The following is a 123,897-nucleotide window of genomic DNA, read 5'->3' as shown; positions in this document are numbered from 1 at the left end:
AAAAAACTCTAGTGAATGGATGAGCTAAAACCACCTCTTTTGTGGGAGACTAAAAAGAGCTTAGTAGCAGACCTGGAACATAATGGTAAGTACAGAAGACCTAGGGCCATCATTATGATTATGATTATTATTTTATGTTAGTATCATTGGCAATGTCATCCAAGGATCTAGCATACACTCCTGTGAGACAAGAAGTCTGATACTTGTTTTCGGAGGCTTTGGGGACATTTGTCAAAATATGTAATACTTTGATTCAACAAGGAGCCTCCTAAATAGTATTTAAAATTTTTACATAATACACTTGGATCAGGCAGAAGCGTTATTTAAGAGTACTTTTGACTCCCTTTATGACAGGGACTCTTCTATCATGTGGACACTGAAACCAAAGCAAATGGGAAGAAGGAATGGTGCAGTATAGAAACATCTTCAGAGAAATGAGAAACCAAAAAGGGCACACAAAAATTATGTATTTCCACAAAGTTCTATCACGTGTGCCTGCCTCCCCTTCCACCTCTTCCATGTCTGCCACCCTGGGCCAGTGAGACTTTCCCCTCCTCTTCCTTCTCCTCTCCTCATCCCACTCAATATGAAGACGATGATGATGGAGTCCTTTATGCTGATACAATTCCACATAGTGGAATTTTTCACTTTTTTATAACAGTAGTTTACACACTTAAAAACAACTTCACTGGGAAGACATAAATGTTTATTGTACTTAAATGCAGAACTTTGAAATATATAAGGGAAAAACTGACCAAACTCAAGGATAATACACAAATTTCAGTCTTAACTAGGGATGTTAGCACTTCTTTCTCACTAATTGTTAGAACAAGCAAACTGTTAGGGTCCGTGATCAAAGGAACGAGACTGATGCAAAGCGAAAGTCAAGCACAGCTTTATTTCGCGCCAAGCATCAGAAACCAAACCGACCGGTAGGGGCCGTCTCTTAGGAAGAGGGACGACGACGACCCCGACGAAGCCACTCCAGCGAGGATGCTCCCAACGACTACCCCTACGGGGACCCCAATGGCTACTACAACTCCTCATACTACTCCCCCGCGGCCTCACAGACTAACCTTTATAGAGGTGGTTGAGCACGGCCCACACACAGGTGGCCAATGAGATTTCAACACACCACAGTAAATATATGTGCACCCCACTGATTGGATGTCTCCATCCGGCCTGGCCTGCCCCTATTACCGGGGTTTGCAAGTATGTTCCTCTGGCTAACCAGGCCCTCATACAGGCCCTGACACAAGAAGCAAGTCAGAGTGCAAAAGATTTATCTTGACTTAATGGTATTTCTTAAAATACTAGATCCAACATTAGTGGAACACATTTTTTTTTTAAAGGCATGGGTGAAACATTTATTCTGTCTTAACTGAATGAGCTATATTTCAGGAAAAGTGCCTGATGTCAGACCGTTCTTTTCTTTTTTACTTTCAATTCAATTTTACTAACATACTATATTAGCTCCAGGGGTAGAATTTAGTGATTCATGAGTTGCATACAACACCCAGGGCTCATTACTTCAGGTGCCCTCCTTAATGCCCATCAACCGCATACCCCAACACCCCAACAACCTTCCCTCCAACAATCCTGTTTGGTTTTTATAGCTAAAAGTCTATTATGGCCTCCCTCTTTGTTTTTATCTTATTTTAGTCTTCCTTCCCTTTTAATCTGTTTTGTTTCCTAAATTCAACATAGGGGTGAAAGCATAGGGTATTTTGTCTTTCTCTGACTTATTTTGCTTAGGATAATACCCTCTAGTTCCATCCATGTCATTGCAAATAGCAAGATTTCTTTCTTCTTGATGGCTGGGTAATATTCCATTGTGTATATACACCACCTCTTCTTTATCCATTCCTCTGTCGATGGACATCAGGGCTCTATCCATAGTTTGGTGATTGTGGACATTGCTGCTATAAACATTGGGGTGCACTTGCCCCTTCAGATCACTATGTTTATATTCTTTAGGTAAATACCTAGTAGTGCAATTCGCTGGGTCAAACAAACTTCTTTTTCAAATGAACCTGGATGGGGGTGCCTGGGTGGCTCAGTTGGTTGGGCGACTGTCTTTGGCTCAGGTCATGATCCTGGAGTCCCGGGATCGAGCCCACATCAGGCTCCCTGCGAGGCAGAGAGCCTGCTTCTCCCTCTCCTTCTCTCTCTGCCTGCTGCTTTGCCTACTTGTATCTATCTATGTCTCTGTCAAATAAAAATAAATTAAAAAACAAAAATCTTCAAGTAAACTTGGAATGTCCTTGAGTTAGGCATTTATTGGGTCAACATCTGTTTCAACAAATTTCCAAAGTTGAACATATATACAGTTTTTGCTCTGAACGTGCTGGGATTAAACTGGAAACCAATAACTAAAATATCTAGGAAATCTGCAAATATTTAGAAATAAAGGAAAACATATGTTCACATAACCAGTGGATCAAAGAAGCAACAACAAAAGTTAGATATAATTTGAACTGGATGATAACTAAAACAAAGCAAATAAAAAAATTTTTTTAAGATTTTATTTGACAGAGAGAGCACAAGCAGAAGAACCAGCAGGCAGAGGAAGAAGCAGGCTTCCCACTGAGTAGGGAGTCCAACTCTGACTCCAGCACTCGAACCCAGGACCCCAGGATCATGACCTGAGCCGAAGGCAGATGCTTAACAGACTGAGCCACCCAGGTAACCCAGAGCAAACCAAATTTGTAGAATGTGGTTAGAACAGTGAGTAAAGGAATGTTGCATCTTTAAGTGTTTATTTTAAAAAATAAGAAAGATCTAAAAACTGGGATATAAGTTTCTATCCTAAAAAGAAGTGAAAGCACATTAGTTACAAAATAGAAATAGATAACAAATATTGGTATGGAAATGAAAATAGCACAGAATATTAACAAAGCTAAAGTTAGAGTTGTAAAAGACTAATATAATTGATAAATGTCTACTAAGATCAATCATGAAATAAAAAGTGAAATTTCAATTATCAATATCCGAGAAAAGGGGGAACAATGCTACAGATTAGAAGACATTCAAAGTATAAGGTGATTATAAACAGCTTTTTAAAAAAAGATTTTATTTATTTCTTTGACCGAGAGACAGCAAGAGAGGGAACACAAGCAGGGAAAGTGGGAGACAGGGAAGCAGGCTTCCCAGTGGAGCAGGGAGCCCGAAGTGGGACTCGATCCCAGGACCCTGAGATCATGACCTGAGCCAAAGGCAGATGCTTAATGACTGAGCCACCCAGGCACCCCTATAAACACCTTTTTAGGAAGAAAATTGCAGGTTCAAAGATTTATCCTGGTGAATTTCATCACACATAGCAGATATTTCACCAGTGTTATACAAAGTCTCAGAAAATAGAGGCACATTCTCCGAATCCATTCTATGACGTTAACACGACCTTCTTACCAAAATATAATAATAAATGTACGGATTACTATACCTCACAAACACAGATATGGCAATCTTGAACATACTAGAAAATCAATCCTAACCAAATTTAAAAAGATCCTCTAGAATGACCAAGTGGAATTTGCAGCAGAAACTACAAGGTTGGTTTCCTATGTAAAAGCAGTCAGTGCAATTTACCATAGTAAGAGACTGAAGGAGAAAAGCCATCTGCATTCTCAAAGCTGTAGGGGAAGTAATTGATGAAGTTGACCATAGCTTTCCAAAAGGTCTCTGGTAAAGTAGGAATTGGAGGGAATTTCCTTCTCCCAAAGGCAAAGCAGGGTTAAGTGACCAGGAGAGGTTGTGCCTTGGGACTTGAGGCCGTGAGAGCTGAGCAGATTCTGCCCCCAGCGGCAGCGCCTCTCGTGTCCTTGCGTCTGGGAGAAGAGTTCCCACGACCAGCTGTGTGGCTGGCCACAGGTTACAACACATGCATCACGGGATGATGTGGGGTGACTACTGCCTTTGTCCTCCACCTTCTGAGCAGCCTGGAGCCCAGGGTGGCCTGTGTGGGCCTTAGGAGAGCAACCAACTCAGACCTAGTGGGCGGCGGGGGATCCTCACAGGGAGCCGGGGAGCTGGGCATCGGGACTGGAGAAATGGTCATCCATGATGCCTGCATGATGAGGGGGCTCCAGTCGGGGGGTGCATGCATGAGCTCTGGAATCAGACATACCAGCTTTAGCCCCCGCCTTCACTCCCACGTGGGACCTCCTGGAGACCCCGAGGGTTCGTGCTGTTTGTCACTTGTCAAATGTGTAAAAGGAAGTGAAGAGAAACCAGCTGCCTGGAGGGATGTGGTGGGGTACAGCACCCGGGCAGGCTAGGGCACCCCAATGGCCCCCACGGCAGAAAACAGTGGAGCCCAGGTGGCGAAGCCTGGGACTCACACTTTTCCAGGACTGCAACAAGGCTGTCCTTCTCTTGCTCCAGGACTAGAACAGACCACAGACAGCTCCCTTGTAAGCAGATGTTCCAGAAACCAGACCCACCATCACGGAGGAAAGGCAGGATGTGAGGGGAAATGGGTGTTGCCCGTGGTGGCCGCCTGAAGGGAAGAGGCCAGGAAAAATCACTCCCTGTGTTGCTGGGTCACTCCTTGTACCCCTTGGCTCACATCCAGTGAAGCCATCCCCAGATTCTGGGTGCACCTGTCCCCATCAGAAAGAGCCCAACCTCAACTGGTCCGGTGGCGTTTCTCGCCCACTGACCTGGAGTGAGCCAGGCCCCCAGACCATCCAGATGTGGGGTGCTCCGGGGCCTCGCTCTGAGCAGGCTCTGCTTCCTCTGATCCTGGGAGCAATGGCTAGTGGACCTAAGAGGCACAGAGTGCGTCACCTACAGCCCCAGGCCAGGTGAGAGGAGACCGCAGACCCAGAGCCCCAGCGGTCCCCCAGCTGCTGGCAACAAGCATCAGCAGTCCTGAGTGTGGCCACATGTGGGGGTGGGGGGGTGGAGGGTGGGGGCGGGGTGGGGAGGAGGAGGAAGGCCAGTCCCCAAGCCCTACAACCAGGGGCAGAAATCCCAAAGGGACTGGAGAAGGGCCAAGAGCCCCACGCTTTGCCCTCTGGTGCCCTTGCTTCCGCCTCTTTACTGGACAGTCCTTTCCTGTCACACATTCCAGTGATGAGTCACAAGCATCAGGCTCCACAGCGCAGTTTTCCGTGGAGGAGTAGGCAGTCGGGCACATCCAAACAACATACCGAGTTCCTGGGGTCAGAGGGCAAACACAGCTCTTCATGGGCAGTCTAAAGCAAGCTTCCCTTCCTGACCCAGCTCCTTTTCCCAAGCCGGGGTCATCCACCCGTTCATACAGATTCCTGTCCCTCCTCCACTTCCACCAGTGCCTCAGTTTTCACTGGCCCAACCATCCCTGCCTTCCCCATCTCTTCCCTCGGGGCAGTCAGCACCTCCGTACAGGTGACCTCCCCACGGGTTCTGGAACTTGGTGTCACCACATGGGCTCAGCTCCCCATTCCCAGGCTTTTGACTTCTGCTTTCCCTAAGGATCCACTGTTGTTACCTCCTCATTAACCGGGACCCGCCAGGGCGGAACCTGTCCAGTCTCCACCAGTCCACCTGCCGTATAATCAGGAGCCCGACCCCAACTCTCAACCTCTGCCTGAGCCCGGGAGCCACACTTCCGTCCCATGATGGTCCCTGATGGGCAGGAGCAGAGTCACCCTCCCCAGTGCCCCCGACTTGACTAGCCAGTCCATCCCTGCTGTTGCAGTAGCCTGCTTTCCAGCCGGCAGAACAGCAGCCAACTGGGCATCCAGGCCTGCCTTTGACTCTGATGAAATTGATATGGCTACCAGGCCCCTCCTGACGCTCCTCCTGACAGCCCCCCGCACCCGGCTGCTTTGCTACCTCTCACCCTTTGGGAAACCTGGCCTCGCAGCACAAGCGGCAGTCTGAACCTCTGCGGAAACCCAGGCACCCAGTGGGAGCAGAGCTCGGTCAGTTTCGGCACATGGGACGCTGCCACGTCCCACCTTTGGCATCTCGCCAGCCGGCTTCATCTGCTGAAGTGGGGCCATCATCGGGATGCCCGGCACTCAGCAAGGCTCAGCTTTGCTAACATGACTCCGGACCATTTCCTTTCAAGGCATCTGCGGGTCCTTTGGCTAAAGACTGTTCTAGGGCCAGGGTGTCCCCCCAGGCCCCAGCTCCAGGACTGAAGCACTCTGACTTAGTGCAGGGCCGAGGGGGACGCTCCGGACCTAAGCTCATGCCGGGCGGGGGAGGCTGAGACCTGAACCCGAGTCCTGCCAGCCTGCAGAGCCTCCATTCCACCTGGAGACAGAGAACCTCCCCTGGGAGACACAGTCCTTCCTGCCCAAAGTCACACCAGTCGGAATCCCCAGGCCAAGCACACTGGTCCGGCAGCAGAGAAACCATCGCTGACAACAGACACGACAGGACCACCGGGCCAGGGCACCTCTGTTGCCGTCAGAGGGGCTGGCACCATGGGTGTGGCTGGAGAAAAGACTGTCCCTGAACACATTCTGGGCACCTGGCGTCCGTGCAGACAGGGGACGGGAAGCGCCGTGGGAGCGACAGCACGGGAGCTGTGTTTGGGCGCACTTCCCATTCCGCCAGCATTCGCAGCAGCTGGGGAGGCTCATGGCCAGAGCACGTGGCTGCAGTCAGATGGGACAACGTCACTTTTAGGAAGACACCTGGGGCCTGGCCTTCATTCAGTCCACTGGGGCCTTCCCGGCCGGGATGTCCCCCTTGACTTTGTAGGAGCCCGCACGACTGAGAAAATACCTGAGCTTCGGGGCCTCGTTCGCCTCCCGTCGACCAGATCACAGGTGCCTCTTCAGCGGGTCCAGCAAGGAGCAGCCTCGCCTTGCGGCAGCCTTGTCATCTGTCCGGGGACTCCTTGTGGACACGAGGGTGGGACCACCAACCCGCGGGTCATCTTCTCCTGCAAGAACCAGGATCTCGGCAACTAGGAAGCAAAAGCCTTCTCTGCACATGGCGGCAGCCACGGGCCCTCACTCCCGGGTTTGCTCTCCCGGACACAGGCTCAGGTGCATCTAGTACCATCAAACAAACTTAAGCTGTTTTCCGTTTTCCTAGAGCAAGCCGGAGGCCCAACAGCTCGGGGTGTTTGTGCATGTTTCCGTGCCTGTGGGTCCGATGGCACTGGTCGGAGGTCACACTGGCTTGGTGCACTGTGGAGAGAAGGGTGCACTGTGGAGAGAAGGGAGAGATCCGTAAATACCAAGCGTGCAACAGGTCTGCTTTCCACTCTTGGCCTGGAAGACTCGAGCTCTAGGCCGGTTTTCCTCTAGTCTTAGAACTGGCAGGACACCCACTGCTGCCTGCAGCTGCCCCGGGCCTCCCCACTGTTGGCTTCTGTGGGCCCTGACCTTCCGTTCCCAGACAGAACATACACGGACATACGTTGTTCTTGTTAATTGGGGGCTCTGCTCATGTGTTTGGCTTCTTCAGCTCGATGAGGGAAGCAGAATTGACCTGTACAAGCGGCAGTGTGTTGAGCCCAACGTCACTGTGCAAAGCTTCGGTGGCCCAGGAAGTAGGCTGGGGAGGCAGTGCCGCTAAGGCAGCAGGAGCTGACTCCTGCAGTCTGCTGTGTCGGGGCAGCAGCCCCGGGGGAAGCGAGGTGCGGGGGCGGACACAGGGCATGGCTCTCCCTCGCCTCTTCCTTCTGCGTTTCTCCCCGGCTGCCCGGCTTCCGTGGAGGACACACCAACCTTGCCGTGTAAGCCAACCGCGCTGTACCACTGTAGTCTGTGGAAAGTAGCTCCGTGTCCTCGTTCACTGGGACTACGCCAAGCATCCACACACATTCACACGCCACCCAGGGAGGACTGGCTTGGTGGGGAAAAGGAAAAACTCAAGTCTGTTTTATAATTTTTGAAAAATTTCAGTCAAGGATCAATATATAGATATTGTTCTCGTGCTGCCTTAAAGCATCTGACTGAGCATTTTCCTCTGAAAGGGGAGTCAATTTTGTCAATTGCTTTTCCCGCAACCAAGAGAGGATCCTATGGCTTTCCCCCTTAGTCTCTTAATATGGTAAGATTAAGTACATTAATGCAGTCAACAGCTGGGTAGGTTCTATTTTGAAAGCAAGTCTTCCTCCTGTCGAACCCTCTGATATGTCAAATGCAAGAGTTAGAACGTCACTCAAGCTTGGCTGGCCTTGGAGTCAGGCCGTGTCTCCACTAGACTTTACTGCTGAAAATAGAATCTTTTCTAACTCATTTTGCAGTCCATAAAACCACCTGAAGCTGGGGACAGCAAAAAGGCCGGCCTTTCCCTCAGCTTCTTACCTGTTCTTTCATCGAACATTTATTTGGGGCTGACCCTATGCTTGACACTGTGGCACACCCTCGTGACGCAGAGTTTAAAGGAGTCTCTTGCTGCCCATGAATTTACGATATCGAGAGAGTCTGACGAAATAAACCAAATATTACAGAGGAGGGGAGACTGGTGGGGATTTCGAAGCTGGTAGGAAGGACATAAAACCAAGGGTGGGAGGGATGGAACTTTACATTCGAGAAGAATCAAGTGGGCTGGTAGAGAAGGACTACTTTCAGGTCAGGGAAATACCACGTGAAAAGGCAGGGAAGGAAGAGCAGTCACGACCCACTGTCCACCACGAAGAATATTCTCTCTGACCACAATAGGAGTAAAGTAGCATCAATAATAAGATGAGTAGAGCATCCTCAAATACCCAGACATAAAGCAAAACATGCTCTTTCAGAACCAATGAGTCAAAGGCAAATAAGAAAAAAATGGGACAATAAAGTAAATGATAATTAAAACAAGAAAGTAAAAATGTGTGATATACAGCTAAGGCAAAGTGTGTCAGGAAACTTTGTAGTTTCATGTGTCTAGATGAAAAAATAAGAAAGAATTAAAAATAATGATTCAAGTTTCCATCCTTAGACAAGAGCCATTGGTTTAAATAAGATCCAAAATAAGAAACTGAAATTACACAGCACTGAAAACTAAGCTGAGAGAGGAATTTTTTTTAAAGATTTTATTTATTTATTTATTTGACAGACAGAGATCACAAGTAGGCAGAGAGGCAGGCAGAGAGAGAGGGAAGCAGGCTCCCTGCTGAGCAGAGAGCCCCATTCGGGGCTCGATCCCAGGACCCTGGGATCATCACCTGAGGCAGAGGCTTTAACTCACTGAGTCACCCAGGCACCCAAGAGAGGAATTTTTAAAAGATTGATAAAACTCACAAACCCCTACTGTGACTGAAGGAGAAATAAAAAGAGAATTCAAATTTTATGAACATCAGAGGAGTTATGACAACCCAACTGGAAGACAGGAAAATGGTAACAAGGGACCACAAACCCCTCTCAAGGATGACATTTCTGCCTCCAAATGTTTTGTGTTTTTCCCTGATGAACTCTAGAAAACCTCTAATGACATTATTAACAGTGCTACACAAATTCTTTCAGAAAATAGACAAGGTCGCAACTCTTGCTAACCCACTCTAGGAACCCAGGGTTAGTTACCCTCAGCCCCAAACTCACCAGAAACAAAAGGACAGGAGAATGCCTCTGATGGCCCTAGAAATCTTTGATAACCTTCTCAGAAGTCAAATCCTCCCAAATATACAAGCATGATCTAGCATGATTAAGTGGGCTTTTTCTCAAGAATGTAAGGTTGCTCTGAGCGATTAATAATGCATTAATGTATGGTCACCAGATTAAGAGACCAAGGGGGGAAAGTCATAGGATCCTCTCAATGGTTGTGGGAAAAGCAATTGACAAAATTGACTCGCCTTTCAGAGTAAAGGACTCAGCAAGGTAGGATTGGGAGAGTTTCAGTTGTGTGATAAAGCCCATCTACCAAAAAACTCCAATTAACGGCACAATGAATGTGTTTACCTCTGATCAGAAACTGGGAAAGGATGACCTTTGTCTCCACTTGTCTCCGCTCAATATTTTCCTGGATTTTGGAGCTTATGTCAAAGGTAAGGGAACTACTCATAGACGTACACGTTTAAAAAGAAGCAAAAGTGCCTTTCTCATATAGAACGTGATTGTGCATGTAGAAAACCCAATCTACACGTTTACAAAGAAACTACAGGAAGGAAGAAATGAAGTGAGCCAGTTTCCCGTGTCACGGTCGACATACAAAAGGCAACTGCTTTGTCTGTGTGCTACCAAACACCAGCACGCGTGTAATGTATACATACAATATATGTACAGATCCATATATCCTACTTGTGCACGGGAAAAGGTCACACTGCTCCGTTGTCCATTTCAGTCAGGATCCTGAACGATGGGCCATGGAATTATTTATTATAAGGGATGTGGGTGCCCTTGGGTAAAGATCTTAAGCCAGGCTAGATCCTGCATCCACCTGGTGTGTGTCTCCTGACCTTGGACCTGGGAGATCATTCACAGACAGCTGTGTAGTCGGCTGCCAAGTCTTCCCAAGACAAGAAATGCCTGACAGTGCTATGCTGACCGCTGTTACTCTCTGCAGAGGGAAAAGAATGAGAAATTCAAGGCATGGTTCTTCACTCTCTCATCTTACAAAAACAGGCTATGGGTTGAATCTGACCCAGAGGCCTCAGTGTTGGCCGCTAGTGCAATATATTGCCTAGAGAAATTTAGAAAGACCTCATATATGGAGATGCATACCGTGTTTGTGGCCTAGAGAAGTTAATACTAGTCAATTGTCCATTTGACTAGGACTCTGAAACCTCATCTATGGGTTATTCTGTGAAATGTTGATGTCCTTGGGGCATAAGAGTTTTCAGGAGAGGGGATCCTGTGCCCGCCTGATGGGCCTCCCCCATCCCGGCCCTGGGGGAAGACAGCTCCCAGCCAGCCCTGTGGTTTGCGGCAAGACGCAATCACAAGAGAGCTCTGCCATGGAGATGTGTTGACAGCTGTGGTCCCTGCCCACATCCTCACATAGCCTGAGGCCCCGTTGGTCAAGGGCCACTTAGGAGTTGTGCCCCTAGCTAAGTACCTTAAGGTCTTAAAAAAAAAAAAAAAAAAGGACCACCTGGTGTGTAAGTGATGGGGAGTCACCAGGGTCTGGTGGGTGGGCTGATCTGTAGAATCAGACAGCTTGGGTCAAGCCCTGGCAGGGCCACTACTGCCTCTGTGAGCTGAGGAAAGTTCTAGGCCTCCCATATGGTTTGGCCAAACCTGTAAAGCTAAGAGAAGAGGCTCTGGCCTCCAGGAAAGGGTGATGTGGGGCGCAGCCTCGGGGCGCGTCAGAGCCCCGGGGCGCTGCCTGGGAAGCCAGCCCAGGGGCGCCGCTCCTACTGCAGGCTCGGGCCTTCCAGGGTGGCCGCCAATGGGGAGGCCCCAGAGAGGCTCTCAGACGTCGGTGCCCCAGGCCCTGTGCTCCCCGCGGGCGGCGGCGGCGGGGGCCTGGCATAACCGCTGTCTTCCGTGGCGGTTGGAAGGACGCGGCTGGCGGCCCTCGCGCCCAGCGCCCGATGCTGCTCTGTCCGGGGTCCCTCACCGCCCCGCCCCCAGCACCCGCCAAGCACCCCGGGCACTGCCCCTGCCTCCGCCTCCCTGGAGCCCTGGGTCCCCCAGTCCCCGGGACTGCGTCCCCCACCTTGCCCGGCGTCAGGCTGTATCCGGCACTGCCGCTGAGTCAGCTCCTAGCTCAGACGGTCGCGGCCCGGTACTCCAGGCGACCGGTACTGCCCTCCGGGACCCGAGGGAGAGAACGGAAAACCCAGGGCCCAGACGCCAGGCGGCTGTCCGGAGCCAGACGCCCAGGAGGCCGGCCCGCTTCCCGGGAGCCATCCCCGCTATCCCGGACAGTCCCCACGGAGCGCGCGCTTCACAGGGTGCCACCAACTGCAGCCCAGTGCGCGAGGCTCCAGACGCGCGAGTCCCGCGGACCGGGACCGTTGTCCTCGCCCGTTGCCCTCCGCTGCCTTTCCCTCCAGCCAGCCCTTTGCGCGCGGGTTCTCTGTTCCCCTGGCCGGTGGCCCTTCAGAGCCTTGGGGAAGGGTGCGCGGGCCACTGAGGGCTCTGGCGCTAGGACACCTCGCTGACTTTTCTACTGAGTCCAGGGATTCCTCGCACACAGTCGGCTCCTCCCCAAAGCTTCTGCAGCCAGCACCCCCCCCACACCCCCCCACCCCCCCCCCCCCCGCCTCGGGTGCCCTCCAGTGTTCCCCCCATCGGGCCTGGGTCACCCCTGTCCTGCCCCTCACTTGGCATGCTTGCAGGCTCCTGGGTCTGCACCCCTCGTCCCCTGTCGCCTGGCACAGCTGGGAAAGGTCTCATCTCTGATCCTTTGTCAGGACAGGCTGGTACCACCCCCTGGTCAATCTGAAAGGGCGGTGGGAGCCCACAGTGAGAAGCTAAGGGTGGCGGCCACTCTGGGACTTTGTACCTGAATCCAAGAATCAGCCCAGCTTAAATGTTTGGTGGTCTCAGGAGGACAGGGGAGGGGGATGGCGTTAGGCCTAAGTTCAGAGCGGTGCTTCTAGGCCTCAGGCAGGCAGGAAAAGGGCAGCAGAGTCTGCCTTCATGCTAAAACTGGTTTTAGGGGGAAGACTCAGGGAGCTGAGCCTCGCTTGTCTCTGAGCCCTTCCTGGAAGTTTTGCTCACCACGCTCTCAGACTGTAATTCGTCTTCAGGCTTTAAGTCTTTTCCACTTTATGAATTTGGAGAAGATGAATTGTCGGGCTTTCGAATAACCCATTCGAGGATTCTGCCACCCGTACTAGGGGGAGAGGACCTTGGAGGGCTTGTGGGAAAGGAGGTATTTGTTCAGACGGCTCTCATCATGCCACACGGCCTCGATGTGGTTGGCTTGGTCCACCGTCATGGCTTCGTGGCAGGCCCTGGTGAGCCTGTAAACTTCTGACACTGACCCCCCCCCCCCCAAATAAGACCCCTATGGAATAAAAGTCCCCTCATCTTCAGGAATATGGGCATGTGACTGAGGCCGGCATTCATAGGGGAAGTCAGTCTGATTGAGCCCAAGGTAGGCGAGATGGAGAGTCCCGAACAGGGAGGCGAGGATCTCCACGCCCATGTGGTCGCTGAAGCTCACGTCCACATCCGCGCACACGAGGTAAGCCACCTCCCGCCGGAAGCGCCGCTGGGAGAAATTGCTGATGGTCTCCGTGCGGTGCGTGGAGACGTCCTGCCAACGGGCACAGCTCGGGGTCTCGAGGATGATGATCTGCCTCCCTTTCTGTCGGCTGAGATGAGGAACATACTCTGGCTTGTCAGTGAAGATACAGTAGTTCACCCTGTGTCCCGCCAGGAAGTACGTCTCGGCGACTGCGAGAACTGCTTCAGGAAGATCGTTAGGACCTCTCAGAAAATACAGTCGATCGGACGGTCGTGGTCCGGAGCTGGAACTGCTCATTCACGATGTCCGTGTTGAAAGTCCCCTCCCAGATGATGGGAGCTGTTAGGTCCCGCAACAGTGGGTCTGTGATCAAAGGAGCGAGACTGATACAAAGCGAAGGTCAAGCAAAGCTTTATTTTGCGCCAAGCATCGAGAATCAAACTGACCGGTCAAGGCTGTCTCTTACGAAGAGGCGACCTCTCTCTGCCTTGCCGACTAACTTTTATAGAGCAAAGGCCATGTGGTTGAGCCTGGCCACACACAGGTGGCCAATGAGATTGCAACACACAAAGAAAACTGCATAGTCATGCTAGGTCACACACGGGTGGCCAATTGAATTTCAATTTACCCTAGTAGATATTTGAACTTGTCTATCACCTTGGTCAGAATAGGCGCCCAAAAGGCGGGGCCCACTCCCCTTGGTAGCTAGGGAGACAGTATGGGCGCCCCACTGATTGGATGTCTCCACCTGGCCTGACCTGCCCTTGTATCTGGGCTTTGCTACTGGGACTGGGTTCCCGGACTTGCTTTTAAGTAAGTTCCTCTGGGAGGGACAGGGTCAATCTAAGTTTACTGCATAAACAACAAAATGGCTCCCTCTTGGCTAAGTGGGCCCTTACAGGAGTCAGCCAGGGGGTCATGAAGAGGATATCTTTCCTAGAGGGTGTTAGAACATCTGGTTAGGGATACACCATCCTTGATAATTTTACACTTTCCAGGCCATAGATTTTGCTAATAATCTTGCTCGTCCCAGCTGAGATACTTCCTAGCATCTTGTTTCTGGGATTTAGGTAGCAATAGCAAAAGGCCAAGGCAAGAGCTATTAAAAGAAGAAAGTTCACTTGGTGAGGCAGGTAGCATTTGGGGTTCTCTAAGAATGTCCTCACCAGCTGAGCCATGGCTCTACTTCCTACTCTTGGCAGCCGAGATCTTTTAGATGCTGTTAAGGACCCATACCTGCTCGAGGTTCCACTCACAGCAGCCTCTCCTGGGCCTGGTGAAGAAGAAAGCATTGACTATAAGGTACTCATGACCCCAGCTTCTCCTGGGGTCCTACCTCAATGTAAGGAGCACCTGAGTGCTGTTCAGGGTCACCGAGCTGAGTAAGTCTCCCAGACTATCAGGACATTGATCAATTCAGTTCCGATTTGAGGTTGTATCAGAAAAACAGGTGGCAGGACTCAGTCTGGGCCACCAGAACTTCTGGGCCAGCATGTAGGGGAGAAGTCAGTCTCCTGTAATAGGCTCAGGAGACTGGCTCATGGAGGCCACTGAGCAGGTCAAGGACAGAGATGAGCAGGTCAAGGACAGAGATGAGCAGGTCAAGGACAGGTCAGGCAGGGCCTGAACTGAAGGTTAAGAGGGCTTGTGCTCCAGCCTCCCCTTGATACTCACTGGCTGTGAGACCTTTACAAAAACCCTCAATTTCCTGGAAGTCAATAAAGTTGAAAACAATGTCTTCAGGGTCCTATTCAGAGAGGCTGATGTGGACATCATGCAAAAAGGCCTGATTTGGGGGCACCTGGGTGGCTCGGTGGGTTAAGGCTCTGCTTTCAGCTCAGGTCATGATCTCAGGATCCTGAGATTGAGCCCCACATCAGGCTTTCTGCTCAGCAGGGAGCCTGCTTCCCCCCGTCCCTCCCCTACCACCGACTTGCCTCTCTGCCTTCTTGTGATCTCTGCCAAATAAATAAATATAATCTTTAAAGAAAAAAAAAGTTCTGATTTGGTAACCATGCTCCAAGAGAGAGAGCCTACAGATCAAGGATTGCTTACCTTTATTCCTCTAATAATCACATAAAATGCCACTGAATGTTTACTTCACAGATACGTGGGCTTATACTGTGGTTAGGATTAGGCTGCTAGACTCGTTGTGCATTATATTACTGAGCCCCGCAAACAAGGCTGGGTGATGGATGCTACGTTGTCCTCATGGTCTAAATGGGGAAACCTGCTCAACGAGATGGGTGACTGGTCCACGACCACATGGCTAGCTGGAAAGTGTAAAAGCCAACAGAGCAGCCAGACTCCAGGATTGGGCCCTTGACCACCTTGTACTCTGGTCCTCTGACTTGCCTGTCAGTCCTTCATGGTTTCCTGTTTCTGGGCTCTTTTCCCAGTTGGGTTCCTTTACTTCTGTCTGTTATGGATACCATGCCAGTTGACCCTAGGCAGGGCCCTCAAAATGAAGAAAGAAACCCGACCCAGTGCCATTTTTTTTTAGTTTAAATTTAAATTTTTAAATTTTTTTAAATTTATTTTTTATTTTTATTTTTTTATAAACATACAATATATTTTTATCCCCAGAGGTACAGGTCTGTGAATCGCCAGGTTTACACACTTCACAGCACTCACCCCAGTACATACCCTCCCCAATGTCCATAACCCCACCCCCCTCTCCCAACCCCCCTCCCCCCAGCAACCCTCAGTTTGTTTTGTGAGACTACAAGTCACTTATGGTTTGTCTCCCTCCCAACCCCATCTTGTTTCATTATTCTCTCCTACCCCCTTAAACCCCCCATGTTGCCTCTCCACTTCCTCATATCAGGGAGATCATATGATAGTTGTCTTTCTCCGATTGACTTACTTCGCTAAGCATGATACCCTCTAGTTCCATCCACGTCGTCGCAAAATGGCAAGATTTCATTTCTTTTGATGGCTGCATAGTATTCCATTGTGTATATATACCACATCTTCTTTATCCATTCATCTGTTGATGGACATCTACATATGTCTTTCATCGTTTGGCTATGTTCTTTCCATAGTTTGGCTATTGTAGACTTCCTGCTATAAACATTCGGGTGCACGTGCCCCTTTGGATCACTCCCAGTGCCATTTTTTGACCTATCGTATTCCCAGCATGTATGTCTCCCTCTGCAGTCCTGGGAAGTTCCAAGTACATGTCTCTTGGAAAATGAGACCCGTGGCACAGACTTCTGGCGCACTGTGGGACTAACAGTTGGTAGAAAAGAGTCCCGTGGTGTGCGGGGAGCCCCTGCCATGTGCCCCCTGAAGCTGGCTGGCGTTCTTGTGCTGCTGCCTCTGTCACCTTGTTTCTCCCCTCCCACAGGAGCAGGTGGCTGGAGACATGGTTTTTCCAGGCTTTCTGAAACCTTCTCAGACTGATTCTGAGCATGTTAGGAGGAGGGAATGAGTGAGTTTTGATGACTGTGTCTTAAGAGGCTGATACCTTGTCTTTGTGCCCAGACTCTGACATTTGCCTAGCTGGGTAGAGGAATGGTTGTGTCATCTGATTGTCACCCCTGCTCAATAATGCTAATGTAGTGGCAATATATCAGGCCAACTCAATGATGTACAAATGCCAGAAAATGGAAGCACTGCTTTGAGGAGGAAAATGACTCCCAGATGATAAGGAGCGTGTTCCTGATGTGCTTGTGGGTCTGGCTGTATGTGTCCCTGGCTCTGGAACCTCTCTGGGAAATCTGGTCTTCCCAAGGCAGTGGTGGAGGGAACCCATGGTGCTGCTCTCCATGGCACGTCCCTGAGAGTCTTGGAGGTTAAAGAAGCTTGCAGAATGAAGAGGTAGAGGGATGGGACAGACACCAGCGGTGTTGGAAAAGACCAGGAAGAGACACTCAGCATGGCCTCTGACCACTTGGGAAGGTCCTGACTGCTCAGATCTGCCAGGCCACTAGCCTGAGACCCTCTAGCTTCCGTGAGTCACCAGGACACTACCAGGCCAGTGTGTTATGCTGACCCTTGGCCTTCCTCACTCCAGCCTCAACAGATCCTCTCCAGACTCTTACTCCTGGCCAGTTCCATTGTCCAGACTTTATCCTAGCACCCCCAACCCTTTGCCCATGCCTCCCTAAAGCCCTCGTTATTCCTCTTTCTGTGGAATCCAGGGGGTTATTCTGTGGCTTACATGCCAGGACACATGCTCCAAAGAGCCCCCTGCTCCCTGTACCTGGGACGTCCCAAGATGAGAACTAGAATGTATCCTCCTCTCCACTGTTGTCGCAGTGGTTGGGCACAGAGCCCTGCTTCAGCCCTGGGCCTGTGAGTGTAGCAGGAGGAAACGAACTTGGAACCGTTCATTGCTACAGGTTCATGGCAGTCCCCGCCATCTTCTAGGCACATCACAGACTCATCTGGAATACTGGCAAGACCTTCTCAGCAACTGCATTTTGTCCTGCCCCAGGACACCATCCCTCCAGATGGGACAAGCGAGTCCTTCCTCTTTTTTGCTCTATTGGAGCGAGCTCCATGGGAGCTTCTCAGGCACACCTTTGGGTACTCCCGTGCACAAGATTGAGAAGAATCCACCTTTACTTGCTCAGATCCAAGAGCCACACTCCAAATAAGAAGTCAGGCCCCTTTCCAGAAGTGTCCCAATATTTTGCGTGCTGCTGTGTGTCTCCTACCCTTTAAGGCCTCATCGGGTTTCAGGCCCTTTCCTTTTAAACATTCTTTTTTAAAGATTATTTTAGAGAGAGAGAGCAGAGAGGAGAGGCAGAGAGAGAAACTCAGGCAGACTCCACACTGAGCGTGGAGTCCAATGTGGGGCTCTGTGCAGGCCTCGATCCCACAACCCTGAGATCAGACCAGAGCCTAAACCAAAAGTCAGATGCTTAACAGACTGTGCCACGCAGGTGCCCCTCTTTTAAAGATTTTATTTTTAAATAATCTTTATACCCAGTGGGGGGCTCGAACTCACAACCCTGCGGTCAAGATTCACATGCTGTACCGACTGAGCCAGCCAGGTGCCCATTTAGGAAACAACCTACTCAAGTCCTTTGTGTTAATGGAGCCATCCTTGCCAGGAGCCCTCAAGAAGCCATCTGCCTCATCTAAGTAGTCTTGGCAACCTGCCATGTTCAGCTATCTTGGTTGGAAGATTCCAATAAAGCCTTGCAATTCACCAGCAAGTGCTTATTCTTTGGGCTGAGGCCTGGGCTCTCTGGAGGGTGGGGTGGGGGGCTACTGCATGGAGCACACCTGTGTCTTCTGATGGGGGCCGGATGTGAATGCCCTCAGGATATTCTTCCTTAGCTGAACTTGGTACAGGGCGTGGAAGATGGAGAAGAAGACACTAACACAGTCAGAGTGTCTGAGCACTTCTGTGGACCAGGACCCACAGGTCACATGCATTACCTACCGGATTTCAGCCTCCCGACGACCTTGCGAAATGGTTGATGACTATGAGTGTTGAGTGATCCTCATAGTCTTTTTTTTTTTAAGATTTTATTTATTTATTTGACAGAGAGACAGATCACAAGTAGGCAGAGAGGCAGGCAGAGAGACAGAGAGAGGGAAGCAGGTTCCCCGCTGAGCAGAGAGCCTGATGCGGGACTCAATCTGAGCACCCTGGGATCATGACCTGAGCTGAAGGCAGAGGTTTTAACCCACTGAGCCACCCAGGGGCCCCGTGATCCTCATAGTCTTACAAGTAAAGAAATGGAGGCCTCAGAAGCTGCTGGAAAGCCTGGGTTTGCAAACTCACTCATGCCTGTGCCCCTATTCTAGCTCCCTGGGCCTCTGATTTACATCTAAAGAATGGGAGCAACACCTCCATTTCCGTGGCCGTGGTGAGTGCACAGTAAAATAATTGGTATGAAGGGGCCCCAGGCAACTTATGGAGGAGAAGAACAAAGGTATGGTTCTTGATTACAGTACAAGGGCTGAGCCTGGCCAGGACCAAGAAATTGCCTCTTGTGCCTCAATTTATTCTCATCCCAACTGTGCAATGATGGGCCAAGCTGTCTCCACCTACTGTCACTACAAGGTGGGTCTTACATACAGAGCTGGGTTCCTGGGTGCTTTAGAACTCCTCCTGTGCCTCTGCTCCATAGCCATGATTCTGGAACTCTTTCATGCCTAACCCCCACACTCTCTTGTAAGAGAGTGTCAGTAACAGCCCACTGAGAGCTACCTGAGAAAAGACCCTGCTAGGCATTCACCCCAGGGACCCTCTCAGGATGAGTGTTTCCTTATGGCAACACTGTAATCACACAACAGTGTGATCCTTATGGCAAGGAGCCTACGGAATGTTTCCTGAGCTGAACACGTTGACAGTCACTCATCTCCTTGTGATGTGAGCTTGGTAGGTGGCAAGGGAAGGCTACTTTGCTCAGGATGAGATAGGACTCTGGGGCTGCCCTCACCCCTCAACCCCACTCTACGTCATGGGTAGAGGCTACTTCTAAAATGGGGCATGAGTCCCTGCTTCTGTGGAAGGAGGGGGACACAGGGAGGTTGTGGGCAGAGAATCTGCACTCCAAGTGCATGGGAACGGGAGATGTGCCACTACTCTCCCCTCTCCAGGGCTACTGAAAACGTACTAGCCATCCAGATGAAATGGATGGGCACAAGGTCTTGGATAAGTACTCTGACCTACAGATGAGTGTACGGGTATAATGGGTGCCCTATCCAAAGCTGAGGAAGAGATGAGACCATTAGTTTGTCCTCACAACATATGTAATATACTTGCGGTCGCTCGACTTCCACAGAGCTCTCTGAGGACTGCTGGGCACCAGTGGAAACTCTCAGTGTCATCCATGTACTCCCTTCCCTCTCACTTCCTTCCTCCAAGCTATACAATCTTTATCTAATCTATTGTTGGAGGAAATATCATGATAGGATACCCTACAGCTTTGATATCCAAATTTAGGATTTGGAGGTAAAAGCCAGATTTATCTTTTCATATTTACCTCTGACCTATCATTTCCTCCATAATCATGGGAGCCCCTACCTTATTTTCACCTAGGCTTACCTGAGTTAAGTGGACAGTCTCCCCCACCACGTCCCAGCAGACATACTGCCTCCTCAAACACTTGTATCTCTCTTTACCATTTGGTAGCTTTCTCTACCACGTGGAAGCTTGGTGGGTCATGGTCAAGCTCATTCGGAAAGGGGGGAGGGTAGTTAATATACACAGAGAAACCTTTAAAAAATACACAACCTCCTTTATCTCTAGTGGGTCAGTTCTGAGGTAAGTTCCACACGGTTTCTGAGATGGGTCCCACTAGCTTCGGGACCTAGTTGCTCATAGCCATGGCTTTTCTCCCTCCCAGGTTCTCACTTGTTCACCCCGAAATCACATCCCAAATGAACATCTGTCTTGACAACTTTGTCTCAGAGTCTGCTTTAGCAAGAACTCAACTTATATAGTGAACTTGCCTAAGTTAGAAGGAAAGACTACCAAACAGAAGGCCAGAGAAGAGAGGAAGGTGAAGGGTAGGGACAGGGCAAGGTTGTTGATCCTTCAGAGGGAAACTTGGTTGGGTAGAGAGGGTTTCTAGGGACATCTAGGTTTATCTAGAGGTATTTATAGGTCTCTAGGTTTATCGAGGGACCATGCTTTGTAGATTCCCAAACTGTCCTGCCAACATGTTCTTATGGTACCCTTCTAACCTCAGCCCATGGGAATCCTTGGGATTCCAGACAGAAGGATGCATTAGCCACTTGCTCAGGCCTGGGATCCAAGCAGAAAGAGAAATATGGAGCAAACTCTGGGTGCCCCCCATTACAGCGGCAACAGGATTGAGATATGTCCCCCACAAAAGAAGAATCCTAGATCCAGGACACAGCTGTATACAGTACTCACGCCAATTCTTGTGAGGAAGATTGGCGATTGCAAATGTAGCTCGTGGAGATGCTGTTTTATTAGCTGGAGGATTCCCTTCGATGTCTTTTTCTTCAAAGTATTAAAGAAGGATAAACTTATTCAATGGAATTCTTCTCAAGGTCACTTGAAGGGTGTCCAGAAATCCCCCATCCTTACTCAGAACACTTCCCCAATCACTCCCTGATGCACAAGAAAGCAAACCTTTATGCTCTTACTTTGGGTCTTACCCATCAGTTTTCCGTGATTGTGCCAACATTCAGGTATGGGAGACACTTGAGGTTTCTCAGTCATTTCATTGTAGTAAAATAGTCACAACATACAATTTGCTGTGTGCTGAGAAAGTCAGCTCTGTCTTCTGCCCTTGAGAGGAGTGATTTTATGAAGAGGAGGTCCTGCCATCCAGTGTCCCTCGTTCACCCAAACATGGCTCGTCTGCTTACGTCCTGCTGCTGCGTCTCAGTCACTTTTCCTCCGGGGCGGCTGTCTGTCCTGACTCTGCCCCTTGTGGGCTTATGCTCGCTCTCTGTGACATTGGAGGGACCCAGGCAGGCCAGCTCTGAAAAGGCGTGTCTGCAGGGGGAGCTCGTGAGCCAGGCCGAGGTGTCAGCAAAACTTGGGCTGGGTGGCGAATCCTCTGCTGGGTTCCCTGAAGCCCTGCGATGGGTGGAGGGGTCATGAGGCAGGGTGTGGGACGCTGTCAGCACTGTCAGCTCTGACCAGCCAGCCGCGTGCTCACGGGCCAGTCACCCGCCTCTCAGAGGCTGTTTCTCCTGCATCTGTACAAGGGAAAGGACATTGGATCCATCCCTGAAGTTATTGTAAGGATTGAATAAGACCGTGCACACTTAGCAGCCTAATCCTAACAACAGTGTAAGGCCAGTAGCATAAAAAGCAAATGCTAGTGGATTTTAAGTAATTATTTAGAGAATAAAGGAAAACGTTTCCAGCCTGTAGATCTTCTGTCCCCTTCACCGCGTCTTCCAGATCAGGCCTCTGGAGGATGGCCCATGTTAGCTGCATGCATATGATCTTGAAGACAGTCTGATCTTGACTTTGTGGATTTTTTTCAGGAAACTCGGTGCTTAACTCACAGCGGTTAAGGGCCAAGGGAAGGCCAGAGCATTTGTCCTGACCCTCTGGTCAGGATCTGGGGGCTACAGCCCTGCCCTGATTTCATCATAATCTCTGGCCTTGACATGCTCAGTGGTCTCCCTTGAGCAAGCCTCCTGAATCTGTTTCAGGAGCTCGAGCTCTGATTTGTCTCCTATACACTGGTCCTTAAGTTCAGCTGTCTGTTGACTAAGGACTCACACCTGGTTACTTGACAGCACCTCAAACGAAACCTGAATTTATCAAGGTCTCCTTGGATCCTGTCTTTGTCCACAGGGCATCCACGATGTCCCCAAGCCCAGGTGCCAACTTGTGCAGGCCCAGGCCTCAGGGTAGCCTGGGCTACTGGACTAGTGAGCAGGAAGCGTGAGTGTGGATGTTTTAGGGTCGGGCGATCAGCTTCACCTCGCTTCAGAGAGACCACTGAGGGGGGGAAGTGGGGAGAGACAAGTACCCTTGCATCTTGGGGAGGACGAGAAGTGCATCCTTCAGTCACGCAGTCATGGCCCAACTACTGCGGATCCTTGCTGCGACACAGAAACGCTGCTCGCTTCATCAAGTGGCCTCGTTCTTCTCCTAGAGCTCATCATTATCTTCTTCGGCGATCAAGGTTACCAGAACCCAAGAAGCCCAAAGCTGGAAAGCATCTAGGCTAAGGTCAGCATGCCTGTGAGAGAATACAACAGCCTGCAAAGTGTAAAATTATCAACGATGGTGTATCCTCAACCAGATGTTCTAACACCCTCTAGGAAAGATGTCCTCGTCATGACCCCTTGGCTGGCTCCATTCATCTGGGAGGGGACTTTCAACACGGACATCGTGAATGAGCAGTTCCAGCTCCGGACCACGACCGTCCGATCGACTGTATTTTCTGAGAGGTCCTACACGATCTTCCTGAAGCGGTTCTCGCAGTCGCCGAGACGTACTTCCTGGCGGGACACAGGGTGAACTACTGTATCTTCACTGACAAGCCAGAGTATGTTCCTCATCTCAGCCGACAGAAAGGGAGGCAGATCATCATCCTCGAGACCCCGAGCTGTGCCCGTTGGCAGGACGTCTCCACGCACCGCACGGAGACCATCAGCAATTTCTCCCAGCGGCGCTTCCGGCGGGAGGTGGCTTACCTCGTGTGCGCGGATGTGGACGTGAGCTTCAGCGACCACATGGGCGTGGAGATCCTCGCCTCCCTGTTCGGGACTCTCCATCTCGCCTACCTTGGGCTCAATCAGACTGACTTCCCCTATGAATGCCGGCCTCAGTCACATGCCCATATTCCTGAAGATGAGGGGACTTTTATTCCATAGGGGTCTTATTTGGGGGGGGGGGGGGTCAGTGTCAGAAGTTTACAGGCTCACCAGGGCCTGCCACGAAGCCATGACGGTGGACCAAGCCAACCACATCGAGGCCGTGTGGCATGATGAGAGCCGTCTGAACAAATACCTCCTTTCCCACAAGCCCTCCAAGGTCCTCTCCCCCTAGTACGGGTGGCAGAATCCTCGAATGGGTTATTCGAAAGCCCGACAATTCATCTTCTCCAAATTCATAAAGTGGAAAAGACTTAAAGCCTTGAAGACGAATTACAGTCTGAGAGCGTGGTGAGCAAAACTTCCAGGAAGGGCTCAGAGACAAGCGAGGCTCAGCTCCCTGAGTCTTCCCCCTAAAACCAGTTTTAGCATGAAGGGCAGACTCTGCTGCCCTTTTCCTGCCTGCCTGAGGCCTAGAAGCACCGCTCTGAACTTAGGCCTAACGCCATCCCCTCCCCTGTCCTCCTGAGACCACCAAACATTTAAGCTGGGCTGATTCTTGGATTCAGGTACAAAGTCCCAGAGTGGCCGCCACCCTTAGCTTCTCACTGTGGGCTCCCACCGCCCTTTCAGATTGACCAGGGGGTGGTCCCAGCCTGTCCTGACAAAGGATCAGAGATGAGACCTTTCCCAGCTGTGCCAGGCAACAGGGGACGAGGGGTGCAGACCCAGGAGCCTGCAAGCATGCCAAGTGAGGGGCAGGACAGGGGTGACCCAGGCCCGATGGGGGGAACACTGGAGGGCACCCGAGGCGGGGGCGGGGGGGTGGGGGTGTGTGGGGGGGGTGCTGGCTGCAGAAGCTTTGGGGAGGAGCCGACTGTGTGCGAGGAATCCCTGGACTCAGTAGAAAAGTCAGCGAGGTGTCCTAGCGCCAGAGCCCTCGGTGGCCCGCGCACCCTTCCCCAAGGCTCTGAAGGGCCACCGGCCAGGGGAACAGAGAACCCGCGCGCAAAGGGCTGGCTGGAGGGAAAGGCAGCGGAGGGCAACGGGCGAGGACAACGGTCCCGGTCCGCGGGACTCGCGCGTCTGGAGCCTCGCGCACTGGGCTGCAGTTGGTGGCACCCTGTGAAGCGCGCGCTCCGTGGGGACTGTCCGGGATAGCGGGGATGGCTCCCGGGAAGCGGGCCGGCCTCCTGGGCGTCTGGCTCCGGACAGCCGCCTGGCGTCTGGGCCCTGGGTTTTCCGTTCTCTCCCTCGGGTCCCGGAGGGCAGTACCGGTCGCCTGGAGTACCGGGCCGCGACCGTCTGAGCTAGGAGCTGACTCAGCGGCAGTGCCGGATACAGCCTGACGCCGGGCAAGGTGGGGGACGCAGTCCCGGGGACTGGGGGACCCAGGGCTCCAGGGAGGCGGAGGCAGGGGCAGTGCCCGGGGTGCTTGGCGGGTGCTGGGGGCGGGGCGGTGAGGGACCCCGGACAGAGCAGCATCGGGCGCGGGCGCGAGGGCCGCCAGCCGCGTCCTTCCAACCGCCACGGAAGACAGCGGTTATGCCAGGCCCCCGCCGCCGCCGCCCGCGGGGAGCACAGGGCCTGGGGCACCGACGTCTGAGAGCCTCTCTGGGGCCTCCCCATTGGCGGCCACCCTGGGAAGGCCCGAGCCTGCAGTAGGAGCGGCGCCCCTGGGCTGGCTTCCCAGGCAGCGCCCCGGGGCTCTGACGCGCCCCGAGGCTGCGCCCCACATCACCCTTTCCTGGAGGCCAGAGCCTCTTCTCTTAGCTTTACAGGTTTGGCCAAACCATATGGGAGGCCTAGAACTTTCCTCAGCTCACAGAGGCAGTAGTGGCCCTGCCAGGGCTTGACCCAAGCTGTCTGATTCTACAGATCAGCCCACCCACCAGACCCTGGTGACTCCCCATCACTTACACACCAGGTGGTCCTTTTTTTTTTTTTTTTTTTTAAGACCTTAAGGTACTTAGCTAGGGGCACAACTCCTAAGTGGCCCTTGACCAACGGGGCCTCAGGCTATGTGAGGATGTGGGCAGGGACCACAGCTGTCAACACATCTCCATGGCAGAGCTCTCTTGTGATTGCGTCTTGCCGCAAACCACAGGGCTGGCTGGGAGCTGTCTTCCCCCAGGGCCGGGATGGGGGAGGCCCATCAGGCGGGCACAGGATCCCCTCTCCTGAAAACTCTTATGCCCCAAGGACATCAACATTTCACAGAATAACCCCATAGATGAGGTTTCAGAGTCCTAGTCAAATGGACAATTGACCAGTATTAACTTCTCTAGGCCACAAACACGGTATGCATCTCCATATATGAGGTCTTTCTAAATTTCTCTAGGCAATATATTGCACTAGCGGCCAACACTGAGGCCTCTGGGTCAGATTCAACCCATAGCCTGTTTTTGTAAGATGAGAGAGTGAAGAACCATGCCTTGAATTTCTCATTCTTTTCCCTCTGCAGAGAGTAACAGCGGTCAGCATAGCACTGTCAGGCATTTCTTGTCTTGGGAAGACTTGGCAGCCGACTACACAGCTGTCTGTGAATGATCTCCCAGGTCCAAGGTCAGGAGACACACACCAGGTGGATGCAGGATCTAGCCTGGCTTAAGATCTTTACCCAAGGGCACCCACATCCCTTATAATAAATAATTCCATGGCCCATCGTTCAGGATCCTGACTGAAATGGACAACGGAGCAGTGTGACCTTTTCCCGTGCACAAGTAGGATATATGGATCTGTACATATATTGTATGTATACATTACACGCGTGCTGGTGTTTGGTAGCACACAGACAAAGCAGTTGCCTTTTGTATGTCGACCGTGACACGGGAAACTGGCTCACTTCATTTCTTCCTTCCTGTAGTTTCTTTGTAAACGTGTAGATTGGGTTTTCTACATGCACAATCACGTTCTATATGAGAAAGGCACTTTTGCTTCTTTTTAAACGTGTACGTCTATGAGTAGTTCCCTTACCTTTGACATAAGCTCCAAAATCCAGGAAAATATTGAGCGGAGACAAGTGGAGACAAAGGTCATCCTTTCCCAGTTTCTGATCAGAGGTAAACACATTCATTGTGCCGTTAATTGGAGTTTTTTGGTAGATGGGCTTTATCACACAACTGAAACTCTCCCAATCCTACCTTGCTGAGTCCTTTACTCTGAAAGGCGAGTCAATTTTGTCAATTGCTTTTCCCACAACCATTGAGAGGATCCTATGACTTCCCCCCCCTTGGTCTCTTAATCTGGTGACCATACATTAATGCATTATTAATCGCTCAGAGCAACCTTACATTCTTGAGAAAAAGCCCACTTAATCATGCTAGATCATGCTTGTATATTTGGGAGGATTTGACTTCTGAGAAGGTTATCAAAGATTTCTAGGGCCATCAGAGGCATTCTCCTGTCCTTTTGTTTCTGGTGAGTTTGGGGCTGAGGGTAACTAACCCTGGGTTCCTAGAGTGGGTTAGCAAGAGTTGCGACCTTGTCTATTTTCTGAAAGAATTTGTGTAGCACTGTTAATAATGTCATTAGAGGTTTTCTAGAGTTCATCAGGGAAAAACACAAAACATTTGGAGGCAGAAATGTCATCCTTGAGAGGGGTTTGTGGTCCCTTGTTACCATTTTCCTGTCTTCCAGTTGGGTTGTCATAACTCCTCTGATGTTCATAAAATTTGAATTCTCTTTTTATTTCTCCTTCAGTCACAGTAGGGGTTTGTGAGTTTTATCAATCTTTTAAAAATTCCTCTCTTGGGTGCCTGGGTGACTCAGTGAGTTAAAGCCTCTGCCTCAGGTGATGATCCCAGGGTCCTGGGATCGAGCCCCGAATGGGGCTCTCTGCTCAGCAGGGAGCCTGCTTCCCTCTCTCTCTGCCTGCCTCTCTGCCTACTTGTGATCTCTGTCTGTCAAATAAATAAATAAATAAAATCTTTAAAAAAAAATTCCTCTCTCAGCTTAGTTTTCAGTGCTGTGTAATTTCAGTTTCTTATTTTGGATCTTATTTAAACCAATGGCTCTTGTCTAAGGATGGAAACTTGAATCATTATTTTTAATTCTTTCTTATTTTTTCATCTAGACACATGAAACTACAAAGTTTCCTGACACACTTTGCCTTAGCTGTATATCACACATTTTTACTTTCTTGTTTTAATTATCATTTACTTTATTGTCCCATTTTTTTTCTTATTTGCCTTTGACTCATTGGTTCTGAAAGAGCATGTTTTGCTTTATGTCTGGGTATTTGAGGATGCTCTACTCATCTTATTATTGATGCTACTTTACTCCTATTGTGGTCAGAGAGAATATTCTTCGTGGTGGACAGTGGGTCGTGACTGCTCTTCCTTCCCTGCCTTTTCACGTGGTATTTCCCTGACCTGAAAGTAGTCCTTCTCTACCAGCCCACTTGATTCTTCTCGAATGTAAAGTTCCATCCCTCCCACCCTTGGTTTTATGTCCTTCCTACCAGCTTCGAAATCCCCACCAGTCTCCCCTCCTCGTAATATTTGGTTTATTTCGTCAGACTCTCTCGATATCGTAAATTCATGGGCAGCAAGAAGACTCCTTTAAACTCTGCGTCACGAGGGTGGTGCCACAGTGTCAAGCATAGGGTCAGCCCCAAATAAATGTTCGATGAAAGAACAGGTAAGAAGCTGAGGGAAAGGCCGGCCTTTTGCTGTCCCCAGCTTCAGGTGGTTTTATGGACTGCAAAATGAGTTAGAAAAGATTCTATTTTCAGCAGTAAAGTCTAGTGGAGACACGGCCTGACTCCAAGGCCAGCCAAGCTTGAGTGACGTTCTAACTCTTGCATTTGACATATCAGAGGGTTCGACAGGAGGAAGACTTGCTTTCAAAATAGAACCTACCCAGCTGTTGACTGCATTAATGTACTTAATCTTACCATATTAAGAGACTAAGGGGGAAAGCCATATGATCCTCTCTTGGTTGCGGGAAAAGCATTGACAAAATTGACTCCCCTTTCAGAGGAAAATGCTCAGTCAGATGCTTTAAGGCAGCACGAGAACAATATCTATATATTGATCCTTGACTGAAATTTTTCAAAAATTATAAAACAGACTTGAGTTTTCCTTTTCCCCACCAGCCAGTCCTCCCTGGGTGGCGTGTGAATGTGTGTGGATGCTTGGCGTAGTCCCAGTGAACGAGGACACGGAGCTACTTTCCACAGACTACAGTGGTACAGCGCGGTTGGCTGTACACGGCAAGGTTGGTGTGTCCTCCACGGAAGCCGGGCAGCCGGGAGAAACGCAGAAGGAAGAGGCGAGGGAGAGCCATGCCCTGTGTCCGCCCCCGCACCTCGCTTCCTCCCCGGGCTGCTGCCCCGACACAGCAGACTGCAGGAGTTCAGCTCCTGCTGCCTTAGCGGCACTGCCTCCCCAGCCTACTTCCTGGGCCACCGAAGCTTTGCACAGTGACGTTGGGCTCAACACACTGCCGCTTGTACAGGTCAATTCTGCTTCCCTCATCGAGCTGAAGAAGCCAAACACATGAGCAGAGCCCCCAATTAACAAGAACAACGTATGTCCGTGTATGTTCTGTCTGGGAACGGAAGGTCAGGGCCCACAGAAGCCAACAGTGGGGAGGCCCGGGGCAGCTGCAGGCAGCAGTGGGTGTCCTGCCAGTTCTAAGACTAGAGGAAAACCGGCCTAGAGCTCGAGTCTTCCAGGCCAAGAGTGGAAAGCAGACCTGTTGCACGCTTGGTATTTACGGATCTCTCCCTTCTCTCCACAGTGCACCCTTCTCTCCACAGTGCACCAAGCCAGTGTGACCTCCGACCAGTGCCATCGGACCCACAGGCACGGAAACATGCACAAACACCCCGAGCTGTTGGGCCTCCGGCTTGCTCTAGGAAAACGGAAAAACAGCTTAAGTTTGTTTGATGGTACTAGATGCACCTGAGCCTGTGTCCGGGAGAGCAAACCCGGAGTGAGGGCCCGTGGCTGCCGCCATGTGCAGAGAGGCTTTTGCTTCCTAGTTGCCGAGATCCTGGTTCTTGCAGGAGAAGATGACCCGCGGGTTGGTGGTCCCACCCTCGTGTCCACAAGGAGTCCCCGGACAGATGACAAGGCTGCCCAAGGCGAGGCTCTCCGTTGCTGGACCCGCTGAAGAGGCACCTGTGATCTGGTCGACGGGGAGGCGAACGAGGCCCCGAAGCTCAGTATTTTCTCAGTCGTGCGGGCTCCTACAAGTCAAGGGGGACATCCCGGCCGGGAAGGCCCAGTGGACTGAATGAAGGCCAGGCCCCAGGTGTCTTCCTAAAAGTGACGTTGTCCCATCTGACTGCAGCCACGTGCTCTGGCCATGAGCCTCCCCAGCTGCTGCGAATGCTGGCGGAATGGGAAGTGCGCCCAAACACAGCTCCCGTGCTGTCGCTCCCACGGCGCTTCCCGTCCCCTGTCTGCACGGACGCCAGGTGCCCAGAATGTGTTCAGGGACAGTCCTTTTCTCCAGCCACACCCATGGTGCCAGCCCCTCTGACGGCAACAGAGGTGCCCTGGCCCGGTGGTCCTGTCGTGTCTGTTGTCAGCGATGGTTTCTCTGCTGCCGGACCAGTGTGCTTGGCCTGGGGATTCCGACTGGTGTGACTTTGGGCAGGAAGGACTGTGTCTCCCAGGGGAGGTTCTCTGTCTCCAGGTGGAATGGAGGCTCTGCAGGCTGGCAGGACTCGGGTTCAGGTCTCAGCCTCCCCCGCCCGGCATGAGCTTAGGTCCGGAGCGTCCCCCTCGGCCCTGCACTAAGTCAGAGTGCTTCAGTCCTGGAGCTGGGGCCTGGGGGGACACCCTGGCCCTAGAACAGTCTTTAGCCAAAGGACCCGCAGATGCCTTGAAAGGAAATGGTCCGGAGTCATGTTAGCAAAGCTGAGCCTTGCTGAGTGCCGGGCATCCCGATGATGGCCCCACTTCAGCAGATGAAGCCGGCTGGCGAGATGCCAAAGGTGGGACGTGGCAGCGTCCCATGTGCCGAAACTGACCGAGCTCTGCTCCCACTGGGTGCCTGGGTTTCCGCAGAGGTTCAGACTGCCGCTTGTGCTGCGAGGCCAGGTTTCCCAAAGGGTGAGAGGTAGCAAAGCAGCCGGGTGCGGGGGGCTGTCAGGAGGAGCGTCAGGAGGGGCCTGGTAGCCATATCAATTTCATCAGAGTCAAAGGCAGGCCTGGATGCCCAGTTGGCTGCTGTTCTGCCGCTGGAAAGCAGGCTACTGCAACAGCAGGGATGGACTGGCTAGTCAAGTCGGGGGCACTGGGGAGGGTGACTCTGCTCCTGCCCATCAGGGACCATCATGGACGGAAGTGTGGCTCCCGGGCTCAGGCAGAGGTTGAGAGTTGGGGTCGGGCTCCTGATTATACGGCAGGTGGACTGGTGGAGACTGGACAGGTTCCGCCCTGGCGGGTCCCGGTTAATGAGGAGGTAACAACAGTGGATCCTTAGGGAAAGCAGAAGTCAAAAGCCTGGGAATGGGGAGCTGAGCCCATGTGGTGACACCAAGTTCCAGAACCCGTGGGGAGGTCACCTGTACGGAGGTGCTGACTGCCCCGAGGGAAGAGATGGGGAAGGCAGGGATGGTTGGGCCAGTGAAAACTGAGGCACTGGTGGAAGTGGAGGAGGGACAGGAATCTGTATGAACGGGTGGATGACCCCGGCTTGGGAAAAGGAGCTGGGTCAGGAAGGGAAGCTTGCTTTAGACTGCCCATGAAGAGCTGTGTTTGCCCTCTGACCCCAGGAACTCGGTATGTTGTTTGGATGTGCCCGACTGCCTACTCCTCCACGGAAAACTGCGCTGTGGAGCCTGATGCTTGTGACTCATCACTGGAATGTGTGACAGGAAAGGACTGTCCAGTAAAGAGGCGGAAGCAAGGGCACCAGAGGGCAAAGCGTGGGGCTCTTGGCCCTTCTCCAGTCCCTTTGGGATTTCTGCCCCTGGTTGTAGGGCTTGGGGACTGGCCTTCCTCCTCCTCCCCACCCCGCCCCCACCCTCCACCCCCCCCCCCCCACATGTGGCCACACTCAGGACTGCTGATGCTTGTTGCCAGCAGCTGGGGGACCGCTGGGGCTCTGGGTCTGCGGTCTCCTCTGCACCTGGCCTGGGGCTGTAGGTGACGCACTCTGTGCCTCTTAGGTCCACTAGCCATTGCTCCCAGGATCAGAGGAAGCAGAGCCTGCTCAGAGCGAGGCCCCGGAGCACCCCACATCTGGATGGTCTGGGGGCCTGGCTCACTCCAGGTCAGTGGGCGAGAAACGCCACCAGACCAGTTGAGGTTGGGCTCTTTCTGATGGGGACAGGTGCACCCAGAATCTGGGGATGGCTTCACTGGATGTGAGCCAAGGGGTACAAGGAGTGACCCAGCAACACAGGGAGTGATTTTTCCTGGCCTCTTCCCTTCAGGCGGCCACCACGGGCAACACCCATTTCCCCTCACATCCTGCCTTTCCTCCGTGATGGTGGGTCTGGTTTCTGGAACATCTGCTTACAAGGGAGCTGTCTGTGGTCTGTTCTAGTCCTGGAGCAAGAGAAGGACAGCCTTGTTGCAGTCCTGGAAAAGTGTGAGTCCCAGGCTTCGCCACCTGGGCTCCACTGTTTTCTGCCGTGGGGGCCATTGGGGTGCCCTAGCCTGCCCGGGTGCTGTACCCACCACATCCCTCCAGGCAGCTGGTTCTCTTCACTTCCTTTTACACATTTGACAAGTGACAAACAGCACGAACCCTCGGGGTCTCCAGGAGGTCCCACGTGGGAGTGAAGGCGGGGGCTAAAGCTGGTATGTCTGATTCCAGAGCTCATGCATGCACCCCCCGACTGGAGCCCCCTCATCATGCAGGCATCATGGATGACCATTTCTCCAGTCCCGATGCCCAGCTCCCCGGCTCCCTGTGAGGATCCCCCGCCGCCCACTAGGTCTGAGTTGGTTGCTCTCCTAAGGCCCACACAGGCCACCCTGGGCTCCAGGCTGCTCAGAAGGTGGAGGACAAAGGCAGTAGTCACCCCACATCATCCCGTGATGCATGTGTTGTAACCTGTGGCCAGCCACACAGCTGGTCGTGGGAACTCTTCTCCCAGACGCAAGGACACGAGAGGCGCGGCCGCTGGGGGCAGAATCTGCTCAGCTCTCACGGCCTCAGGTCCCAAGGCACAACCTCTCCTGGTCATTTAACCCTGCTTTGCCTTTGGGAGAAGGAAATTCCCTCCAATTCCTACTTTACCAGAGACCTTTTGGAAAGCTATGGTCAACTTCATCAATTACTTCCCCTACAGCTTTGAGAATGCAGATGGCTTTTCTCCTTCAGTCTCTTACTATGGTAAATTGCACTGACTGCTTTTACATAGGAAACCAACCTTGTAGTTTCTGCTGCAAATTCCACTTGGTCATTCTAGAGGATCTTTTTAAATTTGGTTAGGATTGATTTTCTAGTATGTTCAAGATTGCCATATCTGTGTTTGTGAGGTATAGTAATCCGTACATTTATTATTATATTTTGGTAAGAAGGTCGTGTTAACGTCATAGAATGGATTCGGAGAATGTGCCTCTATTTTCTGAGACTTTGTATAACACTGGTGAAATATCTGCTATGTGTGATGAAATTCACCAGGAGAAATCTTTGAACCTGCAATTTTCTTCCTAAAAAGGTGTTTATGATCACCTTATCCTTTGAATGTCTTCTAATCTGTAGCAGTGTCCCCCCTTTTCCCGGATATTGATAATTTGAAATTTCACTTTTTATTTTGTGATTAGTCTTAGTAGACACTTATCAATTGTATCAGTCTTCTACAAATCTAACTTTTGCTTTGTTAATTTTCTGTGCTATTTTCATTTCCATACCTGTATTTGTTATCTATTTCTATTTTGTAATTAATGTGCTTTCACTTCTCTGTTTTTAGGATGGAAACTTAAATTCCTGTTTTTAGATCTTTCTTATTTTTTAATATAAACACTTAAAGATGCAACATTCTTTTACGCACTGCTTTAGCCACATTCTATAAATTTTTATTTATAACCACTGGGTGGCTCAGTCTGTTAAGCATCTGCCTTCAGCTCAGGTCATGATCCTGGGGTCCTGGGATCAAGACCAGAGTCAGATTTGGACTCCCTACTCAGTGAGGAGCGTGCTTCTCCCTCTGCCTGCCGCTCCCCCTGCTTGTGCTCTCTCTCTCAGTCAAGTAAATGAGTAAAATCTTTTAAAAATTTTTATTTGCTCTGTTTATCATTCAGTTTAAATTATTTCTAACTTTTATTGTTCCTTCTTTGACCCATTGGTTATGTGAACATATGTTTTCCTTTATTTCTAAATATTTGCAGATTTTCTAGATATTTTAGTTATTGGTTTCTGCTTTAATCCTGTCGTGTTTAGAGAAAAGGCTATGTATGATGCTCAACTTTGGAAATTTGTCGAGACATTGTTTTTGACCCAATAAATGCCTAACTCATGAACATTCCAGATTTTCACTTGAAAAAGAAGTATGTTCGACCCAGCAGTTGCACTACAAGGTATTTATCCAAAGGATGTAAACATAGTGATCTGAAGGGGCACATGCAACCCAATGTTTATAGCAGCAATGCCCACAGTAGCCCTACTATGGATACTATGTCCATACTATGGACATACAGATGTCCATCAACAGAGGAATGGATAAAGAAGAGGTGGTATGTATACACAATGGAATAATATCCAGCCATCAAAAAGAATGAAATCTTGCTATTTGCAATGACGTGGATGGACCTAGAGGGTATTATGCTAAGGGAAATAAGTCAGAGAAAGACAAGTACTATATGATTTCACCCCTATGGGAAATTAAAGAAATAAACACATGAACATAGAGGGAAGGGAAGGAAAACCAAAATAAGATAAAAACAAAAAGGGGGTTCCTGGGTGGCTCAGTGGGTTAAGCCTCTGCCTTCGGCTCAGGTCATGATCTCAGGGTCCTGGGATCGAGCCCCACATCGGGCTCTCTGCTCAGCAGGGAGTCTTCTTCCCCCTCTCTCTCTGCCTGCCTCTATGCCTACTTGTGATCTCTCTATCAAATAAATAAATAAAAATATTTAAAAAGAAAAAAAAAGAAGAAAAATCTGCTCCAGAACCCATACATAGGCATAGATACTTGGATATAAATAAACTGACTGGTAAAAGAGAACATGGTGGACTGAAATTTGGAACCCATTACTGGGTGTGACTCCCATGAATATGTGGTTTAGGACACTTTGTGTATGTAAGCAAAGTTACTAACCAGTTGATCTTCAAATAGGATAATCCTGGACTATCTGGGTGAATCTAGTCTAATCTCAGGAGCCCTTAGATGCAGATTAGTTTCTTTGGCTGGTTTGTAAAAAGGAAGGGGAAGCACTCAACCCACTGTCACTGGGTCAAAAGTCAAGGAGGACACATGGAAATTGTAAGCAGGAAATGAATTCTGAAAAAACACAAAACCAAAAACAAACTGTTTATGAAAGAGGGCCCAGGGCCCCAGATGAAAACTGTAACCCGGGCCTATACCTTGAGTTTGTCCCTGCGGATTTTTTTATTCAGAACACCCAGCAGAGCCCTCGAACTTCTGATCTGAAGTTCAAGTGTTAACAGAACCTGGCAGCACTCGGAGACTTTAGAGGATTGGAGGTTTATTTAACACCAGCGGGATCAGAGGAGAGTGATCTCCGAAGGTCCGAGCCCTGAGCACAATCAGGGAGGGTAACTTATACCCTTCTACTTCCGTATACTTGGTACTTTTGGCGCGTGTGGGGAAACGAGATAGGGAAGAAGAACCTGGAAGGGCTTTGAGAAGGGGACGGGAATTCCCTTGCTGGTTTGGTCTGCCATTTTAGAGTACAGTTTTCCCCTTATCACAAGGGCTCAGGGACTTCAAGATGATAAATCAGTTATGGTTTTCAACCAGTGATATTGTTTTCAACCAGTGATTTTTTTTTTTTTAGAGCACTGATAGAAAACAAATACAGGGACAGACATGCAAGAAGAGGAAAGAATTGAGACAGAAAAATGTCTGATACGGGGTGGGATCAACATAGATAAGGAAACTGCTTCACTTTCTGTGGCTTCTTTAACTATATACATTAGGCGGAATCAGGTTAAGTAAGGTATCATTTATACATGATGCCTCATTATAATATCACTCAGTTGTGAACTGGGCCAGCTACAACATCGACACATAGCCAATAATCTATACCATAGCTAGCATCCTGGCATTAAAACGTTCTTCTTGGGGCGCCTGGGTGGCTCAGTGGGTTAAGCCGCTGCCTTCGGCTCAGGTCATGATCTCAGGGTCCTGGGATCGAGCCCCACATCGGGCTCTCTGCTCAGCAGGGAGCCTGCTTCCTCCTCTCTCTCTACCTGCCTCTCTGCCTGCTTGTGATCTCTCTCTGTCAAATAAATAAATAAAATCTTTAAAAAACAAACAAACAAAAAAAAAAACCACGTTCTTCTTTCAGCCCATATATTTTTGGTTAGTGTATGGGTTTGCTTCAGACTTCCGTACCTATCACTGAACAGTGGGACTCCGGGTGTTTCTAGTACACGGGACTTTCAGGGCTAAAACCAAGACAGTATGGTCAAACTGACGAGGGAGGCTTCTGCAGGATGTCGGCTTGTGCTTTGTCTTCAGCTGGACTTCTGCTCTCTCATCAGATGGGACCGAGAACTTGCATTTTTAACAAATTCTCAGGTGATCCTAAAGTTCTATATGAGTACTTAGATGACAGTGATGATGACATGAAAAAGTTTCATACCATTCTGGCCATGGAGTTATTAGATTTTCACAGGCATACACAACAGATGAATTTATTACCTATAAAGTATGACCATTCTTAACTCTTAACTATTCACTAAGTGGAATTGGATCAGCATAAAGGTCTTCAACTTCATCATCTTCATATTGAGTGGGATGAGGAGAGGAGAAGGAAGAGGAGGGGGAAGGTCTTGCTGGACCAGGGGTGGCAGACATGGAAGAGGTGGAAGGGGAAGCAGGAGAGGCAGGCACACTTGATATAACTTTGTGGAACTACATTATAATTTTTGTGTAACTTTTTTGGTTTCTCATTTCTCTGAAAACATTTCTATACTGCACCAATCTTTCTTCCCATTTGCTTTGGTTTCAGTGTCCATATCATAGAAGAGTCCCTGTCATAAAGGAAGTCAAAGCAGTCTTGAATAACACTTCTGCCTGATTTGAGTGTATTATGTAAAAATTTTAAATACTATTAAGGAGGCTCCTTGTTGAGTCAAAGCATTATATATTTTGACAGATGTCCCCAATGTCTCTGCAAAGAAGTATCAGACTTCCTGTATCAGAGGAGTGGATGCCAGATCCTTGGATGACATTGCCAATGATACTAACATAAAATAATAATCATAATCATAATGACGGCCATAGCTCTTCTGTACTTACCATTATGTTCCAGGTCTGCTACTAAGCTCTTTTTAGTCATCTCCCACAAAAGAGGTGGTTTTAACTCATCTATTCACTGGATTTTAAAGAGGCTGGGACTCACCTGTTTTGGAGCATTAAAATCCTCTGGAGCGCTTATTAAAGCAAAGACGTGGGGCCCTAGCCCAGAGTTCCTGATTCAGTAGGAGTGAAGTGAGGCCTGTACATGTGACAAATTCCCAGGCAATGCTGTACTGGTCTGCAGATTGGAATCTGCTGAATAGGGAACTTTAAAAATCACTACATTCAAGAATTATCTTCATTTTTCATTGTGAATACTGACTCGGAAAGAAGTGAGTTATCCCACTCCCCTACACAGGGAGGAAGGTCAAGGTATGCGTCACCTGTTTGAGGTGAAGGAGGTGATTGAAAGACCACTGAAATCTGTGAGCTTCTCCTTGGAACTCTTAAGAGCCACACCCCTGTCTTTGGAGCTTCAACACCAGGTGTCTCAGAGAACAGAACGCGCGTGCTGCCTAGTTGCAGTCAGAAACTACATTACCCAGAAAGCATCCGACCTCGGTGGACGCTCAGCCAATGACAGAGAGCGGAGAGGGGTATTTCCGCCGCACGGTGGATCGGCCTTCTAGCGTCTTCCTTGCGGCGACTTTTGGTTGTAATGGGGCTGTGTCAAATTGCGCTTCTGCTTCCAGCGCTGAGGAGAGGGCGCTCTCAGAAGAGACTTCCAGAATGAGCAGAGGACAGTGAGGAGGGTAGGACCTAAATCCACGGTTTTGTATGAGCCCGAAAGCACCTGTAACGGAGCTGTCCCCCTCGCCTGTCCGGCGCCTCGACACTAGCCCTTCGTTTCCGAGGCACCCGCTGGGGACCTTGTTGAGCCTTTACACAGCGGAGACTGAGGTCCCTGGTCACCCGGCCCAGGGCTGGGGTGAGGGGTCGGCTGAGGCCGCTGGACGCGCTTTAGTCCCTGCTTCTCGCGGTCTCGCTCCGCCCGTGGGCGTCGTGGCGGCGCCGGCGCTGACGCTGGTGAGTGGAGGGTCGCGCAGGCTCACGCGCTGGGATCCTCGCCGTTCAGCCAGCAGTGATACTGACCCTGGGACTCTCTGATGAAGTTTTAGAATATAAATTAGGTTCAGTGGGGGTGGGGTCCAGAGCCAACCACGAAGAAAGAATTCTTGAGACATCTTTGGTGCAAAATGGGGTTTTATTAAAGCACAGAGACAGGACCTGTGGGCAGAAAGAGCTGTTGCCCTGGGGTTGTGAGCGGAGACAGGTTTTATTTGATGGGGTTGTGGGAGGTAAGGAAAAAAGGAGGTTTCAATAAAACTTTCATATGCTAAAAGGACTTAACAATATACCTGAGGCCTTGAGGCCTTCCCATTGTCTGGTTAAGGTGGTTTTTCCTCTCTAGCAAGGTATTTATAGAAGGTTGGGAGATTCCTGGAAGAATGTCACACATGTCCCACCTAGGAGTGCAGAGTGGGAGGGAGGTTGCAGGGTGTCAGCTTCTGCTTTGTCCTCAGCTTGCTTTCTCTTCCCTCATCATCTTCACCATTCCTTCTTCGTGCTCTTGGATCTGAAGGTTCTGGAGGAATACAGTGGTGGGGGGGTAGATTTAATCACTCCTAACCCAGGGTTCTGAACCCTGACCAGAGGTTAGAAGGGGAGGCCTGCATTTCTGCCTCTGACCTCAACTTGCCTTTTCCCGGCCATTGGCCTCCATTCCTTCGGGTCTAAAATTGGAATACTGTGTGTATTAACCATTATTCTCTCTCAGTTGAGAGAACCAGAGAGGGTATGTGTGTGACATTTGTCCTTCATTGCTCAGCGATCAATCACACTGGGTGCGATTCTGAGAGGGACCAAGCTGGTCCTGCTCTGCTCTTAGGCTCACACCAGGGAGAGTCTGGCCTTTGGGCCTCCTTGCCACAGACCTCTACCCAGCTGGAAGCTGGGAGAAGGGATGGGAGCTGCGTTTTTTGAATTGCTGCTTCTCTGATTGATGTGGAAGGTCCCTGGACAGGTGGGAACACAAGACAGTCACCAGATTGAAGTTTGCAGTTGCCATCTCTGTATTACAAGTGAAGCTGGTTTGCAGCTTGCAGCAGTGAATCCATTTTCCCATAGAACACATTTTCTTACTCAGGTTCCCCCACTTTTCAAAGGTTTGGATTTTGCCACTGACTTTTAGGAGAGACTACATTAGTAAGGCAAAAACAAAAATCCTCTTGGAGTTTCTTTTGGTTGGTGAGAACAGGTGCTAATATAAGTTTTTCCTAAAAGCAAAGTTAGCAGTAAGGGGGACCTTGAGAAAGTTGGGGGATACTTTTCACTTTACTGCATTTTGGCTTAGGGATGTTTTCCTAGGAACACTGTGCTTTCAGGTAGTGGGGGAGACCTGTCTTGAAGAGTGACTCCAATATTCATTAGTGACAATGTACAGGAATGCTGTGTCTCTTCGGTTGTAAACACAACAGGTCTAGAGTTACTCTCTAGCAAGTCCTCCCGTTCACTCGTCCTAGCTCTGAACACCTTTGGGACTTATGTTAGTTATTGATCTTTCCTCACCTGGCCTGCTCCCCAACTTCACTCCAGCCTCATTCCAGTGTCCCCTGACAGAGGCCTTCCCTGGTTACCCCACCTAAGTCCCCTAATGTTTGCAATCAGTTCATTCTCTTTTGTTGTTTTTTGAGGTCTTAGGGCCATATGACTTGATCTTGGTCATTTCTTTAATTTCTTGACGGGGACCCTTCCCAAGCCCCAGAGTGTGAGCTGCTGTTCTCTGCTCCATCTCCAGGCCTCGAACAGTGCTGGACCTGACCAGTGCCCAATAAGGGATTGAAGAATGAAAGATTTTTCCCTCTGGGACTATGTCATACTTAGATTAAATCTAAATCTCCCACCATGGCTGGACCCGAGGGACTGGGTGCAAATCTTGCCCCTTCTCATTAGACATACAACTCTATTCCAGTTAGCTTTGAGCCTCCATTTGCTACTTGTGAATGGAGGGGATGGCGCTTACCTCATGGGTTTACTCTCTGCTCCTTACCGCCTGCATGAGATGATCATGGTTTTGTGTCTTTCTCCAGTGGCTTCCTGCACAGGAGCCTTTGCTCTCCCACATCTTTTGTTCTGTCACAGGCACCATGTGCCTCCCTCCTGAGCTCAGCACAGAGCTAGGATCTCAGGAGATACTTGGGGGTTCAGGCCTCATCTTTCTGGACTTCTGCCAGAGGCAACCAACAGGCTCGCATCTCATCTAATAATGTATGGCCACCCACCATCTCTGTTTGATGTTCCAGGCTTTGGTGTCTTTCAAGATGTGGCCATGACCTTCACTGGGGAGGAATGGAGACATCTGGACCTGGCCCAGGGGACCTTATACCAGGAGGTGATGTTGGAGACTTGTGGGCTCCTGGTCTCACTGAGTAAGGATTCAGTGCTCTCCTGAGTGGTACCCACAGGTTTTCATTCCACTCTTTCTCTCTTAGCATGGTTGATGAAGGTCTCTGGGAACCACCTTCCTGTCTCCCCACAGCCTAGGCATATTCTGTTCTAACCTCTTATTGGCCTCCCTGTGTGTGCAACAGGGATTACTGTATAAGAAACATAATTCTCAACATTTTTACCCAAGTGTCCAGTGTAAGCTGGCCTCATTCTGACGTCCTTATTTCAGATCTCCATAAGAGCTAAAGTGATTAGTTCAGTTTGGTTGGGTCAAATGTCCTCACAGCCCATTTAGCAGGACCTGTGGGTAATGGGAGGTTCTTCAAGAAGTGGGTGAATCAGACGAACAGGAAGATATTTGACATCAGTGCTCATGGTATTTTTCTAAGTGGCACAATCTCAGCTAAATGGTTTTGGCCCCTGGTACCTGCACAATTGTCCCTTATTTCCTAAGGCCTGCGCCTTGCTTCTCTGCAGCTGAGGGAGATCATTTTAGAGGGTGTACAGACATGTCATCAAATGGTATTGATGGGCATCTAAGAAAGCTCTTTTTTCTTCCTCTTTCCTGCCTTCTGATTGTTGTTGGAAGAGTCTGGGCTTGGTGCTGCTTCTTTAGCTGTCCTGTGTCTGTTGGCCAATTTCCCCTTCAGAAAGAAGAGCTATAGGACACGGAGCCTTGAGGAGGCAGCGTGAGCTTCCTGGGCTCTAATACAGTTATTTTATTTTATTGTCTTTTTGTTTGTTTGTTTAAGGTTTCTGTTGTTGTTTAAAATTTTTATTTATTTATTTGACAGAGAGAAAGAGGAAACACACGTAGGCAGAGAGGCAGGCGTGGGGGGGGGAAGCAGGCTTCCTGCTGAGCAGAGAGGTCGATGTGGGGCTTGCTTGATCCCAGGACCCTGAGACCATGACCTGAGCCAAAGGTGGAGGTTTAACCCACTGAGCCACCCAGGTGCCCCAATTTTATTGTCTCTTTATAGTAACCTTTGACTTAGCTCAAGTGACCTAGTATCTGTGAAGTGCTTAGAATAGAACTGGGAACATAGCAAGTGTGACACATGTATTTATTATACGTACTAACAGTAAATCCCAAATATTTTCCCACTAAAACTTGAAATGGCAAGTTTTCCCAGAAATCGGTTTGAATACAAGCCGATGGAGGCCCGAGGTCTCCCTTTTCCCAGACGTCCAGATGGTCACCATGACGGGGCTCTCCCAGCCTCGTCTGAATGACCCAGGAGGTCAGTCATCAGTGCAGTAAATGGTGGTAGTGACCACTGTGACTAGTTGTTGAAAGGAGATGCACGGGGAATAGTATTCTAGGTGGAGGGACCAACAGGAGCCAAGTCCCAGTGGGGACAGGGGGCTCAGTTCCATGACAGATGAAGGAAGGTCTGATTTAACTTTGACACTCCCTGCTCCCTGAGCTCAGGGCCAGGCATCTGGCAGACACCAGTGACCATTTGCTGTGGGACAGCTAGATGCATTCTGGCCTGCAGTACAGGATCTTCCAGTCCGAGTTTCTGAGGGTCCCGGTGCCTTAGTCACTGGTTTCTCTAGAATCCTCCTGTCTTTAAGCCTTCACCTTTGGCAAAAGCATTTGGAGTGTGTCCCAGAAAACCTCCTCATGCTGATTTCACCCCTGAAAGACGTAATGACTTTGCCTGATGAGAAGCCCTGAGGTGACGCTGGCTCCTGGCCTGGCAGATGCCAACCCAGGCGTGTCTGTTCGCGTTCTCTCCTTGGTCTGGGCCATCAGGCTGGTTTCCTCGAAGTAGCCGTGGGATGCTACAGCAGCAGGTCGGGCAGCAGGCCCCCACCTTCAGCTCTGTGTTCCCAACTTGGAGTAAAGGCTTGTTCTTCAGAGTGGGTAGCAGATTTAGGTCACGGCCAACTTGGGACATCTGACAGCAGTAGATGCCATTCAGCAGGTGATTTAGTCCAGTGTTTTTAGCCATCTTCCGGCCCTGGAATCACCTGGGGGGCTTTTCAGACTTCCTGTGTTCTGTCCTTAAGCCCAGAGATTTAGTTTGATTTGTTCTGTGTTCAAACCAGACCTCTCCAGATAGTTCTGATCCATGGGGAGGTTGAATTCTACCGGCTTCCTTAGGGAACACCTTCTGGAAAGAGTCGTTTCCTTTCTGGAGTTTCATGGTGCTGTGTGAAAGGTGTATACTCCTGTGTGCTCGATACCTCCTTTTGTCCTTCCCTGCGTACCCATGCCCCATTTATCTCTCCATGCACAGGGCGTCCTGTTCCCAAAGCAGAGCTGATCTCCCTAGTGGAGCAGGGGCAGGAACGGTGGACAGTGAAGAGAGGCCTCTCTAAAAGCGCCTACACAGGTAGGTGGCTGAGAGCCTGGCAGGTGGGTGTCCTGGCAACTGACAGATTCCCAGGAGATTACTGCATCTGAAATTCCATGGGCAGGTTCTTTTCGTGTCCTTCCTGGTGTCTTGTTAGGTGACGTAGTAGTCCAGCCCTGTTGGCCCTTTCTTTCCATCCCGTCACACTGTTCTTTATTAGGGTTAGGACATGGTATACTGATTAAGAGACAAGCTCTAAATGCTTGTCCACTCACCAGGCTCTTGACCCTGGGAAGTTGCATGATCTTGCTGTACGTTTGACATACAAGTTACACTATGTTAATTCTCTCCTGTAAAAGATGAACTCCAAAATCTGGGTGGGTCATCAGATAAGGAGTTTTTTCCTCATTCCTGCCATGGTTATGGTGGGTCAGCGGGGGAACTCCTTACCACATATTTAGCCAGAGATCCAGTGCATTCTGTTGCTTTAGGGTCGCCCTGGTGTCATCCCATTAGCCAAGAGGACTAGGAGAGAAGGGGAGTACAGGTGGTCCCCACCTTAGAGTCATTCAACTTTGGATTCTTCCACTTTACAGTGGTGTGAAAGCAGTGTGCGTTCAGTAGAAACTGGACTTCGATTTTTGAGTTTGGATCTTTTCCTGGGCTGGTGACACTGCAGCGTGACGGTCTCTCCTGATGATGGGCAGCGGCAGCGAGTCGTAGCTCCCAGTCCGCCATGGGGTCGTGCAGGTGAACAGCCAGTGCCCTTATACCATTGTGTTTTTCACTTTCAGTGCAGTAGTCAATACATGCATGAGATATCCAACACTTTATTATGAAATAGTCTGTGTTTGATGATTTTGCCCAGCTGTAGGCTAGTGTAAGTGTACAGAGACGTTTCAGGTGGTCCAGGCTAAGCTCTGTCGTGGGGTGTCTTAGCTGTACTAAATGCATTTGATGGATTTATCAGGATGGGACCCCCCCATCATAAGTCGAGGAAGATCTGTAGTCCTATCCACTCGCACATATACGTCTCTTCCATTCACGTTCCATTGATAAGAACTGGGCATTAGCCTGCGTGTTGGGTCAAACTGGGAAATGAATCTGTTTTAGCAGTTTTTTAAGTGGAGTCTCTCAGGTTTTCTGTAGTATCATGGTATCTGCAAATAGTGAAAGTTTTCCTTCTTCCTTACTGATTTGGATTCCTTTCATTTCTTTTGTTGTCTGATTGCTGTGGCTAGGACTTCCAGTCTATGTTGAATGAAAGTGGTGAGAGTGGACATCCCTGCCGTGTTCCTGACTTTAGGGGAAAAGTTCTCAGTTTTTCCCCCCATAAAGGATGATATTAGCTCTGGGTTTCTTATAGATGACCTTTATTGTGTTGAGGTATGTTCCCTCTAAATATGTTTTGTTGAGGGTTTTTATCATGAATAGGTCATGTACTTTGTCAAAGGCTTTTTCTGTCTATTGAAATGATCATATGCTTCTCATCCTTTTGCTTATTGATGTGCTGTGTCAGTGTGATCAATGAACCAAGGAAGAGAAAAGCTCTAAATGCTTGGCCGCTTCCTATCACATCGATTGATTTACAAATGTTGAATGACTCTTGCGACTTAAGAATAAATCCCACTTAATCATGGTGTTTTTTTTAAATGAGAAATTGAATTAGTAATTTATTTTTTAATCTTTTTTTCTTCCACGTTTTTATTTAAATTCTAGTTGCCTACAGTGTAATATTAGTTTCAGGTGTAGAATTTAGTGATTCATCACTTTTACATACAACACCCAGTGCTTGTCACAAGTGCCCTTTGTCATACCCATCACCTATTTAACCCATTCTCGCGGCCCATCTCCCTTCCAGTAACCATCAGTTTGTTCTCTATAGCTGAGAGTCTGTTTCTTGGTGTTCCTTCTTTTCGCCCCTATGTTCATTTGTCTTGCTTCTTAAATTCCACATGAGTGAAGTCATATGGTATTTGTCTTTCTCTGACTAGTTCACTTACCATTATACTCTCTAGCTCCATCCATGTCGTTGCAAATGGCAAGATTTCTTTTTTTTTTTTATAGTTGAGTAAAATTCCATTGCACATATACACCGCATCTTCTTTATCTATTCCTCAGGTGATGGACATACAGGTTTTTTCCATAATTTGGCTGTTGTTGTCGTTCCCTGCCAGTGTTGTGTTGTTATTGATTAGTTCCTTTATGATTGTTACAAACTGTTTCATGTGTTTTGGTGCTCCTGTGTTGATTACATAAGCATTTACTATTGTTATATTTTCTTCTTGGACTGCCCCCCTTATTAAGATGGACACTTACTATATAGTGTCCTTCTTTGTCATTTGTTAGTCTTTGTTTTAACGTGTTCAAAATAAATAGTGTTGCTCTGGCTTTCCTTTGCCATCCATTTGTATGATAGATGTTTCTCTGTCCTCTCATTTTCTCCTCTTCCTCCTTCCCTCTCTCCCTCCCTTTCTTTCTTTCATTCTCTCCTTCTATCGTTTTCCCCTTCTTTCCTTCTCCCTTCCTTCCTTCCTCCCCATCTCTCTCTCTCTCTCTCTCTCTCTTCCTTAAGGTAGGCTCCACACCAAGGCCAGAGCCCAATATGGGACTTGACCTCATGACCCTGAGATCAAGAACTGAACTGAGATCAGGAGTTGGAGGCTTCTCGGGGCGCCTGGGTGGCTCAGTGGGTTAAGCCTCTGCCTTCGGCTCAGGTCATGATCTCAGAGTCCTGGGATCGAGCCCCGCATCGGGTTCCCTGCTCAGTAGGGAGCCTGCTTCCTCCTCTCTCTCTGCCTGCTGCTCAGCCTTGTGATCTCTCACTCTCCGTCTAATAAATAAATAAAATCTTAGAAACCTCCAACTCTTTTTTTTTTTAACAGACATATGAAAAAATGCTCAACATCACTCTACATCAGGGAAATACAAATCAAAACCACAATGAGAGGGGCGCCCGGGTGGCTCAGTGGATTAGGCCTCTGCCTTCAGCCCAGGTCATGATCTCAGGGTCTTGGGATCGAGCCCCACATCGGGCTCTCTGCTCAGCAGGGAGCCTGCTTCCCCCTTTCTCTTTCTCTGCCTGCCTCTCTGCCTACTTGTGATCTCTGTCAAATAAATAAACATAAATTAAAAAAAAAAAAAAACACAAAAACACCACAATGAGATACCACCTCATACCAGTCAGAATGGCTAAAATAAACTCAGGAAACAACAGATGTTGGCAAGGATGCAGAGAAAGGGGAACATGCTTACACTGTTAGTGGGAATACAAACTGGCAGCCACTCTGGAAAACAGTATGGAGGTCCCTCAAAAAGTTAAAAATAGAGCTACTCTGTGACCAAGCAATTGCACTGCTAGGTATTTATCCAAAGGATACAAACATAGTGATTTGAAGGGGCACATGCACCCCGATGTTTATAGCAGCAGTGTCTACAATAGCCAAACTATGGAAAGAGCCCAGATGTCCCCTGACAGGTGAATAGATAAAGAAGATATGATGTAAACACACACACCAAGGAATATTACTCGGTCATCAAAAAGAATGAAATCATGGGGTGCCTGGGTGACTCACTGGGTTAAACCTCTGCCCTCAGCTCAGGTCATGGTCTCAGGGTCCAGGGATTGAGCCCTACATTGTGCTCTCTGCTCAGCAGGGAGCCTGCTTCCCGCCCCCACTCTCTCTCTGCCTGCTTGTGATCTCTGTCAAATAAATAAAAATCTTTGGGGCATCTGGGTTGCTCAGTGGGTTAAAGCCTCTGCCTTCAGCTTGGGTCATGGTCTCAGGGTCCTGGGATTGAGCCCCGCATCGGGCTCTCTGCTCAGCAGGGAGTCTGCTTCCTCCCCTCTCTCTGCCTGACTCTCTGCCTACTTGGGATCTCTGTCAAATAAATAAATAAAATCTTTAAAAAAAAAAATGAAATCTTGCTATTCACAACAACATGGATGGAACTAAAGGGTATTATGCTAAGCAAAAGACAACTACCATATGATTTCATTCATATGTGGAATTTTAGAAATAAAACATAAACATAGGGGAAGGGAAAGAATAAAGTAAGATAAAAACAGAGAGGGAGGCAAACCATAAGAGACTCTTAACTGGGGTGCCTGGGTGGCTTAGTGGGTTAAGGCCTCTGCCTTCAGCTCGGGTCATGGTCTCAGGGTCCTGGGATCGAGCCCCACATCGGGCTCTCTGCTCAGCAGGGAGCCTGCTTCCTCCTCTCTCTGCCTGCCTCTCTGTCTACTTGTGATCCCTATCTGTCAAATAAATAAAATCTTTAAAAAAAAGAGACTCTCTCTCTTTTTTTTTTTTTTTTTAGATTTTATTTACTTATTTGACAGACAAGTATGCAGAGAGGCAGGCAGAGACAGAGAGAGGAGGAAGCAGGCTCCATGCTGAGCAGACATCCCGATGTGGGGCTCAATCCCAGGACCCTGGGACCACGACCTGAGCCGAAGGCAGAGGCTTTAACCCACTGAGCCACCCAGGCGCCCCAAAAAAGAGACTCTTAACTATAGGAAACAACTTGAGGGTTCCTGGAGGGGAGGTTCATGGGGGGACGGGGTAATTGGGTGATGGGCATTAAGGAGGGCACTTGATGTAATGTGCACTGGGTATTGTATGCAACTGATGAATCACTACACTCTACCCCTGAAACTAATAATACACTGTACGTTAACCAAATTGAATTTAAATTAAAAATTTTAAGTGTCGGAGGCTTAACCAACTGAGCCACGCAAGCATCCCTCTGTCCTATCGCTTTCAATCTGCAGGTATCTTTTGGTCTAAAACGGGTCTCTTATAGGCAGCATATAGATGGGTCTTGTTTTTATATCCATTCTTTTACCCTATAACTTTTGATTGGAGCATTTAGCCCATTTACATTCAGAATAATTATTGATGGATATATATTTACTACTATTTTATTACTTGTTTTGTGGTTTCTATAGTTTTTCTCTGATACTTTTTGTCTTTTGCTCTTTCATGTTTTGCTGATTTTCTTGAGTGATATATTTGGATTTCTTTCTCTTTATTCTTTGCGTATTTATTAGTGTTTTTTGGTACATGGTTACCACCAGGTTTTTATATAACTTCTTCTGAATATAATAGTCTATATTAAGTTGATGGTCATTTAAGTTCAAACCTATTTTCTCCTCCCCTCCTCATGTTTTAGATATATGTTATTATATTTTATAACCTGTTTTTGGTGATTTCCCTGACTGATTTTTTTACAGAAATATTCATTTTTACTGTTTTTATGTTTTTTACCTCAATACTGTCACTTTTGGTCTGCCCTTTCCCTGAAAGCATCCCTTTTCATATTTCTTGCAGAGCTGATTTGGTGTTCATAAACTCCCCTAGTTTGGGGGAAGCTTTTTATCTTCCTTCTGTTCTGAATGGTAGCCATGCTGGATAGAGTATTTCTTGGCTGCCGATTTTTCCCATTCAGCACTTTGCATATATCCTGCCACTTTCTTCTGGCTTGCAAAGTTTTTCTGAAAAAATCCCCTGCTAGCTTTATGGGGTTTCCTTTGTAAATTAATGACTCCCTTTTTTTTTTCTTTATCACTATCACATTTTTGTCTTTCACCGTGTGTCTTGCATTGAATGTCACAGCATGTCTTGTTGTGCATCTGCTTTTGTTCATTTTGTTGGGGTTCTCTGTGCCTCCTGGATCTGGAGATCGATTTCCTTTCCCAGATTAAAGAAGTTTTCAACTATGATTTCTTCGTATAGATTTTCTGCTCTCCTTTCTCTCTTCTTCTTCTTTTTCTTCTTCTTCTGGGACTCCTGTAATGCAAATACTATGTTTGATAGAGCAACTGAGTTCCCTAAGTCTGTTCTCGCTTTGCATTGTTCTTTTCTCTCTTCTATTCAGCTTGATTACTTTCCATTACTCTGCCTCCTAGTTCAGTAATTCAATTCCTCTGCTTCTTCCATCCTGCTGTTCATTCCATCAAGTGTGTCTCTCACGGGGCACCTGGGTGGCTCAGTTAAGCATCCGCCTTCAGCTCAGGTCATGATCTCAGGAGTCGAGCCCCACACCCCACTCTCTGCTCAGCGGGGAGTCTGCTTCTTCCTCTCACTCTCCCTCTGTGCTCTCTCTCTCAAATAAGTAAACAAAATCTTAAAAAAAAGTGTTTCTCTCATTTCGTTTATCATGTCCTTTATGTCGCTGTGTTATTCCTTGTCTCTGTATTAAGGGTCTCATGCATGCCTTCCACTCTTTTCTTAAGTCCAGTGAGTATCCTAATGATCATTGCTTTAAGTTCTCTGTCAGGCATATTACTTAATATCTTTTTGCTTAGATCTCTGGCTGTAGCCATGTCCTGTTCTTTCATCAGAGATAGATTTTTCTGTCTCCTCACTTTGCTTCTCTATGTCTGTTTCTGTGCGTTAAGAAAGTCAGCTTAAAAGAAAAAAAAAAAAGTCAGCTGTGTCTTCCACTCTTGAAAGTAGTGACTCTATGAAGAGGTCCTGGAGTGCCCAGTTGTGTGATATCTCCTTGTTCAGAACCTTGGCCCTTCTGACGAGTATCCAACGTGTGTTGCTTACGTCCTGCTGCTGTGTCGGAGTCACTTTTCCTTTCAGTGCTGTTGTCCACACTGACTCTGCCTGTTGTAGGCTATACTTGTTCTCTGTGGTGTTAGTGGGACCCAGGCAGGCCAGCCCCTGGGAGTGTGCCCACCTGGGAACTCGGAAGCAGGGTGGCCATATTAGCTAGATTGGCCCTAGGTCACTAGTCCTGTGAGGATCTCCTGAGGTCCTGTGGTGGCTGGGGGCACAAGGCTGAGCACAGCACACAACGTTGGCTGGAGCAGGCTGCCGTGTGCAGTGCAGTGGTTGGGGTGTCTTGGTGGCTAGCAGTAGCGCATGGCAGCAGCTAGGCGCTCGGTGGCTGGGCACAGTGCCTGCTGATGATGGGGAGTGCGTGGCTGGTCATGGCCCGTGAAGCTGGCTGGTGGAAGTGACCAGGCAGGGTGTGCAATGGCACCTGTGGGTGTCTGGCTAGGCAGAGCTTGCAGTGCTGGCTTGGGGGGTGTGGCTGGGGGCACACAGCTGGGTGTGGCACGGCAGATGTGTGTGGCGTGCATGGTGGCAGCTGTGTTCTCCATGGCTGGGCTAGGCGCTAGAGGCTTTTATAAATTTGCCCTGAGCCCCAGGGCCTAGGCTGGCAGGCTTGGAATGGGCAAGTCCTCAAGAAAACTCATGGGTGTGGCACACTGCTAGTAGGTTAGGTAGCAAGGGTCTGTGCAGCCCTAACCCCGAAGGTGGCTCTGTGCTTATGCAGGGGTGGGAGGTGGGGAGGACAATGGCATCTGCTAGCTCCCTTGCTTTTGGAGAAGTCCCCCAACATTCTCTGAAATCAGTATGAACAGATCCGTCTCCTGTTTGCCCCCAGTGGTGTGTGAACTGCCTTTTAACTTTGCTTCTCAGTGCAGTCTGTTGTTTTTTTAAGGGCAGGGACCCAGCTGTCACTTGTCTTCCTGGCTCCTCTAGTGCTGAGTCAGCTGACCTCCAAAGCTCCAGGTTTCAAGTCCCACTGATTTTACAAACTCCTAGAAATCAGCCCCTCTGGTTTTTATTTATTTGTTTGTTTATTTATTTTAAGATTGTATTTATCATTAGAGAGAGAGAGTGCATGTGAGAGGGGAGGGTCAGAGGGAGAAGCAGACTCCCGGCCAAGCAGGGAGCCTGATGGGGGACCCTGACTCTGGGACTTCAGGATCATGACCTGAGCCAAAGGTAGTCGCCCAACCAACCGAGCCACCCAGGCACCTGCCCTTTTGGTTTTTGAAGCCAAATGCTCTGGGGCTTAGAGTCTTCTCCATGTGCGCTCCCTGGGGTGAGGGCCTGTTTCTCCACCCTCTCCAAAAACACAGCTCCCTCCCTCCGTTAGACAGCCTCCCTGTGCTTTTCTGACCTTCCTAACCTTTCAGATGCAGCTTCTTGTCTGTATTTACTTGTGGCATTTGTTCTGCTGGCCTTCACATCACTCTGTGGCTTAGTGACTTGCACAAGCTGCTGTCTCGTCAAAAACATGGGACAGGGTGAGCTCAGCACCCACCTAGTCCACCATCTTCCCAAGCTCCAGCCTTGTTGAAATTTTCTTTCTTTTTTTTTTTTAAGATTTTATTTATTTATTTGTCAGAGAGAGAGAGCACACGAGTAAGCACAGGCAGACAGAGTGGCAGGCAGAGGCAGAGGGAGAAGCAGGCTCCCCACAGAACAAGGAGCCCGACGCGGGACTCGATCCCAGGACGCTGGGATCATGACCTGAGCCGAAGGCAGCGGCCTAACCAACTGAGCCACCCAGGCGTCCCGAAATTTTCTTATACTTCTTCATTCTGTAGGTTCATAGTTTCCAACAATTTGGAAGTGTTTCAGGCATTATTTCTTCCAATGATTTTCTGTCCCTCTACCTCTCTTTCAGCGCATTCAGTGTTTTCATTCCTTTGAAGTTGTCTCACTGCTCATTGATAATTTTCTTTTTCTCTCAGTTTCCTTTCAAATAGTTTCTACTGCTACATCACCCAGGTTCCTCAACTTTTCTTCTGCAAGAGTTCCTGCAACTTTTCTTTGCCCTTAATCCCATCTAGTGTATTTCACACCATAAATGTTAGCTTTCATCTCTTCTAGTTAGACTGGGGTCTTCCTTAGGTCTTTCATTTTCCTACTTAACATGTTCAGTCTTTCTCCTTGCTTCTAAGACATATGGAATACATTATTCTGTTTTAATGTCTTCTACTTTTACTTTTATTCTGTTCCTATTTTAAGTGATTGGTTTTTCTTCTGATTTAGGTTATATTCTCTTGTTTCTGTATATCACCATTTATTTTTAATTAGATGTCGATATGATTTGTGAATATTTTTGCAGTCTTATAAATATTTCAGTGGGGAGACTGGTATTCTTGCAAAAATTATATAAACAAATGTAAACTGACAACTTTAGCACTGCCTGTGAAAGGTGGGGTCCTCAGAAGGGCCATCAGGACTGCTCTCAATTCTCTGCATTTAGGCATCTGTGAATCTGTCTTCTGGTATGTCTCCTGGGGACTCAAGTGATCGCTGATTAGCTTTCACGTTTTAGTAAAAGGAAACTTTTCAAAACATACAGCCTTTGAATAGTCATGAGTACTAGTCATCTGTGCATACTTCCTTCTGTTTGCTTGGGTGTATGTTGTGTCTGATACGTGGAAGTGTAACTAAATGGCTTACAGAACCGAGACCCTCAGCTCTCTCTCCATCCTGGTACTTCTTGGGAGTCCACCTTCAGCCTGGAGGCATAGGTTGAGGGTCCCCAAAAGGTTTGTAAAACAAAACAACAACAAGAAAGTGCCACCACAGAGAATCTGAACAATTTTAAAATAGCTCTGGGCCTTTGCTCCTGTGGGGAAACTAGTAGACCCTGCTGTAGAGGCTGGATTCCTACAAGGGTGCCTTCTAGAGGTGGTCCCTTCTGTAGTATGCCATAGCCTTGCCCAGCATTTGTTCCCTTATTGATGACCCAGTTTGTCCCGGGGGCATGAAGAAGGTGCTCCTTTGTTTCCACATCCTCTATTGCTCTTAGGATGAAATCCAAACCCCTAATATGTCAGGAAAGATACCTTGGGCTCCACCCTCTCCCGTCTCTGCTTTGATGTATGTTCCCCCAACCCCCCAAACTACCTTAACACAATGGAACTTCTTTCCCTCCCCTATAACCCAGCCTCTCCAGCTACCAGGCCTTTGTTCAGATGTTCCTCTCTGCCAGGGACAATGTCCTGACAATCTGTGTTTATCCCAGGTTTCAGGGTGCTGATGTTGCTGGTCCAAGAGCCACACTGCAAACTACTGATTACTCCATTATTGTAAGAATTCACATATTTTCTGAGCATTTCCTGTATCTATGTCTTGGGCCTTTCAGTGTCTAAATTCTCCTAAGATTTACAATGAGGAAATGGGTTTGTATGTTCCATAGGAGTTCCAGAATGTAAGTCATTATATAATTAGCAACCTACAGTCATCAACAAATGGTTTTTTTTTTTTTCTCACATAACTACTGACTAATTATCAATGAGTAATCCTGTATGGGACTGTTATTCTTACAAAAATAATTTTTAAAGGAGAAATAAAACCACAAATAATTAAGCAGTTTGTTTACATGTCAGGACCTGCCACCCTTCCAAAAAATCAGGTTCTTCTCAGTGTAATTGGTGAGTACTTACAGACATTGCCCTGTCTTTTCTTGACATGTGCCATTCCAGTCTTAGTGTATAATTTCCATTAACTTGTTGACTGGTGGGTTCCAACAGAGATAAGATAGCTCAGTTCCAAGAGACAAAACCTAGAAGGTGTGGTTTGTAGCAATCTGAAAATTACCATGAAATAGATATTATATGAGATTTGGATAATTTGCATGGGTTTCTCCCTTTTGTCTTCCTTCTGTTAGAAACAAAGACATAACATCCAATTTCCCTAGAATAAGAAGGCTATGTATTGTGTATTGAGGTTTTTGTTCTTTTTATTGTAGGATATATATAATAAAAAGTTTACCATTTTAACAATTTTTAAATGTATGGTAGTATTAAGTACAGTCACACTGCTATGCATCCCTCAGCACCATCCATTTCTAGAAATTTTTCATCATCGCAAACAATAACTGTTCAATTAAAAAATAGCCCCTCCTTCCACCCTGCCAGCAGTACCTTCTTATTCTACTTTCTTATTCTACTTTATGTCTTTATGAATTTCCCTACTATAGGTGCCCCATATAAATGGAATCATACATTTATTCTTTTGTGTATGGCTTATCTCACTGTAATGTTTCCAAGGTTCATAAACATTGTAGTATGTATCAGAATTCTATTCCTTTCAAGGCTGAATAATATTCCATTGTATGTATATGCCACATTTTGTTTATCAGTTCATGTGTTGATGGATATTTGATTGTTTTTCCTCATTTTTGGCTATTGTGAATAATGCTGACACCTTAAATGTTGGTGATCAATTACCTGTTTGAGTTCCTGCTTTCAATTCGTGGAACTGCTGAAAAATATGGTAGTTCTATATTTAACCTCTTGAAGTATCAAAATACTGGTTTCATCAAGGGCTGTCCTATTTTACATTCCCATAAGCACTTCACAAAGCATTCATTTTCTCCACAGTGTTACGGACATTTTTACTTTTCCTTCTTAAAATTTCCCTGTTAGAGCCATCTCCACAGTGATCCCACTGTGGTTTTTGATTTGCATTTCCGATGACCAATTATGTTGACCATTTTTCATGTGTTTATTACCCATTTATATATCTTCTTTGGAGAAATGTCTGTTGCTAGTCTTTCCGGTATGTTTGCATCCTTTTTCATAAAGGATACTGGTTTTTAGTTTGTTTTGTTTTTCTTTCTTGGGATATCTGTGTCTGATTTTAGTATTAGGGCAATTCAATAAAATGATTTAGGAAATGTTGCATTCTTCCCCTTAAATGGTCTTGGCATCCTTGTTGAAAATTAATTGACCATATATGTGAGGGTTTATTTCTAGGCTCTCTCTTCTATTCCATTGGTCTGCCATACTATTACAACTAAGGTAGCACTGTAACAAATTGGGAAGTTGGGTAACGTGAGTCTCCCAACTTTATTCTTAGCATTGTTTTGGCTATTTGAGGCCCTTATGAATTTAGGGATCAGCTTTCCTGCTTCTGGGGGGAAAAAAAAAGCTGTTGGAATTTTAATTGCATTGAATCTGTGAATCTCTTTGGGTATACTGACATCTTAACAATGTTAAGTCTTTTCTGTTTTCTTTTGAACATGGGTAATCTTTCCACTTATTTAGGTCATCTTTAATTTTCTCCAGTAGTGTGTTTTAGTTTTCAGCATACAAATATTTCACCTTGGTTAGATTTATTACTAAATATTTTCCCTTTGTGTTACTACTGTAAATGGAAGGAATTTACTCCTTTCCTATTTGGATTTCATTTATGTTCCATAGATACACAGTGGTTTTTATCATTGGCCTTACTCGTTTTTGTAAATTTTTTTGTGAATCCTTTTAAATATAGGATCATGTCAGTTGCAAAAACATAGTTTTACAATTTCCTCTCCATTGTGGATGTCCTTTATTTTCTTTTCTTGCCTTATAGCTCTGGGATAGAACTTCAAGTACAGTGCTGAACGGTAACTGTGAAAGCAAGTCTTCTGTCTTTTTCTGACTTCAGAGGAAAAGCTTTCAGTCTTTAACCACTGAAGATAATGTTAACTGTAGTTTTTTTTTTTCATATATACCTTTATCATATTGAAGAATTCCCCCTCTGTTCCTAGTTTTCTGAGAATTTTTATCATGAAAGTTACTGGATTTTGTTAAATACCTCTTCTACATAAATTAAGATGATCATTTTAATAATGGGATGGATTACATTGGTTGATTTCCTTCTCACTCTTGGCTTCCTGGGGTAAATTCTACTTGGTCATGGTGAACAATTTAATACACTGTTGGTTTCTATTTGCTAATATTTTGTTGAGGACTTTTGCATCTATATTCACGAAGAACATTGACCTGTAATTTTCTTTTCATTGTGATTTGGTATCTGAATAATGTTGGCCTCATAGAATAAGTTAGGGAGTGTTTCTTCCTCTTAATTTTTTGGAAGCCTGAGAAGGATTCCTGTTAATTCTTCATTAAATGTTTAATGGAATTCACTTGTACAGTGATCTGGTCTAGGACTTTCTTTGTTGGGAGGTTTTTGATTATTGATTCAGTCTCCTTACTTTTTGTAGATCTGTTGAAATATTCTATTTCTATGAGTCAACTTAGGTAAGTTCTGTGTTGCAAGGATTTTGTCCATTTCTGTTTCATTATCTAATTTGTTGGTGTACTAATATTACACTCTATGTTAACTGACTGGAATTTAAATAAAAATTTGGAGAAAAAAATAATTTGTTGGTGTACAGTTGGGGTTTTTTTTTTGTTTTTATTTTTGTTTTTTTGAGAGAGCACACACGAATGATGGGGGAGGGGTTGAAGGAGAGAGAGAGAATCTTAAGCAGGCTCCAGGCCCAGCATGGAGCCTGACAAGGGGCTTGAGATCATTACTTTGAGCCAAAATTAGATAGACACTTAACCAGCTGAGCAACCCAGGCACCCCTACGGTTGTTCTTAATATTGTCTTATCTTTTTTACTACTTTTTTTTTTTTTTTAAAGATTTTATTTATTTATTTGACAGAGAGAGATCACAAGTAGACGGAGAGGCAGGCAGAGAGAGAGAGGGAAGCAGGCTTCTTGCTGAGCAGAGAGCCCAATGTGGGACTCGATCCCAGGGTCCTGGGATCATGACCTGAGCTGAAGGCAGCGGCTTAACCCACTGAGCCACCCAGGCACCCTCTTTTTTACTTCTGTAAGGTTGGTAGTAATAGCTCTATTTTCAATTCTGGTTTTAGTTATTTGTGTTTTCTTTTTTCTCTTTGTCAGGTAAAGGTCTGACAATTCTGTTGATCTTTTCAAAGAGCCAGCTTGTGGTTTCATTGATTTTTCTCTGTGTCTTTCTTTTTTTTTTTTTAATTTTTTTTAATTTTATTTATTTGTTTGACAGATTACAAGTAGGCAGAGAGGCAGGCAGAGAGAGAGAGAGGAGGAAGCAGGCTCCCTGCTGAGTAGGGAGCCCGATGCGGGGCTCGATCCCAGGACCCTGGGACCATGACCTGAGCCGAAGGTAGAGGCTTTAACCCACTGAGCCACCCAGGTGCCCCTCTCTGTGTCTTTCTATTTTTTATTTGATTTATCTCAACTTTGTTTTCCTTATTATTTCCTTCTTCTATACCTTTTTGTTTAATTTGTCCTTTTTTTTAGTTCCTGAGGGTGTAAAGTTAGGTTATTGATTCAAAATGTTTTCTCATGTAGGCAATTTGTTACAAGTTCCCCTTCTAGCTCTGTTTTTTTCTATATGCCATTTTAGTATGCTGTGTTTTCATTAGTCTTTTTTTTTTTTTAAGATTTTTTTTTATTTATTTATTTGACAGAGAGATCACAAGTAGGCAGAGAGGCAGGCAGAGAGAGAGGAGGAAGCAGGCTCCCTGCCGAGCAGAGAGCCCGATGTGGGGCTCGATCCCAGGACTCTGAGATCATGACCTGAGCCGAAGGCAGCGGCTTAACCCACTGAGCCACCCAGGCGCCCCTCATTAGTCTTTTTTGATTAACATTTTCAGATTTGTGATTTAGTCTTTGGCCCAGTGATTGTTTTCTTAGTCTATACAGGCTGCTATAACAAAATACCAGAGATAAGCTACCCAGTAGCTTATAAGCAGCATAAATTTATTTTTCATAGTTCTTGAGGGTGGAAGTCTGAGATCAGGGTGCCAGCATTGTCAGGCTCTCTTTCAGGTTGCAGACTGCTTTTGTATCCTCATTGGGCAGAAGGGGCTAAAGAGTTCTGTGGGATCTCTTTTATAAGAGCACTAATCCCTGGGGCGCCTGTGTGGCTCAGTGGGTTAAAGCCTCTGCCTTCTACTGGGGTCATGATCTCAGGGTCCTGGGATTGAGCCCCACATCGGGCTCTCTGCTCAGTGGGGAGCCTGCTTCCTCCTCTCTCCCTGCCTGCTCCTCTGCCTACTTGTGATCTCTGCAAATAAATAAATAAAATCTTTAAAAAGAAAAAAAAAAAAAGAGCACTAATCCCATTCATGAGGGTTCCACCATTGTGACCTAAGCATCTCTCAAAAGATCCATCTTTTAATACCATCACAGTGGGTAGTAGAACTTCAACATAGGAACTTGGGGAGGACACACTCAGGCCATAGCAGTTGTTTAAGAGTGCATAGTTTAATTTCTGCATGTTTGTCCACTTTGCCTTATTAATTTCTAACTTCCTCCTGTTGTGGTCAAGGAAGTTGCTTTGTATGATATCTGTTAAATCTATTGATACTTGTTTTATGGGCTAATAAATCCATCATGAAAAATGTGCTGTGTGTAATTGAGAAGAATGTGTATTTTGAGGTGGAATATTGTTATTTGTCTGTTGGATGTAGTTGGTTTGTTACAGTGTCCTATTCCTTTATTCCTTTACATATCACTAGTGTTGTTGTATCTTTTTTCTATGAACACTTTATTAGTATATAATAACCTTGTCATTTGTAACCTTTCAGATTTAAAGTCTGTTTTGTCTGACATTAATATTGGAGGCACCACAGCTCTGGTCTGATTACTGTTTGCATAAAAGAGCTTTTCCACTCTTTGACTTTTAACATATTTGTGTCTTTGGATCTACTGTGACTCACTTGTAGACAGCATTTGCTTGGATCATTTTTAACTCCATTCTGCCAATCTCTTTTATTGGAGAATTTAATCCATTTATATTAAAAGTAATTACAGGAAAGGAGGAATTTCTGCCTTTCTGCTCTTGATTTTCTGTATGCCTTACAGCTTTTTGAGTCTCATTTCCTCCATTGGTGTCTGAGGAAGCCTGGGTGACAACAAAAGGGAACTTTGTAAGGTGGGCAGTAGTCCCTCTGCGGATGAGTTTGTTAATAAGGGAGATAAAGAGACATTCTAGGCTGAAGGATCAGCATGCCAAAGGGAATATTTTTTGTTCAAAGAGGCATAAGAGGACCTGTGTCATTGCCAAAAGAAACCTTAATCTTCTGAGACACAATATTGTCATGGGGCAGTTTTATGGTCTTTTACTGGGTGTTCAAATCTAGCATATGTTGTTGAGTTGTGACTCTGGGAAGCTTGCTAGAATTGAGTCTGAGTGCTGACAATGCCAGGGAAATGATTGTGACATTCACCTTGTGGTCAGCGGGAGGATTAATAAAAGTAAGAAAAACACACCAAGCAACGCATATGTGCCAAGCACTCTGTTGTTTGCTTTATGAATATTTTCTCTTTAATTCTCACAACCACCTAGTAAAACAAGAATTTTATTTTGATGTAGAAATCAAAGCTTGAGAGATGAAGGGACTTCCTCCCGCTTATACAGGCATACCTCATTTTCTTGTACTTCACTTTATTGTGATTTGCATTTTTTACAAAGTGATGAAGGTTTGTGGCAATGTTGCATCAAACAAATCTGTTGACATCATTTTTCCAACAGCATTTGCTTGCTTTGTGTTTCTGTCACATTCTGGTAATTCTCAAAATATTAAAACCTTTTCTTTATTATTATACTTGTGGTGGTGATCTGTGATCAGTGATCTCTTTGATGTCACTGTTGTCATTGTGTGGGATGCCAGGAACTGCACTCATATAAAACCATGAACTTAATAGTGTGTTCAGACTGTTCCACTAACCTCCTGTTCCCCCATCTCTCTCTTCTCCTCAGGCCTCCTTATTCCCTGAGACACAATATTGAAACTAAGCCAGATGATAACCCTACAATGGCCTCTAAGTGTTCAAGCGAAAGGAAGAGTCACACATCTCTCACTTTAAATCAAGAGCTAGAAATGATTCAGCTTAGCGAGCAAGGCATTCAAAAGCCAAAAGAGGCTGAAAGCTAGGCCTCTCGCACCAGACAGCCAAGTTGTGAAGGCAAAGGCAGAGTTCTTGAGGAAAATTAAAAGTGCTACTCCAGTGAACACACAAATGTGTGAACACCAGCCACGACATTCCCATAAACCACAGCCTAATCCGGAGCAAGGCCCTAACTCTTCAGTTGTAGGTAGGCTGAGAGAGGTGAGGAAGCTGCAGAAGAGAAGCTGGAAATGAGCAGAGGTTGATGCATGCAGTTTAAGAAGCCATCTCTCGAACAGAAAAGTACAAGGTAAAGCCGAGAGTGCTGATAGTAGGAGCTGCGGCAAGTTCTCCAGAAGATCTAACTAAAACAATTCATTGAAGGTGGCTACACTAAACAACAGATTTTCAATGTAGATGAAACACCTTCCATTGGGAAAGTTGTCATCTAGGACTTTCACAGCTAGAGAGAAGCCAGTGCCTGGCTTAGAGGTTCAAAGTACACGCCGACTCTGCTTAGGGGCAAATGCAGCTGATGACTTTAAGTGGAAACCAGTGTCCACTGACCATTCTGAAAATCCAAGGACCCTTAAGAATTATGCTAATTCTCTTCTGCCTGTGCTCTGTGAATGAAAGTACAGAGCCTGGATGACAGCACATCTGCGTATAGCTTGGCTTATTGAATGTTTTAGGCCCACTGTTAAGACCTAGTGCTCAGGAAAAAAAAAAATTCTTTTCAAAAATATATGGTCTGATTGACAATGCACTGGTCACCCAAGAGGTCTGGTAGAGAAATGTACAATGAGATTAATGTTTTCATGACTGCTAACACATCAGTTTTGCAGCCCATGAATCAAGAAGTAATTTTGCCTTTCAAGTCTTTTTAAGAAAAACATTTTGTAAGGCTATAGCTGCCGTAGATAGTGATTCCTCTGATGGATCTGGGCAAAGTCAATAAAAATCTTCTGGAAAGAAAAAAAAAATCTTCTGGAAAGAATTCATCCTTCTAGATGCCATTCATGATTCATGATTCACGGAAAGAGGTCAAATTATCAACATGAACAAGAGTTTGGAGGAAGTTGATCTAATCCTTGTGGATGACTTTGAGGATATAAGGCTTGAGCAGAGGAAATTACTGCAGATGTGGCAGAAAGAGCAAGTGAACTCGAATTACAAGTGGAGGCTGAGGATGTGACTGAATTGCTGTGATCTCATTCAGCCGAAGGGACGAGGAGCTGCTCTTTAGGGATGAGCAAAGAACATGGTTTCTTAAAATGGGGTCTCCTCCTGGGGGAGATGGTGAAGATTGCTGAAATGACAGCAGAGCACTTAGATTGTTACCTAAGTTAGTTGATAAAGCAGCAACAAAGTTTGGGAAGATTGACTCCAGTTTTTAAATGGGTAAAATGCTGTCAGCACTTCATGACAGAGAAATCATTCTTGAAAAGTCAACCGATGCGGCAGACTTCATTGCAGTCTTATTTTAAGAAATGGCCACAGCCACCCCAGCCTTCAGCAACTGCCACCCTGATCAGTGAGCAGCCACCAACAAAAGACCCCCTCCTCCACCAGCAAAAAGATTATGACTTACAGAAACTCAGATTATATTGAGCAATAAAGTATTTTTCAATTAAGGTATGTACTTTTGTATAAACATAAGGAAAAAATCCACTGGACTCCCTTCATTGCAGCACTCGTTTATTACAGTGTTTAGTACAGTGGTCTGTGACCAAACCTGCACTCTCTCTCTCAAGTAGGACTGTGTAGAAGGCAGCTGCCAGTCTCGACAGGCTGATTCAGGCCCAGGAATGTGGGTGCAGAACTGGAGACATTTTGTTGTTTGAATGGTGCATTGAAAACCCTTAGCTGAAAGTTCAGGTTCCAGCACACAGTTGAGGGGCACGGCCAGCCCTGAGGCTCAGCTGCCACCGCTAATAATATTGCTGATCACTGCAGTCCTCTTCCTATTTGCCTTTAGTGCCAGAGCTCTTACTTTCTGTGCCTCTGAAGGTGCACAGCCTTGTCGTTCTTTCGTCAGTGGCTTCTTCATCAGCAATTTCTCCCCCAACACAACTGCTTAAAATCCTATTTAAGGTGTCTGACTTCCCTTTGATGCCCAGCACAGAGATAGACTCCTGGGAAGTGCCCAGTGGTGCGTGCCTTGGTTCTTTCGGGATCTGTACCAGTGGCTGCACGATAGGTTCTAATCACATCCGACTAACCCAAACTAATGAAGCTGCTCTCACGTTACAGGCATCGATGACCTTCAATAACTTGGTCATAACTTGACCGTGAGGGCAGCTGCACTCAGCCCAGAGGACTTGTACTGAGAGGTGATACGGAAGGCTGTGTTTGGGCTTCGGATCTCACTGGGTAAAGCCTCACCTCTCCTCCATGATGCCCCCTTCATTCTGCCTTTTCTTCAGAACACATCTTTAGGGCACCCTTCCTCCTTCCTGCAGCCCAGGTGGGTTTTTCACCTTCTCCCATCTGGTGTTCTTTGTGTCTCCTTGGAATATATGGGGAAATAAATATACTTCCCCTGAAAATGGCTCAAATGCCAAAGGAGGACTTGTTGGAAGAAAATAGGTGTGTCTTGTAAGAACCTCCAAAAAGTGAACCGGTAAGTAAATAAGAGGTGATTAGGAAGACTCACTAGATGTGACAGACCAGAATGATGAAGCAGCCATGTGAAGATGATGATAATGATGAAATTAATAGCTAATATTCACTGAATGCTTTTGAGGTGTCAGGCACTATAAACGTTTTGTACCAATTAACTCATTTAGCTTCATAATAATCCTGTGAGGTGTTACAGTAGATGGTGAAGTAATTTGTCCAAAGTCCTATAAAGACAGTATACATGCAACTTGGATTTATATCCAGGTAACATGACTTCTGGGCATATACTCTTCACACACACACACACACTCTTGAGCTCTTGAAAGGTAGAGTGTGTCTTATTCATCTGACTCACAGTAGATGCTCAAGAAGTGGTTAACAGACGTGACTGAGTATGATTCTCCATCAGTGACATTGTAACATCATGATCTTAGCCCAACCTTCCAATAAGATAACATACTCTTACTGCTCTAAGTCCTTCACTATATTTAACCATGACTTTCTTTTCCTAGTTCAGTATCACTGTAAAATGTTATCATGTGCATGCTCATTCTTAATTGACAAAATATGAATATTTGGATGAATCCTCTCATAACAGACTAACAAAATAACCTAAAACTATGCGTAGTGGAAGCAAATAAAACCTAAGGGTTGAAGTAATTCTTTGTCTTTATGGTACCAGTGCTTGGAAGAGCGGGGGAAGCACAGAGTGGGAGAAACAGAAAGCTTGCAATGCATTACCCTGTAACTGGATATAGTCAGCGGCCAATCTGTCCATAATCACAACGGTTCTTAATCCTTGTTTGGTACCATTCTGTGCTTCCCTTGTCTCTCAGAGATCCTTCAACATTCCTTAGAATCTCATAAATAAAATTAAATCAAAGGAAAGATAAATCTCTTTTTAAAAAATCACCACCCCATTCCAAACTGACTATTTCCACCTCTTGGTTTTCAGTTAAGGTAGCTCACGTACTAGAGCAGAATATTTTGTCTTAAGTTGGAAACCTTATCACTCATTCCACATCAGAATTATGTCAGTGATATAATATTCCTTTTTAAAATAATTTACTTACATCAGATGCCATAGAGAACATAACCTGAAATATAAGTGGTAGAAGTGCCCTTTATTTCCAAGTGTCCAGACTGTTCTGACGATTACTACTTATCACCTGTCTAGTCACAAGACAGGAAACCAGGGGGCTAGTCAGGCTATTTATCTAAAACTATTTGAGCCAGCATCTGTACAAACCATGAGTATCTCTCAGTGTTTGGTAGAGAAAATAAAAACTGTCTTATTTCAAGAAGACTTACAAGTAAATGTTTTCAAAACCGGTAGGCAGGCTGGAGGAAAAGTGATGGGGACAGCTCTGGACTATTAATTTCAATGTAAATGCTCATCACTATGACCCAGCGTGGAGAAATGACTGTTGCTGGTACCAATAATGCTGCCAGCAGTGATAGCACAGTGCCACGGGACCTGACACTAGACACTGGATCGTGGCATCTAGATGCAGCAAACGTGACGGAACAGGCTTGTGTACTTGGCGTAGAATGACTCCCAGAGTACGTGGCCCTCACACAGCTATGCAGTTAGTGCTCATCCCTTAGTATTCGGATTGCAAACCACATCCACCATTAAGCCTGCTCTGATCTCTCCTGCTAGTTTGTTGTTTCCTGGTTATGTTCTCACTGCACTTGTAAAAATTAAAATGTGTGAAACTGACACCAAAATAATGATATTCTTAGCACAGAGATCAGGCCGTTTTTCTCTAGCTTAGCTAGTCTCCCCTAAAGGATATAGTAAGGCTTAATTCTTCAAAAGGGAAGTAGGAAATCTGGTAAGAAATATCAGTGTCACAGTGAAAGAGTTCATTATATACAAACTGAGTTTATTATTAGAGACCAAAAACTTTATTCACACCAACTTTTGCTGCTTCTGCAGCTTTAATTTTTAACTTTAAAACATTTTCTGGATCCACTGGGTGACTAAATATCTTCACATGCCCATTAGCTAAAGAAACTTCTATGTAGGACTTGAGTAAAATGGCATGCTACTGCTATAAGAAAGGCATATCATTTATAATCTACTTGTTTGCTCTCCTGTAGAACTGCTTACAAACAGCATCATTGCAAAGAAAGATTTACAGAGAATTCCTACATCCGTCAGGCTGTTCTCGGATTAATCTTCTGATGTCTAGCAAGGTAAGAACTCATAGTGGACAGTTTGCTACATTTCTCATACAAGCTCTCTCCAGTGTGCATTGATACAGAATAAGGGATACACCTTAACGGAAGGACTTCCCACCATTTTTATATTCCTTTTCCTTCCCTCTTGTGTGTACTCAGTAAGAAATTCATATTCCCTAATGTCTTCCCCATGTTACATATAAAGGGTTTTTTCCCAGTGTGCACTTGTGTCAATTAAGGGATTAATACTGGCTAAGGGCTTTCTCACATTTATTGCCTATGAATTATTGCCTTCATAGGCAATAAATGGTCTCTCCACAGTGTGAAGTGTGATGGACAGTAGGCTTGTACCCCTGCTAAAGGCCTTCCCACATTCACTACATTCATCAGATTTTTTTTCCAGTAAAAATTTTCAGGAAAGATCTATGGCTAAAGCGTATTATGACAAATATTCTGTTCATATAGTTTCTCTCTCATGTGATTTCTCACATGTGTAATCATTCATATGGCCTAAAGGCTTTTCTATACTTATTGCACTACTGGGTTTCTCTCCATTATGTATTCTCTGATGGGCAGTAAGATTTGAGCCTTTGCTAAAAGCCTTCCCACACTTGTTACATTTATATGGCTTTTCTCCAGTATGAATTCTCTGATGTACAGTAAGGTTCGAACTGCAGCTGAAGGTCTTCCCACATTTAATACATTCATAGGGCTTCTCTCCAGTATGAATTCTGTGATGTTGAAGCAGGGACGACCTATGACTAAAGGCTTTCCCACATATATTGCATTCATAAGGTTTCAATCTGGTGTGATTTCTTAAATGCATATTCAGTGATTCTGGCTGGTTGAAGGATTTCCTGCATTTCTGACATTCAAAAGGCTTTTCCTCGTTATGAATACTCTGATGCTGAATAAGAAATGACAAGCTGCTGAAGACTTTCAGACATTTGCTGCATTCGAATTGTTTCTCTATAGTGTGGATTCTTTGATGTCGAGTAAGGTGGGAGCTGCAGCAAAAGGCTTTTCCACATTCACTGCATTCATAAGGTTTCTCTCCAGTGTGAGTTTTCTGATGGTGAATGAGAGATGACCTATGAATGAAGGCTTTCTCACATATTCGACACTCATAGAGTTTTTCTTGAGTATGAATTCTCAGATGTTCAATAAGATGTGAAACACGACTAAACGACTTTCCACAGTTCATACATTCATATGGCTTCTCTCCAGTGTGAGTACGCTGATGGTTAGTGAGTGAGGACACATGGCTAAAGGCCTTCCCACATTCAATACATTTGTAAGGTTTCTCTCCACTGTGACTTATCTGATGTCGAGTTAGGGATGAGCCATGGCTAAAAGTCTTCCCACATTCATGACATTCATATGGTTTCTCTCCTGTATGAATTCTCCAATGGCGATTAAGGATTGATTGTTTGCCAAAGGCTTTCCCACATTCATTGCATGTATAGATTTTCTCTCTATTAGAAGTCTGATTAAGGGTAAGAGATTTGCTCTGACTGAAGGCTGACACACTTCCTTTAGAATCCAAAAGTTTCTTCCCACCATTGATCTCCTCATTTTTTATAACAGACTCTTTTGGTAAGCTCTTCTTACATATATCATGTTCATGTGATTTCCCTTCAGCAGAAATTTTCTGTGGTTCAGAAAGAATAGACTTCAAAGAGAAGATGCTGCTAAATGCATTGTATTTGTAAACATTTTCCCCAGTAGGACCTTCTCTAAAGGTGAGGGTCACTGGTCTGAAATGTTCTACCTGATTTTCATGCTTCCCTTCCAACTTCTCTATATATTCCCAGTCCTTGTTTAAACTGGAAAATTCATGACTGTGTTTTGTCATTTTTTCTGCTATTACCATTTGGGGTGAATCTTCATCATAAATATCCTCCTTCGTTACTAATTCCTTGTTTTCCCATCTTGATTCCCAATCTGAAATATATCAAGAAAGCAAAACACTGCTTTTTCTGTACTTCTTGAAAAGAAACTACTATGGTAGGAATAAGAGATAAGAAACAGAACACATCTCTACCCCCAGAAAGCACAGGACTGAATTCTCATTAAGTGATTTCTGAACAAAGTTCAAATGGAGCAGAGACTACAGCTAGCTCACAAAGATGGAAACAGAGTGTAATAAGGGAAATCAGTTAAAAACAGGCAATCAGTATGTGGAATAAAAGTGAAATTATCAGGAAAAAATACACAAAGTCTTCTGGATTCCAAGCCAATATCTATTTTGTACCTACATTTTTGTGAAAGACCACATTTTGTCTCACAGCCTTGGTTCTCCAACTTTCAATTAATCTCAATTTGCTGTCAGATTAGTATGCTTAAAATGCACAATTTATAGTAGTACATTAAAAAGTTAATAGTGGGGTGCCTGGGTGCCTCAGTGGATTAAAGCCTCTGCCTTCGGCTCAGGTCATGATCCCAGTGTCCTGAGATCAAGCCCTGCATTGGGCTCTCTGCCTGCCTCTCTGCCTACTTGTGATCTCTGTCAAATAAATAAATAAATCCTTAAAAAAAAAAAAAAAGTTAATGAACAAAATATTCTTTATCATTCAGATTTAGGCTTTAAGATCTGTATGAAATCATTATGTTACTGGACACTAGAAAGTATTGTTCCTAGAAACCTTTTTATACATTCTTTACTTCCTCTAACAGTTCCATTCACTTTTGACCTTTGAAGCTCAGCATTATGGGCAAAGCGATTTCCCATCTTACTGACAACCTTTCTTCACCTAAAACCATTGGTAATTTTTTCCATAGGTGGTCTTATTAAAGAGAACTTGCTTTTTTTTTTTTTCCCAAATGAAATAACAATTTGAATTATTATGATGGCAAAACCTTCACTTTTGATTAGATAATACAGAAAGATAATTTGGGATGGAAGAATGACTGTTTTAAAATCTAAGCTAAGAATGAATGAATAAATAAATAAATAAATAAAATCTAAGCTAAGGATCCCTTAATTTGTTATCTTTGGGATCTCTGAAGACAGTATCCTTAAAATACCCTAAATGCCTCCAACTTTCTACAAGCATGTTTAACAAATGCTTGTTTTGCCTGACCTCTTTTGCCTGATTCTCCACGACTTATCTAGAAACATACCTTTTTTCTCCATCCAAGGTTCTTTCCCATCCTCCAGTAAGGTGATCACATATGGCTTAGGTATGGAAAGACCTGCTTACAGGAAAAATACAGAACCTGTTTAAACTACGGTTTTCAGGGATGCCTGGGTGGCTCAGTTGGTTAAGCAGCTGCCTTCGGCTCAGGTCATGATCCCAGTGTCCTGGGATCGAGTCCCACATCGGGCTCCTTGCTCATCAGGGAGCCTGCTTCTCCCTCTGCCTGCCATTCTGTCTGCCTGTGCTCGCTCGCTCGCTCTCCTTCTCTCTGACAAATAAATAAATAAAATCTTTAAAAAATAAAAAAAATAAACTATGGTTTTCATGGATAAAAGGAACCAAAGGCAGTTTTGAAGGATGGTCACTGAAAGGGGAAGATAAACTTCAGGGAGGGCACAACAGAGCCCTACACCTCTTCGGGAACATGAAACAAAATCTCAGCCATTTACTTAGGAGAACCCCAGCAATTCTGGGGTGAAGAATTGTGAAAAACTGGGGTGAAGAGGGAGATATGCTTACCTAGAGAAACCAGGTTCTCATAATTCTGGACCATCACATCCTTGTATAAATCCCTCTGAGCAGAATCTAGCCATCCCCACTCTTCATGCGAGAAGTCTATGGCCACATCACTAAATGTCACCTGAAATAGCAAACGTATTTAGGCTCAGTCATAGCCAAGGCCACTTCCCTCGCCGGTAAAAGGGTAAAATTACCCTGGCTGTAGAAAAAAGGGAACAAGATTCAGTTGTGGCAATGACCAGGAATCTGATCTAACTTAAATAGTAATTGGATAATTATGTGCTTGGCATTGTTTTACAATAAGAGTAAGAGACGAGGGTGTGCCTGGGTAGCTCAGTCATTAAGCGTCTGCCTTCAGCTCAGGTCATGATCCCAGGGTCCTGATCAAGCCCCATATCGGGCTCCCTGCTCAGAGGGAGGCCTGCTTCTCCCCCTCTCACTCCCTCTGCTTGTAGTCCCTCTCTCGCTTTCTGGCAAATAAATAAAATCTTAAAAAAAAAAAAAAAAAAGACAAATACAAGAGCTTTGCTTCAGGAGAGTTAATTCTTGTTAAAAGGAAAAGAATTCTAAAATTGTTTTAAATCAGCATTCAACATTTGACAGCATATAGTCAAGTGCTTAGTTATGTTTTTTGTTGCTTACTTGATAGGTAAATAAAAATGATCCACTAAGGTTTAAAAAATCCAATACAGAAAAAAACATCCTTGAATGATAGAAATATACATAACTAATTTATAAACAAAAACCATTTATGGTATATAATTAAGCCCTGTATTGATAATCTATAATTAAAATAATTTGATACCGCTGGGCAAGAAGACTAAAGAATAGTTTATGCCATAGGCAGTTCATGAATTGGACCGTAAATAAGGGCAAAGAATTAGAGGACACATTTCAAGGAAAATATTCTAAGGAAACAGTACTCATTCATGATATTTTTTAAAGTAGCAGAACTTTAGAAAAAGCTCAAATATTTAGTGATAGTTTGTCAGTCAAATTATAGCAAAAAATGTATGCATTTTGGGCCACCTGGGTGGCTCAGTGGGTTAAAGCCTCTGCCTTCAGCTCAGGTCATGATCTCGGGGTCCTGGGATTGAGCCCCCCATCAGGCTCTGCTCAGCGGCAAGCCTGCTTCCCTGCCTGCTGCTCTGCCTACTTGTGATCTGTGTCAAATAAATAAATTATGCATTTAAAATGACATTCTTACTACTTTCACTGGTGAAATGGACATGGTTTGGCCGATGACAAAGTTTTCATTTTAAGAGTGGCTGATTCAATATTCTATTTGGATATTTTGCATGTACGTTCATTAGTGATACTGGTCTTTGGTTTTAAAGAGGTAACTTACCTTTGTCAGGTATTGGGGAAATAGTTAAAAATCACATCTGCCAAGCAGAAAATCCTCTCCAATATTCAGAAAACAACAGTTTTACTCCTGAATAAGCATCACAGCAGACTGTAACACACTTCATAGGCAATCACCAACGAGAGATTGCAAGGACAGAAAGAAATCTCACTCTTTAATAAAGCCGGGCATGTATAATCTATAACACAGACGTTTTCAAAATAAATAATTTGTCCTCAAGTAAGAGGACTTGGCAGCATCATTTGCATCATAGTTCATCCTAAATTCATCTGGTAATTGGAGTGGCCAACTGTGTTAACGCTTTTACCCCAAGAAAAATAAAACTTCCCCTAGCTTTATGACAGCAGGTAGTTAGAACTTGGATCCAGGAGCCTAAGCTAAACACCCACACAGACAGGGAGATAGAGGTACATTGTCCTTCATGTTTTCATTTCAAAGAGATGGCTGCAAGGCCCAAAGAAAGACTTTACTGGAGCACCTGGGTGGCTTTTGTCAGTTACGCATCTGCCTTTGGCTCAGGTCATGATCCCAGAGCCCTGGGATCGAGCCCCATGTCGGGCTCCCTGCTCAGTGAGGAGCCTGTTTCGCCCTCTCCCACTGCTGCTCCCCCTGTTTGTGGTCTCTCAAAGGAAGGAAGGAAAGAAAAAGGACTTTACTGACTTGGAAAATTGGTAGAGGCTTATTTAGCTCTGAAAAAGATTTACAGGCATCTCAAAGGGACAGAGAAAGGACTTATAATTACAGGTTTTTCTCAAAGGAAATACTCTAAAAAAGGGAGAAGGGAAGGATCTCTTTCCCTTTTGGAACCAGGGAAAATTCCTTTTTCATTTGTATTTATTCTTACCCAGGTATTAGGGTTATGCTAGCCTTATATGAATCAAAAAGTTTCCCGTCTTTTCCTACTTTCCACAGTGTTTTTGGTTTTTTTAGATTTTATTTTTTTGACAGACAGAGATCACAAGTAGGCAGAGAGGCAGGTGGCGGGGATGGGGGCGATGTGGGGGAAACAGGCTCGCTGCTGAGCAGAGAGCCCGATGTGAGGCTCAATCCCAGGACCCTGGGATCATGACCTCAGTTGAAAGCAGAGGCTTTAACCCACTGAGCCACCCAGGCGCCCCTCCACAATGGTTTTAAATGATTGGCTCTTACAAACCCCACTTGATAAACCAAATTTAAAAATCAATACCAGGGGCACCTGGGTCACTCAGTCAATCAAGCATCCAAAAATTTTCAACTCAGGACATGATCTTAGGATGGTGAGACTGAACCCCATGTCAGGCTCCATGCTTAGTAGTGAATCTGCTTGGGATTCTCTCTCTCTTCCCCTTTGCTCCCTCCCCGCTTCCCGCACACACACGCGCTCTCTAAAATAAATACATAAATCTTCCAAAAAATCAATACTAAATTAATGCATAGATACTATGTTTTATTCCACTAATGCAAAGATATTCCTTTTTTTTTTAAAGATTTTATTTATTTATTTGACAGATAGAGATCACAAGTAGGCAGAGAGGCAGGCAGAGAGAGAGAGGAGGAAGCAGGCTCCCTGCTGATCAGAGAGCCCAACGTGGGGCTTGATCCCAGGACCCTGGGACCATGACCTGAGCCGAAGGCAGAGGCTTTAACCCACTGAGCCACCCAGGCGCCCCTTTTAAGATTTTATTTATTTGAGAGAGAGCATGAGAAGGGAGGTCAGAGGGAGAAGCAGACTCCCCATGGAGCAGGGAGCCTGATGCAGAACTCGATCCTGGGACTCCAGGATCACAACCTGAGCGGAAGGCACTCACTTAACCAACTGAGCCACCCAAGCACCCAAGATATTTCATATTTTAAGTTTTGAACACACATTAATGAACATCATTGTATTAAGTCTACAAAAGAAAACTCACATAGTCTTATTAACAGATACCCTTTGTTTGTTCTTTCTTTCTTTCTTAAGATTTTATTTATTTGACAGAGATCACAAGCCCACAGAGAGGCAGGCAGAGAGAGAGGACAAAGCAGGTCCCCGCCGAGCAGAGCCTGACTCGGGGCTCGATCCCAGGACTCCGGAATCATGACCTGAGCCGAAGGCAGAGGCTTTAACCCACTGAGCCACCCAGGCACCCCTGTTCTTTATTTAGATGAGGGTTTCACAACCTTGGCACTACTGATATTTTAAGCGAGATAATTCTTTGTCGTGGGAGCTGTCCTGTGCATCGCAGACTATTTAGTAAGTAGTATCCCTAGCCTCTACCCATTAGATACTAGTGGCAATTCCCCTCTGCCCCCCTAGAATTATTCTTAGAAAATGAATTGTAAACCATAAGGGGTAATTGTGGAAGCAAGTGTCAGCAGCGTTCCCGGTCTCAGGCTACTGAACACTAATGAACAGGATCCCATGATCCCCTGGGGCAGGGCACAGGTTTAGAGCTATGGAAGAACATAGCCCTCAGCCCCCTTCCTGCACCTGGCGATTGCTAGCAGAAACATCCTGCTTCTCCCTTATCCCATGACTGCCTCCCTGCGTGCTGGCGCGTAGGGGAGGATGCAAGCCTGCTTTATGGCTTCAAGATAGTTGCCATCCCTCTGTACTCCTCTCCTACCTTTTGATGCACCCGTCCTTGCTTTTCTGATTAAAAAAATAAAAGCTTTGTGCAGAATTCAGCTGCACATAGCTGCTGTCTCCCTTGCAGAGGCAGTCCTGAACGGCCACTCAGATCGATGTCTGAGAACTTTATTTCAGTGCATGATGACATCTCCCCCAGGCTGTGACAACCAAAAATGTCTCCAGACATTATCAAATGTCCCTATGGGTAGGGCTAAGGGGGACAAAGTCACCCCTGTTTGAGAACCACCACTTTAGAAAATGTCTGTAGTTCCCTGAAAGTCTCTCTCCGCCCTACCTGTGCTCAAGGTGTTTCCTCAGTTTGGTGTAACTTCACTTACCTCTGCCTCCCTGGTACCATGGGCCACCAAAGCCAGTCCCAGCCCTGCTTCCCCAGGAATCCTTCAACGCTCTATCCCGCTTCAACTGCCTGTGCAGCCTAGGATGTTCAGTCATCTTTGTCCCCATTAGCACTAAGGATGTTTGTTCCAGCACCCATCTTAATGTTTTCTGCTTGCTTGCTTTCTTACTTTCCTACCAGCCCTGTACTGCTCAATACAGCCACTAGCCACATTTGGCTCTATAAGTTTAAATTAAAAATTAAAAGTAAAATTTAAAATTCTGTCTCTGGGTCACTTTAGTCATACTTCAAGCACTCAATAGTTACAGGGGGCTGATGGCTACCATACTGCAGCACACAGAACATTTCCACCACTGCAGAAAGTTCTCTTAGTGTTACACTAGATATCACATGTCACTCTACACTCAGATCCATGTACAGTTCTTCCTAACAGGTACTTCATACGTTTATAAAATGAATCAAGGTGGCTCAGTCAGTTAAGCATCGTACTCCTCATTTTGGCTCAGATCATGATCTCAGGGTCCTGGGATCAAGCCCTGTGTCAGGCTCCATGCTCAATGGGGAGTCGGCTGGAGATTCTCTCCCTCCCTCTCCCCCTCCTCCCCACTCTTGCTAGCATGTGCTCTCTTTAAATAAATCTTTAAGGAACGCCTGGGTGGCTCAGTTGGTTGAGCAGCTGCCTTCGGCTCAGGTCATGATCCCAGGATCCTGGGATCGAGTCCCACATCGGGCTCCTTGCTCGGCAGGGAGCCTGCTTCTCCCTCTGCCTCTGCCTGACACTCTGTCTGCCTGTGCTCCCACGTGCTCTCTCTCTCTCTCTCTCTAACAAATAAATAAAAAATAATAATTAAAAAATAAATAAATCTTTAAAAATGAATCAATGAATAATTTTGGCAACTAGTTCACTTTAGCTTTTACTTTAAAAAAGAACAGTTTTTCGGTGGCCTGGGTGGCTCAGTTAAGTGTCTGCCTCACACTCAGGTTGTGATCCCAGGGTCCTGGGATTGAGCCCCATATTGGGTTCCCTGCTCAGCAGAGAGCCTGCTTCTCCCTCTCCCTCTGCTGCTCCCCCCGTTTGTACTCTCTCTGTGTGTCACATAAATAAAATCTTTTTTAAAAAAAAGTTTTCGGGGCACCTGGGTGGCTCAGTGGGTTAAGCCTCTGCCTCCGGCTCAGGTCATGATCTCCAGTCCTGGGATCGAGCCCCACATCGGGCTCTCTGCTCAGCGGGGAGCCTGCTTCCCCGCTCTCTCTGCCTGGCTCTTTGCCTACTTGTGATCTCTGTCAAATAAATTTTAAAAATCTTAAAAAAAAAAAAGTTTTTCAATTCTAGTTACCTAATATTCCCAAGAAACCAGACTCTGCCCAACGTGTACATATGCCACTAATACCTTCCATGCAGGTTTCACCTGGCACTCCATGATTCTACCCTACCATTTCATGTTTTCAAAGCTTATTCACTCAACAGCTATCTACTAAGCCTCTGTTTTGTACCTGATACCACTCTGGGTACTGAAAACAGTCAACGAAAAACCAAAACAAAACAAAAAAATCCCTCCCTGAACGAGAAGACAAATAATGAACATATTTAGTAAACAAAGCGTGTATTCTCTAGTGATTGATAATCCCTATGGAAATCAAGCAGTGAGGAAAAGTAATTGTTAGAAAAGTTGACTGAGTGTTCAGGGAAGCTTTACTAAGAAAGTAACCACTGAGCAGAGATAGGAAGGAGGTAAGAATGCAAGCGTGTACATATCTGGGGAAAGAGGATTCCAAGCAGATGGCACAGCAATTTCCAAGGCCTGGAAGCTGTAGCCAGTGGCTAGAGCTCACAGGGAACTAGGAGACAAGAGAAGTTAAGATGAGATCAAAGGGATAAAAGCCTAAGTGCACAGAGCTTTTTAAGTCACTGTAGTACTCTGACATCTGAGTTAGGGTCACTGAAGAGTTTTAAGCTGAGCATGACAGGATGGTGGCAGTGGTGGTGGGTGTGACGTGTAACCAATGGTCAGGGTCTGTGGATATCCTGTGTGTGTTTTAGATCCAATTAGAGTGTCTGAAGTTATAAGAGAAAGGAAAGAATCACGATGACTCCAAACATCTCTTGACTTACAACTGAAAGGACTGATAATATCATTAACTGAGACCACATAATAGTACTTTTACAACCATAAAGCAAATAACCCCAAATTCCAAATTCGAATTTTGAATTGTAATAAAAAACAAAAGAAAAAGTTTTGCTCAAGACTACAGAGACTTTAAACAAAAATGGTAGAGAAGAGGAGCACTGAGAGAAGAGAGTACTTTGGAGTTCTCTGAGCTCCATCCTTTGCTATGATTAAAGGAAACACAGATCCGGTCCCTAAAAGGACTTTGTTAGGTAGGAGCTCGTAAGCAAAGCAAACACTCAAGAGTTCTGGTAAGATGGTTCAGGAAGATCTGGGGACATCACCGACTTACCTGGAACATGACTTGTCAACACAGTCCTCTTTCCAGCCTCCCGTCTTAAAGAAGAGTAGTGTCCTGAGAAAACAGATCAAGAACACAAAAAAGGACCCATGAAAAATGAGGCGTATCTCACAGCGCTGTGACACATCTACAAGTAAACACTGGGAATCACTTTCTAGGCCTTCATTCTTTCCCTAAACTAGCAGAGTGTTCTTGGCAGGGGTAGCCATTCCCCAGCTGCTACAGGCATGTAAATCGGGTACTACGGTATTTTTTTAGACTCCCAAAACAACAGTAACAATGTTAAGAGTCATTCAGTCTTCACAACTATGCAAGACAGACATTGACTTTATTCCACATTTCTTTCCTTTTTTTTTTTTAAGATTTTATTTATTTATTTATTTGTCAGAGAGAGAGAGGGAGAGAGAGCGAGCACAGGCAGACAGAATGGCAGGCAGAGGCAGAGGGAGAAGCAGGCTCCCTGATGAGCAAGGAGCCCGATGTGGGACTCGATCCCAGGACGCTGGGATCATGGCCTGAGCCGAAGGCAGCGGCTTAACCAACCGAGCCACCCAGGCGTCCCTCCACATTTCTTTTCTAAACGGTGAGAAAACAAACCCAGCGATGCTGAACCAATGCGTCGAAGGCTGCATAAGTGGGAAGAGTGACTTTCACCACTGGATTGCCCAAAAACCATCGCGAAGGGCGATTTCTCTCAGTGCGTAGGATGCACAATCACTCGCCCGTTTCCTTCTCGCAGCAACTCTGAGGTAAACGACACCCCTTGTACAGAGCAGACAGGCCCAGAAAGCTAAGGCCCTGCCGGGGCTTACCCCGCAGTGTAGACTCGGCAGCAGGAGGTTGTGGCGGCCGTGCCCGGCGCCGGTCGCACTGCCGGGACCCACACTTGCCTGAGTCCCTGCGGGCCCTCCCTGGCCCCGAAGGCCGGGCCCGGGGATCCAGAGCCCGCACCTCCTTGTACTCGATGCGGAGAGCGGACCACGGCCACTGCCGTGGTAAGAACTGCACGGCCCGGTGAGAATCCCGCCGCCTGCCTGAGATTACCGCGAGGCGGACGGAGGACAGAGCCCACACCGGAACAGCGTTTCCCAGCTTCCTCCGCGTCAGCAGCAAGTTACCTGTTCTTCGCGCGTCGCCCCATAAAACCACACTTCCCAGAAGGCTGCGCGTTCACGCGCGCTTTGGGGGCCCCGCGAGAAAGCCGAAGCATGCCACCGTCTGTACCCTTTGCTGCGGAGCTGCTCCGCTAGGACGCGCGCACCGAGTGTGGAGAGGACAGCGTGACGGCCCTCTGCGTGCTTCTTAAGTACAGTGGCGCGCGAAGCACAAAACTCCCCTTCCCAGAAAATGATGCGGCCGTGGAAAGTCCTCCCGTTCGCGGTTCGGCCCGCGCGACCGCCCTCCTGCCCGGAGGTGGGCAGCCTTGCTGGTGCCTGCGGAGAGCTGCGGTCTACAGTGGAAGGTCTCAAGTGAAATCCTGGGCTGCTCTGGCCCGCTCGGGTGGGTTCTGAGTGTCTGGCGCCGGCTTGCCCAGGTCTGTGGCTCCTAAAATGCCGTGTCCGGGCTGTCATGGCAACAGTTGTCAGCGAACAGACGACACTTGGAAATTCGTGCAGTCGCGTCAGGGCTGTGACACTGACTGCCACTGTCCTGTGTACAGGTCCTCGAAGGACTCAGAAACGGCGGCCTCTTTAAGCGCTTTAAGGAAAAAGGCCTTCAGTCCTGGAACCCATAGAGCCTGACCCACTACTGTCCCCAGAATCGCTGTCCTTGACCACCACCCCCAAGGCCCGCTGGTGGTAGACGTAAGTAGGACAAAGCAGTCTACTGCGGGTATATATTTGGGCTGTTTCCTTTACTTTCAAGTTTACTTTTACTTATAACTGTTCATTTTTTATTTTTAGATCCTATTTGTTAGAGAGAGTACAAGTAGGGAGAGCGGCAGGCAGAAGGAGAAGCAGGCTCGCCACTGAGCAAGGAGCCCCATGCGCTCCATCCAGGGACGCTGGGATCAAGAGCCGAAAGCAGATGCTTAACCCACTGAGCTTCCCAGGCGCCCGTGTTCATTTCATTTTAATTATGTTTATTTTTAAATTGTAGTGTGACTATGAATTTTCTTGTATATGTCAAGTACTTAAGTGCATAAAATTCATTCGACAATGCTTCCAGCTTGGTATATATCTTGTGGCTGTGGTATTTAATTCCTGTAGCAAGAGTAGTTGGTAAAAACCCTGGCATCAACTAGATACTCCTCAAGGCTTACAGAAGGTAACAAGATTTGCCAGTGCAAAGTATTTTCCCCTCCCTGTCTTCATTATACAATGACAAATTGTTTTCCAAAATTGTACCAATTTGCACTCTTGCCATGGTTTTGTTTTTGTTTTTGTTTTTTTTTAAGATTTTATTTATTTGGGGCGCCTGGGTGGCTCAGTGGGTTAAGCCGCTGGTCTTCGGCTCAGGTCATGATCTCGGAGTCCTGGGATCGAGCCCCGCATCGGGCTCTCTGCTCTCTCAGGGAGCCTGCTTCCTCCTCTCTCTCTGCCTGCCTCTCTGCCTGCTTGTGATCTCTCTGTCAAATTAAAAAAAAAAAAAAAGATTTTATTTATTTGACAGACAGACATCACAGGCAGAGAGAGAGGAGGAAGCAGGCTCCCTGCTGAGCAGAGAGCCCGATTTGGGGCTCGATCCCAGGACCCTGGGATCATGACCTGAGCTGAAGGCAGAGGCTTTAACCCACTGAGCCACCCAGGCACCCCATCTTGCCATGGTTTATAATTATTTTGGTTGCCAGTTATTACGGCCAGTACTGGATTTTGTGAAATTTTCAAATTTTGCCAATCTGATAAGTGTGAAATTATGACTCTATGTGGCTTAAGTTTGCATTTCTTTTTTTTTTTTTTTAGATTTTATTTATTTGACAGATAGAGATCACAAGTAGGCAGAGAGGCAGGCAGAGAGAGAGAGGAAGGGAAGCAGGCTCCCTGCTGAGCAGAGAGCCCCATGTGGGGCTCGATCCCAGAACCCTGAGATCATGACCTGAGCCAAAGGCAGAGACTTTAACCCACTGAGCCACCCAGGCGCCCCTAGGCCAAAGTTTTAAATCCAGGAGTCTAGTCTCAGTTCTCCTGTCATTGGTTTGAAGACCTGTCCATTCCAGTCTGGCCCAGGCCTGACCCCAGAATGTCCAGTGTAGAACCCGTGCAGAGCCTCCAACAAAACCTTCATGTTCTCTCCTTCCATCCTTGAGGGAATAGGACATCCTACATCACAGACTGTGTCACCAGCATTAGGTTCACACCAGGCTAGAGGGTGAACCCAGTGGGAAGTGTCAGGTGCGCATACCTTTGACCAGTAGTGTACACCCATTGTTTTGGTAGTTTGGCTGTGTTCCCTGAGGGAAACTAAGGGCTGGTGTCAAGGGCCCTGTTTGTGGCTATAATGGGAAGAGGGATGCCTTCTCATTTCTTTTCCTCCCTCTTGGATCATGGAGAAATTGGAATAAACCTTGCTTTACTTCCAAAAGAGACTTCATTTAGACCTTAAGCCTGAGAATACTATTCTTCATGGGGTTTACAAGGTAGAAAGCTCAAGTTTTTCCCACTAGCTGATACTGCATGATTTCTCTAAAAAGTGGCTTGGGGAAGATGAACATCAGTATGTAGGTTAGTCTGGGAAAATGAGTGGGTGGAAAGTTTTACTGGTTTTTTTTTTTTAAGTTCAGTGAACATTATAGCAAAATTTAGAGAAATATTTAACACTACCTTTAGAAAGTGACTTAACATGCTCATCTGTTGAAAGATATTATTAATAAATATAGGCATATTATGTGTATCCTTGTTCTTTTTAACTACTTCAACCCATTGTGAATGTTCTTGCAATATTAGTAACATACAACCTATGTAATCATTAGAATGTCTGCAGTGTTCCACATTAGGAATCATAAAAGTAACAGAGTTAAACAGTCTCCCTTGATGAACTTTTTCTTTGTGCTCAGATTTTTATTTAAATATGTAAAGAATATCCTTGTACATATATTGTTGCATATGTATTTGGTTTTTGGTTGTTCATGGTATATCCCTAGATGCTATATTACTGGTCAAAGAATTTCATTTTAGCCAACAGACACATGAAAAATATTCATCATCACTAGTCATCAGGGAGATTCAAATCAAAACCACATTGAGATTCCACCTTATACCAGTTAGAATGGCCAAAATTAGCAAGACAGGAAACAACAAGTGTTGGAGAGGATGCAGAGAAAGGGGAACCCTCTTACACTGTTGGTGGGAATACAAGTTGTGCAGCCACTTTGGAAAATAGTGTGGAGATTCCTTAAGAAATTCAAAACAGAGCTACCCTATGACTCTTCAATTGTACCACTAGGTATTTACTTTAAAGATACAGATGGAGGGACGCCTGGGTGGCTCAGTTGGTTGGGCCGCTGCCTTCGGCTCAGGTCATGATCCCAGCGTCCTGGGATCAAGTCCCACATCGGGCTCCTTGTTCTGTGGGGAGCCTGCTTCTCCCTCTGCCTCTGCCTGCCACTCTGTCTGTGCTCGCTCTCTCTCTCTGACAAATAAATAAAATCTTTAAAAAAAAAAAAAAAGATACAGATGGAGGGACGCCTGGGTGGCTCAGTTGGTTAAGCAGCTGCCTTCGGCTCAGGTCATGATCCCAGCGTCCTGGGATCGAGTCCCGCATCGGGCTCCTTGCTCATCAGGGAACCTGCTTCTCCCTCTGCCTCTGCCTGCCATTCTGTCTGCCTGTGGTCGCTCTCTCTCCCTCACTCTCTCTGACAAATAAATAAATAAAATCTTTAAAAAAAAAAAAGATACAGATGGAGTGAAAAGAAGGGCCATCTGTACCCCAACATTCATAGCAGCAATGGCCACAGTTGCCAAACTGTGGAAAGAGCCAAGATGTCCTTCAACAGACGAATGGATAAGGAAGATATGGTCCATATATATAATGGAATATTACGCCTCTCACCAAAAAGGATGAATACCCAACTTTTGTATCAACATGGACAAGACTGAAGATTATGCTGAGTGAAATAAGTCAAGCAGAGAGAGTCCGTTATCGTATGGTTTCACTTACTTGTTGAGCATAAGGAATCACATGGAGGACATTAGGAAAAGGAAAGGAAAAGTGAATGGGGGAAATCGGAGGGGGAGATGAGCCATGGGAGACTGTGGACTCTGGGAAATAAACTGAAGGTTTTGGAGGGGAGGGCGATGAGGGGATGGGTGAGCCTGGTGGTGGGTATTGAGGGCATGTATTGCATGGAACACTGGGTGTGGTGCATGAACAATGAGTCTTGGAACACTGCAAAAATAAAATAAAAATTCCTTTAAAGTTTTGTCATGAAAGAAGAAAGCAGAAAAGAATTTCATTTTACATTGAGCAAATTGAGAGCCAGGACAGGGATTTAAAAAGTAGAGAGACAGGACTGAATATTGTCTTCCAAAAATCCGTATGTTGGAGTCCCAATCTCCACCAGTAAGAGTGTGGCTGTATTTGGAGGTAGCGTATTTCCAGAAGTAATTAAGTTAAAATGAAGTTATTGGTTGGACCCTAATCCAATATGACTGTTGTACTTATAAAAGGAGGAAACTGGGACACAGACTTGTATAGAGGGAAGACCCCGTGGAGACAGCAAAGAGAAGCCTCAGAAGCCAACCCCATCGACACATTGATCCCGAACTCTAAGGCCCAGAACTGTGAGAAAATAATTATCTGCTGCCACCTACTCTGTGGTACTTTGTTATAACAGCCCTAGCAAGCTCCTTGGAACATGAACTTTATGAAAATAGCTAAAAGGCTGAGGGAAAAAAAGGTCTCTGTGACTATATATGTGTGTGTTTATATCTCTCTGTGGATGTTCGCATATGTGTGTGACCATTTGTTCATTTCCATGTAGGCAAGTCCTTGGGTGAATGGGACTTATCTTTGCAATTATATACTTGTGTACCTTTCCCTGGATGTGCCTGTCCTTGCGTGACTCTGTATATTTTTCTCTCCCTGTGTCTTTCCATATTCTTCCTTGATGTGTATGTGCTCGAGTGTGTATCTGTGTGTAGCACTGAATGTGTCTGCATCGGTGCATGCGTGTCTGGGGGGGTTTCTTTCTGTTTGCCCAGGTGTATCTGTGAGCATTTTTCTTGGTGTGTATGTGTGGGTGCCTTTGTGTACTGACATCTGTGTATCCTGTGTGTGTTTTTGTCTCACTGTCTTAAAGAGTATTTGGCTGTCTACTCCTGCGTTTCTTTTTTTTTTTTTTTTTTAAAGATTTTTTATTTATTTATTTGACAGAGACAGAGATCACAAGCAGGCAGAGAGGCAGGCAGAGAGAGAGAGGAGGAAGCAGGTTCTCCGCTGAGCAGAGAGCCCGATGCGGGGCTTGATCCCAGAACCCTGAGATCATGACCTGAGCCAAAGGCAGCGGCTTAACCCGCTGAGCCACACAGGCGCCCCTACTCCCGCGTTTCTGTAACACATGTCCTGTAGGCATGTGTGGGGGTGGGATGGGGGTGTGACACTTCTATCTCCAGCTCATAGCAACCCCCTCAACTCCAGACCTGTAGATCTAATCAGATACTCAATGCGCCATCTTGGATGTCTGCTGAAAAGGTCAAATCCAATGTGTCCAAAACACATTGAGGGCAAAGAGCTCTTCATTGCCTCCTGCTCCAGAACTGGTCCTCCCTCTGGCTTTCAGATCTCGGGACACAGCAACTGTATCTTTCCAGATGCTCAGAGTAAAAACTTCATTGCCATCCTTGACTCCTTTTATTTCTTCCTGTATGCGAATGGTTGGCGTATTCTGTCCAATTTACTTTTCAGTGTACCCCAGAGCCACCACTTCTCATCACCACTATGACCATGGTGGGCCCACCTACGACTGTCTCTCTCCCTCCACTGTACCATCCCCTCACTAGCTTCCATCCTAACCCCCCAAAGTCTGATCTTACCACAGAAACTAAGGGATCCTCTTAGACCATCTCATTCTCCTTCTGAGAACCCTCAGTGGTTCCCCTCTCTTGTCCAAGTCAGAGCCCTCGCAATGGCCTCTCCTCTGTGACCTCTCTGTGATACATCTCCTATTCCTCCCAAATCTCACTCTTCTGTAGCCACACTCCCCTCCTTGATTTTTATTTTTAAGCAACTGTGCAAACATGGAAATGTCCCCCAAAGATAACGAATCCCTGGAACCTGTGTGCCTTAATATGGCAAAATGATTTTTGCCAATGTGATTAATTTTAAGATTTTAGTTATTTATTTGACAGATCACAAGTAGGCAGAGAGGCAGGCAGAGAGAGAGGAGGAAGCAGGCTCCCTGCTGAGCAGAGAGCCCGATGCGGGGCTCGATCCCAGGACCCTGAGATCATGACCTGAGCCGAAGGCAGAAGCTTAACCCACTGAGCCACCCAGGCGCCCTGCCAATGCGATCGAAAGATTGAAAAGATTACCCCAGATTATCTGAGTGGACCCTAAATGCAATTGCAAGTGTCCTTGTAAGACAGAGATAGAAACAGGTCACAGAAAGGAAGGAGAAGACAATGTGATCATGGAGAAGAAATTGAAATGATGTGGCCAAAGCCAAGGAATTCCCACAGCCACCAGCAGCTGGAAGGAATGAAAACCAGATTGTCCCCTTCCTCAGGAGGGAGCACAACCCTGAAAACACTTTGATTTCAGGCCATTGAATATAATTTTAGACTTCTGGCCTCCAGAATTTGGAGATTATATGTGCATTTTCAGCCTGCAGGTTTGTGGTGATTTGTTTCATAGCCTCAGAAATGAGTAGGGACCCCAGTCACACCCCACCTCAGGGCCTTTGTTCATGCTGCTCACTCCGCCTGCGTCCCCCTCCTTCCAAACCTCTCTGCCCGTTCTGCCACTTGTCCAGGTCCTCACTCAAATCCCTGCAGCCATGCCATTCAAATCACCACGTTCCCACACATACCGGTCTTCCTTACACTCTACTTTCTTCCTTAGCACTTACAATGTGACTTACTATGAATCCCTTCTTGTTTACTTGTTTATAGTCTGCCTCCCATTTCCGGAATGTGAGCTCTATAAGGCAGGATTTTTGCCTCATCTTTCCATCTTTAATTTTCCATTGTTTCAGACTGTGTCTGGCACTTAGCAATGGTAACGTCAAGAGTCTTTATTGTAAGACGGTCAATGTTCAGAAGGGGAAACTGAGACACAGAGAAATTAAATAATTTGATCAAGGTCAGTCAGGAAATCCCAAGCATCAAACCCACGCCATTGGGCTGTACCATTTCACCCCACTGCCCAAGCAAGTAACTTAGCATCCTGTCTCTAGCACAGGATAATCTCTCTGCCTTCACAGCTGTACCCTCTGCCATGCCCTGAGACCGTGCACATGCATGCCCCTAAATTCTGCTGTGTCTTTGCGGGGTACAAGGGCTGGATTCCAGGAAGTCTTCAGGAGCCACTGATCATGAAGAACCTGGGGACTGTCCACCATACCTCGAAGGGACAGTTGATAGAAACATGGATATCAAGAGCACTTTGGATGAAGTCTCTGATGGGAATGAGGAACAGCTACTGAAAATTGGAGGAAAGTTTATCCTTGATACGAAGTGGCAAAGAACTTGCTCAAATTGTGTTCTAGTGTTTTGCAAAAAGTAGAACTTGTAATTGATGAACCTGAACGTTTAGTTGAGATTTCTAAGCGAAGTGCTAAAGGCACGGCTGTCTTTCTCCTTGCTGCTTTTGATAAAACGCAAGAGGAGAGAGAGAAACTAAAGAAGGAATTGTTAAGCAAAATGTAATCAGGACTGAAGATCTGGGAAAATCTGAGCCTGTCCATTTTGCAGAAAAGGAGAGGGAGTAACGTCAACAAGATGGCAGACGGGAATCTCCAGGCCCTCACTCCTCCATGGAGACACTAAGCGGGCAACATCTGTGAATCTAGAGAAGTCTAGAGACCAGTTATGAACCTGTCACGGTACTTCCTGAATCTATTGATTCATTTTTTATCACTTTTGGAGAGCGTTTATCCATTTTCTTGTTGAATGTTGCCTCTCTTCTATTCTCTCAGTTCTTTCTTTGCAGAAACTCAATTTTGCCAGACTGTGACATTTTAACTTTCACATCACTTTTCTGTTCTCCTTAATTTTTCCTTTTCTCTGTGCACTAAATGCAATGCTGATGACTGGAACCTTAAGAAGCAATCACAGCCCAACCTGGCCCCCACTGGAAAAAGACGATCCCGAGGAAGTGACACATACAGGTGTTCAAGGACCACAGGTTTCTGGAGGACTTGGGAATTCCATGCTGGAGCTTTCTCACCAATAAAGCAGAATCCTTTCCCCTGCCCTTCCCTTCTCTTCCAAATTTCCTAACCTCCACATGGTGGTGGTGCTTGTTTTTAAAAACTCTCATCAACAAAAACTTAGATGTTGCAAAAAAATTTTAAAGTAAAATGGGCCAAGGACTTGAATAGACATGTTTCCAGAGAAGATACACAAATAACCAATAATCACAGTAAAAGATACTCAGTGTCCTTAATCATTAGGGAAATGCAAATCAAAACCATGAGATTTTACTTCACAATTCATAACACTAGAATGGTATAAAAGAAAAAATGGAGGGGCACCTGGGTGGCTCAGTGGGTTAAGCCGCTGCCTTCGGCTCAGGTCATGATCTCAGGGTCCTTGGATCGAGCCCCACATTGGGCTCTCTGCTCAGCAGGGAGCCTGCTTCCCTCTCACTCTCTCTGCCTGCCTCTCTGCCTACTTGTGATCTCTGTCTGTCAAATAAATATAAATAAAATCTTTAAAAAAAAAAAGAAAGAAAGAAAAGAAAAAATGGAAAATAATAAGTATTGGTAATACAATACTTATACAATATAATACCAATACAATAATATTGTATTGTACAATACAATAATAATTAAGGTAAAGTAATACATTGCTGCTGGTAGCTAATGAGGAAAACAGTTTGACCACTCCTCAAACATTAAACACAGAATTACCATAGGACCTAGTGGTTCCTTTTCTGAGAGTACACCCAAAAGGATTCAAAACAGGTGTCCAAAAATAAAAATAAAAAACAGGTATGGGGGCGCCTGGGTGCCTCAGTGGGTTAAAGCCTCTGCCTTTGGCTCATGATCCCAGAGTCCTGGGATTGAGCCCCGAATCGGGCTTTCTGCTCCACAGGAACCCTGCTTCCTCCTCTCTCTCTGCCTGCCTCTCTCCCTACTTGTGATCTCTGTCAAATAAATATTTTTTAAAAAAATAAATAAAAATAAAAAACAGGTGTCCGAACTAGAATGTTCACACAAATGTTCGTAGCAGTACTGTTCCCAGTGGCCAAAAGCTGAAGACAACCCAAATGTATATCAGCTGATGAAGGAATAAACAAATGGTCTTATATCCATAAAATAGAATATTATTAAGCCATAATAGAGAGTTGTTATATATCCTAGAAAATAGATGAACCTTGAAAAAATGCTAGTGAGAGAAGCAGACATAAAAGGGTACACATACTGTATGATATCCAGAATAGGCAAACCCGTCAGGACAGAAAGCATATTAGTAGTTTCCAGGCACTGGGGGTGGGAATGATGGGGAAGAAGTGCCATATGGGTGGTGGATTTTATTTTGTGGATAATGTCAATGTTTTGGAACTAGGTAGTGGCGATGGGGGTACAGCATTATGAATGTATCAAATACCACTGATTGTATACCTTAAAATGGTTAAAATAGATTCCTAGGATAAATGGCAGAGTAGGGAGATCCCAAGCTCACCTTGTCCCACGGACACACCTAGACAACCACCACATAAGTGTAACACAGAAGAGAGCTGAAGACGGGCAAAACAGACTTTCCACAGTTAATCACAGACAGGAGACCACATCAAAAAGGGTAAGAGGGGTGGAGATATGGTCAGGAACCACAAACAAGAGGGACACTACAAGCACAGGGTAGGGAGAAAGAGACCCCACAGCAGGCAATCCCCAGACACCACAGACCTGCACTGGGAAGAGAAGTACGCACAACATTTGACTTTGAAACCCAGTGGGGCTTAACTTTACTAAGGGTCTTTACAATCAGCAGGGCTTAACTCCTGGTACTTTAAAAATCAGCAGACTGGGCTTTGGGAGGGCTGGAGGCCATAGGAAACAGTCCCTACCCTTAAAGAGACAGCATAACAAACAATCCCTCTGAGATAAAGCAGTTTGTAAAGGGCCTGGGGTATAATTGGAGATTTATTTACGAATGTGTGCTGGAGGGGCAGGGATCTGTTGGAGACTTCTCAAAGAACAAAAGAGCTGGCAGTCACCTTTTCTCTGCCAGTTATTTTCTCCGCCTCTTATCTCAGGGTAGGTAGGCAGACACCTGCAGGAACCAGCACGGAGACCTTGCTAACACCGTGCATCCCACCCCACATTCTCCTCTGAATCTGCCCCCATCCAACCCACGCCACTCGGCTGGAGTGCCTCCGAAACGGCTCCTGCCACATCATGGCCTGCAAGCATCTGGGGAAAGGAGCAGCACCACTCGAGAGTGACTCCTGCCCTCGGGAGAGGGGAAGGTGTGTAGTCACACACCAGTTTAACTATAGCCCCAACATACAGACTGAAGGCGGACATCTGACCCACCAGCCCTGCCCACCGGTGAAAACCTCTCAGGGGCAGCACAGATGGGCTGAGGGCAGGCACAGAGTCTGACTGCTTCTATCACCAAATTTCAAACCCATGGCCTGAGACGGGACACTTAACAGCACAGGGACCAAACCTGGCCACAACAGGCAAAGTGGAAAACTGTAGCCAGTTGGACTGAAGGCAAATGCAGCTCAGCCACAGTGAACACAATGGACATAGGAGATACTCCTGAAGTGCCAGGTTCTAGTGAACAGGAAACATTGCACCCCAGGGCACTGCAGAACTACTTCTCCATAAGCCCACTACTTCCAAGATCAGAAGACATAGTTGACTTTCCTGATACACATAGACAAACACAGCATTGGACAAAATGAGAAGACAAAGAAATACGTCCCAAATGAAAGAACAGGGCAAACCACAGCAAAAGACCCAAATGAAACGGACATGAATAATATAAAGTAAATAAATAAAATCAGTCAAGAAATTCACAAAATAAAAGGATGAAATTATGCATTCGTACACACAAAATATTGAGGAGAGTAAATTTAGTGTTTTTAGAATAGGTTCAAACTTAAGCGACCATCAACTTAACATAGACTGTAACATGCATAAGATACTATATAAAATCTAATCATATACAAACCTAATTATATACAACCTAACAGTAACCATAAATCAACAAACTGTAATAGGTAAGCATAAAAATTAAGAGAAAGGATTCCAAGCAGATCACTAAAGAAAGTCATAAAAACACAAGGGAAGAGAGCAAGAGAAGAAAGAAACAGAAAAACTACAAACACAATCCTAAAACAAGTAACAAAGTGGTACCAAGCACATACTTCTCAATAATCAATTTGAGTGACAGTGGACTAAATGCTCCGATCAACACATATAATGTGACTGAACGGATGAAGAAGCGAGACACATCCATACACTGCCTAATAAGAAACTCGCTGTAGACCTAAAGACATAAGCAGGTGAAAGGGAAGGGATGGAGAAGCATTACCACACTATTAGAAGTGAAAAGAAAACTGAAGTAGCAATACTTAGATAAAATAGACTTTAAAACAAAGACCATGACAAGGGACAAAGAAGGACACTACATAATGATAAAGGGAACAATCCAGCAAGAGAATATAACAATTGTAAACATTCAGGCACCCAACAGGGGAGCACCTAAATGCATAAACCAACTATTATTAGACACAAAGGAAGAAACTGACAATATTAAGTTATTAGCAGAGGACTTTAATACCCCACCCACTAATGTAGGTGTAGATAGATCATGCAGACAGAAAGTCAACAAGGAAAGAGTGGATTTGAATGACACCTTGGGCCAGATGGATCTAACATATATTCATAATATTCCATCCAAAAACAGCAGAATACACCTGCTGAGGGCAGCTAACCTAGATATCGACTTTTTGCTGCACTTTAAACTCTAAGCTCCTGTGCATTGGTGTGACTGCCCTTCTGGGACAAACCTCCACAAGTCCAGGTGTGGCAAGACACCCCCACCCCCTGCAGTGGACAAGTGCAAGTCTGCACCATGCCACATCCCTAAAGATTGGAGTTTTGAGGGGCGCCTGGGTGGCTCAGTCATTAAGTGTCTGCCTTGGGTTCAGGTCATGATCCCAGGGTCCTGGAATCGAGCCCCCCATCGGGCTCTCTGCTCTGTGGGAAGCCACTTCTCCCTCTCCCACTCCCTGTGCTTGTGTTCCCTCTCTTGTGGTCTCTCTCTGTCAAATAAATAAATAAAATCTTTAATATATATATATATATATATATATTGTGTATATATATATATATTACAAGCAACGATATACCAGAAAATTTTACAATCTGAAAGAAATGAATGTATTCCTAGAGACATATAAACTACCAAAACTGAACCGGGAAGAAATAGAAAACCTGAACAGTCCCATAACCAGTAAGAAGTTTGAAGCAGTCATCAAAAATCTCCCAAAAAGCAGGAGCCCAGGGCCAGACAGCTTCCCAGAGGAATTCTACCAAACATTTAAAGAAGAATTAGTACCTATTCTCCTGAAACTGTTCCAAAAAATAGAAATGGAAGGACAACTTCCAAACTCATTTTATGAGGCCAGCATTTCCTTGATCCCAAAACCAGACAAAGACCCGATCAAAAAGGAGAATTACAAACCAATATCCCTTATGAACATGGACGCAAAAATTCTCACCAAAATACAAGCCAATAGGATCCAACAGTACATTAAAAGGATTATTCACCACAACCAAGTGGGATTTATTCCTGGGCTGCAAGTTTGGTTCAACATCTGCAAATGAATCAATGTGATACAGTACATTAATAGAAGAAAGAACATGGGGCACCTCGGTGGCTCAGACATTAAACCTTCGGCTCAGGTCATGATCCCAGGGTCCTGGGATCGAGCCCTGCATCGGGATCCCTGCTCAGTGGGAAGCCTGCTTCTCCCTCTCCCTCTCCTACTCCCCCTGCTTCTGTTCCCTCTCTCGCTATGTCTCTGTCACATAAATAAATAAAATCTTCAAAAAGAAAAGAACAGAAAGAACAAGAACCATATGATACTCTCAATAGATGCTAAAAAAGCATTTGACAAAGTACTTTCTTGATCAAAACTCTTCACAGTGTAGGGATAAAGGGTATGTACCTCAATATCATCAAAGCCATCTATGAAAAACCCACAGTGAGAGTTTTTCTGCTAAGGTCAGGAACATGGCAGGAACATGCCATTATCACCACTGCTATTCAACATAGTACTAGAAGTCCTAGCCTCAGCAACCAGACAACAAAAAGAAATAAAAGGCGTCTGAATCAGCAAAGAAGAAGTCAAAGTCTCACTCTTTGCAGATGATATAATACTTTATGTGGAAAATCCAGAAGACTCCATTCTAAAACTGCTAGAACTCATCCAGGAATTCAATAAAGTGTCAGGATATAAAATCAATGCACAGAAATCAGTTGCATTTCTATACACCAACAGCAAGACAGAAGAAATTAAGGAGTCAATCAAATTTACAATTACACCCAAAACCATAAGATACCTAGGAATAAACCTAACCAAAGAGGCAAAGAATATGGACTCAGAAAACTATAAAGTACTTATGGAAGAAATTGAGGAAGACACAAAGAAACGGAAAGATGTTCCATGCTCATGGATTGGAAAAACAAATATTGTGAAAATGTCTATGCTACCTAGAGAAATCTACATGTTTAATGCAATCCTTATCAAAATACCATCAACTTTTTTTAAAGAAATGGAACAAATAATCTTAAAATTTATATGGAACCAGAAAAGACCCCAAATGGCCACAGGAATGTTGAAAAAGAAAACCAAAGTTGGTGGCTTCACAATTCCAGAGTTCAAGCTCTATTACAAAGCTGTCATCATCAAGACAGTATGTTACTGGCACAAAAACAGACACACAGATCAAGGGAACAGAATAGAGAGCCCAGAAATGGACCCTCAACTCTATGATCAACTAATCTTTGATAAAGCAGGAAAGAATGTCCAATGGAAAAAAGACAGTCTCTTCGACAAATAGTGTTGGGAAAATTGGACAGCCACATGCAGAATGTAGAAACTGAACCATTTCCTTACACCACACACAAAAATAGACTCAAAATGGGTGAAAGACCTCAGTGTGAGACAGGAATCCATCAAAAATCCTTGAGGAGAACACAGGGGAGCAACCTCTCTGACCTCAGCCACTACAACTTCCTAGAAACATCACCAAAGGCAAGGGAAGTGAGGGCAAAAAGGAACTATTGGGACTTCATCAAAATCAAAAGCTTTTTGCACACAGAAGGAAACAGTCAACAAAACCAAAAGACAGCTGACAGAATCGGAAAAGATATTTATTTGCAAATGACTTATCAGATAAAGGGTTAGTATCCAAAACCTATAAAGAACTTATCAAACTCAACACCCAAAGAACAAATAATCCAATCAAGAAATGGACAGAAGACATGAACAGACATTTCTGCAAAAAAGACATCCAAATGGCCAAAAGACACATGAAAAAGTGCTCAACATCACTTGGCATCAGGGAAATACAAATCAAAACCACAGTGAGATACCACCACACACCAGTCAGAATCGCTAAAATTAACAAGTCAGGAAATGACAGATGCTGGTGATGATGCTGAGAAAGGGGAACCCTCCTATACTGCTGGTGGGAATGCAAGCTGGTCCAGCCACTCTGGAAAACAGGATGGAAGTTCCTCAAAAAGTTGAAAATAGAGCTACCCCACGACCCAGCAATCACACTACTGGGTATTTACCCTAAAGATACAAATGTAGTGATCCAAAGGGACACGTGCACCCGAATGTTTCTAGCAGCAATGTCCACAATAGCCAAACTATGGAAAGAACCTAGATGTCCATCAACAGAGATGAATGGATAAAGATGTGGTATATATATACAATTCCATTAAAAAAAAAAAAACAAAATCTTGCCATTTGCCACGATGTGGATGGAACTAGAGCGCATTATGCTGAGGGAAATAAGTCAATCAAAGAAAAACAATTATCATATATCTCTGAGATGAGGAATTTGAGAGGCAGGGTGGGAGTTGGAGGAAGGGAGGGAAAAATGAAACAAGATGGAATCGGGAGGGAGACAAACCATAAGAGACTCTTAATCTCAGGAAACAAACTGAGGGTTGCTGGGGGCGGGAGGGAATAGGATGGCTGGGTGATGGACATGGGGGAGGGTATGTGCTATGGTGAGTGCTGTGAAGTGTGTAAGCCTGATGATTCACAGACCTGTGCCCCTGGGGCAAATAATACATTATATGTTATTAAAAAATAAAACAAACACTTAAAAAGCAACCTACCCGATGAGAAAAAATATCTGCAAATCATGTGAGGAGATTCATCTCCAAAATATACAAAACACTCTTTCAAATCCAAACAAAAACTGAATAAAAGCAAGGGAGAATACGTGAATAGATACGTTCCAAAGGTGGCATCCATCTGGCCAACAGACACAGAAAAAGTTGTTCAACATTACTAATCATCATTAGGGAAACATAAAACCATAATCAGCTACCACCTCACAACTATTGGAACAGCAATCATCCCAGAGACAGACACCAGGTGTGGTCAAGGGCATGCAGACGATGGGACCCTGTGCACTGTTGGTGGGAATGGAAACTGGTGCAGCCACTGCAACAAACACTATGGAGGTTCCTAAAAAAATAAATACAACTACCACATGACCCAGTAATTGCTCTACTGAGTATTTATTTGGAGAACACAAAAACACTCCCTCAAAAAAAGAGATGCGCTCCCATGTTCATGGCAGCCTTATTCGCAATAACCAGACTGGAAACCAGACCTTGGGAGCATCATGCTAAGTCACTCAGATACAGAAAGACAAAGGCCAGATGCTCTCATGGACATTCCACATGGGGGGAAAAAAACAGTGAACACATAGATAATGAGAACAGATTGGATTGGTGGTTGCCAGATTCAGGAATGGTTGGGGGAAACGGGTGCGGTGCTCAAAGGTGCCGTGTTTGAGTAATAAAATCTGTAAATCGTGGAATGTTCTGCACAGCATGGAGACGAAAACTAACCCTGCAAGATGGGGTACAGGCTCCCCCACAATCTGAAAGTACAGCGATCCTAGGAAACCTTTCACAGCAGAAATGGTGTAAACCGAAGAAGGAATTACCATTCGCTTCCACTGAAAAATGAGTGAGCATGCGCAGACTCCAAAAGTTCCTTCTCTTTGGTTTCTCTTAGTTGTCAGGACACAACATCCTAACAGATGCCCAAAATAAATGGAGATAAAGCAGCTGCTCACAGGCACAATTCAAAGTGCTGGTGGCTGGACACGGAGAGCAGTACCCGGGAAGGGGCTGGTTGGGGTGCATACCGCCTCTGTAAGTGTTCCCCACAAAACAGATGCTGAACGTTCTGGCCACTTTTTGACTTTTTTCATTAGAGGGAAATTCTCTTAGGTTTCTTCCTGTGACTGAAGCTGGGTAATAATGTAGATCTTTCCAAAAACCCAAGTGTCTTACCATGAACTTCAAAAATTAGGGGAGACTTGTACTTGAAAGTTGCTGAGGAGGTAGAAGTTCAGAGTTCTTCTGGACACAAACATCAGCAGGTCCACTGTGAAAGGCACCTTCCTTGGCAGGTAGAACACAGACTACCTCCTTCCCCCGGGAACCTCCTCCTTCTCCTCCCTCGGGACAGCCAACAAGAGCTTGGAGTTACCTCAATTGCTCCTTTCTTCCATTCCCAATATCGAACCCATCAGCAAATCCTGTGAGCTCCATCTTCAGCAGGTACCCAGAATAGGACCTACCACTCCTTCCAAGGCCACCTGTCTGGTCCACACTAGAGCCCATCTCTTGCCTGAGTTCCTGGAAGAGCTTCATCATTGACCTCCCTTGCCCATCCTCAACACTGTAGCCAGGATGGCCCAGTGAAACAGGATCCCATGGGGTCACAGCCCTGCAATGGCTTTCTGTCACCCTACTGTCACTTCCCTGAGGTCTTGTCTCCTGTGGCCACGGGGCCTTCTTGCTGCTCCTGGACACACCTGGTATGCACCTGCCTCAGGGCCTTTGCATATGCTTTCCCCTCCGTTTAGAAGGCTCTTGGTGTGATATCACTCACCTTCTTTAGACCTTGACTCAAGCATCACCTTCCTAGTGAAGTCCCACCTGGCCCCTACATTTAACAGCAGACACCACCACCACCTCCCCTTGGACACCCCAGCCCTGTCTCCTGCTTTATATTTCCAGAGCAGTTATCAGAGTGACCAGTCCATTTCGGCAGGGGAGAAATAGAGGCCTACATGAATGGTTTCACCAGTGACTGGCTCTGATTTCCTGGTCTAGAGTCCTGGGGGAAAACATAACCAGAGATCTTGCACAGCCAGGATGCCTGGAACAAGGGGGTCCCCCTACCGCACCCTGAAGACCATCAGGAATGAGCCATAAGAGGATCCATTTGCACATGAAATATGAAACCAGACACCTTCCTCGATTCCAGGTGAGCGCACAAATGTGCTCATCTGAGAAAGTTGAGCAGAGAAGCGTCCCAGGGTCCAAATCTCCCTCTGGCCGAGGTCCTGGGAAACAGACAGCTCTCCTCCCTGCACCAGCCACCTGTGATTGACGTCCAGCATCCTCCTGTGCTGGGGCAGAATGCTGCACCCGTCCCTCTTTCCTGGGACATCATCACAAACCAGGCTGTGCTGCACAGTTTTCAGGAAGGAACGTGCAGCAGCAGCAGGAACAGGCCGCCCGGGGTCGGTCTCAGTCTCGCACATCAGGGCCCATGCAGAACTAGAGCTTCAAAGAGACTGGTGCCCCATGTGGCCTTGGAACCTAACAGCAAGAGCTGAGATTTCAGTTCCAAATGAAAATTGGCCTCTTGCACACGCACAGGAAAGGGGAGGATTTCTCAGGGGTGTGGCACTGGAAGAAGGGCTGCTGCCAGCTGAATTCACAGACGCCAGGCAGAGGACACCTGCCGGGCCTTATCCCAGGAAGCAAGGAGCACACCGGGCAAGAATCCAGAATGCTGCCTGTGGGCTCCTTCCCACCAAGCCCCCTGCTGAGATGAGGGCTGGAGAACCCAACAGGAAGCAAGTTTCCCATCACATCTGCAGCAGGACGGCTGGCTGGGGAGCAGAGCCCCGTCCCTGGAGCAAGTTGGCCTGTGCATCCAAAGCGATGGCACCGCCACGGCTCACAGTCTCCCAGCTATGATCTGACTCCCCTGCCAGGCTCACACCTGCTGACCCGGTGGCTCCTAAGACCCAAAGACTGCTCTCCTCCCCAGTGCAATGCTGCTCACAGAGAAGCCAACTCTAGCCTCAGGAACGTTCATCGTTCGCTCTGGAATCCCCTGAATCTGTCTACACTGGCCCACCCAGGCATCCCTTCCAGATCATTCCTCCAGTGCCCTAGGGTTTCAAGCCACCTTTAAGCTGCCCTTCAAAAGGCAGGAACAGACCCGATTGGGCAGACCAGCCGGTGACTCTGTGTGCGGGAAACTCAGACCACATCCTCCCTGAACAGCAACGCTTCTAAGTCCAAGCTTCAGACCCTCACTCACTGGGCACGGAGCACGTCAGCATGAACCCTGCTCTTTCAAATCTCTAGTCTCCCATTCCTTCAAGTCAGAAGCCAAGCTCCAGTCACCACTTTATTTTCCCCTCAGAGACGTGAGGAAACGGATAGAATAGGCCACCACGTGGCACAGCACGCTTCCATCCAAATAGAACTCCATGTTCCTTCTCATCCGGGCAGCCCTACGCTGCCCATACTAATGAGAGGCACCACACGTTCAGTCCTCATATGTAGATTTGACCTTGTGTTTTCCTTTTGATATTTATTTGCATTTCAAAGTCAATGTCTAGATCACTTGCTTAAATAAAAATAATAATGACGTGGTGGGGTGCCTGGGTGGCTCAGTGGGTTAAGCCTCTGCCTTCGGCTCAGGTCATGGTCTCAGGTTCCTGGGATCGAGCCCCGCATCAGGCTCTCTGCTCAGCGGGGAGCCTGCTTCCCCCTCCTCTCTCTCCCTGCCTCTCTGCCTACTTGTGATCTCTCTCTCTCTGTCAAATAAATAAATAAATAAATAAATAAATAAATAAATAAATAAAATCTTAAAAAAAAAAAAATACTGACATGGTCACATAAAGGTCTGGGTCTCTATAACCAGACACACTGGTTCAGATGAGGATGAACACAACCTCTTCCCAGGAAGCAAAGCCCAGACCCTCAGGGATCCTGACACGCCTCACAGGGGATGAGCTCCTTTGCTCCATGGATTTGTCTGAGGGCAGAGGATGCAGGCACCCTCCGGGCTCATTCTGTTTCTTCATGAATTCCCCAGTTCAAGTCACAAGTGATTCACCGGGTCAGGTTTCAGAGCCCAGGATGGGCCGCCACGTGAGCGCCCCATCATGGAAGGCTAAGTGGCTTGTGGGGCTTGTGTTCCACCCCAGCACAACCAGCTACTGCCCAGGCTCCTGAACAACCCACACTCCCCCTCGGCTTCCCCCTCACAAAGGGCACCACCCCCTGTTACAGCTCTGAGCCTGTACTTCACTTTAAAAATAATTTCTTGGGACACCTGGGTGGCTCAGTTGGTTAAGCAGCTGCCTTCAGCTCAGGTCATGATCCCAGCATCCTGGGATCGAGTCCCACATCGGGCTCCTTACTCAGCAGGGAGCCTGCTTCTCCCTCTGCCTCTGCCTGCCTCTCTGTCTGCCTGTGCTCGCTCATTCTCTCTCCCTCTGTCTCTGACAAATAAATAAATAAAATCTTTAAAAAAATAAAATAAAATAAATAAAATAAAAATAATTTCTTTTTTTAAGGTTTTATTTATTTATTTATTTGACAGACAGAGACACAGTGAGAGAGGGAACACAGCAGGGGGAGTGGGAGAGGGAGAAGCAGGCTCCTTGCAGAGCAGGGAGCCCCATGTGGGGCTCGATCCCAGGACCCTGGGATCATGACCTGAACCGAAGGCAGAGGCTGAACTACTGAGCCACCCAGGCGCCCCTCAAAAGTAATTTCTAATATCAGAAAGTGGTTCATGGAAGAGAAAAACATGAACACCCACAAGGACTATTTCAGAAGATTCTTTTCCCATTGTTTAATTAAAACGGGGAAGAAAAACACACAGATCGCCCCTTCCGCTAGCAGGTCTGATTCACTCCAGTGATTGAAAGAAGAGCAGGAAATAAAAGAGCAGATGTTCCAACGACCCGTCATTCCCACCATCTAACTTTTGAAACGTCACCCACACGCAAGGAACGAAGCACAAACCAGTGTCTCGCACTGGCAGCGCGGAGAGGTCTGAACCAGAGTGACAGGGACAGACGATGAGGATGTGCGTGTCGGGTGAGGCTGGTGGCCCAGAAGAAGGTGCTCTGCCAGCTCTCCACCTGTGCCTCACCCATCCTCAGCCAGGTACCTGCTCACCGCCCTGACCTGTCACAACTGTCACCTGGGGGACACACAGCCACCCCTAGGGCCAGCCCTGCCCACAGCCTCCTGCAGAATGCACTTTGCTTTCCTCCGGGACCCCTGGCAGCTCTCCCCAGACCTGGAGCTCCCCTGTCCGCCGCAAAGCTCCAGGATCCGCCCCTTCCAAAATTACACCGGCCCAAGGCTTTCACGAGGGGCAGAAGGCTGCCTCCTGAATGGTGAACGCCTCCTTTCCTCTTCTGTCCTATTTCTCCGCACTCACCTTCCTCCCTGGGCAAACTGCGAGCGGCACATCAATGGAGCGTGAACGTGCTCTGAGATCTGAACCTTTCACAGCAGCTCTCCGAGGACTCCTGGTGCAATCAGAAACTAGGGCAGCCCACCCCGGGGTGTTTGAAAACTATCATCTACAGAACAGGAGAGTGGAAAACGCTCCATTTCTACCTCACTCTTCATGAAGCACAACATGGTCTTTTCTTTTCTTCATTGACTTCAATTCTGGTTCGTTTCCACGCAGTGTTCGTTCCTTTGCTTCTGGGGGAGGATTTCGTGATTCCTCACCTGCAGACAACAGCCAGGGCCCATCGCAAGCGCCCTCCCTGCAGCCACCACCCAGTTACCCCTTCCCCCCACGCCCCTGCCCTCCAGCAACGCTCGGTTTGTGCTCTCAGGTTGAGTCGGCCTCCTCATGTGCCTGTCGTCCTCCCCCCACTATGGTCATCTGTGTTCTTTCTGAAACTCCAGAGGAGGGAAGTCAGTGGGTTTTTGTCTTTCCTTACAGATTTTGCTTAGTTTAACCCACTCTAGGTCCATCCGCATCCTTGTGGACGGAGGTTTCATTCTTTGAGAATCTGGGTCCTGTTCCGTTGTGTGTCTGTCTCCCACATCTTCTTTCTCCATTCACCAGTGAACGGACACTGGGACTCCCTCCACAGTTTCACTATTCTTGTTCATGCTGCTATAAACACCGTGGTGCTGGGACCCCACTCAAGGTGCATTTTTGTGTCCTTTGGGTAAATACCTAGGAGTGCGATTGCTGGATCCTAGGGTTGTTCTATTCTTAGCTTTTGGAGGAACAACCACACTCCGTTCCAGAGTGGCTGCAGCAGCCCGCACGCCCGCCAACAGTGCAGGAGGGTTCCGCTTTATGCACAACATTACCTGCCAGCGATTTCCTAAGGAGGGAGTGAGAAAACCTGTGGGGTAACCTGACTCAAGCAGCGACAGGCAAGCAGTTCCAGAAATTCAACCCAGGGTTCCTGAGGCCAAGCCTCTTAAACCCACCGGCATGTTTCTATCCAGGAAAATTTCCAAACCCTCTCCTTCTGACTTCACCACCCATGAAACTACAGAGTAAATACAGCATGTCCAGATATCTAGATGATCCATTGAGTGAAACTAGAAAGTTAAGCTTAACTTTTAAATCATAAAATGTCCCTTGGAATTATTTTGAATGTCCCCTCTGCCCTCATTGTAACTCTCTGGATGAAAAGACTGATCAGTTAGGAAACATCACCTCTGACAAATGACAAGACACCATCCAGGTCTCTATCTGACCGCAAACACCCACCTAACTCTAGATGCAGGCCACGCCACCACAGCCTCGGCCCAATGGAGTAAACACTGTTAGATGAGGAACAAATTATATGTTAAAAACACACACAGGGTAAATCTCGTCTTCTCTTTCTAATCAAAGTGATTGTCTAGGAAAGAGATGATCCAAGTACCTTTGTAAGCCAGAAATGAACAGAGAAAATGGGATCCCCTGCCAGGCACTCCCCGCAGGGAAACTTGGGAACTCGGGCACCCACTCTAGACTGCCGACAGCTGCATCGTCTGACTTTGTGGCTCCACTAGAGCCAAGAGAAAAGCCCACGAGGTTTGGGGTTAAAGAGAAGTTTTACCTCCCGTCCTGGCATGGATGTGACATTGCACCCAACGTACCTGCTGCTTTCTCTGAATGCTGAGGTCCTGGGACAAGCTGCATGACTGACTCAGAGGCTGATTTCAAAACCGGGTCTCATGGAGCCAGAGTGGGGAAGTGTTGTCAGGTGGGGATAAGAAGGGACCTTTGACCTAAGGCCTGCACACCCACTCCAGCTCCTGGGAGAAGGGGAGACACATGCTGGTTTCTTAAGTACTAATTAGCTTCATTCTAAAGTCGGCCAGTGCCATTGTCCTCTTTGGAGAAGTGAAGTTACTCTTCCAAATGAACACCTGAGCTCATCTGTTCCTCATGCAACTAGAGTGGGGTCTGGTTTCCTCCAGCTTCCAGGCCCCCACCTGGAGGACGCTCCTGCAGGATCCTGACAGCCTGTTACCACCATACCCGCGGACACGGGGCAGGACGCTAAAATTGGGGCTTGTTAGCGCCACACCTGTGCCTGGGGGGACAGGAACCAGGAAGACCCTCGTGCACGACCCTGACAGCCCACCAAACCCGAGGACAGGATGCAAAATGCTGAAGCTGGGGAACTACTCTGGGACTTGTTAGTGCCACACCTGTGCGGGGTGGTGGGGGTGGGAGACCGGGGACACCCAGCCGAGCTCAGGGTGCTGCCCAAGGTCCATTACCTGCACCGTGCCGGGGGACAGGGGCACCCCACTGAAGTTGGGGAATGTGTGCTGTCTTTACATGCACTCTTCCTGGGGAACACGGGAAACTCTGAAATGTCCGCAGCCCATCCCACAAGGGCTTGGGTGAGCGGGCGCCCTGGAGCTCACGGGTCTGGGGGATAGGGCCAGTTGACGGACATGGGGCAGCAGAGGGGGAAAAGGGGAAAAAGAAAACCCATCTGAGTCCCCACGATGAACTCGCTTCATGCTCGCGGACCCTACACCCAGGAACCCCACCTGGGCGCACAGCCCGAACTTACCAACTCAGGATCTCTGCCCAGGATCCCTCCCAGAGCCCCATCACCTGCCCCACCTCTGCGACCCGGGGCAGCTCCGGGTCCGCCCACAGAGGACGTAGCTCCACCCCCCACGTGCTGAATCCCTCGGGAAGGGTGGTGCCCTGAGCCCATTGGACGCCGCGCCTGCCTGTACTGGGCGACCCGCCCTTACACCCGCACCTCCCTGCTTTTGCAGGTACTCCCGGAGGCGGAGGCGGCGCCGTCTCCCTGGAACACCAGGCTCGGCCGGCCGGACAGGCACGGGCCGGTCGTGGGCAGGGCCCCTCTCCCCCAGACATCTGGCTCCTTCCGGGGACCCGTCTGGCTGCAGACCACCCGCAGAACCCTGCCCCCTTCTCTTCCTGCACCAGCCCAGCCTCCGGAGCTGTTCCTGGCTCCTGGCAAGGTCCGCTGTTCTCAGACCTTCTCAGACTTGGGCTTTAGGAATTGCAATGGTTTCCCATAGTTCCAAGGCAATTTTAAGATCCAAAAAGTAATGCTCTAAGGGGGAGGAGCTTCACCTTCTGGTCTCACCCATGGAGTGGAGAGTGCTTCTCAGACCTTCCAGCATCCTTCTAGGATTCCTGCTGGAACATACATACATAGTCTTGGCTCTGCAAGAAGCTCCAGGACGAATCAGAACAACCGCCCTTCCGTGCTGGTGGAGGTGTCAACCAGGAACATTGATTTTTCACTTAAAAAGAAAACATATTGTTATTGTCGACACTAAAGGAACAACCCCTTTTAAACATTTTAGAGAGAAAGGAAGAGAGTTTTATTCAAACCCACATCAAGACAACCGCCTGGGGGGCGCCTGGGGGGCTCAGTAGGTTAAGCCTCTGCCTTCAGCTCAAGTCATGATCTCAGGGTCCTGGAATCGAGCCCCACATCGGGCTCTCTGCTCAGCGGGGAGCCTGCTTCCTCCTCTCTCTCTGCTTGCCTCTCTGCCTACTTGTGATCTCTCTCTGTGAAATAAATAAATAAAATCTTAAAAAAAAAAAAAAAAAGACAGCTGCCTGGGAGACATAGTCTTCACAAGGAAGAGAGTGCTCCGGGGGAGGAATATTTGGGGCAGGTTTCTATATTCGTTCTGTTTTGTTTTACATACAGAGTTACACATCATCATGAGGAAGAACATTCCAGAAAGTTACAGACTTTTTCTTATGTCTTCAGTATGCGCAAGTCAGTATGACTTTAATCTTAAGGGAGCAGGAGAGGTTCTTTTGTTTTTCTTATCTTTATGTTTGCAATGACATTTTTTGGTTCTCTTTTTCTTTTTTTTTTTTTTTTTAAGATTTTATTTATTTATTTGACAGAGAGAGATCACAAGTAGACGGAGAGGCAGGCAGAGAGAGAGAGAGGGAAGCAGGCTTCTTGCTGAGCAGAGAGCCCGATGTGGGACTCGATCCCAGGACCCTGAGATCATGACCTGAGCCGAAGGCAGCGGCTTAACCCACTGAGCCACCCAGGCGCCCACGGTTCTCTTTTTCTTCTTGAAGCAGATGTACAACATGTGCTTGGGCCAGAAATAGGGCCCAAGCTCTGAGGTTTTGCTTGGTAAAATGTTAAAGGACAGCTACCCTGGGAGCCCAGGATCCAGGTCCATGGCTGGCAAAAGATAAAAATTTCCATTATCATTCTAATTACTACTAAAGGAAGGAACTTGAGACAAAAACACCTTTAACAATACCACCTAGAGGGGTTCCTGGGTGGCTCAGTGGGTTAAGCCTCTGCCTTCGGCTCAGGTCATGATCTCAGGGTCCTGGAATCGAGCCACACATTGGGCTCTCTGCTCGTCAGGGAGCTGGTTTCCCCTCTCTCTCTCTGCCTGCCTCTCTGCCTACTTGTGATCTCTTTCTGTCAAGCAAATAAATAAAATCTTAAAAGTACAAAAATAAAAAAAACAATACTACCAAGAAATCAAAATGATGCATATAGAAGATTACCTGTTCTGTGGTCACGGAGGTAACAGAGGTGTTCACAGAAGCTGGGCTCCTCCCTTTCTCCTGCCCAAATCTCTGAAACACACTGACAATTTAATTTCAGAATTTTAGAACCTCCCGACATCTTAGAGCTGTCTGGCACCATTCCCTTGGACTACAGAATAAAATAGAGTAGCTCATTGTCACAACACTAATTTAAACGTGAAGCCCCCCTAAATCTTGGATACACTGTCTTAGATCTTTCCCTGCAGATTTTGACTAATGTAAGTCATAGTCATACCATATAAACACTATGATGGTTGGGAAGTAAGTAATCACGGGTAAGGGAATAGTTTAGCAATGTTTACAAGCATTGTCTCACTTTGTAGAAGAGACTGAGCTGAGTGTTTTTAAATACTATTTCAGACCTGTCTTACAGCACACTCTGAACATACCAGAGCCTGAATCCATTTTTAAAAGATAGTTCTTTTAGTAACTTTAATATCAGAAAAATAATGTCTCTATTCCTAGGGATCTTTGCGTATCTTACTCGGAGGTGCTCCACTCCTAATGATCATGAGGGCAGAGGTGAAAGGCCGGCTGAATTCATTCCACTTGACCACACAACAAGAAAATCTGAGACTTGAGATGTTTCCAGATGGAGAAGATCAGAGATAAGAGGGAAATAGTATCGTGTATAGAATAACAGGGATTTGGAGTCAGCTTGGGGATCCCACTTAGTTTTCTGACACTCATATCCTCTGTGACTCGAATCATCTCCGAGCCCCTGTCTAACCATCTAGAAAATGTGACTTATAATATCTACATCATAGTTTGGACATTTAAGAGGGAGAATTCCACAAAGAGCTGGTGTGATGGCTCTCAGGACCAGGTGCCAAGGAAGCCATGATTACTATGGGATCTACTTCTTTTCCAGAACGAAGAACACATGTTGAATCTATATTTCTAATAGATAACTCACAAGATGATTTTTAAACCTTAAGGAAGGTCAAGAAGCTGCAATTGTGTCATATTTCACTCAGAAATCATGCTGTTGGACTGGTGAGGACAATACAATAGCACTGTTATCACTAGGAGTGGGGAGCTTACATTTCAAAATGGCCATGTTGTCCCTCTTAGCTCAGGGCCACCAAAAAGGGCAGCGGCAGCTGGGGGAGACCACAGGCTGCCAGGTGGAGCTTTTCCTCTATGGTCAGGAACAAGACAAGAATGTCCACCATCACCATTGTTATTCAACATAGTACTGGAAGTCCTAGCCTCAGCATCATACAACAAAAAGAAATTAAAGGCATCTGAATCAGCAAGGAAGCAGTCAAATTTTCACTATTCACAGATGACAAGATACTCTGTATAGAAAACCCAAAAGACTGCACCAAAAAATTAGTAGAACTGATATGTGAATTTGGTAAATTTGCCAGACACAAAATAAATATATAGAATCTGTTGCATCCCTATACACCAATAATGAAGAAGCAAAAAGAGAAATCAAAGAATCAAGCCCATTTACAGGGGCACCTGGGTGGCTCAGTGGGTTAAAGCCTCTGCCTTTGGCTCAGGTCGTGATCCCAGGGACCTGGGATCAAGCCCCCCATCAGACTCTCTGCTCAGTGGGGAGCCTGCCTCCTCCTCTCTCTCTGCCTGCCTCTCTGCCTACTTGTGATCTCTGTCTGTCAAATAAATAAACTTAAAAAAAAACCATTTACAACTGCACTAAAAACCAAAGATACCTGGGAATAAACCTAACCAAAGAGGCACAGCATCTGTACTCAGAAAGCTACAGAGCACTCATGAAAGAAACTGAGGAAGACACCAAGAAATGGAAAAATGTTCCATGCTCATGGATGGAAGAACAAATATTGTGAAAATGTCTATGCTACCTAAAGCATTCTACACATTCAGTGGAATCCCTATCAAAATACCATCAACTCTTTTCACAGAGCTGGAACAAATAATCCTAAAATTCGTATAGAACTAGAAAAGACCCCAAATAGCCAAAGGAATGTTGAAAAAGAAAACCAAAGCTGGCAGCATCACAGTTCCAGACTTCAAGCTCTATTACAAAGCTGTCATCATCAAGACCGCATGGAACTGGCACAGAAACAGACACATAGATCAATAGAACAGAAGAGAGAGCCCAGAAATGGGCCCTCAACTCTACGGTCAACTAATCTTCAACAAAGCAGCAAAGAATATTCAATGGGAAAAAAAGACAGTCTCAATGGTGTTGAGAAAACTAGCAGCCACATGCAGAAGAATAAAATCAGACTGCTTTCTTACACCATTCAGAAAAGTAAATTCAAAATGAATGAAAGACCGAAACATGAGACAGGAATCCATCAAAATCCTAGAGGAGGACACAAGCAGCAACCTCTGTGACCTTGGCCACAGCAACTTCTTGCTAGACACGTCACCAAAGGCAAGGGAAACAAAGGCAAAAATGAACTATTGGGACTTCATCAAGATAAAAAGCTTTTGCCCTGCAAAGAAGACAGTCAACAAAACCAAAAGACAACACATGGAATGGGAGAAGATATTTGCAAATGTCTTATCACAGAAAGGTCTAGTATCCAAAATCTGTAAAAAACTTATCAAATTCAACACCCAAAAAACAAATATTCAATCAAGAAATGGGCAGAAGACATGAACATTTTTTTCAAAGAAGGTATACAGAAGTCCAATAGACACATGAAAAAATGCTCAACATCACTCAGGAAAATACAAATCAAAACCACAATGAGATACCACCTCACACCAGTCAGAATGGCTACAATTAACAAGTCAGAAAATGACAGATGTTGGCAAGGATGTGGAGAAAGGGGAATGTGGAGAAAGGGGAACGTGCTTACGCTGTTGGTGGGAATGCAAGCTGGTGCAGCCACTCTGGAAAACAGTGTGGAGGTTCCTCAAAAAGATGACATGTGTTATCCATCCCAGTATTAATTATTATTCTATTCTTTTATTTTAAAGAGTCAATTCTATTCTAAATAGAATTTTTTTAAAGATTTTTTTTTTAATTTGACAGACAGATCACAAGTAGGCAGAGAGGCAGGCAGAGAGAGAGAGGAGGAGGAGACAGGCTCCCTGCTGAGCAGAGAGCCCGATGCAGGACTCGATCCCAGAACCCTGAGATCATGACCTGAACCGAAGGCAGAGGCTTTAACCACTGAGCCACCCAGGCACTCCTCTAAATAGAATTTTAATGTAAGAAAAACTATTATAGAAGTCTTATACTCTGTGTGTATATATAATATATAACAACATATTATATATAATTATATATATTATAAATATACATAAATAATATATCTTTGGGAAAGTCTTCTTTACTCTGAGGTTAGCGAAATATTCTTCTATAATTTTCCTAAGACTTTTCTAAGACTTTTCGAATTTATCTGAGAGAGAGAGAGAAAAAGCATAAGCAAGGGGAAGGGCAGAGGGAGAGGGGAAGCAGACTCCCCACGAGCAGGGAGCCCGACATGGGACTCAATCCCAGGACCCTGGAATCGTGACCTGAGCCGAAGGGAGACACTTAACCAACTAAGCCACCCAGGTGCCCCTTTTCTAAGACTTTGATGGGATTTTTCTGTCTCACTCTTTAAATATGTAAGTTTTTAAGTTATCTAAAGTTAATTTTAAAGAAAGTTATAAGAGATCCAACAGTTCTGTTTCTCCAAATATTCAATCAATTGATCCAACACCATTTCATTTATGAAATAATCCTGATTTCTTCATTTATTTGCAAGTTACCTTCATCATAAAACCCATGATTATGTCTGGCCTGCCTTTGAGAGTCCATTTATCTGTCTGTGATGTGTATGTGTTAGTATTCCATAAGGGCTTGCTACCCCCCAATTACTCTACTTTTTAAAAATTTTGTTCAGCTATTCTTGTTTATTTTTCCAAATAAAAATGACATCTAAATAAGCCATTTAACTGTAGTTTTTGAGCTTGGTTTCTCTTATTCAACATAATACCCTCGAGATTCTTCCATACCGTTGCACGCACCAATAGTCTGCGCCCTTTGTTGCCGACTAGTATTCAATGTATGAGTGTGACACATTTTATCTATTCCCCACTTGAAGGACACTTAGGTTGTTTCCAATTTTGATAAACTGAAATCTGAACAAAGCTACTACCAACATTTCAGGTTTTTATTCAAACATAAAGTTTATTTTTCTTGAGTGTACACTTGGAGAGAAGTTTCCAGATCATATGGCAAATGTAAGGTCAATTTTATAAGGATAAAGTGCTCTTTGGTTTGTCTCCCTCTCTGATAAGGTAGGTAAAACATTATAGATCTTATGTCAATGATACCTCAGTAAAAAACAATTTTTAAAAAATACTTTTTTCTAGGGGTGCCTGGGTGGCTCAGTGGGTTAAAACCTCTGCCTTCGGCTCAGGTAGTGATCCCAGGGTTCTGGGATCGAGCCCCGCATCGGGCTCTCTGCTCAGCAGGGAGCCTGCTTCGCTTCCTCTCTCTCTCTGCCTGCCTCTCTGCCTACTTGTAACCTCTGTCTATCAAATAAATAAATAAAATCTTTAAAAATAAATAAATAAATAAAATACTTTTTTCTTAAAAAAAATCCTCTTGGTATTTTCATTAAGATTACAATAAACTGGGGTGCCTGGGTGGTTCAATGGGTTAAACCTCTGCCTTTGGCTCAGGTCATGATCTCAGGGTCCTGGGATCGAGCCCCACATCCGGCTCTCTACTCTGCGGGGAGCCTGCTTCCTCTCTCTCTGCCTGCTGCTCTGCCTACTTGTGATCTCTCTCTGTGTATCAAATGAATAAATAAAATCTTTGTTAAAAAAAGATATGCATAAAACTGACTGTTGTTTTTAGGGAGAAATGACATTTTTATGCTGTTGAACATTCCCATTCAATAGTCTTTTCATTTATTTAAATTCTGTGTATATTTGTCCCTTAGGAGGAACTTAGAGTTTTTCCTTCCTCCCTTCCTTCCTTCCTTCCTTCCTTTTCTTCCTTTCTTTGTTTCTTTCTTTTTAAGATTTTATTTATTTGACAGAGAGAAAGAGAGACACCGCAAGAGAGGGAACACAAGCAGGGAGAGTGGGAGAGGGAGAAGCAGACCTCCCGCTGAGCAGAGAGCCTGATGCAGAGCTCTATCCCAGGACCCTGGGATCACAACCTGAGCTGAAGGCAGACGCTCAACCAACTGAGCCACTCAGGTGTCCCTACAGTTTTTTCAATATTCATTAATTCAGCAAATATTTAGTGAGATCCAATTCTGTGCCTTGAGAATTTGGAGTTTGGAGATTTAAATTTGGAAGTTGTAGATATCACTAAGAAAGAAATTTAGCATGTCCCGAGTTCATACACTAGGAAAGTATATGTAGAAAAGAGATACAAAAAAAGTGATCCCTAATATAAGACACAAATAACCAGAAAAGAAGCTAAGAAAGATCCCTCAGTTAAGGTAGAAAAAAACCAACAGACTATGACATCATGAAAGTCAAAAGAGAGGGGTGGGAGGGAAGGAGGGGGAGAGAGAGAGAGATCAGTCATGACAAACAGATAATTAACTTTTGAAACTATAGCAATTGAATCATTAGTCCACATTAATCCACAGAGAAAGGCTTGGCAGGCCCATCTTCATTTCTTAAATATTTGGTCATTTTGTTCAATGCCACTTAAAAAAAAATCCATTCTTTCTCCATGATTCAATAAGCTGTCACTATATGTTAAACTATCTTTGAGTCTATTTTTTTTAAGATTTTATTTATTTATTTATTTATTTGACAGACAAGGGTCACAATTAGGCAGAGAGACAGGCAGAGAGAGAGGAAGGGAAGCAGGCTCCCTGCTGAGCAGAGAGCCCGATGTGGGGCTCTATCCCAGGACCCCAGGATCATGACCTGAGCTGAAAGCAGAGGCTTTAACCCACTGAGCCACCCAGGTGCCCCTGAGTCTATTTATTTATTTATTTATTTATTTTAATATTTTATTTATTTATTTGACAGACAGAAATCACAAGTAGGTGGAGAGGCAGGCAGAGAGAGAGAGGAGGAAGCAGGCTCCCCACTGAGCAGAGAGCCTGATGCGGGGCTCGATCCCAGGACCCTGGGACCATGACCTGAGCCGAAAGCAGAGGCTTTAACCACTGAGCCACCCAGGCGCCCCTATTTATTTTTTTTTTTAAAGATTTTATTTGAGAGAGAGAGAAAGCATAAGAGGGGGGAGGGTCAGAGGGAGAAGCAGTCTGGCTGCTGAGTGGGAAGCCCGATGCAGAGTTCAATCCTGGAACTCCAGGATCATGACCTGAGCCAAAGGCAGACACTTAACTGACTGAGCCACCCAGGCACCCCTCTTTGAGTCTATCTATGTGTTTTCTATCAAATGACCATCTATTTCTCTACTAAAAACTAGACTATGTATTTCTGCATTATGCATAAATTTATTTCTGTATTTGTCATAAATATATACCTACGTTATAAGACCTAGTGAGAAAGGTCCTGCTCATAGTTCTTATTTTTCTAAATTTCCTTGCTTGATTTCAATTCAAGAATGTATTCTTTTGGATAAACTTTAAATCAATCTTCATTAGAATACAGATTAATTTAGATGGATTTGGGACTAGTTGACATTCTATTATTATTATTATTATTATTATTATTATGTTCAATTAGCCAACATGTAGTACATCATCACCATCTACATCAACTACATCAGTAGTTTTTTTTTTGTTTTGTTTTAAAATTTTATCTATTTGACAGAGCGAGAGTGTGAGCACAAGCAGGGGGGGTGGCAGGCCGAGGGAGAGGAAGAAGCAGGATCCCTGCTCAGCAGGGAGCCTGCCCTGGGGCTCCCCACCCCCCCAGACCACAACTCAAGCCAAAGGCAGAGGCTTAATGGACTGAGCCACCTAGCGCCCCATCATTAGTTTTGGATGTAGTGTTCAACGATTCATTAGTTGCATCAGCACACGTGCCCTCCTTAATACCCATCACCTTAATACCCTTAATACCCATCACCCAGTTACTTCTTCCCCCCACCCCCTCCCTTCTGTAACCCTCAGTTTGGTTCCTGGAGTTCAGAGTCTCTCATGGTTTGCCTCCCTCTCTGATTTCCTCCCATTCGGTTTTTCCCTACGGTCCTCCGCTCTATTCCTTATGTCCTACATATGAGTAAAACCATATGATAATGGTCTTTCTCTGCTCAACTTATTTCATTCAACATAATCCCCCCCAGTTTCATTTCTACAGTGTTGATTTATCCCATATAAATATATGCTTTAGCCCTCTATCAATTCAAATTTTATTTTGTACTTACCAATAAAATTTTAGATCTTTACTATCACCTGAACACTTAATAGTGAGTCTAGTGGACTTGCTAGGCATAAAACCCAGGTGTAAAACGAGCCAACAAGTAAATTAAAATGCTTAAGTTCAACCATTAGGCCAGAAATGAGCCAGAACTCAAACCCCTGGCCTCTTAGCATGAGCCAAGTTCAACACCCTCAATGTGACCTTATTGTGCTTGCATGGCCGAGGAAGGTAGAGAGAGGTCACCTACTACGCTACTTTTTTTGTGGAAAAAAAAAAAGTGCTCCTTGCTGGAGCCCAGCACCGCTCTAGTCTCCAGGAAATAAAGGTAAAACCTACTCCCTGCCTTGTAGCTTCCTAAATACAATTGCTGGTTAGATGCCTTTGGAAATGGGCTCAGAGGGTTCATGACACTTGCCCCGGGTGACATATCCTGCAAGTAAGATTTAGGAGCCTGAGCTCGCTGCAACAGCAGCATTCCCTCTGGGTTAGTTTCCTCCATCCACTCCCTTTCTCCCTTCCTCCTGAGCAGGACTGCTTGTGGGGGCCTCATTCCACTGGCAGAACCCAGGAACAGCAGTGGAACTGGGTGTTTCAGCAGAAAAGCCAGCCTCGGGGTGCCTGGGTGGCTCAGTGAGTTAAGCCTCTGCCTTCAGCTCAGGTCATGATCTCGGGGTCCTGGGATCGAGCCCCACATCGGGCTCTCTGCTCAGCAGGGAGCCTGCTTACCACCACCCCCCCCCCCCGCCCACGACTGCCTCTCTGCCTACTTGCATCTCTCTCTCTCAAATAAATAAATAAAATCTTTGAAAAAAAATAAAATAAAAAGGCCGGGCTCCTCAGAAGACATCCACCTAAGAAACATAAAAGGGTGGCTGCCCCTTGGAGACAGAGAGGCTTGCAATAAACCTCCTCAGGTTATGATGCTAGAGTCCACCCTCTAGTGACCAGGGTGACATTTAAGGAGCTAAATGCTCTGCAACTGGGCCAGCACCAGACTCAGCCACAGGCTACATGGGCAACATTCTGACCCATCCAGAGTGGTGAATCCTGGGGTTACATACGTGTCATTTAGTCCGAACACAGAATCCCCTTTACAGATGAGAGACTCGCCTGAGAAAGACGAATCCGCTCACACCCACTCCTGATTCAGCCCAACTCCCGTCCAACGCTCTTGATGACCGCGTGTGTCACCCACCTTGGCTGTGTCCCGGGACCCCCTGCCAGGCCTCTCATGCTCTCTGCAGAGCACACAGACACGGGGCACGCTGAGCTAAGCTGCAGTTACTTTATTACAGCGAGCCTGAGAGAGACTGACGGAGGTGAGGACCGGTGTCGGGATTCCAGCTTCACGTGCAAAGAACAGAGCAGGGGACAGAGCCCAGACTGGACATCCGGGGCAAAGATTCATCTCCCCAAAGAGGCCACAGCATTCTTCAGTGGGACCATGGCTTCCAAGAGGCACTGGTTGCTGGTGGTGATGGTAGTCTGGGAGAGAGTAAGATGAGGGGGGACAGAAGACCTGAGGACCAGGCAGAGTGATCCGTCCCCCCGGGATCACCCCAAGGCCCATCCTTGGTGACTGAGCTCCAGCCCCCAGACGGATGGCTGGAGAGGAAGCTGCTATCTGTCAGAATGGGATAAAGAGGACTCCCTGGTCTCCCATACACAGATGTCAGGAGGGAGTCTGAACCCCCAGTGGGGAAGGCCAGAGTTTCAGAGTTTGTGATGGAGGCTGGGCCTGAGCAAGAGCAAGGGGGCTGAGGCTGGGTCAAGGCCTCCTGCCCCTGCCTGGCATCTGGCAGGTGTGCGGGGGTGGGGGGTGGGGGTGTGGATGCCGACTCGGTGAGTGGTCTCCTGGGCCCTGTGCACTTCTGTGAACCCAACACATTCTGCTTCTTCACAAAGCTCGCCTTTGGCAGAATCGGCACTTCGGGAAAGACCGAGTAAGACACAGACTGATCCAAATCTACCTAACGGTGCAACCAGAACAATGACCAGGAAAGACCGCTCCTCAGGGCTGTGCTGACCAGCCCTGGGGAGCGGCTGCCTCAGGGGCCCAGGCACGAAACAACGAGGGCCCCTCCCCACTTCAGGCCTGGAGATGATGCAGATGGAAGCGGGATACGGAGCCAAAGAACAGCCATCGAGGAGAGCCGTGAAACAGGCCGAAAACCAGAAGCCTCCCAAGGCCAGGGGGCCCCTTCCTGAGAAGAGAGTCTAAGGGCAGGTGGTTGGGTTTCAACATTCCGGGAACAGAGCTGAGCGCGCTCCCACAGCTTCGGGAGCTGAAGGAAGGACCTTTGCCTTCCTACCTGGGGTGGCTCAGACCTTAAGCGTCTGCCTTGGGCTCAGGTCATGATCCCAGGGTCCTGGGTTCGAGCCCTACATCAGGCTCTCTGCTCAGCAGGAAGCCTGCTTCTCCCTCTCCTACTCGCCCTGCTTGTGTTCCCTCTCTGGCTGTCTCTGTCAAATAAATAAATAAAATCTTCAAAAAAAATCAAATCAAATCAAATCAAATCCTACTCCTGCAGTGCTGGCTCCTGTAAAGTAGGGGGGAAAAAAATCACGTGTCAACACACTTTCTGTATCGCATGGATATCAGTGCCTGATTTTCCAGCTGTGTGTAAATTGGCGTGAAAGGGACACATGTGGTAGAAGAGGCTGGTGTGCAGGCGGCAGGCGGCTGCGTGTTCTGTGTGCCGTAGGACAGAGCAGAGTTTCAAGCATCATAGCTCTTGTCCATCCTGTGGCCCCCGACTGCACCATCCGTCTGTCTGTCTGTGTGATGTTACAATACGCTGCCTGGGTGTCATGGCGGGGCGGGGGGGGGGGGGAGGGCCGGTAAATTACCATGACAATCAGATCCAAGCCCTTGGCCTCGAGTCCCTTCTCATTGTAGCAATCCTGGATTTTTTCTAAGGCTTCTTTTTCTGGTTCAGTAGCACCGACTAGATCAAGGCTGAGGTCCAACGGAAACCTCTCTCCAATGGCCAGGGCACCAAAGGCAAAATAGAAAATGGGGTAAGATTTCACTGAAGACACAAACAGAAAACACCTCAATGAAAGAATCACCAGGGCAGGAAGCTCCTGTTTCCCCACTGCCAGGACTGCTTACATCCCAGATGGAGAAACCAAGACACTCTCAGCAGAAGGGAACAGCGTACCAGCCTGCCTGCTTCTGACTTCCGTAAGCCCCACTACCCCCAACGAACTATCCCCTACTTTGTGCACAACTAAGGACCCCTCCATCTCCAAATCTCTCCCTCCACTCTGTGACTGGAAACCTCAGGGGGGCTTATGCAGGACTCCTGGGCAATGACCTCCCAGCTGCCCCCTAACTTTGTCCCTAGAAGCTACTTGGAGATCACCATGGGGGGTGAAGGAGTGAGATAGAGCGGGACAAAGATCAGGAAAGCTATCTGTCCCTCTTTCCTACTCTCACCCATCTCGATGCCCAGCTCCTGGGTCACCAGCAAGGCCAGCACAAGCAGTGTCCCCTTCATAGTGTCAGCCACCAGAATGTTCTGCTCAGGGCAGCGTTTCTGCGGCTTTATAAACTACTAGCTCCCTGAGCCTCGCCCAGACCCCTCCTAGGTGCTCCAAGTGCCTATGGGCAGGACCTGGCACGTGTGGCTCCCTCAGCCCTTGGGCTGAAAGCCTCCTGGAGAGGATGTGGTTTTTTCCTTTGCCAAAGACCAACTAGAGCTGGCATTTCCAAGTGACTCCATCCTGAGCCAACTGCTCTGTTGTCCCAGCCCCAACATTGACCCCTGTGGCCTGCAACTCGTTCCCCCAACCTATCCTGGCTTCGAGTGCGGTACATCCCCAATCATATGAGGCGTCAAGGACCAGTCTATGCCGCTACAGGTTGACAAAAGATTGGCCAGCCTTTCCTGCGCCTACGTTGAAGTCCTGCAGATGCGTATGGGGTGCTGAGCCCAACTGGACCCTCTTGACCACCTTCAGTGCTGCAGGCTCTGGACCGAGCCCCAGGGATGCATGGGCACCATTCTTGGGCCCTGAAGTACGCCCTACCAGGGAAGTCTCCGGACTCCTGGCCATTGCAGGGCTCCTCAAGGGCTGATAACACTCCCAACGGAGGATCATGTTTCCTGTTCCCTTCTTGCTCCTAAAGGAGCAAATTCCTGGGCGCCTTCTGGACTCCCAGTGGGTCCAGCCTTGGCCCTGTCTCATCCCCTTCATAGGTGAACCTGGTCCCAAGAGGAGCTTGGGCTTAACAGCCCATCCAGAAACATCGGTGAGTAGTTGTGGAGTTGTACAGCTTGTCGCCTGTACCCACCGCGGGCTGGAGCTCTACAGACCAGAGGGCGAGGTCAACCAGAGGGGGCGCACCATCGGCTTAAACCCCCTCAAGAGTTAAACTCAATCTTCTGCTCTAGCAAAGTGGTTTATTGGCACAAACAAGGCGAGACAGTCCATGAAAATTCTAGAAGGAAAGCTCCCAGGGGCCAAATCTGGAACAATTTAAGCAATCACAGAAATGACATAGTATTAGATGATAACCCAAAGTATAAAATTGTATCTGTGCATCCATACTGATATAAATAAATGATTTAATAAATAAGTAAATGGAGAAGACACAGATATTCCTCACAGAAGCAGTCCAAATAATACACATAGATACTTTCTCTTCAGGAACCAGAGCTCATTGCCCTGTCCTCCTTGTGAGTAGGCTAGACTTAGTAACTCACTTCTAGAGAGTAGGGAAAGGAGGAAACCATGCAGAAACCTAGCAAACCCAACATGAATCAAACGATCAAGGCCAATACAACGAGTGGTGAGACATACTGATGTCACACATGCCACATGTGATGTGACATATGGCACTTCCCCTCTTTGGTGTCTCCTTCAAAACCCAAGGTCTGAACCCCAATCCAAATTAGAAGAAACAGCAGCCTAGTCAGTTTGGTGGACATTCTCTAACCCCTGGCCCGTCTTCAAGACCATCACGGCCAAGACAAACAAGGGAAGACTAAGAAATTGTCACAGATCAGGAGAGAGTGGGGAGACATGACAATCAATGCTGTGTTTAGGATGTGGGTTGGAATCTAGAACACAGGACATTAATGGACAAATTGGTGGAATCCAAATAAAGTTTGGAGTTTAGTCAGTAGTGGTACACCAATGTCAGCTTCTTGGTTTTGACAAATCTTTGCAGCTTTTCTGTAAGTCTAGAATTACTCTGGATAAAAATGAATTAAAAAAAAAAAAACACTTGCATTAGTAAGGGATTGCATATACTGCAAGACCTTGTCCAGAAAGTTCCCCCAACCTCAGCAAATGTCCCTGCCTCTGGAGAGATCTCAGATGGTTTTGTGGCACCCGGTGGGGTTGGGCGGACATCAGCATCCTGTGTTACTCCAGCACCCCAAACTCTAGCTTCATCGTCTCCCAGAGCTGGGGAGAACTTGAAGGAAGCACCTAGTGAAAGACAGCAGACCCTGCCCGGGTGTCCCCACCACACTGGAATTCGGTCCTGCAAGCGTGTCCGCTCGGGGGCCTATGGTGCTCACCTTCCCAGGCCAACAGGTGCCCAGGAACCTGAGGGACATCTGCAATGGCCTGAGCCTCTCGTGAGATGCCCTCACAGGCATGGCCTTTGGGCATCAGGACTGGAGCAGTTCCACGGCAGCCACCTGATGGGGGAGCTCGGGACTCAACACCCTCTTTGCCAAGAGCAGTTACCGGATGTGAATCCTGTTTGGCATAAGGCTCTGACTAGGGTCAAAAAACGCTTGCCCGGGGCACCTGGGTGGCTCAGTGGATTAAGCCACTGCCTTCGGCTCAGGTCATGATCTCAGGGTCCTGGGATCGAGTCCCACATCGGGCTCTCTGCTCAGCGGGGTGCCTGCTTCCCTCTCTCTCTCTCTCTGCCTGCCTCTCTGTCTACTTGTGATCTCTCTCTGTCAAATAAATAAAATAAAAATCTTTAATTTAAAAAAAAAAAAAAAAAACGCGTGCCCTCCCTTCAGCTCTGGGCTCCAGTAACCCTCTTCTGACCCGATGACTCAGAGTAAAGAAAGGCCACGCAGGCACTGCCAGCAAGCGAGCCCAAGCAAAACCATTCTTGGTGGTCAGCTCCGCAGAAATAGGGGATTCCTTGCGTTCCTCTAGCGACCATTCGTGAAACACCCGCTATGTGTCCCCGTCTGGGGGACGCAGCACCACACACAGCCGAATCCCCCCTTTCCCGGAGCTCGTTATACATCTGAGAGGAAGGGAAAAACAATCGATGAGTGCCAGGGAGAGCCAGGGAGGGAGATGAAGTCGGGGAGGGCAGCGGGGCGGGGGCCAGGCTCCAAGGGGTCAAGCCCGTAGCAAAGTCTCTCTGATATGGTGACATTTGAGGAGACCTAAGCCATCAGGCCACGTATCATGTTCTTGGAGGAAGAGCCTTGCAGGCAGTGGGGGCAGCTCGAGCCAAGGCCCTGCTGCGGGGCTACAATCTGGAACACAAAGCAGCCGGCCACAGGCCCGGTCCAGAAGCAGCAGGGCGACCAGGGAGCGGGGACAGAAGGGCAGGGAAAGGCCCGGGCCTACAAGGCACACGGGGACTGTAGGCCAGAGAAGCAGCCTGGCTTTTCCTCACGTGCACCTCTGGAGACAGAGCGGTGTGGACCGTGTAGAGAAGCTCAAGAGAAAAGGCTGGTGGGGGAAATGCTGTTTCTGAGGCAGACTAAGGCGCTGCCAGAGAAACCAGGTGACAGGGCTTGGTCAGCATGGAGGGGAGGATTCAGGGCTCCAGATACAGACCCCAAGGACTGGCTCAAGGGAGGCCACTGAGCAGATCAAGGACAGAGACGATGCTGCAGGCAGGGGCTTCCTCACTGTGAGACCATTAGCTAAGCACTGGGCTTCCTGAAGAATCCCTCAGCTCTCCCCAAACTGTCTCTAAGGTCACAGGTAATGAGAGGCTGACATCAGCCATCATTCGGGAGGCCTAATTTGGGAGACTTTTGCCCCTTTTCCCAGTCAACCTAGGAAATTGCAGTTCTGAAACCTCTGGTGTCAGCTGACACTTGGACAGAGTCCTCGGATGGGGAAGGGAGGTCAAGTTTGTGTCCTTTGTTGACTCAGGGACTTAGAATGTCGCCTGCACATACACCTCATCCCTCCGTGGCCCCTGGGCAAGTCCAGGCTGCAGCGAGGAGAGGCCTGGTAGGGCCTCCTGGGAGAGGACCGACCTGCTCCTCTGTGGGCATAAAAGGACTCCAGGCGGGGCAGGGAGCAGCTGCCACCCACATCATGAAGCCGCCCGGTGCTCTCCTGCTTCTCTGAGCTGCCTTGCTCCTGATCTCTGGCGGAGGTGGGCACCCAGGGCCCCAGGTTCTCCAGGGGTTCTGATACCTTCCCAGGGCAGTTCTGAGCCTGTCGGGGGGAGGAAAGGAGGAATGTGTCCCGGGGAAGGTCTTTCAACAGAGTGTAAGCTTATCTTTGTGTTCCAGATTGTAAAATTTGCTCATCTGTGGAGCACGATGTCACCCTGTTCCTCACGGGCACCCCTGACGAGTATGTCCAGCAGGTGGCCCAGTACCGAAACGAAACTATAATTTTGGAAAATGCCAGAAGCCTGAAGGAGTGCGTGGACGGGAAATTCACAGAAGATGACAAGACAAATGCTATCAATGTGCTGGTGGGTCCAGCTCTATGTGTCCGTCTCCCTGGCGCCTACCTGGGGGTGGGATGGGGTGGGGGGCCACCCATTTTTCTTCTCCACCATGGCCCTTCCCTGGGAATCCAGAAAGAGAAAAGCTTCATGGATGGGAAAGTGGAGAGGATGGTGTGGGAAAGACTCAGCCTAGCCCGGGGCTTTCTGGCCGGCGCTGGCTGTTCAGTGCTGCCCGGCCACCAGTCTGGGAGCTGGCAGGCCCTCCTGTGTCCTTGGCATTGCCTGGCCTCCGTGTCAGGCCCTCAGCGCTGGTCTTCCTGACTCCAGCCTCTCCAGCATGTGAGCCTGGATCTTTAAACTGTTAGCACAGGTCCTTCCTGTCTCCCAACATGGGTTCCTTTATTTAAACTCCTCAAGTTCCCTATTCCTTCCCCCCCAAAACCTTCATTTGTCCTCATTCCCGGGGTCCCAGAGTGCCATTCCATGCCTCACATGCCAGGAGAGCCAGGGTCCCTGCTCAGCTCTCCTCTTCTCCCTCTCCCTCTGCCTACTTGCTATCTCTCTGTCAAATTAAAAAAAAAAAAAAAATCTTAAAAAAAATACAATCTTTAAAAGTAAATAAATAAAAAAGAAGACAGAGAAGGAAGAAGAAGGGGACAGGGAGGAAGGGAGGAAAGGGGGGCCTCCTCACAGCTAAATGCAACCTTTCCCCCCCAACCCTTAGCCTCAAGACCCCGTCATCCCCACCCCGGGCTCCCCTAGGACCCCAGGACCCCTCACCCACACAAGTGGTTCCTGACCCCCATACACAACAGGGTGGACCCCCCCACCCCGCTCCCAGTCCATGTGGTACTTGACCTGGTCAGTCTGTGTCCACAGAGACACAGCCTTCTCAGCCAGCGGGCCTCCCTCCACTCCCCACAAGGTCTGTTCCCCATATCAGAGGAAGCCCCCCTCCCCAGGGTCATGGTCCACCGCCGGCGTGGTGGGGGTGGCAGGAGAGAGACCCCCTCTGGCAACACAGACAGCAGCAGGCCGAGGGCCCAGTGGAAGAGGCCAGCCAATCCTCCCAGCACTGCTGGCCCCGGGTGGAAGAGGTTGTTTCCCAGACAATCTTGGATTGAAGGAGGCTGCGTAAACCCTGTGCCTGGGGAAAGCCCCTCCTGGGCTCCAGCCCCAGCCTGAGGGTCCACAAGGCTGACTGAGGATGGGCACAGGTGGCCCGGGCGCTGTCCCAGATAATTGAGCCGGCTGCATCACACCGGTGCCTCGGCCAGATGCGCGGCTGGTAAATTCGGGCCCGTAAGACAGTTACGCACCCCATGGGCCAGGCAGGTGTGTGTGGCGTGCAGGTGTGGAGAGGATGTGCCTGGGCGTGGGACAGCAGGAGTGACAGCAGCAGTGCTGCTGGCTGCTTCCCTGCAAAGTCCAGATGTTTCAGGACCACAGTCCTTCCAGCTCAAAGGGGCCCGGGGGGCCCATGTCCTCTGCAGGACAGGAAAAGGCCAAATGTGACGCCCCCCCAGCCCCACCCCCAGGCTCCAGGAGGACAGCTCAGCAGTGTGCTCAGGGCCAGAGAACAAAGATGGACAGGGAAAAGGCACCTGCCCCTCCAGCTGCGTCCCTCTCAGGTTCTCCAGGTTCCCTGGGACCCCACACACTTCCTGGGCTCTGTCTCCAGGAACCAGGCACCTGGCCAGTACCCATTGCCTCAGGATGTTTCCTGCGACCCCAGGAGACACTGTCACACACAATCCCTCCCTAGATGGTTCTGGAGGAGCCCCCCACCTCCACCCAAGCCCCATCGGCCCCTCCTTTCTCTGAGCCCCCCCCTCGGCCCAAGCATGCACTGGGGTCTCCCAGCCAGGGACCCCCCCTCAAGCCCACTCAGGGTGTGCAGAGCCCTAACGCCCACACACCATGCAGGGAGATGTCCTCCAGGGCAGCCCTGGGTGGAAGGTCACTGGCGAACCCCCAGACCCGCCCTCAGATCCCAACCCACGGCCCTGCTGGAGCTCCTGCAGGCCGAGCCTCCTCCTACGCCCACAGCTGCCACAGCCCTCTCCTCTCCTGGGGACCACTAGAGGGGAGATGGGGGCTGGCGTGGGAGAAGCTGGTGGTAAGCAGAGCCCCACACATCTCTGCTTCTCCCCATTAGCGCCACAGACTGGCCCACGGACCCCACATCATTGCTTGGCCCACGCTGCTCTCCAGAATTCTGCTTCTATGGGTTTCCATGCCCTGCCCCTCCCAGGTCCCGTGAACGCTCCCCCAGCTGCGCACCCCTTCTAGCCCCTCCAGAGCAAGACCACAGAAGGCGCTCAAGTTCATCTGTGGCTTAGCCCACTCTCATCTTTGTTTCCTGGCCAGAGAGTGACAGGAAGCACTGCCCAGGAGGGCTCAGCCCCATCCCCTGCTACCCTAGGACTGGGAAGACACCCGTAGCCCACAGCCCATTCCCAGAGCCCTCCGAGACCCCACCATCCCAGACACACACACACACACCACAGAGCCTACAGCCCAATAAGGACTTAGGCTTTTTCTGTTTGTGAGCTGGGCCTCCAATGGGTCTGCAAGGCTAAGAACCCATGAAATCACCTGGCTCTGGGGGCGCCCCACTTTGTAGGAAGGGTGGGGAAAGGACACCAGGTTCTGTTGTCCTTAATTCAATCTCCCTCCCTTTCTTTCTCTGCCTCTTGCTCATTGTCTCTCAATATCCTTCTCAATCTCTCCCTACCATTCTCTCACTCCGCCATACAATGTCTCTTTCTCTCACCATCTGTCCTGATCAGTCTCTCAGGCTCTCTCTCAAACATGCACTCACTCACGTCTTTTTCAATATCTCAAGGACACTCTCTCTCTCTCTCACATACACGCACGCACACAGAGCAGGGGACCCAGCACTCAAAGGTCTGCTCTAGGCATGAGGACTGAACTGGGGCCCCAGCACAAAGGCACGCGTGGGAGTACCCCCGGGACACCCCTGCACACACCTGATATGCAGCCTGTACAACATCGGTGTGAATCCCTACTCTTAGGTCTTTACATCCCACCTGTGGCTCCTCCACTGGGCAACTAAGACTGCCCTTGGCCTTACAAACCAATAGGTAGCGGGGTCCTGAGTTGAGACCCTAAAGGTCAGAGCAGCATGGAGACAAGAGTGAACGGCCAGACAGATCCCAGCCTGGAGACTCACTGTCTAGTGAGGAGACAGACATCAACATGACGCATAAAGTACAGCGGTGGCCAAAGGCACAGTTGGTGCTACCAGGGGCCAACATCCGGGAAGACATCCTAGGGGCAGGTGGGCCTGGAACCCAGAGCTGATGGTCATGGGTCATCTGCCTAGGTCAGAGTCTGGCTCTCATACTGCTCCCTCAGTCTCAACAACCATCAGGTCCACATAACTCCTGAAAACAGACTGGAAGATGCTGCTTTTGGAAAACAAGCTTGGAGAGCAGGGACCCCAAATTCTGGGTTTTCAGTGACGTGTAATGCCTGGAAGCCTGGTTTATTCCTGTGGCTGAGAGCTGAAGGAGTTAACCAGGAAGGAAAATGTTGACCAAAGAGTGGATCCAAGTAGAGGGAACAGCCTGTACAAAGGCTCTGTGGTAAAGGACAGTGGTGGTCACAAGTCCTGACTGAGGCAATACGGAGCCCTGGAGCCCACAGTGGTGGTCACGAGTCCTGACTAAGGCGATACAGAACCCTGGAGCCCAGAGAAAAAGAGCCAAGTATGGCCAGAGATGAGGCCACTGCCCCCTAGGGTTGCGCATTCCCTTGCTCCTGACTTGCCACAAAGCACAGCCCATGAACTCAGAGTGTGGCTTCACACTGTAATGACTCAGGCCGGCTGGATAAGGGAAGCCTGGTACCCAGGCTGCAGCAGGTGTGCAAAATGATGGCCACCTCCACAGCACACACAAAGGAAGAGAAATGAGCAGGGCTGAGTTTGCAGCAAGGAGAAACCAAGGGCAAAGCAGCTCTGACATCAGAAGCAAAAAGAGGGCAACCAGAAGAAAGCTTTGCAGTAACTGGGCTGGAAAGCAAGAGTCCAGCTCAAGAGTCAGAGAAAGCTAGAAACAGCCTCCCGTTCCTGAAATGTACTCTCTCTTGCCCTGTTGAGATCACCGCCTCCGAGAAGGCACCCCATCTTGTCGAAGTCCCTTCTCAGAAAACACCCACTTCCCCATCCCAGGACAACCTCTGCGTTGAAATAAATACTTGGTTAATGCCAAACTACCCGCGTATTTGCCGCCTCCGCCCACCAGGGGGCCCCCCAGCTCCAGGCCTCAGCCCAGGCCGCCTCTTCCTCTCCAAAGAATCCCAAAAGGCAATCCGAAGCAAAGACAACGTTCTGATTCCTACAGCCTTGCTTCCAAGGCTGTGACCCTACAAGCAAAGAGACCATATATAATAAGGAAAGGCCAAGAGCAGTAGCCAGGAGCAGGTCGTTCGGGGTCTCACCCGAACCTCACTGGCATTTCAGGCACAAATGGACTTAAGTCAAAATATCCCACTGAGGGGCGCCTGGGTGGCTCAGTGGGTTAGGCCTCTGCCTTCGGCTCAGGTCATGATCTCAGGGTTCTGGGATCGAGCCCCGCATCGGGCTCTCTGCTCAGCAGGGAGCCTGCCTCCTCCTCTCTCTCTGCCTGCTATGTGATCTGTCAAATACATAAATAAAATCTTTAAAAAAAAAAAATATCCCACTGATGGTTTATCATGACTCGGGGTCTCTTGCCGCAGGGACCACCCACGGGTGCAAATCCAACGTAAGTCACCGCTGAGAGGTCCCAGCTTCCCAGTGCTGATGTGTCTTTCAGAGAAAGAAAATCGATCTGCATTTTCCCAAACCACATTTCATTAGGTCACTGCTCTTCAGACACAGACACAGAAAAAACCCCACATTATTCCGAATTCTGAAAAGCAAAAAAATATTTTGAGATTTTAGAGGGATTTATAAAAAAATAGTTAAAATACGGGGCGCCTGGGTGGCTCGGTGGGTTAAAGCCTCTGCCTTCGGCTCAGGTCATGATCCCAGGGTCCTGGGATCGAGCCCCGCATCGGGCTCTCTGCTCACCAAGGAGCCTGCTTCCTCCTCTCTCTCTCTGCCTGCCTCTCTGCCTATTTGTGATCTCTGTCTGTCAAATAAATAAATAAAACCTTTAAAAAAAAATAGTTAAAATACGACGTTGTTACCGCCTGAAAACTAGCTGTATGATCTCCAAATAGGACACTTGTGTGTTTCTTGTCATTTTTCTAAGAAATAACAACCGTGGGCCAAGTTTTTAGAAGAAAACTATATTCTTTTAAAGAAAATGAAAACATTCTCAGAGGAAAAACTTAATTTAAGTCAAATCATACGCTTTTGTCGTGGAGCCTGATACACAGAGCTTTCCTGCAACAGGTGTTCGCCCCTGCCACGCGGACAGGGCGCCCCCTCGTGGTCTCTCTTGACCCAGAGCCCTGTGGCTGGAATTTGCGTGAGAAGGTTCTTTTCCCAAGGCTGAAGGAGGGCGAGCGGAGGGCGAGCGGAGGGGGTCGGAGGGAGGGGCGGTCCCCAAGCCAGGACCCAGGGATGCGGAGACCCGGGCGGGATGGTGGCTGAAATCACCCATCAGAATCCCGGGGACCAAATCCCACTGTGGCCAAAAGCAGGGCTCCTTTGCAGCCCCCACTCCCCAAAGGTGTCATTCTTCACCCCCTCCTGTGACCCCAGCCGCAGAGGACACCCTTCCCACCCACCAAAGGCTCTTACGAGACACGCAAACACGCGTGTCCCCCGCCAAACCCCGCCTGCCAGCCCACCCCTGCCCCCCAGGGGCGGTCTGAGACGGGGGACCCCTTCTGAACCGGGAAACGGGGAGGGGCGGTCCTGCGCCCCGCGCCCCTGCACTTGGTCTGGGAGCCTGCCCGAGGCCGCCGGGCGCAGGGGCCTGGGAACGGAAGGCTGGCGTGGGGTGGGGGCAGGCGGGGGCCGGCCGGGCAGGAAGAAAGGAAGCGTCCAGAGGAGGCACAGACGGTGAATAAATAGAAGCAGCTCCGCCGCGGGGCCGGCCCCTCGACGGCAGCTCGGGGGTGGGGCTCGTGGGTGGGGGTGGGGGTGGGGCGGCAGCCTCGCCAAGGGACGCGGAGCTCGGACACTGACCTGGTCCCCCTTCCCGCCCGGGCGCGCGCTCTCACACACGCACGCACACGCACGCACGCGCGGCCCCCGCGGGGCTCCCCCACCCCCTCAGAGCTCCGTGACGTGCACTGCAGGTGAGGGAAGGGGGCCAGGCCGGAGGCGCCGCAGGTGGCAGCGGCGGCACAGCAGGTGGCCCTCCAGGGGGTAGCAGCGGCGTCCGTCCTCCCCGCTCAGCTGCAGCCCGCAGTCCTAGGGAAGAACACAGCCCCGACCCCGGAGTAAGCAAGGGGGGCACGGGAGGGCACCGGAGGGTAACGGGGCGGGGCGGATCTCTGGGGCCCGGTGCGACTTCCGAAGGACTTAGGCTTCGATTGGGTCGGGGGATCTGGAGCCCAGTGTCGGCCCCAGCCAACCGCAGATGCCTCTCAGACTTCCAAAGGAGGCAGTGAGGAGGGCGGCTGCAGGACACCCCTCTGGAATCTGCTGGAATCCGCGGGAGGGCTGGGCCGTCCACGGGGGTATCAGCCCAAAAATGTGATGATGGTTTTTAACAACAACCAACCAATTGGGGCGCTGGGGTGGCTCGGTCGGCTGAGCTTCTGACTCTTGATTTTCGCTGAGGTCATGATCTCAGGGTGGTGAGATCGAGCCCGACATCTGCTCGTCCCTCTCCCTCTGCTCCCCAACCCCCTGCACACTCTCTCTCTACAATAAATAAAATCTTAAAAACAACAAACAACCGGTTATGTCTCCTAGGCAGTGCAGATAACTAGAAAAGAGAAAGGGACCCAGAGCGGAGCCGCAGAGGCTCCCACACCAAGCGGAAAGAGGAGGAAGACTGGAGCCAGAGGGATTTGAGGGGAAAATAAAAGGAAAGCCGAAAATAGATGGTCCCAAGGGCACAGTGAAGAGAGTCACAGAGGGAGGGTCGGCGTGCAGAAAGCCACTGAGAGGTCAGGACCATGACAACTGAGAAGTGTCTCCTGGAACCCACCACATAGGGGTCATTGGTGACTAGGGGGAGGGGATGGGGGTCAGGTATCTGACTGTAGGACCCTAAGAGATGGAGGAGAAAAATCGGGAGAGATCCAGTACACAAGGAGTTGTGATTTCTGTCCCGTGCCTTACCATTTGACCTCTACAGTATACTTTATAGGCGAATTGCCTCTGTTTAACAAGTTATGAGATTCTTACTGGACCTCCGTAAATTTAGGCTGGCAGGAAGCGGAAAGGGTAGCGTGGGGAGTACGCTGTCAGGACTGAGGCAGGGCCGACTGCCCAGCTTCTTCCTTGCTCTGCCCCCCAGCCCAAGGAGACCCCTTCCATCACACGCTCATCACATCCAGGGCTAACCTGCTTTGGCACTTGGCCCCGGAAGGCCCTGAGACCAACACCTGCTGTCCTGCTCCACACAAGTCACATCCCAGGAATCGCCCTGTCCTGCCATCAGGCCCTGCTGCTAACCGCCACATGCCGGAGAGGGGCCAGGCAAGAGGGCCCCGACACCCTTGCTCCTGGCCGAGGGTCTCCCTGGGGGCAATAGCCCCGAGGCTCTGGCTGTGTATCACCTGCCACTCGCCTTGTTCGTTGGCTCTCAGCATCGACCCTCCCTGTGCTTAGTGGTCCCAGCGGAATCCCATGGTCCTCAGGAAGCAGACCGGATCCCCTGGTACTGTCAGAGGGGACACCGAGGCCCTTCTGTAGGCCATGTCTCCTCCTGCTCCTCCTTCCCTGGTCCCCCAGCAGGATTCTAGTTCCCGCTGGGCCACCTGCCCCAACCAAGGCCTCCTGAGTCCAAGCAGACCCTTGACAGTTACTGAAGATTTCTCATAGACACACCCTCCTGCTTTGCACTGGGGCCCTAAACCCAACATGCTTTTCTCGGTTCTTCTCCTACCTCCATTCACTCATCCTTGGCCTCTCCGTATGGCTGCTTTGCCTCCATGCACCCCCTAAATGTTGGTGTTCCTTAAGCTATCCTGAACCCCCACTCCTGCCCCCATGGCTCTCCCTAGAAAACTTCGTTCACTCCCCTGGCTTCAGCTTCAAGTTCATGATGGGACTCAGGCATCCAGCCATGACAGTAACAAGGACTGACTCTCCCATCCTACCTTTAACAATGAAAAACCAGATCAAAGATAAGGAACACTGATTGTCAGACTAGGATGACAGACAAGGGAGGTCAGCGATCTCTGAGAGAAGGCAGATTCGTGAGGTGAACCCTACAACTGCCCCAAGTTACTACCTGAAGAAACTGTCCATGCTGCCCAAAGAGGGCACACGGGTCTCCTTGCCCTGGGAATCTGGGGAGGCCAAGGCAATGAGAAACCACAGCGCAGAATATCAGAGAGGAGA

At 47.4% G+C, this 123,897-nt stretch overlaps 3 protein-coding genes, 5 long non-coding RNA genes and 2 pseudogenes across 27 annotated transcripts in view; 5 read left to right on the top strand and 5 right to left on the bottom strand.

Moving 5' to 3' along the window:
* Positions 1-4,818: 4,818 nt before the first annotated feature.
* Positions 4,819-11,734, bottom strand: LOC125088492 (uncharacterized). Of its 3 annotated transcripts, XR_007123725.1 has the most exons (4): positions 11,533-11,734; positions 10,966-11,111; positions 6,724-7,152; positions 4,819-5,160 (listed from the first exon to the last, which is right to left on the bottom strand). It is a non-coding gene; the product is annotated as an uncharacterized LOC125088492 (long non-coding RNA). The 3 variants fall into 3 exon arrangements; XR_007123724.1 differs by lacking the exon at positions 4,819-5,160 and having other exon boundaries at positions 6,378-7,152; XR_007123726.1 differs by lacking the exons at positions 4,819-5,160; positions 10,966-11,111 and adding an exon at positions 10,312-10,431 and having other exon boundaries at positions 6,378-7,152.
* A 923-nt stretch (positions 11,735-12,657) lies between these two features.
* LOC125088487 (histo-blood group ABO system transferase-like) lies at positions 12,658-14,003 on the bottom strand (annotated as a pseudogene).
* Positions 14,004-22,457: 8,454 nt separating this feature from the next.
* Positions 22,458-23,470, top strand: LOC125088485 (histo-blood group ABO system transferase-like; annotated as a pseudogene).
* A 923-nt stretch (positions 23,471-24,393) lies between these two features.
* LOC125088493 (uncharacterized) lies at positions 24,394-29,103 on the top strand. Of its 2 annotated transcripts, none has more exons than XR_007123728.1 (3): positions 24,394-24,595; positions 25,700-25,819; positions 28,981-29,103. It is a non-coding gene; the product is annotated as an uncharacterized LOC125088493 (long non-coding RNA). The 2 variants fall into 2 exon arrangements; XR_007123727.1 differs by lacking the exon at positions 25,700-25,819 and adding an exon at positions 25,017-25,162.
* An 8,152-nt stretch (positions 29,104-37,255) lies between these two features.
* Positions 37,256-63,621, top strand: LOC125088489 (uncharacterized). Of its 4 annotated transcripts, none has more exons than XR_007123717.1 (4): positions 37,256-37,657; positions 58,675-60,437; positions 61,056-61,269; positions 63,531-63,621. It is a non-coding gene; the product is annotated as an uncharacterized LOC125088489 (long non-coding RNA). The 4 variants fall into 4 exon arrangements; XR_007123718.1 differs by lacking the exon at positions 37,256-37,657 and adding an exon at positions 39,939-40,059; XR_007123719.1 differs by lacking the exon at positions 37,256-37,657 and adding an exon at positions 55,152-55,174.
* On the bottom strand, positions 37,892-75,194 carry ZNF181 (zinc finger protein 181). Of its 12 annotated transcripts, none has more exons than XM_047709685.1 (6): positions 74,866-75,142; positions 74,045-74,107; positions 67,271-67,391; positions 66,735-66,809; positions 65,482-65,555; positions 57,043-57,816 (listed from the first exon to the last, which is right to left on the bottom strand). In XM_047709685.1, the coding sequence occupies exons 2-6, from the start codon at positions 74,051-74,053 to the stop codon at positions 57,628-57,630; spliced, it is 468 nt and encodes a 155-aa protein (XP_047565641.1). In that variant the 5' UTR covers positions 74,054-74,107; positions 74,866-75,142; the 3' UTR covers positions 57,043-57,627. The 12 variants fall into 12 exon arrangements, with proteins under 12 accessions (XP_047565642.1, XP_047565643.1, XP_047565641.1 ...); XM_047709684.1 differs by lacking the exon at positions 57,043-57,816 and adding an exon at positions 61,263-65,262 and having other exon boundaries at positions 74,866-75,127; XM_047709686.1 differs by lacking the exons at positions 57,043-57,816; positions 65,482-65,555 and adding an exon at positions 37,892-38,216.
* On the top strand, positions 75,147-76,478 carry LOC125088490 (uncharacterized). Of its 2 annotated transcripts, none has more exons than XR_007123721.1 (3): positions 75,147-75,553; positions 75,714-75,858; positions 75,958-76,478. It is a non-coding gene; the product is annotated as an uncharacterized LOC125088490 (long non-coding RNA). The 2 variants fall into 2 exon arrangements; XR_007123722.1 differs by having other exon boundaries at positions 75,147-75,587.
* Positions 76,479-109,056: 32,578 nt separating this feature from the next.
* Positions 109,057-111,316, bottom strand: LOC125088486 (major allergen I polypeptide chain 2-like). Its single transcript, XM_047709688.1, has 3 exons — positions 111,228-111,316; positions 110,636-110,817; positions 109,057-109,270 (listed from the first exon to the last, which is right to left on the bottom strand). The coding sequence occupies exons 1-3, from the start codon at positions 111,286-111,288 to the stop codon at positions 109,190-109,192; spliced, it is 324 nt and encodes a 107-aa protein (XP_047565644.1). The 5' UTR covers positions 111,289-111,316; the 3' UTR covers positions 109,057-109,189.
* A 3,565-nt stretch (positions 111,317-114,881) lies between these two features.
* LOC125089896 (uncharacterized) lies at positions 114,882-115,439 on the top strand. The gene is made up of 2 exons (XR_007124093.1): positions 114,882-115,112; positions 115,252-115,439. It is a non-coding gene; the product is annotated as an uncharacterized LOC125089896 (long non-coding RNA).
* Positions 115,440-120,700: 5,261 nt separating this feature from the next.
* WTIP (WT1 interacting protein) overlaps positions 120,701-123,897 on the bottom strand; it is a 26,382-nt gene continuing 23,185 nt past the window's right edge. Inside the window, exon 8 of one of the 2 annotated variants that reach the window (XM_047712071.1) lies at positions 120,701-121,791. In XM_047712071.1, coding sequence (XP_047568027.1) covers positions 121,651-121,791 — 141 coding nt within the window. In that variant the 3' untranslated portion in view covers positions 120,701-121,650. The remainder of the gene's footprint in view (positions 121,792-123,897) is intronic. The other variant, XR_007124020.1, reaches the window with a different exon arrangement.

This window comes from Lutra lutra, chromosome 17 (assembly GCF_902655055.1).
Source record: "Lutra lutra chromosome 17, mLutLut1.2, whole genome shotgun sequence".
NCBI classification, from domain to species: domain Eukaryota; kingdom Metazoa; phylum Chordata; class Mammalia; order Carnivora; family Mustelidae; genus Lutra; species Lutra lutra.
This window is presented reverse-complemented; position numbering and strand designations above follow the sequence as displayed.

Excerpts from the sequence above, each read along its gene's own strand:
- ZNF181 (XM_047709681.1), bottom strand. Across the intron at positions 66,810-67,270 it reads TGAGAACCTGGTTTCTCTAG|CAGGTCTTTCCATACCTAAG; the intron begins GTAAGCATATCT and ends TTTTCCTGTAAG. Across the intron at positions 65,556-66,734 it reads ACCTTGGATGGAGAAAAAAG|ATTGGGAATCAAGATGGGAA; the intron begins GTATGTTTCTAG and ends GATATATTTCAG.
- LOC125088486 (XM_047709688.1), bottom strand. The coding sequence starts at position 111,288 with ATGAAGGGGACACTGCTTGTGCTGGCCTTGCTGGTGACCCAGGAGCTG. Across the intron at positions 110,818-111,227 it reads GGAGCTGGGCATCGAGATGG|TGAAATCTTACCCCATTTTC; the intron begins GTGAGAGTAGGA and ends TTGTGTCTTCAG. Across the intron at positions 109,271-110,635 it reads GCTTGGATCTGATTGTCATG|ACTACCATCACCACCAGCAA; the intron begins GTAATTTACCGG and ends ACTCTCTCCCAG.